The 144,179-nt window shown below is 40.5% G+C and overlaps 1 protein-coding gene across 1 annotated transcript; it reads right to left on the reverse strand.

Moving 5' to 3' along the window:
- Window positions 1-37,866: 37,866 nt before the first annotated feature.
- On the reverse strand, window positions 37,867-104,677 carry LOC126101323 (odorant receptor Or2-like). Its single transcript, XM_049911997.1, has 5 exons — window positions 103,899-104,677; window positions 78,070-78,169; window positions 67,606-67,707; window positions 64,742-64,897; window positions 37,867-37,973 (listed from the first exon to the last, which is right to left on the reverse strand). The coding sequence occupies exons 1-5, from the start codon at window positions 104,675-104,677 to the stop codon at window positions 37,908-37,910; spliced, it is 1,203 nt and encodes a 400-aa protein (XP_049767954.1). The 3' UTR covers window positions 37,867-37,907.
- Window positions 104,678-144,179: the final 39,502 nt, after the last annotated feature.

Below are 144,179 nucleotides of genomic sequence, written 5' to 3' on the forward strand. Positions count from 1 at the left end.
ACTTTTACCCTCCCCTTAGTTACATAATGAAACAAACGTAGTCCGACAGTCGAAATAAGTAATATGAGTTCTCCTTTATCAGTTCTCGTATTTATAAAGCGATAAATCGACGTATTTAAAAATTGCATGCCCCTCTTTCGGATATCTACATTTACCTGCGTCTGTTTTTTGCTTCCAGAAGGAAGTCAGAATGCTACTTAATTAAACGCATGTCTCCATAAAAAGTTACATAAATAAAATACAACAGTTAAGATTTTCTTAAAAAAAAACAACAGTATGGTATATGAAGGATTGGAAACTACTGCTGTAACATTAATACGTTGGCAACAGTACTCACTATCCATTGTCCCTCTCTCATTTGGTGTTATATTATAAATCTGTACGCACTAGCACGCTGATTTACGGAAAACTGTGAAGATGATGCCGAAGTTGTGTTGAATTCCATTGCTTAAAATGTGTGTGACTACGATATAAAATCTACGTGTACGCGAGAAAATTTTAGAATTTTTTGTGAGCATTGTCATGTAATTCTACCCTTGAAAATGACCATCGTAAGATCGATAGCGCAGGTGAAATGAATGGAATTAAAGAGATAACTAAGGCTGCATTTTTAGTCCAAAAATGTTGTACATGACTGTGAAGCCAACCCAAGAAAACATAATTACTCACTACTTTGTAGCGAGCAGAAGCTGTGACTATTAAGAAAGCCACAGACGAAATCCCTTGGCTGTTCCGCTGTTTTAAAGAACAGAAAATGGTTACTGCAAAGTAGACGAGGTGAAGAACATCGATTATCATTGCATCTACGTTCTCCTTGTTGACTTTAATACAAATTTCATCTCAAATTGAGTTTATGCAAAGTCGAATGTAAAATAAAGACAAATTTGTTGTTTATAATTTTCTTGATTAGCAATCGTAGTGATCGTACGCATAGTGGTTTACCATATCGTTGGCTACATCATAGTTTAAAAGTCTGTAATTGTAGCTTCAAGTGGGATTAACACCAGCTGTTTAAAGAGAGTTTCTGATGCTATAAATTACAGTAGAAATAAAACATTTAGACTCCTTTTTATAACCCGCAGTTTTCTAAGAGGAGGGCAAGTGAAAAATTTGGCTACATATCAGAAAAATAACATGTATTTTTTGTAGAAGTAGAAATTATTTTTCTCATGATCCCCTCTTTGATGAACGCATTTGTCCAACGATTTTCCTTCGAGCAGATTCCATACCTGACATGTGATTAACGAAGATCTAAGAGATATCCGTCTACGGCTGCCATAAAATCGTCATTAGATTCAAAAGATATTTCACTAACTATTTTTTTAGGTACAGGAATAAATAAATAGTTAACATCACAAAATACCCCAGCTTTGCCTTTCCCAATGCACGTTCGTGAGCAGGTGCATTAGCCTGGAGGAATATGATTATTTTCCCCTTTAGTTAATGATTTTTTCAGAAGTTGGTCCAGGAAACTAGTATAATTTTTGCCGGTTCTTTGTTCATGTAGTGCTAAGAAATCGTAAAAAAGGCTCCAGTTTGTTACCCGTAATCTCACCGCCTACTACTGTCTGTTTACTGTTTCGTTTCTATCTACAGCGTAGAGTGTATAATAACTGTCAATAATAATAATAATAATAATAATAATTGTTAATTTTATATGGTTACTCAAAGCAGGAAAACACGTAAAGACTTAGTATAGGTTAAGTGAACATTTTAGAGACTTTGACATGTTAAGCTACAATATTCGAAAGCGGCAGCGGTCGACCAAGTAAAGCCGGCACGTGTGAGACACTGGTCACGTTTCTGCCCAACTGGAGAAGGCCGATGACCAGTGGAGTTTGCACAGCAGCAGTCAACACTTCGGCAAATATACGACTTAGCAGACGGGCAATGTTTCCAAGGAGAACAACGACCAGCGCTGTTCTCATATCAGTAGTGAATGCTCCATGAACTGTCAGCATACTGAACTCACGTGCGTGACGTATCTGGTGATTCGGAGGAGACGACAGGTCAATGCCCGACCACACCAGCATAGAGGCAAAACAATAGAAAGCTGGCATGTGTGTCGACATTGGTCGCGTTTCAGCCCAATGTGAGAAGCATAGATGAAAGAGCGAAGAGTCAGTCGCCACCCTAAAAACTTAGCGACATTGGCAAAAACACCGAATAAATACTTCCGACGAACGTGCGTGAGGTGGTCTTTTGAAGTGGTCCATTGGAAGGTCCTTCGATGGGAGGAAGAAGACATGAAGAAACGTCGCGTGAACGGGCAGACCGATGGTTAGTCAGCGAACGTCATACTTCGCTACAACGACTTGCCACTACGCTGTTTGACAGAAGAGGATGTCGGTACCACGCCAATAGATCAACGCAGAAGATGCCATCACAGATGTTACCAGAAAGGAATTCGTCTGGTACTTACCCAGGTGGCTCGTGAGGACTGCGGTCACCAAATGGGTCACCTGTGTATCTAGGGGCCAGAAGACGCCGGAAATGACGGTCGCTGGTTCGACTCCGGGATCTAGCACTCCGCGTCACGCCGTACCCGGTTGTTAATGCGCAACGAGCGAATTCAGAAGATGAAGGCCACGCCGCCGCCGCACTGGGTCACGGGTACGGTACTGAACGGAAGAATACCCCGTCGGCGTGCCGCTGCAACACGAGCCGTCGTCGCATCAGCTGTCACCGGGATATGCACGCTGGGATAATAAATGACTGTTAGTGGAACCACCAGTATTTCACTCACACCTCACCCATTGAGACAAGGAATGACCACTCCACCACCCACAAAATGTCGCTTCCTTCCCGCCATCCCTGATAAAATAATGATCTTTGCTCCCGTCTGGCACTGACGCTCAATATCTAGAGTCACTAAACCCCGACCTGCTAAAACAGCAACAGATTGGCGAATATAGCATACTGTATTGTTTTTAAAAACCTGTTTCATACACTTTCAATCGTCTATAATGCAAAACCACAATTTTTACTTTTCTTGATTTACAATTACGGCACGTCCTTGCCGAAGAACATCTTAAATAGAAGTACAGCCAAGCTTTAATTCAGATAAGAATTAATCGTTAAAAATTAAGTAGTAGACTCATTATCAAAATTTCTCCAGCTTTAGATGAATTTTCGTTGGCTATAAACTGTGCAAAAGAGTACTGCGTACCAATGCCGATTTTTAAAAAAATGATCAACTGTGTGTGAAATATAATGGGACTTAACTGCTAAGGTCATCAGTCCCTAAGCTTACACACTACTTAACCTAAATTATACTAAGGACAAACACACACACACTCATGCCCGAGGGAGGACTCGAACCTCCGCCGGAACCAGCCGCACAGTCCAAGACTGCAGCGCCTGAGACCGCTCGGCTAATCCCGCGTGGTGCCGATTTTTATAAGCCATGGAAACAAAACTACACGTTTCCTGTAGTTGTCACCTGATTTACGTCTTTACGCAACAGCTATAAACGAAAAGAAACCGGCTTTACCTATTGAATTTATTTCCGAAGTCAAGTAATTCTTTCCAGATTTCCTAAGAGCCTTCATGGCAGGAAACTATTAAAAATTTGGTTTGCACTTTTATTTGTACATTAGTTAAGGGTGTGCTCGTAACATACGGAAATTTCCTCTATCTTTCGTTCATTGAGTGGGAATCCTGAGGTTTCTCTAACTTGATTAATATTGTCAATCGCAAAATCAATTAGCGAGTAGATGTTTAGCTGCAGACTTTATAGAAGTCAGTGGAGGGGACGAAGTTAATGATGCGTTACTGAATATGTGATTCGCTTACAAGTGCAATAACTTAAATTTTGCTGTTCATCGTATTTCATAGTTCATGTATCCTATAGGGATATATTGAGTGGAACGTTTCGTACAGTTAATTTTCGGTTTAGTTGAAAATACTGTCAGATGATGCTTGGCTTTGTAAGAGACTAAAGAAACTAACGACAGTGCTTGAGAACTTAGCAGCATTATTGGAATAATTAGCTTCTAAAGGCCAACCCTAAAAAATCAAAGTCTATAGTTTCCATTTGAGCAACAGAGATGGAAAGAGAGAACTTTAAAAAATGGTTCAAATGGCTCTGTGCACTATAGGACTTAACTTCTGAGGTCATCAGTCCCCTAGAACGTAGAACTACTTAAACCTAACATGCCCGAGGCAGGATTCGCGCGGTTCCAGACTGTAGCGGTCGCGCGGTTCCAGACTGTAGCGCCTAGAACCGCTCGGCCACTCCGGCCGGCAGAGGACTTAAACCTAGATCACTAAACTCTCGTAAAATTTACGATTGCAACTGCTACCAATTCGCGGTTCCCGCTGATGTGGTATTGTCAGTGTATGGTGTAAAACTGAAGATTTTGAACTTGTTTAGTATGTTACTTACCATTGTAATTTGCTAGTGCATAAACTATAAATTATTCCTTTGTCTGAATAAAATATCTAGCAGTAAAACTTACGATGGTTTAGTAACAATGTAACATTCCCCTCCCATTTACTATTCAAGAGTTACTGTAAAATGGGAAGTATGTCGCCTCTCACGTTGCTCTGTCCAGAAATACGTGGGAGTCAAGCTTGATCACACCGTTTACCAAAAGGGACACTGTATGAGTAGAAACACGTAAGTACGCTCCCGTAACAACATAATACGAAATCTGACAAAAAGCAGATGGGGAGCGCAACACACAGTCGTTCGTAAGTCTTTTGTGTGCTGTGTGTTTTCCGCTGCGAAATATGCAGCCCCTTGTCTGGCGGAACTCTACTCATGCAACGCAAATAGATGTATCCCTGAGCGAGACAGGATTTATCATCAAATGACGTCTTGCCCCACCCCTGTGAATCTGATCTACCAGCTTACGGGCATAGCTCCGCCGTAAGTAAGGAGAAAAACGGCGGCAGAGCCTGTAATGTTAAAGCAGGAGACATATCCCAGACAACCTACGTTTGGACATTTCCCTCAGCCACTGAAAATGAATTTTCTACAATCAGCCAAAGCAACCCCGTTTCCAGCTAAGGAGAGCCGAGCAGAACTGTGGTTTATTTCGTCTCCACTAGGCCCATGAGACGACCCGAAGGAGAAATTTCTGGGGTTCAGAACTCCCTTATACGGCCTGGAAAGTACTTAATTATTTAAGAGCAGCCGTACTTCCATGTAAAGGAAATCTGTAAAATTTAAACATCCACCCCACTATATAATCTGCAGAAAGTTGGTTGAACCGTGCTCCTTAGACGACTTCGTCAGAGCAAATAACAAGGCTATTTAGGCTGCTATTTTCTTGACTAATTTAGGAATTTGAGTACTTCAGAACCACGGTGAAAAACATTTTTCTTACCAAGTGAGACACAATGTATTATTTAACGTGTCTATAATGTGTTGTCTCGGTTATCTGTTAACGCTGTAGGATGGTTTGGACAAGAATAAATATAAAATGTAAAAGACTGTTGAAAAGTATAGTAAGACGAATATTGGAGTAGACACTGTGTGAAATGTTCAAAAATTCACTGTCTTCATATTCTACGCGTTTTGGTATCTAATGTTTTCCCTTCCGTAACACAATTATTTATATTTACAATTTTTTTAATAAAAATATCGTCGCAGCCACTCGTTTGTGTGATAGCATTCCCTCCTGATACAGTTTCTCGTCTGTAACTGTAACATCTCTCATATTTTGATGTCTATGCAGAAGTATCTTTCATAACGAAGTTTTCATGCATATAATCAGCGAGTCTGTAGGTACTGTGAAGTTTACCAAGGTATATATATAAATTTAGCACATTTTTCTTCCCGGTTGTAACTCACATAACGCTCCTACCGAGTTCGTATCTTACCGTTTAGCAACGTGGTAAGAGAAGATACAGAAAATAAATAAATAAATGAATTAGTTTGTTACGACTGTCAACGATTTTTCAGAAATATCTTGTGATTAGGTGATGTAGCGCCGCAAGACTTTAAAATATAACAAACTACATCTCTGGTTTAGCTGAGTATGCGTGGTACACCAGAGACCAGCGCGTTTAATTTAAATGTCTACCATTTGCATATAATTTTGCTCACCGACTTTTGTCTCATAGAGGAAGACGAAATAAATAGTTACTGTATCTTGAGACATTGTTCAAGAAAGACATGAATTATGGGTATTGTTCCCTACGATTAACCCGCCATTTTTTGAGATTCAAGACAATAATTGTGGTGAAAATTATGAAACGTGCTGATCTTAGTACTAATGTGCGTTCTCTCTCAGACTGATAGTACAAATAAGTATCACATTTTCAACAACTTTCATTTCTAAAAGTGTTACAATTTACTTAGCCTCTTAATTTCCCAAAAAATTTCTTGATTGCAATTCAGTATGTATTATTGCAAAAGTTTCATACAGAAACAGTTAGCAATGTAGAATGAGCATATCTTATTGTTTTTGAACAGCAAAGAGCACCACTGAGTGAAGCAAATACGAATAAAATAACGAGCAACCAACAGGCAATAAACAGCTAAAACATTATGGATAAAATCAAAGCTCGCTATGATAATTGCTACTCATTAGGAATCATCTCGTCTACAGTTAGTAGTCTGCTGAAATCGCTTCAGGTGTACAGCAGCAGTAGAAGTGCACGTAGCAGTAGTGGTAGTAGCCTATACTACTGCTACAAAGCTGTCGTAGTCTCTCGATGTAAACGAACACGAGCGCATGTCTTGCTCAGCAGGAACGTTTCATCAGACAAGTTCATTATCATTTTCTTCCAAGTAATCAGTTACTTATTAGATCGGATTGTCTGCACACACATTCTGCGTCTCATTAGTGTTGTGGTTGGTGTCTTCAGTCCTGCAGTCAGCTTCAGAGTCGGCTGTGGGGTTCGCTTCTGAGAGTGGACGGGTTACAGTATGTTACTGGTGTTCGGGCTCTTCTCTTCACTCCGCCGTTTCATGATCCCCTCCCCCCAGATATAGCTTACTCTAACCCTCACTAATAGTAGTAGTAGCTCTTATGGAAATATGTGTGATCCTTAACGATTAGGAAGTTTTTCGAACATTTCATTTAAAGAAACACTGAAAACAGCAAGTTCCAGGTTTTGCTCTAGTTGTGTTCATTTTCTTCTTTTTCTCGACACTTGTTCTACAGCCAAATTCTAGAAAACAACTTTTGATCGGACCAGATGTTTGTTCCAGAAATTCATTGCTTCAGCTCTGATTTTCGAAATCGCAACGTCTTATTACTTACAACTTGGTTCAGTGCACGTTGTAAGTCGTCTTCTTTCTCTTGAAACTTTCAAGAGGTCGTCTGCATAAAGTAAAACATTTAAAATGCTCTCATTTGATATTTTGATACCTTTTTGTATGTGTTGTTTCCAATTTAGATTAATGTCATTAATATCAACTTTTTGGGCGCCCTTGTCGCAAACCTTTATTAAAATTTATTCTGTTCTTGTTCCACCTGGATTTATTAGAACTTTTAATTCTCTGTACAGGATTCTTTTGGAATTTACTAAGCTGCTGAGATACGTATTGCATTCCATTACAGTCCAAATCTTCTTTGTGTACACATTGTCACATGCTTCAACCTAAATTATAAGATCTACGTGTGTTTGTACGTTACATTTCGTATTTTCTTTATTACTTGCCGCAAAGTAAATACATTGTGTGTGGCTGCTCTTCATTTTCTAAATATTGTTTCTTCTTCACTAATGAAAATTTCCGAAATTGTTTTAAGTCTGCTCTTTCATATTGTTGCACGTATCTTCACGTATTTCTTTTTTCTGCCAGCATTAGCTAAATATTTATAACAGCGTCCAGAGCGTAATAGCTCTGCGTTTATATTTATTCGTTCCGGTTGTTTTTCTGTTCTTCGTGTCTCTTACGGATTTCTGAAGCTCTTCCACTGTAATGGGGTCAACTTCTTCACGTTCACCGACTCATCCTTCATCTGATTGATCTTCTCCTTCTCTCTGCTGGTAGCATAAACGTTCATAGAGCTGAATCCATCTGTTCATCTCCATCAACTCTTCATCTGCAATTCAAACTTAAGTACCTGGCAGAGGGTACACCGAACCATTTTCACAATATATCCCTACCGTTCCACTCTCGAGCAGTGCATCGGGAATAACCAAAACTAAATTTTCCGTGCGAGCCCTGTTGGTTCTTATTTTATCACGATGAGCATTTCTTCTTGTGTAGGTGGGCAGTAACAAAATATTATCGTTTTGGGGGAAGATTATCGGAGATCCAAATTTCCAGAAAAGATGCCACCACAGCAAAGAACGCACTCGTTTTGATGATTGCAACCCCAAAGCGTCGACCAAATCCGTGACGCTCTCTCCACTCTTTTGCGATAATTTAGAACGAGCTGACATTCTTTGAATCTATTTAATGTCCTTCGTCAGTCCTATATGGTGAGGATCCCACACCGCACAACAGTACTGTAGCAGAGGACGGAAAACCATGGTGTAGACAATATTTGCTGCATCTTCTAAGTGTTCAGCCAATGAAACGTAGCCTCTGGTTCGCCTTTCCCACAACGTCATCTATGTGATCATTCCAGTTTAAATTGTTCGTAATTGTAATTCCCAGGAGTGTAGTTGAATTGACAGCAATTAGATCTGTATGATTTATCGTGTAATCAAAATTTAACGGATTTCTTTTAGTATTCATGTGTATGACCTCACACTTTTCACTATTTAGCGTCAGTCGCCACTTTTCGCATCATACATATATTTCGGCTAAATCGTTTTGAAATCGCTTTTGGTCTTCTGATGACTTTACTATACAGCAAATGACGATATCCTCTGAAAACTACCTAAAATTTTTGCTCAGACTCTCTCCTAAATCATTTATATGTGTAAAGAACAGCAGAGAGCCAATAACACTTCATTAAACAGTGTTAGGTACCACTTACGTTTTTCTTGATGACTCTCCGTCAGTTACTAGCAACTGTGACTTTTCTGACCGAAAATCACTAGGTCGCACATCTGAGACGGTGCTACATAGGCACACAATTTGATTGTAAGTCGCTTTTGTGGAACGGTATCGAAAGCCTTCTGGAAACCCAGTTTTAGGTCTCCCGTCGACAGCACTCATTACTTTGTGAGAATAAAGAGGTAGTTGGGTCAAGAAATCTATTACAATAATTTGTTGCGGAGAATCTTGTGTATTAGAAAGATTACATTACTACTGATAAGGCATTAATCCTGTCATATCTGAAACTTTCAAAAGCAAAATTGTACGCTTAGTGCCATGCCCAGAGCTAATAAGTCGGGTTAATTTCACTGCTTAGCTGTAATTACGGAGGCGAGCAGTCCGTTAGTTGGCAAATATTCCATAACACCAGGTGGATTCGTGTCACAGAAGTCGCTCAGCATGATAGATAACAGTCATACATTTCACGTCTGTTTGCGTGTGCTAGTGCACTACTATGCAATATAAATACCGAAAATGTTTCCGGGAAAAAATTCCAAAATAGTGGTGAAGAAGTGTACAAGATGAAATGCAGGAACTGCTAGTAGACGCAAGCTGCAACACACCTCTAGGATAAAGCAACGCACTGAGGAACCTCTTTGCAGCAGCGAACACCACTGAACAAAATTGAAAGTTTTGTATCCTATAGAGCGTAGCAACGTCTGAATAGGGGAGCCATTTAATAAATGAAGAATACAACACAATGAATCCCCGATAAGAGCAATCAACAGCAACGAAATAAAAATAAAGGAGAGAGCCAGCAAGATGAATCGATCAAAACAATAAGCACATCGAGAAGAAGCAAATATCGTTCAGAAAATCCACAGCACTGAACATCAATCATAGAGCTCATTTGGAGATGATTATTTTGTTGCCAGCTAAAATATTGTGACATGAAGTCGACGTTATCAAGCAGTAAACTCGAAACATGATAGAAAATTAACCACGCTGGGTATATTGTAATGCTTTAATCTCTCTTTAATTTGCTGAGTTTATCAAACGAGAGTGTAATTTCAAATAGGAAAGACAAGCTTTTCTTGAAATGTTCTTGATACGAGTACCTTGTTATCAGTCTCCCTGTTTTAGTAATACGGCATCTTATCCGGAATTGAGAATTAGATGAATATCCAACTGTATCTGATTTATTTTAAATTCTTTCGTGTCACACAATTCGGGCAAATGCCTCTCAGAGGTTTTAAGTCTATTAAACCACTGATTTTGTTCGCTAAGGTTGCCAGTAGATCTCTATTTCAGCTACGAAAAAGGTTCAAATGACTCTAAGCATTATGAAACTTAATATCTGAGGTCATCAGTCCCCTAAATTAAAACTACAGAAACCTAGATAACCTAAGGACGTCACACACATCCATGCCCGAGGCAGGATTCGAACCTGCGACTGTAGCAGCCGCGTGGTTCCGGACTGAAGCGCCTAGAACCTGACAGCCACAGCGGCTGGCATTTCAGCTACACAATTGCAGTTGACACATCACACAACTGGACAAACTACCGTCTAACCATATTACACAAAAACTGTTGTTGAAATGACGAGCTGCACGTCACCTTTTGATTCATTTGCAGTACCCCGAAAGTGTAATCTTAGAAGTCGTTAGTGGAGCCAGAGACTATTTAGGTGCCAACACACCGCTTAAGACCCAGTATTGATGCACTTAATACAACGGAAATGGGCCATCTGAAATTTGGCCCTGACGTGATATCCTAAGTTGGGGAACTGCTACAAAATTTATTAACAATTGTATTTAAAAAAACAAACTTACGATGAAAGTGAGATGAAGGAAACACTATCTGCTTTAAATTCAATCAAAAATGTACTGGTGATTTATGACAGAAGTTCGACTTTGTACACAAGAAAACCAACAGATTGACAACACAAATCTAAGATGATAGACTGTTAATCAGCAGGATAATGGAGTCAAGCTACAAATTCCCTCAGTTATTTGAACATACCTGAAGAATCAGAATTTTACTGTGCAGTGGTCGGTTGAAAAGAATCTATCTGCGTAACTGGAAAGTAACTGCATAGTGCCGTCGGTGCGCCCTTTTGAAACGGCAAACTCCCACCTAATGATCCGGTTGTGCACGACATTCTCACCCTTCTCTTGTGGTCTCGGTGGACGTAGGGATGTGGGTCAGCACGAGATCGGCAGCAGCTCGGAATCAGCGGAGAGCGCTACGTCGTCGTCACGATGTCCCAGCGCAGAACATGAGAATGGTCGCCCCCTAAGCGATAGAGCACTTTAAGTCTCCTCTGAGACAACTGGTCGCAGAGTGTGCTCAATGATGCATCCCTCAGTTCGACTCCCCCGTTTGTGCCGGCACGGCAGCAAACAACAATCAGGCACGAGATTATGGATTTTTTATAATCCGTGAGTGCTTTAAAAATGAAGCATGGGAAAGAACATGTGCCAAGGTTAATACCAAGTTAGAATTTGGGAGAGCAAAAGATGCATGTTCACTATTAAAAGGGCTTCGACAGGATACAAAAAGCAAAACCAATCTCCAACTGATAACACTAAATGAATGAGGAGAGTATTTACAAAAATTAATAAATGACGACAGAGAAGAATATCTAGAAGAAGGAACAGTGGAAGAAAATATACATGAAGATGATGAGATCTAGAGTTTAGAAAGTGAAGTCCTTCAGGCGTTGAGAACAGGAAAGAATGGTAAATCACCGGGACCCGGCAATATCAACATGCAATCCCGCGTCCGGCCGTCCTGATTTAGGTTTTCCGTGATTTCCCTAAATCGCTCCAGACAAATGCCGGGATGGTTCCTTTGAAAGGGCACGGCCGACTTCCTTTCCCGTCCTTCCCTAAACCGATGAGACCGATGACCTCGCAGTTTGGTCTCTTCCCCCAAAACAACCCAACCCAATATCAATATGGAGTGTCTGAAATATGGTGGTGACAAAATTGTGAAACTGATAACACAACTCATCAACGAAATGATACATGGAGATTCAGTATCCAACGAGATGAAGGTAGGTTACATTAATACCATATTTAAGAAAGGGGAGCGCAAAATATGTTCAAACTATAGAGGAATTTGTGTTACAAACACATTAATGAGAATTTTTGCGAAAGTAATTAAAAACAGACTGGAAAAATACTTTAGAACCCAAGAAGAACAGTGTGGTCTCACGGCTGGGAGATCACGTGTAGACCATATTTTCATTTTACGACAGATTTTGGAGAAACAGGGAAAAATCAAAAATATAGGATTAATTTTCATAGATCTAGAAAAAGCTTATGATACTGTTCCAAGAAAATTACTTTGGAGAGCTCTACATATGGCAAACGTAAATCCTTCCTTGATTAAAATAAGACAACAGATATATAAAGATAACATTTGCCAAGTGAAAGTTGGTAATAAAATTTCACAGACATTTATAACACGCAAAGGCCTTTTACAGGGCTGTCCCACGTCACCACCATTATTTAAATCCGATACAAATTTTAGCCTTAGAGCATGGTCTCGTAAATGTAGTAGTATGGGATTAGAAATAAGAGACGGAGTTTACCTACATCATTTATTGTTTGCTGATGATTAAGTAGTCGTAGCGCAAGGTGGGGAGGACATATGTGCAATCAACTAGCAGTAGCATACAAAACTTGTGGTTTGAAGATTAATTACCAAAAAACAGAATACTTGAAAATGATTCAGATGAGCTAGACATTGAAGGAAAGAAAATCAAAAAGATACACACTTTCTGTTATTTGGGATCCATTTTAGAAATCGAGGGAATATCAGAGTCAGAAATCAATAAAAGACTTACTAGTGGACGGAAGGAAATTGGGATGCTTGAATGAATCTCATGGAGTAGGAATGTAATGTTGTTGTGTTGTTGTGATCTTCAGTCCTGTGACTGGTTTGATGCAGCTCTCCATGCTACCCTATCCTGTGCAAGCTTCTTCATCTCCCAGTACTTACTGCAACTTACTTGCTTCTGAATCTGCTTAGAATATTCATCTCTTCGTCTCCCTCTACGGTTTTTACCCTCCACGCTGCCCTCCAATGCTTAATTTGTGATCCCTTGATGCCTCAGAACATGTCCTACCAACAGGTCCCTTTTTCTTGTCAAGTTGTGCCACAAAATTCCTCTTCTTCCCAATTCTATTCAGTACTTCCTCATTAGTTATGTGATCTACCCATCTAATTTTCAGCATTATTCTGTAGCACCACATTTCGAAAGCTTCTATTCTCTTCTTGTCCAAACTATTTATCGCGTATGTTTCACTTCCATACATGGCTACACTCCATACCAATACTTTCAGAAATGACTTCCTGACGCTTAAATCTATACTCGATGTTAACAAATTTCTCTTCTTCACAAACGCATTCCTTGCCATTGCCAGTCTACATTTTATATCTTGTCCGACCATCATCAGTTATTTTGCTCCCCAAATAGCAAAACTCGTTTACTACTTTAAGTGTCTCATTTCCTAATCTAATTCCCTCAGCATCACCCGATTTAATTCGACTACATTCCATTATCCTCGTTTTGCTTTTGTTGATGTTCATCTTATACCTTCCTTTCAAGACACTGTCCATTCCGTTCAACTGCTCTTCCAAGTCCTTTGCTGTCTCTGACAGAATTACAATGTCATCGACGAACTTCAAAATTTTTATTTCTTCTCGTGGATTTTCATTCCTACTCCGAATTATTCTTCTGTTTCCTTTACTGCTTGCTCAATATACAGACTGAATAACATCGGGGAGAGGCTAAAATCCTGTCTCACTCCCTTCCCAACCACTGCTTCCCTTTCATGCCCCTCGACTCTTAGAACTGCCATCTGGCTTCTGTAGAAATGGCAAATAGCCTTTCGCTCCCTGCATTTTACCCCTGCCACCTTGAGAATTTGAAAGAGTGTACTCCAGTCAACATTCTCCAAGTCTACACATCATCAACAACAACCACAACAACAACTCAGTCTCATGGAGCAGGAATGTAATGAGCAGAACTAAAAAATTAATATACAAATCTATATTCGAGAATGTGGTTCTGTATGGAACAGAGAACTGGACAATTAACCTGAAGAACATTAAAAAAATTGCAAGCTCTAGATATGGACTTCTGGAGAAGAGGCAAGACTCTCCAGGAAGGAGAAGATAAGGAACATTGAAATAATAAGGAGAATGGAAATAAAAGAAAGAATATATGGCGTAATGGAGAGGAAGGAACAGTGGTACGGGCATGTAAGATGAATGGAGGAAGCTAGAATACCAATACATTGGAGTGAGAAGCGGAGGGGAGAAGAAGAAGCCGACCTATGACCACCTGGCTCCAAAATGTACATCACACAATGAAGAGAATGGACGCAGAGGAAGAGGACACACAATATCGAAACACCTGGAGGAATATTTTGAAAATGTAGTTTAAGAACGTTTATTCTTTGTATAGTATTTTCCGAGTAAATTATTATGTTGGAGATAAGCCTCTGTAACGAGGAGAAGCTCAAAAATAAAAAAAAGTATTTATTCAATGTAAGTACATAAAACTGCAACCAGTCACTTTTTTGAAACATTTGTTTATTCCACAAACCGATTTTCGAACGTTTTCGGGCTCATCTTCAGATGGTTTTCCGGAAGTTACATAGCTATTTCAAGCTTAATTCTTGGTCTTGGCTCCGTGGCAATAAGATCGAAGATGCTTTAATGCATCGCCATGGATATTGTTTACCTGTGGATTGGGATCCAAAGTTTAGTTTTGTACTTACTGCGATAGTATGGGCGGCTTTTGTTCTTAGTATCCACTGTGATAGTGAGTAGGTACCACATCACACACTTTTACAGAACATGTATACATATACCATGTGATAACGTGTGCTGTTGTGTAAAAGTCGACGACACATTGGGCGACTCACCTGCCGGTGATAACACAACACACAGTCGAAGAGCGGAGAAAATCTCGAACCCGGCCGGCAATCGTTCTTGGGCCCGCTTGCATGGGAGGCAAGAACGTTACCATTCAGCTAAGCAGGCGGACAATATACTATCCCTCTGTAGTAACGAGATAATCATATTGTTTGTAAGAATGTGTTTGAAACCTGAGATGTTGGACAGATTGGTTATTTTATTGGAAGAGAATGGGAGTGCCAGTGTGTGTTGGACGGTCTGGCTATGTACTTGAGTTGAAAAGGATGGAAGCTGGCCTGCCGTGTAGTGGACATTGCATTAAAATAAAAAAAAGGATTTTGTAATAATATGTTCTAAGGAAACATACTGATGACATTATAGTAATGTAAAAATGGCAAACGCCAACTTTTAAGTTAATCCAATTTTTTTATGTATTTGTAACTGTGTGGTTTCTTATTTTTACGATACTGTGTATGGTTCGACATTGCTGCGGCAATTTTATAGTTAAGTACAAGGCATTGTCTTATAGTTCAAGGCAACTGTACCCAGGAAAGTAATTAGTAAATACTTTGGTAATCTGCCTAGATGTGAGAAATTTATGAAAAGTTGTTTTGTGGTCATTGCGTAATGAAGCATACTTAGAGTCATCGCGCTCATTTATCAATCGTTAAAAGATTAGTTCCCATTTTCATTTTTTCTTTCATGTCTCTGTTTGAATACTCGCACTACACATCGCGAGTTGTGTATTGAGAAGCATTTTATGAAACTTAATAAGATACCGTCTTGCACTGCACATTGCAAGTACGGCAAAGGAAATTTGATGTTTGATAGTTACATCATTATACCTCATATCTACAGGTTGCATAGCAGACGAGCGTTCTGTGCGCACAAGCAGGCTAACAGATTTAATTACCATCACAGTTCATGTCCATTGTAAAGTGCAGTGGTTTTCAGAGAGTGTGTGTATGTGAAAATTTTATCATCTCAGTTTAATGGCTTAATACTAGTAGAAGATTTCAGTGAAGCGCCTTCTTGTAAATTTTCAAGCAGTTTGATCAGAAAGTCAGATCCGTTAATTTTTACGTTCATTTACTGTGTTATTATAACAAGAGTAGTGATCAGTGATTATCTGCAAGATTAAAGGTAAGGATTAGCAATATTCATGGCGAACATTTTAATCTGTGACATTTTATTTTGCCGCTAGAGGGCATACGTAGACTTCACTGAAAACGGACTGCTTTCTCGCAGACGAGTTGTTTGATGTAGCGGCAAGTAGGGTGAGACCCCCATGTTTGCGTCCAAAATTAAATTTTCACATACTTCCTGTTGTACTGCCCCGAGATTTAGATATTACGATATCAAAATAGACTTTACACATTTCTCAGATATCAACTTAACACTTGTGAACACGTATTTAAGTATAAATTAAACTTTCAGTACTACCCAAAAATACTTGTCCAACTGGCGACGTGCAACATTCGCTGCATTATCTCTTTGAATTTTCGATAATGAACACCACGTTCGATGACATTGGCCTAATCTATAGCAGTTATTCCTTGTGACCGATCACTCATAAAATGTCATATCCCTGTCACGGAATATAAAACGTAACGTAGAAGTTAATAACCTCGGAGTAGTGAAGCAAATCAAATCACTTAATAAAAGGAAGTCTTCTGGTCCAGACTGTATACCAATTATGTTCCTCTCGGAGTATGCTGATGCAGTAGCTCCATACTTAACAACCATTTACAACGGTTCGCTCAACGAAAGATCCGTACCCAAAGACTGGAAAGTTGCAAATGTCACACCAATACTCAAGTAAGTTAGTACGTGTAATCCACTAAATTACAGGCCCATATCGTTAACGTCGATATGCATCAGGATTTTGGAACATATATTGTGTTTGAACATTATGAATTACCTCGAAGAAAACGGTCTGTAGACGCACAGTCAACATGGATTCAGAAAACATCGTTCCTGTGAAACACAACTAGCTCTTTATTCACATGAAGTGTTGAGTGCTATTGACAAGGGATTTCAGATCGATTCCGTATTTCTGGATTTCCAGAAGGCTGTTGACACGGTACCACACAAGCGGCTCGTAGTGAAATTGCGTGCGTATGGAATATCGTCTCAGTTATGTGAATGGATTTGTGATATCCTGTCAGAGAGGTCACATTTCGTAGAAACTGACGGGAAGTCATCGAGTAAAACAGAAGTAATTTCTGGCGTTCCTCAAGGTACCGTTTTGGCCCCTTTGCTGTTGCTTATCTATATAACAATCTGAGCAGTCGTCTTCGGTTGTTTGCAGATGTCACTGTATTTTATCGACTAATAAAGTCATCAGAAGATAAAAACAAACTGCAAACCGATTTAGAAAAATATATCTGAATGGTGCGAAAATTAGCAGTTGACCCTAAATAACGAAAAGTGTGAGTTCATCAACATGAATGCTAAAAGGAACTCGTTAAACTTCGGTTACACGATAAATCAGTCTAATCTAAAAGCCGTAAATTCAACTAAATACCTAGGTATTACAATTACGAACAAGTTAAATTGGAAGGAACAGATAGAAAATGTTGTGGGGAAGGCTAACCAAAAACTGCGTTTTATTAGCAGGACACTTAGAAAATGTAACGGACCTCCTAAGGAGACTGCCTACACTACGCTTGTCCTTCCTCTTTTAGAATACTGCTGCGCGGTGTGGGATCCTTACCAGTTAGGACTGACGGAGTACATCGAAAAAGTTCAAAGAAAGGCAGCACGTTTTGTATTATCGCGAAATATGGGAGAGAGTGTCACAGAAATTATACAGGATTTGGGCTGGACATCATTAAAAGAAAGACGTTTTTCGTTGCGACGGAATCTTCTCGCGAAATTCCAGTCACCAACTTTCTTCTCCGAATGCGAAAAGATATAGGTGTTCATACTTTCCGCGCGCTCTACGAGACTGGAATAATAGAGAATTGTGAAGGTGGTTCGATGAACTCTTTGCCAGGCACTTGAATGTGATTTGCAGAGTATCGATGTAGATGTAGATGTAGATGTGGAAAACCTGAAATTCGGTAAATGTATCAGGACGGTGTCATGTGAAAGAGGTCTTAGAATTGATGACTAATTTTTAATAGCTTGGTGGTCCACCTGTGGAGTACAGTACAGAGATGTTACTTCTGTGGAAAGATTCGATATGACTTTGGTAAGTTTTCGGAGATATACGGCACCAGATGAGTGCACAGGTCACGTAACTCCCAGATGTTTTCTGTCGACTTCAGGTTAGGCGAATTTGAAGACAAAGACATCAACGTCACTTCTCTATCATTTTGTTCGAACCACTGTACCACGATTCTGGCCTTGTGATACGGAGAGGTATCCTACGGGAAGATATCATCGGCAGTGTGGAAAACAGCAACGACGAAGGGAGACAGGTGAACAGTAATGACGGTCACGCAGGTTTAGAGGCCATTTGCCTGGATGACGACCATCGCCCTGGTGTAACGAGAAATGCCATTCCTCTTTCTAGACAGCACGTTTCCTTTCTTCGATGGTCCTTCCTTGATGATCCTTTGCTATCTGCAGTAAAAAATGGTTCAAATGGCTCTGAGCACTATGGGACTTAACATCTGAGGTCATCAGTCCCCTAGAACTTAGAACTACTTAAACCTAACTAACCTAAGAACATTACACGCATCCATGCCCGAGGCAGGATTCGAACCTGCGACCGTAGCGGTCACGCAGTTCCAGACTGAAGCGCCTAGAACCGCACGGCTATCTGCAGTAACTTACAATGCTGTTGGGTCAACACAGTAGCATGTAGGGATCGCCTGTTGCGGAGCTCCATGTTCAACAACGTGATCTTAGCGGCGTGCGTGCTCGGAAACACAGATACTAATACCAGTATTATACTCTTCCGTCATATCTGTGACAGATCGTCTGGCCTTCTTTACAGAGGGGCCAGGACTACAACCTCCTGGTTCTGTGATGGGCGCGGACGTCCAACATGTTGCCGTCTGCCCGTAGTTACATCATTCTTAGAACATTTCCATATATGCTCTCAACGATAGCACACTAACTTGATCGTTTCCGACGTGCTTGTTCCCAAGCACCTGGATATAAAAACTGCCTTTTGCCGAAATCTCTCATGTCAGTAGCTTTCAGTGGACTTTAATCGTCCTGGTAATGTTTGCCCATTCGTCTCTGTTCTAGTGATACACTTTCCTTACAGTATTACATGACGCGAAGGCCACCTCGCCTCATTCTATCTCGCATTGTGCAAATGACGATATTGTTCCGGCGTAAAGTCAGCGCCAGACAGAGAAGGGAAGGCTGTGAGAAGAGGTCAGCCAGTCGCACGCCGACCGATCTCCCTCCAGGACGACAAAGCGACCGCAGCGACCCCTAGGTGAAGACGACATAAGCGCCTCGCCCGAATCGTGGCGGCCCACTTTGATGGCAGCTCCAAAGTTAGCCACTTCGTTAGCCGAAGCATCGTAGTCTCTTCATTAGCGATCTCTTTGTAGCACAGTTAGAGGTCAGCATTCACTGCAGCTCAGTTGAGAGACTTTTGTGAGTAGTGGTCTCTAACACCAGAAGTGTTACTTGTGTTTCTCTATCCTGAAAAAGATTGATTATTTTATATGTCGCCCTTCGCTTGCGACACGCGTGTAATTGCACTTGTGGATGATCATGTATAAAGGACTACAAGAATTCTCAAATCAGAGTTAAGTATTTGTACTTGTCTTGATGTAATGAAACTTATTGCTATGAGTTGCTCGATTGTTCGTCTAGATACTTGTTCAATTAATTATTAACTTTTTGAATTATTAATTATTATTAATTAACTATTAATTATTAACTTGGAGACACAGTAAACCATAAATATTAATGAGTTTGTTGTTTTGTGCATTTTTTAAAAATGTCATTGTTCACCTAATAATGAAAGAACATACGACACACTCCTGCTTAAAACATTTAATACATTGTTGAATACTGCGGTTCACTGTGTAGGGAAGAACTATATTGTTATTCAAGCAAAATTTTGTTTTTATCGCTTTAATATTGGATGAGAGAATGGAGGAGGAGGAGATTAGTGTTTAGCGTCCCGTCGACAACGAGGTCATTAGAGACGGAGCGCAAAGTCGGGTGAGGGAAGGATGGGGAAGAAAATCGGCCGTGCCCTTTCAAAGGAACCATCCCGGCATTTGCCTGAAGCGATTTAGGGAAATCACGGAAAACCTAAATCAGGATGGCCGGAGACGGGATTGAACCGTCGTCCTCCCGAATGGGATGAGATAATGATATTGATGTATGCAAAAGCATTGATTACGGGAAATCGAAACTAAAGATTTGCATGACATTTTGTTCTCAATGATAGAATGTGAATACATTCTAGCTAAGTAATCTTGTTGATTCTGAGTGTCCTTTTCGTCTTTGGTTTTGTTTCTTTTCTTTCTTAATCTGGGCTCTATTTTTAGCAGCTCTTTCAGCTTCAGCGACGCGTTGTCTGTACTTTCGTAGCAGCTCCCTGTTCATGTTGATCCCAGTTGTGATGCCTAGTCTGCTCATGGTTTTTAATTTGCTTGTTACTCCATCATTAAAACATATTGCGTCCATCACACTACTCTGAAAAGCTGACATGACAAAAAACCGTTTTTAGCAAGCGTACCCAAATGCAGCTATTGAAGCCTTTAATCGGATTCCGTGTTTTGCCGTGTAAACATTTTTCCAGTAGTTTGGAATTTGAAAGATATCTCATACATCGGTTGTTGTTCCACCTTACCTGTTTCTGGCCTGTGGTGTGCACGTAACGAGACATTGTAGGCACGATTTCGTGTATCATCATAGTGCGACAGTGCGACAGTGCGACAGCTAGGCATCCACGTGCCGCGTCAGCTTTAGAAATAAAAAAAAAATGATGAAGTACTATAGTTAAAGTACACTGATGAGCCAAAACATTATGACCACTGACCACAGCGAGATTGTGTGCTGCCTAGTGGCGCTGAGGGCACGCGACTTGGTAAGGGAAGCGTATGAGCGGAGCAGAGAGGAATGGCCATCAATCTAGCGACGATAAGTAGCGCAACTAAAGAAATCCGCCGACTAAGGGACTTCGACAGAAGCCCAATTGTTGTGGCCCAGTGTCTGCGGGGCGAGAATCTCGGAAAAGTCGAAGTTGGTCAGCTGGTCGCGTGTTGTTGTCGTGGTTGAAGAGCGCTGAAATCATGAGTAGGCGACAAGAAGTTGGACGTCCATACATCATGACAGAACATAAATATCGGAGCTCTGCACGCTCTCTAAAGCAGGATAGGCGGCAGACCTAACGACAGAGTACGAGGGGCGTTTGAAAAGTCCGTGCAAAAATAAAGACTACTTACGTGTTTGGGGTAAGCCTTTTTTAGTTATCGACATAGTCTCTTTTTAAACTTATACACTTCGTCCAACGGTATTCTAATTTGTTGATCCCTTCCGAATAATATGAATTGTCCAAGTCTGCAAAATAGCTATTAGATGCTGCAATCACCTCCTCATTTGAATAAAATCTTTGAACCGCCAGCCATTTCTTCAATTTGGGGAACAAACAGTAGTCCGAGAGAGCCAAGTCCAGAGAATATGGGGGTTGTGAAACGTGTTGGAATCATATTTCCACTGATTTTGCGAGCAAAATTGCTGAGATGTGTGCTGGTGCATTGTCGTTATGGAAAAGGACGTTTTTGATGTCCAATCGCCGGAGTTTTTCTTGCAGGTCGGTTTTCAAACGGGCCAGTAACTATGAATAATATGCACCTGTAATAAGTTTACCCTTTTCCAGATAGTCGATGAGGATTGTCTCTGAAGCTTGGTGTGCTTTCGTTCCAAAGATGCTACTAACTAATTATGACCTCGATATGAACTGGTGGTGCCATCTCTCGGACTTCGCATGGACTTTTCAAACGCCCCTTGTACAGTGGTAGTGCAGGCACAAGTGTTTTGTAACACACCGTTCAGTGCACGGTTTTGAATATGGTGTTCTGTGGTAGAGGACCCCTACGTGTTCCCATGTTGACTCAACAGGCCGGCCGGTGTGGCCGTGCGGTTAAAGGCGCTTCAGTCTGGAACCGCGTGACCGCTATGGTCGCAGGTTCGAATCCTGCCTCGGGCATGGATGTGTGTGATGTCCTTAGGTTAGTTAGGTTTAATTAGTTCTAAGTTCTAGGCGACTGATGACCTCACAAGTTGAGTCGCATAGTGCTCAGAGCCATTTTTGTTGACTCAACAACATAATCAGTTATGATTACAGTGCGCACGGGGTCGTTAAGATTGGACAGCGGATCAGCAGAATAGTGTCATTTGGTCGGATGAATGCCGTTTATTGTTAAACCAGGTTGGTCGTTGTGTCCAGATAAATCCTCATCCAGGCGAACGACTGCTCGAATCACGTAGCGCGCCACAGGCGCAGGCCGGTGGGAGCAGTCTTATGTTATGGGGAACATTCACCTGGGCTTCCATGGGACCTGCCGTAGTATTCGACAGCTGTCGACTACGTGAACATTATTGGGACCACCTGTAACCCCTTATGCTTGATGTGTTTCTCAACAGCGATGGCATCTTCCAGAATCGCCAGAAGGCCAGAATCGCGCTGCTGTTGTTTGAGGAGCGTGATAGCGAACTTACCTTGACGTCTTGGTCATCAAATTTGGCTTATTTGAATCCGATGAAATTCAACTGGGACACTACTGGGTGCCAGCTCTGCGCCCATAAACCAGCTGCCTGTAAATGGTGGCAAGTGCGTAGGCATCTGGTGCCCCAAATCTCTGGAAACCCATCAAATACTTGTCGAATCCACAGCACGCTGAATCACTGCTGAACTGCGTTCCAGAAGTGGACCAACATGCCTTTAATTAGATAGTCATGATCTTTTGGCTCATCGGAGTATACATTTTTGGAATTCTGAAGAAACGTAGAATTTTATTAAGCAAAAAATTTCCATTTTTTTTTTGTCCTTCGAGAGTTCGGCTCCTCTTAGCAGTGTAGGAAAAATTCTACTGTACAACTTTCATTTACCATATATTGTTCTCTGACTGGACGGATGGTGGGATTCAGTGTATTTGGGAAATTTTTTATTAATTTTCTTGGTTGTTCCTATTACTGCTTGATTGGCTTCTTCCGAGGCGTCCCTCACGTAATAGAGAAAGAAGTCCACAGTCTAAGCAATCATTTAGTACATTGTTTTGTTTCAGCTGAACACGTACATCAAATTGGTATTCTTTTAGCTCTTTTCTGTAGTTCAGTACTTTCCATGGAATTTCAAAATATTCGTTACCTTTTTTATTAAGTTGTCTACTGTTGTGTATGTCAAGTATTCAAAAGAGACTTCACTGATCATAATATTCCTGTGGATGCCTGGGGGGCACCAAACAACATTAATCTGCCATTCCTAACGAAATGGTAACGTCTTATGACGCCTGGAGAGTGACCCATCCTTTGAAAATCAGTAAGGTAAAAATTGCACGGACTGAATCTCAGCTCTTCAAATTCGACCTAAGCCCGACAAGTCGTTATTTAGCATGTCTGAGCGAGGTCACCAGAAGGCGGTTTGGCGGAGCTCCACGATTTGCAGCAGTCTGGGAGGCGACCCACGTATGTCGCATCTGACATGAATGGTAAGTTATCATTGAACCAAACTGTTGAGGTCATCAGCTCCTAGGCTTACACACCACTTAATCTAACTTAAACTGACTTACGCTAAGGACAACACCCACACCTGTGCCAGATGGAGGACTCGAACCTCCGACGGCGAGAGCCGCGTGAACCGTGGCTAGGCGTGCAAGACTGCACGGCACCTGACATATTGCAGCGAGCTTCCACTTGTTTAGAACCTTAGAAGATACCATTCGTGGAAGACATTTGAGGACTATGAGGAGACGATTCACACAGTGAAGCACTGGCTCCGCCCTCAGGAAGAGGATTGGTATTGACAGGGCATACACGCCCTTGGGTTGTGCTGATGGGAGGCCATAGAACTGGATGGAGATTACGTGGAAAAATAGGGTGTGTAGATAAAATACCATTCTTTCGTATGTTTAATTCTCATGATGTTCAGTAGAGAATTGTTGAAGGAAAAATGTGTGGTGCACTACTTTCTGGGCAAACCTCGTATTCGGTGGTCTGTAGTCAGTTGTATCGTTCGAGTGGCGCTGTAGGCTACGATAGATTTCTTTGTGTTTGTGTGCCTTATTGTGCAGTACTGTCAACTCTGGGTATGTATCATGGTGTTTTATCTTCTTCCAACGCAGATTCGTTTATGCATTTACTGTTATTGCGCTGCTTGTACGTACAGGTGGTGTAGTACATTTTAATTTTCTCTCTTTCACCACTTGTCAGCAATGGTAGCACACTGGTCGACAAGTGAAATAACGGATAAGGTATTCTGCTGTGTTTTAGCAAATGGACGTTGCCTGTGATTCCGTGCCTTCTACACTGAAAAATATACACAGCGCAGAGTGTGCTCTGATAAACTGTTTGGCAGTCTCTTCCAGCATCTGAGGGACACAGGTACCCCTGCACCTCGAAAGACTAACGGTGGAGGACCCCGCACAGTCCAGACGCTTGACATAGAGGAGCGTTTGCTACGTTCGGTGGAAGAAACGCCAGGGACCAGAGTGCGACTATTAGCAGCAACAGAAGGCGTGTTACCCTCCCGTATCTGAGGGGTACTTCATCAACACTTTTACTGTACCCGTAATATCTAGAGCATGTTCAGGCCTTAAGCCATATTATCATCCCGGAAGACGGCGGTTCTGTCAATGGTTGTTTCAGAAGTATACCGCAGATCCACATTCAGATTGAATATTTTAATTTACCGATGTGGCTGGGTTCACAAGAGATGGGGTTATGAATATCCATACCCAGCATATATGGGCAGATGTAAATGGGCAGATGTAAAGGTGGTTCAGGAAAGAGGGCATCAACAAAGATTCTCAATCAATGTAAGGTCAGGCGTACTTGGCGGTAGATTAATAGGGCAATGCGTGCTACCACAAAACTTAACTGGGGCGTGTTATCTGGGCTTTCTGATTTATTTATTGCCATGTACTGATTAATGTATTGCTATGTCAGCCACACATCGTTGGCTGGCATGGTGTAGACTCCTTCAAGTGTTCTCATAACCGAGAGTGCGTTATGCACAAGGATGCATCGTCATTAAAGGACTCCACGCTGAACACCTCATGTAAATACGTACTAATCGCAGAAAGTATGCATGTTTATTGGGCATGCCTCACACAGCATGTATGTCCGGACCCGTGTTTATTGGACTTATATTTCTTGTTTCGATCAGTACTACCAACACTCAAACTATTCGACACTTTCTTTGGACACATGGTACACATTTTTCCCTAAAGTGCTTGTAATAGAAATCAGTGTCAGCTACATTTTGATATACGCAGTCACAAGGTTAATAAATAATCTTATGCTCTTTTAGCCATGTAAAGACCTTGTGTGAATTTCTACAGTAAATGTATTCAAATGGTCTGTTAGGTGCAAGTCAAGCAGTGGTGTTTGTTTTAAAAGTACCTGACAAGTAATTCCGTGTTTCAATCTGGTTCTCTGTCAGGAATTCCATGTACATAAGTAAAATAAGTTGACAAGAGGAACTAAAAGCTGTTTTTCATCATCACTGAGCAAGAAGCATACTTGATAACATGCAGCTGCCAGCAGCACGACTTGCATTAAGCAAGCCATGGTTTATTGTTAATGCAGTTCAAAATGGTTCAAATGGCTCTGATCACTATGGGACTTAACATCTATGGTCATCAGTCCCCCAGAACTTAGAACTACTTAAACCTAACTAACCTAAGGACAGCACACAACACCCAGCCATCACGAGGCAGAGAAAATCCCTGACCCCGCCGGGAATCGAACCCGGGAACCCGGGCGTGGGAAGCGAGAACGCTACCGCACGACCACGAGATGCGGGCAATGCAGTTTATATGTCACATTTCTATGATTTGTTTGTCTGTCGCTAACACATAACTCTTGTTGATGCGCGTTATATACGTAATGGATGACCCTAAATGACGAAAATGAGTGAATGAAATCGTAATGCTGAAGGCACTGGAGCATGTGCACCGAGTTCTGGACAAAGGGTTTCTCATCTGCTCCGATTCCCTTAGTGCCTTACAGCCTTTACAGTACCTGTACCCCACCGAGCAGTTGGTCCAGCTGATATATAACCAACTCTACTTGCTCCAACGGCGGCGTAAGCAGGTGTCATTGTGCTGGGTGCCTGGTCACGTAAGGATATGGGGAAATGAACGAGCTGATCGAGCTGCCAAGGAGGCCTGCAGAGGACTGGATGTGGCACAGTATCCTATTCTCTCGCAGGCTGTCGTTCCTCCACTACGTACGAAGTGAATGCAGTTGTGGGCCGTCAATAAGCTGCTGTTGGTGAAGTCGACAACCCAGTCATGGTGTTCTCCTGCCAGTTGCTCAGGAGGGATGAAGTGACCCTCACGCGTCTCGGAACTGGGCACTGCCCTTTCATACATAGCTTTCACTACGGCGTGAGGATACCCCTATTTGTGATGCTTGTGGCGTGCACATCTCTATCCGTCGTATTTTAACATAGTGCATTTTATTCCGTGATGGAAGGGCAGAAGCAAATACTGTTGGGGATCTGCTCTCTACTTTAGCTGATAATGGGAGAGTGTAACTAAGGTTTTAAAGTTTTGTGAAGTGTCTCGACTCTGGCCTAAACTTTTAGGCTGGAGGTTTTATTGCGTTGCGGAATCGCTGGCTACTCATTCTTTTCTTCTTGTGACCACCCAGCTACATAGATCTGCTATTTTGTTTTAGCTCCTTATACCACTTTCTTCCTGTGCAGTTACTGTCTTACTACTGACGCAATACTTCGCTCCATGCTTTCGTTCCGGCACGCACATAGTTTTCCAACTTTTGTTTCTTGTGTTTTACGTGCTGTTTTATCTTCCTAATTTGTGTATTTTACCGACATTCGTCTCAATCTGTTTTCGCCCAGGGGCTGAAGACCTTGCTGCCGTGCGCCCGTCCATACATCTCCATCCCTCCATCCACCCACCCTATCTGGAAAAATTCCCTGTAGCAGCGATGTATTTTCACGTATCACTTAGGACATTATTAAGTTCTAACAACTTCTCAGAACTCTGATTGAAAGTCAGTCAACCCGACATGTCCGAGCGTGGTGGCGCAATGGTTAGTGCACTAGACTCGAAAACGTGAGGACGACGATTCAAACCCGGATCCGGCCAACCTGATTTAGGTTTTCCGTGACTTTCCTAAATCGCTTCGGGCAAATACCGGGATGGTTCCTTTGAAAGAGCACGGCCGACTTCCTTCCCTAATCCGAAGCGATTGATGGTTGGGTGGTTGGTTGGTTGTTTCGGGGAAGGAGACCAGACAGCGAGGTCATCGGTCTCATCGGATTAGGGAAGGACGGGGAAGGAAGTCGGCCGTGCCCTTGGAAAGGAACCATCCCGGCATTTGCCTGGAGCGATTTAGGGAAATCACGGAAAACCTAAATCAGGATGGCCGGACGCGGGATTGAACCGTCGTCCTCCCGAAAGCGATTGATGACTTCGCTGTTTGGTCCGCTCCTCAAAACAAGCAACCAATCAACCCCATATGAACTTTTTTTAATAATTGTGTTAATTTTAGTGAAAGATATTGGTGCTACTTCTGGTTGCTCAAATTTTTCTGTAATGACATTTCTTATATACTCTCTTGCTTCTCCAACTGAATGATATTATCAAACGTTTTCCTGTTGTTAAAAGTACTTGCAATGTGTGATTTATCAGACACAACATTATCATTTAGTGAAATTGTTATAGAATCTAGCGCACTCTCCCATTTGACAACGTTCGGCATAGTTTTAATCTCAGTATTTGCGTCATTTATTTCTGTCAGGACAAGCACACTTCTGAGAATTTTAATTATTTTCCTTAAAATACTACTAAATTTTTTGTAGTAAGCAAGTAACGTCAGATATGGACTTACTCTGGCCTTAAAATGAATCTGTCTCCTCCTCTTACGTAAGATTTAAATTCCTTTAGTTATCCAAAGATTACTTGTTTCGTAATTGAAGGGCTTACTTCAGTAGTGATACAAGTTCATTTTTGTTCATTTTGAGATACAGAGTCCTAAAGTTAAATGAGCGCTGAAAAATCTACAGTTGAGATACCAGAAATATTCAAGCATATGGATTCTTGCTAGAGATGAACCTTTCTTTCTGTATGTTTCGATCATTAATTTCAGAAGCATTATAGGCAGAAAAGTGGAGGTAATGGACTTGTACCACTATTGAAATAAGCCCTTCAATTGATCTTCTGGATAATTTTTTAGGAAATCAACTAACATATATTGACCCAAGGAATAAATTAAATTTGACATTAGCATCTATATCTATATATACATCATCCCATATCACCCCATTTAGCTTAGTCTTAAAACACTGTACTCTGTCCCCATTAACAAGCGTTACTGTTTCGTGTGAACCTGCCTCAAAGTTGTAAGGTGCCATACTGCGTATACCAATTAATTTTGTGTCATGGCATTATTATTGGATAGCAACTGGACGTACAGTAATTGTTGCAGCCTGAGCACTGTCTATAAAAATGTTATCAATCTGTGTTCTACTATTTTACTGCACATGAGTTGTGAAGCTGACTTCTGATACTAGGTTAAAACATCAAAATAATTATTGTAGTTCATTTTTTCTCTTCGTATCTTCTAAGAAATGCGCATCGAAATCTCCACAAACTATTAACCTTGCTTCTTCCCTGATAGGTAGCTCAATAATGCATCTAGGTCTCTCAGACATAGCTGAAAATTTCTTAGAGTGTGTCTGTAGAATGTTACAATTATCAGAGAAGGAATCTACAATAACAACTCAGAAACACATGCTTCTAAGTTCACATCAACACAAAATCTATTTGTTTCATTATTTTTTACTTAGTCTCCAACTTTTACATATGCTGGATCTCCTCTTTTTTCCATGTTACCTCGACATGAAAATGATACTAGTGAGCCGTGGCCATCTCGCATTCATGCCGTTTGATCTTTGGCATTTTGTCGCAAATGAGTGGCATCTTATTTCTCCCTGAGTTACTACCCTAACTAGTTGCTGACTTACCTCAATCAGTGGCAGCTGCAGCATTTATCGATACTACCACTGCTGTACCATCTTTTGTGTGACTGCTATATTTCCGTGTGGTGGTGTGTGTCACTCGGTCGGTTGGGACAGAGCAGCGAGGAAGTCTCCGCGGTGCGGGGTCAGGCCGGGCCTGCAGGCGGCGTGCACGCACGGTCGGATTGTGAGGCGCTAGCTGCGAGAGCTACAGAATTCGTTGCCACCGATCCTGGACACCACAGTTAAGTGATCAGTTAACCTGTTATGAAACTTCAACTGCTCTGACATCTCTTCGTTCGTTGACAGTTGTTGCTCCCTGGGCCGTTCTGGCCAGCAGCCATGGTAAGGTGTGTTGGAGTTGGTGAAATCTTGCAGCCGTCTTCTTGTGTGGTCTTTAACTATTAAATTGATTGTTACTTATCACTGAAGAGCACCAGCGGTATTTTCTGCCTTTTGACCGGGGGGGGGGGGGGTAACGACCCAGTTACCTGTCCTGGTAGTTAGCGCAGTTTTCCGGCAGTGTGTTTTTCCTCGTCATGTTGATGCTGTCTATCACAGCGTATAGTTCGACAGCCTTTTAGTTGTTTGTTCATATTTTTTTCTTAAGGCAGGTTATTGTGCCTTGACTGCTTTTTTGACGCCGATTTTGAATACGTAGTGCAGCTGGTATCTTCGTACTCGGCAGATATTTTCCATTGTCGTACCGTTGGTCGGGCGAAAGCGAACTGATTAGGTTGATGGTCGGTCATTCAGCTGTCCCTGGATAGGGTTGCCATCTGATTGTTTAACCTTACTCTTGGCTGCCTGTCTCACCTCACCTTATCTTAGAGCTACCTCCTCAGGCCAGCCCTTGGAACACTTCTGAGCACCACAGTTCTGTTGGTTTTAGATTGTGATTTTCCTTTTATTCTGACGTACTGTGTGAAGCCTTCAGCTATCTATTTTTTTAGTTTTAAAATAAGGCCTTCATTCAACTTAAATTAAAATTTGAAGCCTGTTTTGTTTAAAAACAAAATTTTGAACGTTTGTTCTATCTTATATTCTTGTTATCCACATCTTAAGCCCTAAATTGTTCAATGTGCAATGTGTAGCCTTCAGTCAAGCTTTTACGTGAAATAATTTTAAGATAAGGCCTTCAGAGGGCTTAAATTAAAATTTTGAAAATTGATTTGCTTAAAACTAATTTTTAAAAAATATTTTCTCTATCTGAAATTCTTGCTCTCCAGGCCCTAAGCCCTGAGTTGTTCAATATCTCGTTTGTGGCCTTCAGCCGAGTATTTACGTCAATTTCTTTTTGTAAGGTCTTCAGTCTCGTGTATTCTTTAAATTAATTTTCATAACTTGTGTTCAGGCCTTCAGCCGAACTTGTTTTAGGTGTGGTTTTGTGCTTTCAGCCCAGGAGGTATTGCAAGTTTTCTTATCTTGGCCTTCAGCTGTATTATTTTAATTTGATCCTTTAAGGCAATATGTAATTAAGTGGTTCTTAGGAAAATAAAGTTTGTGTGTTTTGTGCAACTAACAGTAACTGATTACAGCCCCCTCCAAAACCATAACCTATTCTGCTTTATCCTTCGAAACCAGATTTCAGTTGGTTGTTCATCTTGAACAACATGCTGCTGCCTTTCGCATTCTGCATCAAGTAGTTTTGTCACTATTGTACCTGTTAGCTAGAAGTGAGTTGCGGAACATCCTATCCCAAGCCATGGCAGAAGGGTTTTCTTTACAGCAATTGAGGGAGCTTGTCATTAACCAGAGATTGACCACCTGAGTTCGGAAACAGCTTGAGTGTCATTTCATGTGGGAGATGCAGCAGGATAAAGAGGAGTTACATCAGTATGTCGACAGTGTTCAGACGACCTGCTTGGAGTTGTTGATCAGTTTCCCAGAACAGAACTTGGTGTCTGTTGTTCTCAGGGAAATGTGGGCGGTGGATAAGTCGCACTTTGTTTTTCGTGATCATCCTTCAACCTGGGAAGAGCTCCGTGTCGCTGTGTGAGTGATATTTACGTTGCCGCTTGTGAACGATATATGTCGTGACGTTAAGGGCCAGGCCACAGGTGTTGTCAAGGGAAATTCCGAATTGCCTACATTGGCTGAGGCCATTAATAGGGAACCCCGGCGTTGCTTCAGGTCTGGTAGCACAGTTCATTTGGTGTGCTCTTGCCTTCAACCTCATGCACCCAGAGCCAATAAATGACGCCATGCTGCTCAGCGATCTCAGAATCGAGCCTTTAAACCTTGGTGTACCCGTGTTGTCGCTCCCTCATCACCGCCCTTGCCTTATATTTGTTCTCGAGTTGGTGGGGAACCGATTTTTGCACTTTTGGATTCACTATAGAACTGTGAATGGTTTCTTGAATTTGGTCATTTTACGAAAGTTTGGTCGTTGGGCTAGTGGCCAGGTGTTGCCCCTGCGTGGTTGAGTCCGAGGGAGTATATCAGTTGGGGATTTCTCCTGGCCCTTCTCATTAGCCTTGGTCAAGAAGCAGCCGGTGGATTTAATTCTGAAGTGTGATTTCATCAATAAAACTGGGTTAGTCTTAAATTATTCCGGGCACACCTTCTTCTTTAGGTTCGCTCCTGCGGTGAAGTTTGGTTTCTGTGAGTGTGCTAAACGTACTATGCATTCAAATGCCGGCATCCTGGTTGTTGAGGCTGTGCCTAATGAATTCGATCTCGCGCATCTCTCCACACATCAGGCCTCTCAGTTACAGGATTTGCTATAGAGGTTCCCTGAGCTTCTTTGTGATAGGTTTCACATGCTCTTGTTTTATAAGAAAAAACGAAGGAATTTGAAATTGAACCCAGGACGTTGTTGAAAAGTCTTTCGGTGGCCACAAACAGACGATGAATTTTTCTTCCATCACGAAGACTCGCTTCTGAGTCGAAGGGGACCGCACAGGCATACGTTAGCGACCTCGGCTATGGACATAGGTATTTTCACAGTAATTACTATCGTTTCTCTCAAGAACATGCCATAAATAGGTATGTGTGCATATCATCCCACAAAGTACAGGAAGGACAACACAGAGACAGATAAAGGACATATGTAAGACTTTTAATGAAACTCCTTCGAATAGTGAAGCACTTTGACACCTATTACTTCCTGCTATTAATTGTGGGTGAAAATTCGAAAAGTTTGCTTCTCCAATACAGGTTTGCACCAAAGTCAATCGTGGACGTAATGGCAACTGAGAAAAGGAAAAGTTGGAGTCATTTTAAAATTTCCATTACAAAAGTATGATAAAAATTAAGTGCCTACATAAAGAAAGAAGTAAGGATAAACGAATAAGCAAGGATAATAAATGAATGGAGAACCGAAGAAGTCAGCATGTAGAAAGACAGCTTAAAAGAATGTAGATGCCGTAGATATGAAAAATTGGTGGCAGACTAACGTTTTAGGGCTTAACACACATTATGGAGATCTCTGGATTTAGACCCACTGAGAGGTAAAAGAAAAGTGATGCAAGGTGTTAGGCATCAGCATCTTCCAGTGGTTTAGGGCAGGGTGGGGGGTGGGTGGGGGGAGGGGGTACTGGGAAGGGGAATGTGTGAGAGGAGCCTTCGCCTCACTCTGGATATGTTCATAATGTGGACGACAACAATGAGGTATGGTAGTATGGCAAACACTCCATAACTTCCAAGTATGCACTATGGTTAGTTACAAACTCGGCGTCGGGAGACTATTTAGTTCTACTCGGTAGGTCGTTCTACTGGTCTTCGAAAACCTCGATCTTGATACACAGTAGATGTGCTTGTTTCACTTGCAGCAAGGCCTTTGTGCCAAATGGTCAGTGGTTTGAAAGGAAAGACATGTTTCTGAAACAATACTACATAACCTTTTTATGTGGCACACAGGTCACAGCATACGCGATACTTTCCATTTTGTAGGAAAGCTTTAACTATTATCAGTTTTCATAAATAGTCCGTAAATTGTTTATTAGACTATTATAGAAATTTTCCACTGTTTTTAAAGAGCGTAATCAACTGTTTTTTATATTTTATGCAGCCAACGTACAATACGTTTATGTATCCATTTATTTAAGCCGGTGAAAGCTAGGACATGCAATGGGGATGATCTCATCGAGCCCTCTGACTTGACTAAAAAACGTTGTTTATCTTTTCTTGAAGGCCGGTAAGTAGATGTGAAAGAATAGTTTTTGTGAAAGGAGCTCTGTTTTATTACCTGGTACATCATTTAAGTGTAGGAACAATAACGTGCAAACTAAAAGAAGAAACTTGGCGGCGTAACCGATGGGAGTAGCTGCATCGACTGGAATCTGTTCCTGGTAATCGATTTTGGCTCCTTTTTTATATTTACCCATTTCAGACAGCAGACGAAACTGTGTTCAGTGGATCTAAGATGCAAATTAATAAAATGATTTTAAAAAATCAGTTACACATAGCTTTTCAGCAATAGTAACTTAGTTTCTCGTTTTCGGTCTTGTAGATGCTCTAAACGTTGTTGTCTGCTAGTTAAAATTAGCACCAGAAAAAAAAATCACTTAAGACTGGACAACGTCATTGATTTCTAAGGATTAAAGTAGTCCCACGTGCCATCTCACTGATAATATAGACCTATAATTACGGGGCTAGAATTTTTTTGTCTGAAACATTCGAAAATGTTCCACCAAAATGACCTAAAACATCGATAACATGACATAAAACGATATAACACGTATACATATAAAGTGAATTATAGTGTACTAGATCAATGAAAACTTTATAGGCACCCGGAAGTGATATTATTAAAATGTTAGGCGCCAGCCACAGCGGCCAGACAGGTCGCAGGTGGAGCATAGCTTACGGCCTTCAGATGTGGGGTCACCTACAGATAAGGGGCGACCCGAATTAGTAGTCTCGGAACGAGGCACCAAGATCAGTGAACGTGGCAAGGTAGCTTACAGCAAAGCCGCTCTCAGTAAATACCACATATGCTCAATGCTGATCCTTTGTCTTAGCCAGATAGGGATTAGCTCAAAGTATAGAGCAAAGGCAGCCTGTCTACGCTGGCTGGGCATTTGCCACGCGCTACCAACCTCTACTAGAGAAAAAATTATCAGTACGAATCACACACAAGGACCTCTATAGGAAAGATCTCCACAAAACGACTTAAGCGAGAACATGGACTACGAAATGAAATACAACTGGAATATCAGGAGCCTACACCCACCTGTGGCAGCAAAATGCGTTGTATGAACATCTGCACAAACCTGGAATGACTTGATGGATGTGCAAGAGACAGCCCGCCGCTGTGGCCGAGCGGTTCTAGGCGCTTCAGTCCGGAACCGCGCGACTGCTACGGTCACAGGTTCAGTTAGTTAGTTGGTTAGTTACTAGTGTTCCACTGATTAATCGCACGGTACGGTAGCCGTTATGATGTGGAACGTGTCAAGTGCACAAGAAATACTCATATGAAATAAAATTTTTTATTATATATATCACAATACAGAGTTAAAGATTAATATTTCTATTATTTACCCCATTCTCTTAAATGGTAAAAAATTCATAATTCATATACTATGTTTATATATTTATTTATTGTTATTCAAGAATTCATCTATGGTATAGGAGTTGTCAAGGAGATATGATTTCAATTTATTTTCGAAGCTATTACTGCTGTCTGTCAGACACCTTATTTCATCTGGTAATTTGTCAAAAATTTTTACAGCAGCACGTTTTACCCCTTTCTGTGCCAAAGATAGGTTGAGCAATGGATAGTGTAAGTCTTTCTTTTTTCTGGTTTTATAATCATGAATGTCACAGTTGTTTTTAAACTGGTTCATGTTGTTAAGAACAAATTTCATTAGTGAGTAGATGTATTGTGAGGCTGTTGTAAGAATTCCCAGTCTGTTAAAAACATGCCTACAAGATGTGCGACTATTAACCCCACACATTATTCTAACCACTTTCTTTTGAACAGTGAATACTTTTAGTCTAAATGTTGAGTTACCCCAAAATATTATTCCATATGACATCAGAAAGTGAAAGAATGTGAAGTATGTTAGCTTACTAATTTATATATCCTCAAAGTTGGCAATTATTCTGATCATAAAAGTTGCTGAACCTAGTCGCTTTAGGAGATCCAAAATATTACACCTGCCTCAGGCATGGATGTATATGATGTTCTTAGGTTAGTTAGGTTTAAGTAGTTTTAAGGTCTAGGGGACTGATGACCTCAGATGTTATGTCCCATAGTACTGAGAGCCATTCGAACCATTCTTGCAAGAGAGAAAGCGGATAGAAACCATGTGTATAGAAATTTCGTGTTCCGTGGAGCCTCAGAAGCAAACGATGTAGCCCTGTAGATTCTAAATTACTCATCTCCAGAATATTACTCGTAACAATAGACATCCACCAACACAAATTAAATGTACGCATAAATTGTCAGGATCGCTCACGAAGAAAGAGATGATATCAAGAAACATATATTCTACAAGTAACTAGAAATAGCGTTGGACACTGTACCACATTAGCACTACGACACCATCCTGGGAGATCTTAGTTCAAAAGTGTCGAAAGGAGCACCTTTCAAGGAAACTTACATGATGTGAGCAACGATTAAGTTGGCTAACTTCGACTGTTCGAGTTTTATGTTTATTCTTTCGTGGTAAATGAAACTTCAGCTTAGTTTGGACTTTGTTCATGAACAGAGCTGTTTTTGCTATAATTATCAATGTTATTTTTTATGTGCATAGCTGTATGAATAGAATGTGAATGAAACACATTGGATTTTACACACTGATGATAGGAATCTAGTGATAGTAAAATGATTATGACATACTGTTTGCCAGTACCTTTGTGTGTTCGCACTACTTTAGATGAGAATCACTAATCACTGTCAGAAATTTTTGTTTGTTATGAAGCCTATAGAGGTAAAATTTACAATTAATTTTACAATTCCATTTTTCTCTCTTCAAAATGAAATTAATGTCATTTGTTTTCTTTGTATTCAGCGTGACTTTATTGCATATTGACGAATTTAGATCTCCTGGAAGGTTGCATTTGCTCTGAACACTAGGAGATCTCTTGTTTTCTCAATAGCTAAGATTTCTGTCACCAGCAAACAGAATCTATTCCACATGAATTCGTTCTACTTACATATTGGGAAAGCCACTGAGGTTCATCCGAAGAATTACTGGTCTCAAGATGTTATCTTTACAATCTATATCAATGTAGTTTCGTTTTGATAAGTGATTCAATGAGAATTTACATATTTGAGGCCTGTGTTATGTTCGATTTTTTTTGTTATTACATAGGTGCGAATGAAATGAGTCCATTGCCACAACTCTTATTCCTAATGATTATAGCTCATTAAGTAGAATCTTACAGTCAACAGTGTCAAAGGCATTTGCAGGACATAATAATATGCCTGTGAAACATTTATTCTTGTCAAGAGCAAAAAGTTTCACATACTATTTTTTTTTACTTCATTTGATAATTAGTTGCCACTAGTAATGAAATAAAAGCATGAAAAAATTGGTGCTGAATTAGAAAATCAGAAAGTAAAGAACGAATATGGTGGCCTCACTGTAAGTGTCTTGCCTAATTTATGTCGTTCTCTTTTATCAGGTATTTTAATATTTTTCAATACTCCAAGTTTTAGAAATCAGAACTGGTTATGAACTGAAATGTTAAAAATCTGTTGGGATCAAAGGCTGGCAAAAATACTGATATTTGTAACGTTTTTGACTGGTAATTATTACATATCTTCAAATATCTTACAACTATTTTTCTGGAAATACCAGTTCCACAGTAATATTTTATTCATTTTTTACTTAAGTCTGCTTATTTGCTACTATTTTCAGCTTGCTGCTCTTACCTCAGTCCATCCCAATATGAAACATTTTCATGACAGTCTCCTTCTTTTAAAGGAAGAGAATTTTAAGTGTAAGAACATAGTTAATACAGTATTTTTTTGGAAAAACCGGTTCCATGGTTATACTTTATTTTTTATTTGTATGGATTTAAAGTGTTTTTTCTAGAAATACCAGTCCCCTGGTTACATTTTGTTATATACATATATTTTTGAAACCTAAATAATATGAATAAAAATTTAAAGTGTAACTGAGGAACTACCATTTCCCATAAAGTACTTTATCTTCTACAGAGAGACAGGTTTGTACTGTTTGAGAATGTACAAAATGTTTTTTATCAGCAAACCATTTAATTTAGAATTCAAGTAACTTCTGTTGTAACAAAGTGATGGTAATCTATAAACATTAAATATCAGTTTTGTAGGAATAATATTCCATGTTACATTTTACAAAATAAACCTTTTACATTTTCAAAAGTTTAAATTTTTTCAACAATAAAATATAGGGGTAACACTGAGCGTATTGTATGCAATATAAAAAAGGTTTTAAGTATTCTACCTCACATGAAATTGTGTCAGTCTGAACATAATGTAAGGTAATGATAACAGAGCCAGTGCTAAGAAGAGTTAAAGGTATGAAAATGAAATTTAGCTTTATCTTGCTGTAACAAAACACCACTTTCAGTTCTGCTGTATACTATCCTCATAAAATGTTTTTCTGAATTTCTAAAGACATTCAGTTCTCCAGATGAAGCCTAAGGAAACGTGTCTGGTAAGTACAGATAAAATGAAGTGTTAATGTATCGTAACCAACACTTATCATCGACATAAGACTTAGTGCATGCATCTGTGGTGTCACACTTACTTCGATGTTTCAGAATATGTTGTGTACACTACATATACAGAAAAAACTCGTTTGTTCTGTTGTACTAGTTCAAATTATTTTGTGTTCTTTCTTTATATCTTATTTTTAAGTTACTTTATACACTAATGGTTCACGTTCACCAATTATACTAACATAAGCATATTAGTTTGCCACTGCATTTTTTTCTGAAAATTCTGTAACTGTAAAAAAGGTCCTTAAGACTCAGAACAACAATAGCAAACTGTACATCAAAACCCACTGCTCTTCAGTTTGTAGAGCGCTTGTTTATTTGACCCAGCAGTGCATAATATGTGTAGGAGGCATTCACCAGCTGCAAGAGAAGAGGCAAAACATGAGAAAATGCTCAAGGGAAGTCAGTAATAAACTTATACGATTTTCTTACAGTTTAGGTAATTTACATACATGAATCAGTAATATTACAATTTAAAAAAATGAAAGAAATTACTATTATCACTATACAACAAATACAATACAAGAGTTTGCAAAATGAGTATAATTCACAGGATAACGAGGAAAAATAGATAACCCAACAAGTAGCTTGAAATACATTCCAAAGGAGGTATACCCGCTCCAAGGTGAAGATAAAAGATCTCTGACAATTTGTCATGTGCTGTGTACTGCAATACAGAGAGACAATGACCCAGGAACAGGCTGACATGGTCATTGTAGATGGACAGGCAAATGGCACTGAGCAGCTGGCTGCACCACTGTACTGCAGAAAGTATTCAAACCGACAGCAACCACACCACAAACTGTCTTCAGCAGTGATCTGTTGTTCGTGTGAGACAGGCCGGTCTACAGGAATGGGTAACATGAAAGCTAAATGTGTCTAGTACATGGACAGGCCTTGAACAGTGTAGTATATGATCGCAGTTTCAACAACAGGTGCCCCCCAGCATGAGGTAAGACACATAGCTGTGGAGAACATTCTGAAGTACAATGTTCATCGAACAGCCCATCATGGTATTGGGATATCTGTCGTCTATTCTATTCAAAGATGAGGCTACCTTTACAAGGGTTGGTGTCATCACTCTTCATAACATCCAGTAGTGGGCTATGGCGGATCACTCTGGTACCATGGTTGTAAATCACCAGCATCAGTTCAGCCTCATGAATTGCATGGGGATTATAGACAGATGCCTTACATATGCGGACTTCCTCCTACAACACCTACAGCAAGGCACATCTGCACTTCATGAAGGTGGCCAATGTGACTTAGGTGGCAAGAAAAATGAAGTAGCATCTACATGATGGTGCTACAGCTCACGTCTGGATTTCTGCACAGGAGCATCTCAACGACATTTATCCTGGCAAATAGACTGGATGAGCATGTCCAGTCACATGGTCTGCCTAGTTGCCAGGCCATACCCTTTAGATATCTACCAGCTGGGTCACTTCAAACAAGCTGTGTATGCACAGGCCATTATGGACCTGCTAACATTGGAACTAGCCATTCAATTGCATGGTGGTACATCTGAAAATGTACATCCGCCATTTTATGCTTCGAGGCCCATGGGGGCCCGCCACTCTGATTACTTTTTCAACGGTGGTATCGTCACTGCATGTTGTGCACAGTTATATACAAGGTGATGAATTGACAAATACCCTGTAAAACAGACACCATGTATTTCTGGCTTCTGGTCGGACGTCCATATACATACTGCCAGAAAAATGTTAATAAACATGGAAACACGACATCGAATGTTATTCAGTGACGAATATGCCACGTGGGGATAATAGATGTACTTATAATACTTTCAACTTCGTCCACCACCAACTGCGCCATCTGTGTCTATCCTTGAATAGGGAATGCTTACAGCAAAAATGCTAAGTGTGGAGCAGATGTGTGAAGCATGCAGGCAGCCATGCCACAGAGATGCGCTCATGCTTCGTACAGGAAACTGCGCAAATTTGAAAAGGATCTGACTGTGGCCTTCGAATGATGGGATGGTCCTTTCGGAAAATTGCCACACGAGCTTGATGTTGTGCATTCATTGTGTAACAATGCTGGTATCAGTAGTCACGTGAACATTCTCACTCCTGTAGACGAGGTCTGCCATGGCCGTCATATAGTAAGGGTAGCAGTGGCAGATCGTGCATGTATAACAGCACAGATAAGAGAGCTTGTGAGCCCCGACGTGTCAACACAAACTATTGCAAACATGTTAGTAGCAGCGGGACTATGGGCACACACACCTCTCGTTGAAGTTCCACTGACGCCATAGCATTAACGCGCACAGCTAGACGCGTGCCTTCAAAGGATTACTTCTAAGAAATAATGGCGCAGCGTGGTCTTTTGTATCGAAAGCGGATTATGGCTGCACGCAACTGGTCGTCTGCCTGTACAACATAGGCCTGATGATTGCTGCCTTGTAAACTGCATTCGTCCAAGACACACTGGCCTTTCCACAGGTCATATGGTCTGGGGTGAGATAACACCTTCAGTGTTTCTGGAGATAACGCTAACCTGCCCTCGGTACATGCAGACTGTTGTTCGATCTGTTCTTTTCCTATTCCTGCTACAGAGAGGCAATGTGTCGTTCCAACAGGATAATGCTCGCTCACACACTGCCTGTCAAACTCAGCGTGCTCTGCGAGACATATAGAAACTTTTCTGGCCAGTAAAACGTCTTGACATATCTCCAGTCGAGCATGTGTGGGATATGATGGGTTAAGAAATGACTCGTTCAACTCATCAATTAACAACTCTTACAGCACTACACGAACAAGTCGAGCAGGCACGGCATAACATATCCTGGGACAATATTCACCATGTGCATGATCGACTGGTTACCAAAGTCAGCATGTGTCATTGCCGCCTGTGGAAGCTACACCACATAATAATATGGGTGTTGCAGCATGGGTCGATATCTGGGACCTCAGAACTGGTGGTGCTATCAATCTGTAAACGTTATCATTTCATGTACTCAATACGCACTGTTCCAACAATAAATCTTGAGTCGATTGGAAGCCTTTGTACTACTTTTTCTGGAAGTATATATATATATATATATATATATATATATATATATATATATATATATATATATATATGCAGGGTGAGTCACCTAACGTTACCGCTGGATATATTTCGTAAACCACATCAAATACTGACGAACCGATTCCACAGACCGAACGTGAGGAGAGGGGCTAGTGTAATTGTTTAATACAAACCATACAAAAATGCACGGAAGTATGTTTTTTAACACAAACCTAGGTTTTTTTAAATGGAACCACGTTAGTTTTGCTAGCACATCTGAACAAATAAACAAATACGTAATCAGTGCCGTTTCTTGCATTGTAAAATGTTAATTACATCCGGAGCTATTGTAACCTAAAGTTGACGCTTGAAACCTCCGACGTTCAGTTGCATGTTGTAACAAACACGGGCCACGGTCGGCGAGCAGAATCTGCAGGGACGTGTTTACGATGACGACCGTGTTTACGAGTGTGGCTGTAGTGCACTGTTGTGGTTTGGTCTAGCTGTCTCTGTGTCCGCATGTAGTGCTTGCTGCTATTGTTATTCTGCATTCGTCTCCGCACGCAGACAAACTGTAGTACACCGTGTTACCAGACGTCTGTGATAGTGTAGTGTTGTAGGAACTGTGACCATGGTGTATTCGAAATCTGAAAAGGCGGAGATGATACTCATCTATGGCGAGTGTCGACGAAATGCAGCTGAAGCCTGCAGGGTGTATGCAGAACGGTTCCCGGAAAGAGAGCATCGAACGTGCCGCTCGCTGTAAAACATCTACCGCCAACTGTATGCAACAGGTATGGTCGTAGCACGCAAACGGGTCCGTAACAGGCCCACCACAGGAGAAGCGGGTGCAGTTGGTGTGTTAGCTGCTGTTGCCGTGAACCCACACATGAGTACACGGGACATTGCGAGAGCCGGTGGACTGAGTCAAAGTAGTGTCATGCGCATACTGCATCGCCACCGGTTTCACCCGTTTCATGTGTCGCTACATCAGCAATTACATGGTGATGACTTCAATCATCGAGTGCAATTCCGTCAAAGGACATGAACAGAGAATGCGTTGCAGTTATACCTGTTTACCGATGAAGCGGGTTTCACAAACCACTGGGCAGTGAATCTACGGAACATGCTTTACTGGTCCGCGGACAATCCTCGCTGGCTCAGACAGGTAGAGCGACAGCGACCGTGGACTGTAAATGTATGATGCTGAATCATTGGCGACCACCTCATTGGTCCTCATTTCATTGCAGAGACCCAAACAGCTGCAACATACATCGAGTTTCTACAGAATGATCTGCCAACGTTGCTCGAAAATGTCCCACTGGAAACGCGTCGACGTATGTGGTATCAGCATGATGGTGCACCTGCACATTCCGCAATTAAAACTAGGCTGACCCTTGACAGTATGTTCGACGGGCGTTTCATTGGTCGTAGAGGACGCATAAATTGGCCAGCCCGTTCTCCTGATCTTACACCTCTGGACTGCTTTCTGTGGGGTACGTTAAAGGAGAATGTGTACCGTGATGTGACTACAACCCCAGATGATATGAAACAACGCATTGTGTCAGCCTGCGGCGACATTACACCAGATGTACTGCGGCGTGTACGACATTCATTACGCCAGAGATTGCAATTGTGTGCAGCAAATGATGGCCACCACATTGAACATCTATTGGCCTGACATGTCGGGACACACTCTATTCCACTCCGTAATTGAAAACGGAAACCACGTGTCTACGTGTACCTCACCCCTCATGGTAATGTACATGTGCGTCAGTGAAAAAGACCAATAAAAAGGTGTTAGCATGTTGACGTAATGTGCTGTTCCAGTCTCTTCTGTACCTAAGGTCCATCACCGTTCCCTCTGGATCCCTACGTAATTCGGTGCTGTCCGATACACACGATCGAACAGCGGAGGAGTGGTACTCAAGCGTCAACTTCAGGTTACAATATCTCCGGATGTGATTAACATTTTACAATGCAACAAACGGCACTGATTACGTATTTGTTTATATGTTCAGATGTGCTAACAAAACTAACGGGGTTCCATTTAAAAAAACATAGGTTTCTGTTAAAAAACATACTTCCGTGCATTTTTTTATGGTTTGTATTAAACAATTACACTAGCCCCTCTCCTCACGTTCGGTCTGTGGAATCGATTCGTCAGTATTTCATATGGTTTACGAAATATGTCCAGCGGTAATGTTAGGTGACTCACCTTATATATATATATATATATATATATATATATATATATATATATATATATCAAAAAAGTTTTGCATCACCCCAGTTCCCAGAACACCCGAAGATAGACGTTGACTGAGGATATTATTTCTCAGACACAGTAACTTTGACTGTTCAAAGATGTCACTAAACCTGCCCAAAGATCTAAACTACCATGCATGAGCAGCGCCTATTAGACGGAGGGTATCCGACAGCCGATCAGTTCTAGACATTCCACCCGGACGGAGGTACACAGTTTGTGTTGCCTGTAGTTCAACCATGCCTAAACGGTCAATACCGCGGTTAGATCGCGTCCGTATTGTTACTTTGTGCCAGGAAGGGCTCTCAACAAGGGAAGTGTCCAGGAGTCTCAGAGTGAAAGAAAGCGATGTTGTTCGGACATGGAGGAGATACAGAGGGACACAAACTGTCGATGACATGCCTCGCTCAGGCCACTCAAGGGATACTACTGCATTGGATGACCGCTACTTACAGCGAAGGAACCCTTACAGCAACATCAACATGTTGAATAATCCTTTTCATGCAGCCACAGGAAGTCCTGTTACGACTCAAACTGTGCATAATGAGCGACCTCACTCCCAACGTCCATGGCTAGGTCCATCTTTGCAACCACGACACCATGCAGCGCGGTACAGGTGGACCCAATAACATGACTAATGGACCGCTCAGGATTGGCATCACGTTCTCTTCACTGATGAGTGTCGCATATCTCTTCAACCAGACAATCGACGGAGAGGTGTTTGGAGTCAATCCGGTCAGGCTGAAACCCTTAGACACACTATAGAGCGAGTGCAGCAAGGTGGAGGTTCCCTGATGTTTTGGGGTGGCATTATCTGAGGCCGACGTACGCCGCTGGTAGTCATGGAAGGCGCCGTAACGGCTGTACGACGTGTGAATGCCATCCTCCGACCGACAGTGCAACCATATCTTCAGCATATTGGGGTCACATTCGTCTTCATGGACGACAATTTGCGCCCCCATTGTGCGGATCTTGTGAATGACTTCCTTCAGGATAACGACATCGCTCGACTAGAGTGGGCAGCATGTTCTCCAGATATGAACCCTATCGAACATGCCTGGGATACATTGAAAACGGCTGTTTATGAACGACATGAGCCACCAATCACTCTAAGGGACCTACACGGAATCGCTGTTGAGGAGTGCGACAATTTGGACCAATAGTGCCTTGATGAACTTGTGGGTAGTACGCCACGACGAATACGGTCATGCATCAATGCAAGGGGACGTGCTACTGGGTATTAGAGGTACAGGTGTGTACAGCACCACCTCTGAAGGTCTCGCAATATGGTGGCACAATACGCAATGTGTGGTTTTCACGAGCAATAAAAGGGGCGGAAATGATGTTTATGTTGATATCTACTCCAATTTTCTGTACAGGTTCTGAAACTCTCGGAATCGAGGTGATGCAAAAAATTTTTGGTATATATGCTTTTGAAAAATCAGTGTTTCAGGTTATGAAGTTCTCATAGTCATCAATAAGATTACAAGACACGTATTAAAAATTACTTACAGAATATTAACCGAGATATTTAGTATAGTTTGCTGTATTTTGGTGTTTATGGCACACATGTCTTGCATATGCTACACATTAAGTAGTATTATATGCATACTCATGCCCTCATGAATGTTTATCAACGCTATGGTAATGAGTATAGGCCAAAGCAATGAAATAAAATTTCTACCAAAGCTGGGATTCGGACTGAGGCGTTGTACTAGCTAGACAGATGCAATAACAACTGTGTTACCCTCGCACCGGCTCTAATGCAGTTGCACAGATTACCCTAATAAGTGTCCCTCCATAATACAGACTCCAATACTCTCCTCAACTTATCTTGATTTTCGTCTTCTAAACTCATATTGGTATTGCACAGGCTCTCCAGTACTGGAATAGTACATTAGCATTGAACGAAATGGGGTAATATTGGCTGTACCTCTGGCGTAAATGATATACTGAATATGAAATTATATAATGGAAAGACATATTAAGTCTCAGCTTTATCAATGACAACAAATACAGACTAAAGCAAACGGATTAAAATTTGTATCAACGGCAGAATATAAAATCAAATATGATTTATGTATAATCTATGTTTGAGGTACAGGCAGGAGTATTCCCTTTTTGTGTAATGCTAAGTTGCTATTACAGTACTAGAGAACTTCTGCAACACTGATACAAGTTAAAAAAGGGAACATCAAGACGGGCTGAGGTGTGAAACGTTGTTTGTATTAGGGAGGGAGATGTACTAAGATAATCTGTGTGCACCCAGTTATACTCAGTAATTAACTATGTGACACAAATTCACTTACATTTTGTCTGCAGCCAAGGATGCTACGAAATTAAAGTTTAAAGCATGAAGGCACTATTTGGAACATCAACTGAAATGGATGAGTAAACAAAGTTAACTCACATCTTAGATCATCAACTTCAAATTCAATGTCACTGAAAAGTAGTACTTTTAATCAATGTCGTCTTGGAACCTTAGAATATAGCCACAATGTAATATGTAACAAACTCAGAGGCTTTTGTCGTGGAAAGATATCAAAAGCAAACTTTCAAAAGCTAAAATTTCATATTAATTACTTTCTGCTTACGAGTGAGAGAGCTTTTCTTTTGTTATAAGTATGAAGTGGTATAATTTAGCATTGATGGTTCTGTAATTAACAAATTTCTATTTATCTTTCCTTATAATTATTAAGTGATGCTTACTACTGGAATTCGACAGTGAGTAATGGAGAGACTAACAATTATTAATTATATAAAAAATTCAGTCTGGAATTTATTGTATCAGTTCGAAAAAAACTGTTTATTTTTCGTTATTAAAACTTGAATGTGACAACTTTATGAGTGTGCAAGCAAATTTCCACCATTACTACAGGTCATGAAATACTTAATGTCAGATTGGACAAAAACTTCGTTTCACAATGATTTTGTCTTGTAATCAAATGACACACAGATTCTGCTAAACTGCAATAATCCATTAAAAACACCGCTACTGAACTTTTTACCAACAAAGCCATGACATAGTTGGAATTCGTCCCTTATCAATCATTTCAAACTTGCTAATACTTTTTTATAGTATCGAAAGTCACACTAAATCGTGTAAAACAGTTTTCAAAACTTACAGATTATAGTTTTCGATGCAGTAAGTGTTCATAAATTTAAAGGGACGAAACATGGTTTTAGTTACTACACAGGACATCCAATGACATAACATAAACTCTGAGTTACCCATCAGTGGCTAAGAGCTCCAACCAGTGCAATACTCAGAGGTGACAGCTGGTAACCTGTGTTTTGTTGTTTGTATTTACCTTTTTCATAAATTGTTTAATTTTATACAGCCAGTGTTTCCTCTTAATCTAATGAACTTGTTGGTGGATGACATTATTTTATTCACCAGCAGTTGTGATAAATGTCGTTGAGTGATCAAACTTAAAGCCATAGAAGAATAATTTCATAAATCTTGGTTTCTAATTTTCATCTGGTTGAGAAGAAATACAAGGCCAGCCAGTTAAGTTATTGTTCATGTTTCACATAATATTTATATCTTTTTCGATTAACAGATGAGAAAAGTAAACACCTATTATTTTTTGAATTCTGAAGGCTAGGCAAAACCTAGCTGTAACCTGATTCCACTGAGTGCAATATCGTGTGAAATCATCAAAACAACTGGTCCATGAAATCATATCAAGTGCGTAATGCAAATTCATATCTTTATTTCAACACAAGGGTCCTGTTATTGGGATATATCATCTTTCAGGCTGTAAGTGCTACTGCCAGTTATCCTACAGCAGATGTAAATATTGCACAAGGAGCTAACGAAAATCGAATTATGTTCCGTGAAATAAATATTTATTAGCTTGTAAACTATATTTTCGCAAATTACTTCTTATGTACGAAAGACATAACAAAGTTAAAGACATGGTTCCCGAAAGGTAGACGGTTTACCAATGAAGATCATTGTGAGAAAGGGAACTTTCCCAAGGGGGAACATTTAGTGAATGCGCTTTGGAATGTTGTTGTTGTTCGTGTGGCCTTCAGTCTGGAGACTGGTTTGATTAAGCTCTCCATGCTACTCTATCCTGTGTAAGCCACTTAAACTCCGAATGTCTTCTCCAACCTACATCCTTCGGAATCTGCTTACCGTATTTCTCTCTGGGTCACCCTCTATGATTTTCACGCTCCACAGATCCCTACAATTCTTTGATGTCTCAGAATGGATCCTATCAACCGATTCCTTCTTTCAGTCAAGTTGTGCCACAAGTTTCTTTTCTCTCCAGTTCTATTTGGCAGTTGTTCACTGGTTACGTGATCTACATATCAAATCCTTAGCATCCTTCTGCAATACCACATTTCAAAAGTTTCTATTCTCTTCTTGTCTTAACTGTTTATCGCCCTGCGTGGCTGGTCCTGGCGGAGGTTCAAGTCCTCCCTCGGGCATGGGTGTGTGTGTTGTCCTTAACATAATTTATGTTAATTAGTGTGTAAGCTTAGGGACTGAAGACCTTAGCAGATAAGTCCCATAAGATTTCACACACATTTGAACTTTTTTTTTTGTTTATCACCCATGTTTCAATTCCGTATATGGCTACACTCCAGACAAATACCTTCAGGAAAGACTTTCTAGTACTGAAGTCTATATTTCATGTTAACAAATTTCTCTTCTTCAGAAACGCTATTATTGTCAGTGTCAGTCGATATTTCAAATCCTCTCCAATTCAGCCAACATCAGATATTTTGCCACCAAAGTACCAAAACTTATTTACTACCTTAAGTGTCTGGCGTCCTAATCTAATTTCTCCAACATTATGTAATTTAATTCGACTACCCTTCGTTAGTCTCGTTTTGCTTTTGTTGATTTCCATCTTATATCCTCCTCTCAAGACACTGCCCACTCCATTCAACTGCTCTTCCAACTCCTTTGCTGTCTCTGACAGAATCACAATATCATCGGCAAACCTCTGAGTTTTTATTTTTTCTCCTTGGGATCTAATTCCTAGCCCAAATTTTTCTTTGATTTGCGTCACTGCTTGCTCAATGCACAGATTGAGTAGCATTGGGAGTAGGTTACAACGTGTTTCACGTCCTTCTCAACTCCTGCTTCTCTTTCATGCCTCTCAACACATATGACCGCCATCTGGTTGCTGTAGAAGTTGTCAATAGTCTTCCACTCCCTGTATTTTACACTTGCAAGCTTCAGAATTTAAAAGAGAGTATTCCAGTCGACATTGTCAAATGCATTTTCTATCTTATTTGTCATCAGTCTTATGGCTGGTTTTATGCGGCCCGCCACGAATTCCTCTCCTGTGCCAACCTCTTCATCTCAGAGTAGCAATGGCAACCTACGTTCTCAATTATTTGCTGGATGTATTCCAATCACTGTCTTCCTCTACAGTTTTTGCCCTCTACAGCTCCCTCTAGTAACATGGAAGTCATTCCCTCATTTCTTAACCGATGTCCTATCATCCTCCATTTCCGTGTTTTCCAAATGTTCCTTTCTTCTCCGATTCTGCGCAGAACCTCTTCATTCCTTACCTTACCAGTCCACCTAATTATCAACATTCGTCTGTAGCACCACATCTCAAATCCCTCGATTCTCTTCTGTTCCGGTTTTCCCACAGTCCATTTTTCACTGCCATACAGTGCTGTACACCAGACTTACATTCTGAGAACTTCCGTGCTCAAATTAAAGGCGATATTTGATACTGTTATAGTAAACTTCTCTTGGCCAGGAATGCCCTTTATGCCATTGCTAGTCTGCTTTTGATGTCCTCCTTACTCCGTCCGTCATTGGTTATTTTACTGCCTGTTGTTGTTGTTGTGGTCTTCAGTCCTGAGACTGGTTTGATGCAGCTCTCACTCTATCCTGTGCAAGCTTCTTCATCTCCCAGTATCTACTGCAACCTACATCCTTCTGAATGTGCTTAGTGTATTCATCTCTTGGTCTCCCTCTGCGATTTTTACCCTCCACACTGCCCTCCAATGCTAAATTTGTGATCCCTTGATGCCTCAAAACATGTCCTACCAACCGATCCCTTCTTCTAGTCAAGTTGTACCACAAACTTCTCTTCTCCCCAATCCTATTCAATACCTCCTCATTAGTTACGTGATCTACCCACCTTATCTTCAGCATTCTTCTGTAGCACCACATTTCGAAAGCTTCTATTCTCTTCTTGTCCAAACTAGTTATCGTCCATGTTTCACTTCCATACAGGGCTACACTCCATACAAATACTTTCAGAAACGACTTCCTGACACTTATATCTATACTCGATGTTAACAAATTCCTCTTCTTGAGAAACGCTTTCCTTGCCATTGCCAGTCTACATTTTATATCCTCTCTACTTCGACCATCATCGGTTATTTTACTCCCCAAATAGCAAAACTCCTTTACTACTTTAAGTGTCTCATTTCCTAATGTAATTCCCTCAGCATCACCCGACTTAATTTGACTACATTCCATTATCCTCGTTTTGCTTTTGTTGATGTTCATCTTATATCCTCCTTTCAAGACACTGTCCATTCCGTTCAACTGCTCTTCCAAGTCCTTTGCTGTCTCTGACAGAATTACAATGTCATCGGCGAACCTCAAAGTTTTTACTTCTTCTCCATGAATTTTAATACTTACTCCGAATTTTTCTTTTGTTTCCTTTACTGCTTGCTCAATATACAGATTGAATAACATTGGGGAGAGGCTACAACCCTGTCTTACTCCTTTCCCAACCACTGCTTCCCTTTCATGCCCCTCGACTCTTATAACTGCCATCTGGTTTCTGTACAAACTGTAAATAGCCTTTCGCTCCCTGTATTTTACCCCTGCCACCTTTAGAATTTGAAAGAGAGTATTCCAGTTAACATTGTCAAAAGCTTTCTCTAAGTCTACAAATGCTAGAAACGTAGGTTTGCCTTTTCTTAATCTTTCTTCTAAGATAAGTCGTAAGGTCAGTATTGCCTCACGTGTTCCAGTATTTCTACGGAATCCAAACTGGTCTTCCCCGAAGTCGGCTTCTACCAGTTTTTCCATTCGTCTGTAAAGAATTCGCGTTAGTATTTTGCAGCTGTGACTTATTAAACTGATAGTTCGGTAATTTTCACATCTGTCAACACCTGCTTTCTTTGGGATTGGAATTATTATATTCTTCTTGAAGTCTGAGGGTATTTCGCCTGTCTCATACATCGTGCTCACCAGATGGTAGAGTTTTGTCATGACTGGCTCTCCCGAGGCCAGCAGTAGTTCAAATGGAATGTTGTCTACTCCCGGGGCCTTGTTTCGACACAGGTCTTTCAGTGCTCTGTCAAACTCTTCACGCAGTATCTTATCTCCCATTTCGTCTTCATCTACATCCTCTTCCATTTCCATAATATTGTCCTCAAGTACATCGCCCTTGTATAAACCCTCTATATACTCCTTCCACCTTTCTGCCTTCCCTTCTTTGCTTAGAACTGGGTTGCCATCTGAGCTCTTGATATTCATACAAGTGTTTCTCTTCTCTCCAAAGGTCTCTTTAATTTTCCTGTAGGCAGTATCTATCTTACCCCTAGTGAGACAAGCCTCTACATCCTTACATTTGTCCTCTAGCCATCCCTGCTTAGCCATTTTGCACTTCCTGTCGATCTCATTTTTGAGACGTTTGTATTCCTTTTTGCCTGCTTCATTTACTGCATTTTTGTATTTTCTCCTTTCATCAATTAAATTCAATATTTCTTCTGTTACCCAAGGATTTCTATTAGCTCTCTTCTTTTTACCTACTTGATCCTCTGCTGCCTTCACTACTTCATCCCTCAGAGCTACCCATTCTTCTTCTACTGTATTTCTTTCCCCCATTCCTGTCAATTGTTCCCTTATGCTCTTCCTGAAACTCTCTACAACCTCTGGTTCTTTCAGTTTATCCAGGTCCCATCTCCTTAAATTCCCACCTTTTGGCAGTTTCTTCAGTTTCAATCTGCAGTTCATAACCAATAGATTGTGGTCAGAATCTACATCTGCCCCTGGAAATGTCTTACAATTTAAAACCTGGTTCCTAAATCTCTGTCTTACCATTATATAATCTATCTGATACCTACTAGTATCTCCAGGAATCTTCCAGGTATACAACCTTCTTTTATGATTCTTGAACCAAGTATTGGCTATGATTAAGTTATGCTCTGTGCAAAATTCTACAAGGCGGCTTCCTCTTTCATTCCTTCCCCCCAATCCATATTCACCTACTATGTTTCCTTCTCTCCCTTTTCCTACTGACGAATTCCAGTCACCCATGACTATTAAATTTTCGTCTCCTTTCACTATCTGAATAATTTCTTTTATCTCGTCATACATTTCATCTATTTCTTCATCATCTGCAGACGTAGTTGGCATATAAACTTGTACTACTGTAGTAGGCATGGGCTTTGTGTCTATCTTGGCCACAATAATGCGTTCACTATGCTGTTTGTAGTAGCTAACCCGCACTCCTATTTTTTTATTCATTATTAAACCTACTCCTGCATTACCCCTATTTGATTTTGTATTTATAACCCTGTAATCACCTGACCAAAAGTCTTTTTCCTCCTGCCACCGAACTTCACTAATTCCCACTATATCTAACTTTAACCTATCCATTTCCCTTTTTAAATTTTCTAACCTACCTGCCCGATTAAGGGATCTGACATTCCACGCTCCGATCCGTAGAACGCCAGTTTTCTTTCTCCTGATAACGACGTCCTCCTGAGTAGTCCCCGCCCGGAGATCCGAATGGGGGACTATTTTACCTCCGGAATATTTTACCCAAGAGGACGCCATCATCATTTAATCATACAGTAGAGCTGCATTTCCTCGGGAAAAATTACGGCTGTAGTTTCCCCTTGCTTTCAGCCGTTCGCAGTACCAGCACAGCAAGGCCGTTTTGGTTAATGTTACAAGGCCAGATCAGTCAATCATCCAGACTGTTGCCCCTGCAACTACTGAAAAGGCTGCTGCCCCTCTTGAGGAACCGTACGTTTGTCTGGCCTCTCAACAGATACCCCTCCGTTGTGGTTGCACCTACGGTACGGCCATCTGTATCGCTGAGGCACGCAAGCCTCCCCACCAGCGGCAAGGTCCATGGTTCCCATCAATCCTGATGTTAAGTTTCTCGCTGTTCTCATTTCTACTACTTGTCATTAGTTTCTTCTTTCATTGATGTACTCTCAGCCCATACTCTGTACTCGCTAGATTGTTCATTCCGTTCATCAGATCATGTAATTCTTCTTCACTTTCACTCAGGACAGCAATGTCATCAGCGCATCGTATCATTGGTATCCTTTCACCTTGAATTTGAATTCCACTCCTGAACCCTTCTTCTATTTCCATCATTGCTTCCTCGATGTACAGATTGAACAGTAGGGGCGAAAGGCTACATCCCTGTCTTACACCATTTTTAATACGAGCACTTCGTTCATGGTCGTCCACTCTTTTTATTCCCTCTTGGCTGTTGTACATATCCTCGTCCCTTACCGAGCGAGGTGGCGCAGTGGTTAGCACACTGGACTCGCATTCGGGAGGACGACGGTTCAATCCCGTCTCCGGCCATCCTGATTTAGGTTTTCCGTGATTTCCCTAAATCGCTTGAGGCAAATGCCGGGATGGTTCCTTTGAAAGGGCACGGCCGATTTCCTTCCCTATCCTTCCCTCACCCGAGCTTGCGCTCCGTCTCTAATGACCTCGTTGTCGCCGGGACGTTAAACACTAATATCCTCCTCCTCGTCCCTTCCCATACCTTACCCCTACTTTTTTTCAGAATTTCGAACATCTTGCACCAGTTTACGTTGTCGAACACTTCTTCCAGGTTGACGAATCCTATGAAAGTGTCTTGATTTTTCTTTAGCCTTGCTTCCATTATTAGCGGTAACGTCGCAATTGCCTCTCTCGTCCCTTTACTTTTCCTAAAGCCAAACTGATCGTCACGTAGCACATTCTCAATTTTCTATTCCATTCTTCTGTATATTATTCTTGTAAGCATCTTCGATGCATGAGCTGTTAAGCTGATTGTGCGATAATTCTCGCACTTGTCAGCTCTTGCCGTCTTCGGAATTGTGTGGATGATGCTTTTCCGAAAGTCAAATAGTACATCGCCAGACTCATACATTCTACAGACCAACGTGAATAGTCGTTTTGTTGCCACTTCCAGTAATGATTTTAGAAATTCTGATGGAATATTTTCTATCCCTTCTGCCTTATTTGAGTTAAGTCCTATAAAGCTCTTTGAAATTCAGGTTCTAATACTGGATCCGCTATCTCTTCTATATCGACCTGTGTTTCTTCTATCACATCAGACAGATCTTCCTCTTGATAGAGGATTTCAGTGTATTCTTTCCACTTATCCGTTCTCTCCTCTGCATTTAACAATGGGATTGCCGTTGCACTCTTAATATTATAATATTGCTTTTAATGCCACCGAAGGTTGTTTTGATTTTTCTGTATGCTGAGTGTGTCTTTCCGACAATCATTTATTTTTGGATGTCTTCACATTTTTCTCGGAGCCATTTCGTCTTTGCTTCCCTGCACTTCGTATTTATTTCATTCCTCGGAGACTTGTATTTCTGTATTCCTGAGTTTCCCGGATCATTTTTGTAAGTCCTCCTTTCATGGATCAATTGAAGTATTTATTCTGTTACCCACTGTTTCTACACAGTTACCTTCTTTGTAGGTATGTTTTCCCTCCCAACTTCTGTGATGGCCCTTTTAGGAGATGTCCATTTCTCTTCGGCTGTACTGCGTATTGAACTATTCCTTATTGCTGTATGTATATCCTTAGAGAACTTCAACGGTATCTCCTCATTCCTTAGTACTTCCGTATCCCACTTTTTGCGTATTGATTCTTCCTGACTAATGTCTTAAAACTTCAGCCTACTCTTCCTCACTACTATATTATGATCTGAGTCTATATCTGCCCCTGGGTACACCTTACGATCCAGTATCAGATTTCGGAGTCTGACTGCCGATGATGTAATGTAACTGAAATCTTCCCGTATCACCTGGCCTTTTCTGAGTATACCTCTTTCTCTTGTGATTCTTGAACAGAGTATTCGCTATTACTAGCTGAAACGTTTTACACAACTTAATTAGTCTTTCTCTTCTCTCATTCTTTGTACCCAGCCCATATGCTGTTGTAACCTTTTGTTCTAACTCCTTCTCCTACAACTGCATTCCAGTCCCCCATGACTATTGGATTTTCATCTCCCTGTACATACTGTATTAGCCTTTCAGTATCCTCATACACTTTCTCTGTCTCTTCACCTTCAGCTTGCGACGTCGGCATGTATACCTGAACTAACGTTCTCGTTGTTGGTTTGAAGCCGATTCTGATAAGAACAACTCTGTCACCGAACTGTTCACAGTAACACACTTTCTGCCCTACTTTCCTATTCAGAACAAATCCTACTCCCGTTATACCAATTTCTGATGCTGTTGATATTACTCTGTACTCATCTGACTAGAAATCCTTGCCATCTTTTCGCTTCACTTCACTGACCCCTACTATATAAATGGCGTTTGGTCGAAAGTCATACTTTCTGATCGTATATTAATTGCTGTTGTAATAAATTTTACTGCACCAAGAATTGATGATACACCTGCTAAGTGTAGTGAAAAAATGGCTAGATCTACAGATGCACGTTGAGGCTTTGCATTTTCCTTTTCAGATTATCTAGTATCCCTATCGCGCTCACGCTACTGACATTCCACGCCCCGATACGTAGAACGTTGCCCTTTAGTTGGTTATTTAGTCTTCTTCTTATGATCACTTCCCTCTTGGCAATCCTCTTCCAGCGACCCAACTAGGTGGACTATTCCAGAACGTTTTGTGAATGGAGAGATTAACGTGACCCTTTTCCGTTACAGGCCTCATGTCCAGTGGATACACGTCATGTGTATTTAATGCAGAGGTTTCCATTGCGTTCTGAATCCTCATACCATTGATCATTTCTGATTCTTCAGCCTGTAGGGACAGCATCCCACCCGAAACGACAGGAGTGCGCCCTGGACCTCTGTCCGCTCCTCCGTCCAGTTTGACAAGGGCTTTCGCAGAATATGGAAGACTTATTATGCCTGAAGTTTTCGGCCACCAATGCTGATTATAAATCAGCTTTGAACCCAGGACAGACGACGTTTTGATTACTACACAATCACGCTACCCCAAGATCTCTAGTATTCTTTACAGAACAAGAAAAGGAAAGTGGTAGAAACCGACCTCGGTGAACATCAGTTTGGACTTCGGTGAAATGTAGGAACACGAAAGATAATACTGGCTCTACGGCTTATCTCAGAAGTTAGGTTAAGAAAACGCAAACCTAAGTTTATAGCTCCCGTGGTCTATAAACAAAATAGTTGTAAGTGTCTATGCTGACGATATAGGGGTCATCAAAAGGAATAAGGAAGAGGTAACCATGCTAGCAACAGTGTCTGATACGTACTGTAGAGCATTTGGTGCCAATGCTAAGATGCTAAGATGTCGAATCTCAGAGGTTTTGATAATATCAACGTCGAGTGGGCAAAATTATTGCGACAACATAAAACACTTGGGATCACCCTGACAGCATGTCCTGGCCGTTGACGTAAATTCAGGCAGTGTATTTTCCTCATCGTGTTGTCGCTGTCCAGCACGGTGTGTAGTTTGACAGCACAATGTACAATTGGTTGTGGGCCCCAGTGCCTTCTACGTTGTTCCGTTGAACTCCCTGTTATGTGTTAAACGGGTGTAGCGGAAGTTATCCTGTCGCTTGGTCCGTTGACTGTCTGTCGGTTGGCTTGTCGTCGGGTCGAGAATGGTTGGGCCGAGTGCCTGTCTCACCTAAGCGAGCGTTAGTGTTTGAATTCTCTCGGAAACTTTTGAGCCCTGTTTGGTATACTGCCTTTTCGTATTTCTTGTTGTTTGTATTTGTATGGCTTCTAGCCCATTTTTAAATTAAGGTTGTTTTGCCCTTAAGGCATAAGATTGTTTGGGTCTTCAGCCTAATTTAAAGAACTGTTTTAAGTAAGGCCTTTGGCATTTTAAAAATTTAATTTAGTTGAGTCCTAAGTGACGGGCCTTCAGCTGATTTTGAATTAAAGTTGTTTTGTTCTTAAGGTGTCACATTGTTTGGTCCTTCAGAATAATTAAAGAACTGTTTTTAGGTAAGGCCTTTGGCCTTTTAAAAATTTATTTTGGTTTTAAGTGATGGGCCTTCAGCGGATTTTTAAATTACAGTTGTTTTCTCTTAAGCTGTCAGATTGTTTGGGCCTTCAGTCTAATTAAAAGAACTGATTTAAGATAAGACCTTCTGCCTTTTAAATTTCTGATTTTGGTCTGAGTCTTAAGTTATTGGCTTTCAACCGATTTTAAATTAAAGTGGTCTTGCCCTTCAGGCATGAGATTATATGGCGTATTCAGCCGGTTATTAAGTTCCAAAAATTAATGCTTTTTTTGAAAAAAAAATTTTTCTTGGCTTTCGTAATGTTTCGTCAAATAAATAAGGTTGTATGTTCCAGTGTAACTGACAGCCACTTATTTTTGCCTCTTTTGACATGTTAAACTACCTGTCCTGTCCTGCGGGTTTAGCAGGGCGTCTCAAGCATTTTATGGCAATGAAACATGGACTGTGGGAAAACAGGAACAGAAGAGGCATTTGAGATGTGGTGCTACACAAGAATGTTGGAAACTGTAAGGAATGAGGAGAGGAAAGAAATATGTGGAAAACACTGACAACGTGAAGGGATAAGATGATAGGCCATCTGTTAAGACACCACGGAATGACTTGCATGGTACTAGATGGAACTGTAGACACCGAAATCTGTAGAGGAAGACGGAGATTGTATTACATCTAGCAAATAACTGAGGACGTAGATTTCAGATGCCATTCTGAGATGAAGAGGTTAACACAGGACAGGAATTCTTGGCGGGCCCCGTGAAACCAATACGTAGAGTGACCACTCAAAAAAAAAAAAAAGTTTGTGTTAGTATTTTGAAACCCTGACTTATTAAAATTAACACAATATTAACTCTCATGTGTTAATTTCACGTACAAAGCTGTATATTTATCTACTAAAATGTACTTTAAAAAACGTCAGTGATTAGCTGGACTATTATATCTATGGATGCAGCGAATATTATCGAGAGGTTTGTTACTGTTTATGTTTATGAGCAGGCAACTTCATTGTATACTAAGATAAACAGGTGCTGCAAAGATGTAACAACAACCAAAGAAAATAAATTGCTCCTAACCTTTCCTATCCTACCGGACATGAAGTCCAAAGATAAAAGAAGTCACCTGCTTGTAACAGTAATTTCTTTGACCAAGACAATTTGTCACTTAGCCAACTGTCATTCAAAATTGTTCAAATGGCTCTGAGCACTATGAGACTTAACTTCTGAGGTCATCAATCCCCTAGAACTTAGAACGACTTAAACCTAACTAACCTAAGGACGTCACACACATCCATGCTCCAGGCAGGATTCGAACCTGCGACCGTAGCGGTCGCGCGGTTTCAGACTGTAGCGCCTAGAACCGCTCGGCCACTCGGGCCGGCCAACTGTCATTCAGTCAAGATGATATACTCAGTAATGAAACAAAGCAGTAGGCTCTGCCAGAAATATCGACTCTTAGACAATGGGTAATAGTGTATTTCAATACGACAGTATGCCATCTTAGACAATTTATGACACTTGTAAGTAAGCATTACAGATATGGATTCTTATACGGTTATATCACTTGTTGTGTGTTTCACTGTTATTATCTAATCTGCTTTCAGAAAACACTTGATAATGGCACTTTGAAGCCGAATGATTGTGTATGTGTAAATGTAACACTACAAATAAAACAACAGTCTAATGGCGGTACTGACTTCAAAGAAACATACTAGAGCGTTGGTTGTAAACAATAGGAAGCAACAAAGAAAATATGCATGAAAAGTCTCTTCTAGGCACGTTGACAAACGGATTGGTGTACACAAGCCGCGCTGTTCCATTCACGGTAGGAGACACGGACCTGTCTATTGAACACATCGGAGAACGCAGTTCTACTTATATTTACATTACACAGGATTTGAAAAGTATGTTGAGAGAAAAGAAAAGTTGTGCAAAACTTGAGAGTGAGGGAAAACTTCTTTCAAGTAGTTTACAACCCTTGGTTTAGATATTAGAACCTACGAGAAACTGTCACTAAAATGGTAAGCGCGAAATTGTGAAACGAATAAAATGTTCTGCGTACCGCAAGTAAAACCAATATATCATGCCGTTGTGCTGATACCGTGTTGGATTGCACTTATAGTAGTGTGCAAGCAAGAAGAGTGCTCCGTGATGGAGTCTGCGCAAAGAGGGATAAAGAATACTTTCCCACCTCGCTAGTGTGCTATCTATCTCTGCCCGCACCGTACGCTCCACTCCTTCCCTACACTGTTAAGTGGCAATACAAGTGTGAGCGCTACACCGCGCTTTTGTTTCCACTTCCGACTCTGCATATGGTACATTTACATGTCACACTTTTCACCGGAAGCATAATGAAATGCAAAATTAGGGCACGAAAGTAACTTTCGCATGACGTTTCACTGCCAAGTGCCATAGCTCGATGAAACTTAGACCGTACGTAGAAGGAATTGTCACTTTGCGGTATAGAAGGTAAGAGGAAGAAATACTCAATGACACGAACAGAAACGACCCTTTGTTTCAAGGACCATAACTATACAGATATCACCGCAATTCATGATAGTACCATGGACATTACAACAAGCGGGACATGGCTCTTAACTTGTTGTGTGATCACCAAGGATGGCAGTACATGCTGTGCAACGTGATCAAAAACTGGCCACATGGTTGGTGATTTCTTGTTGTATGGCGTCCCATCCCCCCACCTGCACGCTTCACAATTTCTGGATGATCGTTGGTACATGTGGAAGTGCTGTAATACATCTGCCCAGCGCATCTTGCTCCGCGGGATTTAAGTCGTTAGAACTTGTAGGCAAGTTCATTCACTGAATATCCTCTCATTTCAGAAACTCCTCCTGCGCTCTTAGATGCGTTCTCATGCATAAAAGTAAAGCCATTATCAATGCACCCCTGAAAAAAATGCACGTGGGGAAGCAGTACAGTGTCACAATAACTCTGATCGGTGTGTGTACCGCGTTCAAACATTTGGGCGTAAGTACACCTATGCGACATTATGCCTTCTTACACCGTAACATCTGGAACACTGAAACGATCTAGTTCGACAGTATTCCTGGAAGCGTTACGTGTTCTCACTTTTCGTCCCATGACAGGACGTCCAGAATTGTTGAACAAGATCGTCTTGGTCGTCGGGATGTTATGGAGTCTGAAGGCTTGCTGTAACATGACCGTAGTGGCCTCCAAGTTTTCGAACACGGTACACACACCGGTCAATGTTATTGCGAATTTGTGCTGTTTCCCCAGGCGCTTCTTTCCTGGTCGCACTCGTACTTCATTTAATATTGAGGTATGACAATGCACAACCACATCGAACAATGCAGCTAGAAGGGCTCTTGGAACGAAATGGGATTCAGCGAATGAAATGACTTGCCCGTCTGTGGCAGCATCCACCTACAGACACCGATCTTCACCCACCTGCGTCTGGTGCGATTGCCCCCATTTCTGCGTCTGACGCTACCTGTAGGCACACCTGTGACAATGGCCACTGAGATGTCTGTCGATGCTGAAGATGGACGCTCTGGAAGTGTACAGGACGATGGAGCCCCCATGGTGAGGTCAGCTGCCCCCTTGTCACAGCGATGAGCCCTTCCATGAGGACCTAACGGGGAGCTTCCCTTGCTTCCTCCATGTTTGCATCGGCTGCCCTCCTGGCGGTTTCAGCTTTACAAAACTCTTCCATATCATCAATGTCAATACCATTCGCATGTGCCATAAACTGGAATTACTACTAGACATGCTATATGCTCCAGACGTTGATGTTGCCCTCCTTCAACTGATGCAATTTGCAACTTTCTTTGCCCCCGTGGCTTTACAGCATTTGTCTCCCATGTTTCCTCTGCTGATATTGGGGTGGTGATCCTATTGTGTAACGATATCATCGCTGATGCAGTTGCCTGTCTACAAGTAAGGCTCTCACGTTTGGTGTCGTCAGGATCATCAAAGTCTATGCGCTATGTGGTGCGGCTCACCGCCGTACTAGTTCCACTTTCTTTTCTAAAGGGGGCCATGCATCCATTCCTGAGTCAGCAGGATCCCTTGATCATGAGAGGTAACGCTCATTAAACCCAGGCGCCGCATCACTCTCCATGCGTGTCACTATCTGCAATTGAGCTGCACTCATTTGAACTTTGTGAACTGTTGGGAGAGTGTTCATGGTGACCGCCCTGGGTTTATGCATTTCGCTAGCCATTCTTCTCGTCGCCTCAGTCGTGTTTATATCTCCCACAGGCTTCTAAAGTCCGGCCCATTGCTTTCTCTGACCATGGCGCATATATCAGTGTCGTCATTCCCTGTGGCTGAAGGATGTGGCGCAGTTGGGGACAATGGAAGGTGACATGATCTATCTTTCATCACGTGACTGTCGGCAGCTCCTTGATACCACTTGGAGAGCCTTTCGTTCACGCAGTCACAGAGATCAGTCTGCCCAGTTATGGCGGGTCCTCTGAACAAAGCCTGCCCATTGCAAGGACTTGATTGGTTGTGGAACGGAGGTCACAGTGTGCCTATGATGAATCCAGTTAAGAGCGTCAGGTGGTGGAAAATGATGTGAAGACACAGCTCACTGCCCACTCTCGATCTCACCCTGAAGGAGCTATGGTCACACACACACGGCGTTAGCGCAAGAGTAGCCATCTATGTGCCACTTGTTAGCAGAATAGCTACACTGGTGGAGAAGTTTGATTAATATTCTTATCACTAACGATGGTTGGTAATTTGATACCCAATGCCATACAGGGTCTACCACCTATGCACAGTATTTTACCCAGACAACATTACAGTGCCTCCCCAGTCACTTTTAGCTCGGTTCCTGGGATTGACGTTGTCAACGACGAAGTTATCCAGGCAGGTTCTACAAACAAGTCGCCAGGCCGTGACGGCCTCCCACTTGAGTTTTATTGGATATTTAGTCCTATTCTGGCACCGGTGTATAAGGACCTTATGTCCAGATCCAAGACGGCTTCCTCGACGGTCTCCTTAATCTCATCTACTTGCCTTGTGGTACATCACGGATATGCAGTAATCGCCCATTGACGTTGCTCAGCTGTGAAACGAAGATCTGTACCTGGCTATATGCTGCACGGCTTAAACAGGTGGCCTGGTACGTAGTTTACCCTTAACAAACCTCTTGATGGAAAGTGTCAATAACATCTGCATTGCCCGCCTTTTCTGCCAGAGCACAGTCACTATTATCTACACTCATTGTGGCCGCTCTTGACTTAAGCCAGGCATTTGATCGAGACGATCACTACGTGGGTGCTCCGCAATGTGGGATACCCTGATAGTATCATCGACGTCATAATAAGCTTCCTTCGCGAAGCGGCGACCCATGTACTCTGCAATGGTCATCTCACTCCTACCATATTGATCCGTCGTTCAGTGCATCAAGGCACATACTCTCTGCATCATTGTATGCTTTCGCTACGGAACTGTTGCTCTGCAGCCTCTGTCAACGCCTGTCTCTTGGTGGCTATTTATTTTGCTGCACTGCTTATATGGACGATCTCGTTCTTCATAGTGGTGCTAAGGTCAAGGAATCGTTGGTGCAGCTTCTGGTAGCTGCCTTAATGTCCGCAAATCGAGCGCTATGGTTATGGCTGCAGGGCTACCTGAGGACTAGGTTTTATCATGTCCTTGACAGAGCGACAACCTTTTTCGTCAGCTCTCAAATGATACTGTGGTGCTGTTGTTTGGAGAGCCTCCACAGCCTGTTGCTGGTGGTTCTTACACCAAACTCTCTCTCAGCCCGTATTCAGCTTTTGGACGTCCCCTCGCTAACTTTTACGTCATCCATTTTTCGCCAAATTGAGCTATTTTTGAATACATTATGGGAGTGACAGTGATCAATGTGATACAAATATTTACTATCAGAAACAATCTTGATCACAATTTATTTATTACGGTGACCGGTTTCGACCACTACTGTGGTCATCTTCAGAGCTAGAAGTCGTATAAAAAGCTTTAATTAGAGGGCTACATACATTAAAGAAAATATATAAAGTTATAAAGCTATAAAACGATGAATTACCAATGAGTAAGAACCTCCTTCTGCTGGAGAATCACTACTGGAGAAACTAGTGCGCGTCTTACTATATATAATGGAGGCTCCACCCACTTCTGACGGAATGATATCATTACTAACCAATGGGTTACAGGTCGAATAGCAATGTAAATTTTCTTAGTTAAAAGAACATTGTCAAGAAATAAAAATAAACACACACTAAACCTAGCTTATTTAACAGCTATTGTCAATTAAGAAGCGTTAAAAATATTTAAACATGTGGGACAAATGAACTTCTCCGGCCGGGGTGGCCGAGCAGTTCTAGGCGCTACAGTCTGGAACCGCGAGAGCGCTACGGTCGCAGGTTCGAATTCTGCCTCGGGCATGGATGTGTGTGATGTCCTTAAGTTGGTTAGTTTTAAGTAGTTCTAAGTTCTAGGACACTGATGACCTGAAGTCCAATAGTGCTCAGAGCCATTTGAACCATAAGTGAAATTCGTTTTGACAGTAAATGGGTTGCCCTCTCAAGGCCTGTTAGTGAAGCATTTGGAACCACTGGTTGCCATGGTGAAGATGGATGCCGTTCCAAAGATAAGGCAGCAGGCTTCTTTCCACTGAAGTTGTAAAGTCGATAGGCAAATTGGTGGTTGCCATGGTGAGGATAAACTCCAGTGCAATGATGTGACAGCAGGCTTCTTTCTAACAATGTTGTTGCGAAAGTGGAATGGCAAAGACTGTCACGTCAGACGATGTACTATTGAGTAGCAACATGTCTTTCTTAAAACGATTTTCAATGAGTAGGCTGCAATAATCTTTAGCTGACATGTATAGTACATGCTGCACAGATATGATTTACTGGTGTAATAAGAGACTTTCATTTACGTAGATTACATAATAATTCTTATAGATCAATACTAAGAGAAAAAAATCGAGAGGGCACAGTAGTTGTGCATATTTATGAAATATTGTCTATGAAGTTCGTATGCAGATTCCAAATATTTTTTTCATTATATATGACATTTTTCAAAAAGGCATTGCTATTATTTATGTAGCATGCCAGTCTTATAAACAAATAAAATTAATGATAACGGAAGGAATTTTGAGTTCTAATGCTATGAGTCGTAGTGTCAAAAATAAAGGGATCTGAATTAGCAATATGCAGTCTAAAAGCATATAAGCAAACATTCTGAAAACAAAGTCAGTCATAAAATAATGTTTGGTGAAATAAAATTACAAAGTAAAGATAATATATTTCCTAAAATTCTTAATAATTTTAAAAACGAAGGATAAAAGAGTGAACACTCTAAAGCAGATCATCGAAAAGCTCGAAGAAATGTTTGTCTTTGAATTGAAGTTGTTCGTTTAAAACAGATAACGGAAAAGATTTCAATTTCTTCTAAAGTATTTAGCAGTAGACCTTTTGGCACAGTATGTAATATTTTCAAATTGTTAGAAATGCAACCCTCAGAATGATTGTATCCATAAAGATGTTGACCGAATATTGATCTGGTACGTACAGTACAAGTAGGATGTTCCTTAAAACGTGTTAGAAAGTTAAGGCCAGTTTGGCCAATATACTGTTTCTCACAGTCATTACAAAGTATTTTGTAAACGCCTGACTTTTGGTATATACTTGATTCCCCAACTGTGTGTTTCAGTTTCATCTGTAGTGGGTTATTGGTTTCGAATGCTATTTTCACGCTTGTATTCTTAAATAATTTATTTATTTTATATGAAATAGGTCCCATGTATGTCATTTTTGTAAATCTCTTCTTGGAATTTATAACAGCATCAATTGTTTCTTGTAATTTCTCAGGTATGTCACCCTCACCCTCCTACAAACAATGACTTCGAAATCTAGACAAACCCGTGTCTAGGTATGTTTTTGGTCCATCGAATATGTTAAAATGACTGTGGTTGTGTGTTTCGTAGACTTTCTGCAGCAGCACATGAAGGCTGTAGCATGAGTATAGGGATGATTGAAAAAATCTATTTATCCAGAAAGGGATCATGTGGAAAAATAAACACATTGTTAGAATAAAAATGTTGTCTCACACTAGTAAGGCGAAACATTTTTACTTTGTCATCATATCTGGTCGTGGAAAGAGACACACAACTGTAAACTGTTGTAAATGTTGCTGGTATTTCGCGAGCAAAATAATGGAGTAAAACAATGATAAAATTTCTGTTAAAATTGCTAGTCAGTTATAGTTTTAACACATTTTTAACAGGGGATCCACCATTACCATGAGAAGACATTTTTCATTTATTTAGCTGGCATGATAGACAAATGTCTAAACGTTTCATTAAATCTACGCAAGTACAAAATGTAGCAGCGCTGTTCTGAAACTGATTTAAGTGTGAACAATGCATTTCTATACTCATTCAATACACAGATACTGGTTACACAGCATTATTGAGCATCGGAATGTATAGTTAACTGCTAACTAAATGTGTGGGCAGCTGGTACATTTGTGTACAGATGCAGATAGAATATTCAGAGTTATTGTCTTACACCGATAACTTGAAATTAGCATTTAGGCAGATGTCTGCTAATTGTATGAGATGTATAGACTTCTGGCCAATAACAACAACCAAAGAAACTGAAACTCATGCCGGTAAATTCTATTGCTACAAGAGGCTGGTGTGCGATGCAGCAGATGAGCGTATACGTACTGACCGAAAGGAACGCTTCCCTGTTGATCGGGTAGATGTATCCGGCTGTGAGGATGAGCGGTTTCTGGGCGCGGCTGATGAGGATCCTCAGAGCGTGCTTGAAGCGTGTTCCCGCGTCCACCCACGAACAGCCGTACGCTGCCGTCGAAACCGCCTCCGCCTATTGACAATGGAAAAACGAAAATTGTATATCCCGTATCTTGTTTTTCTTCTTCGACTTAAGAGACTAATTTTCTTCCAGCAGATGGTTATCCAAATTATCAGTTTACTTCAGTGACAAAAATATTGCATCGTCTGCGAAGCCTAAGTTAATAGAAACAAGAGAATGTGAGCAATAAGCACTTGCACGCTCGTTACATCGTTAGTCACTAAAATGTTTCATTCATCGGACAATAGCAGACGCCGAGTAGTGAACTTAATCAACTCTGGAGGTATTGAGTGTGATTCTCTCTTCAGGGTGCATATGTGTCATTAGTGATACACTTATCTTGAAGTGATTTTTATTTAGGAAAGGTCACTATTCGCGTCCATGCGTAGGGGAGAGACGGGCAAAGTGGCCATTGGGGTCTGGGGACTATAGGGTGTTGGCATGCTGTGGGAAATGATTTAACTTATTCTCCTTTGAGGGTCGAGTCAGCCCATGAAGTCTAACCTCTCTTTAAAATTTTGTATTTGTGGGAATCCACAGCCTCCAGATGCTTAATAATCTTAAACTTGGTCCGCATAGGCTGTAATGCTATGTTTATTTAATTGATTAGCTAATTTCGACTAAGCGTCATTGTCAAGCTCATTCTTAACATCTGCATTTCGCCAGTATTTGAAAATGACATGAAATACAAATGTTACAAATATGCCTGACAATCACGCTTTGTCGAATTCTGCCAATCGCACTATTAAATAAATTTCTCGTTACAGCCTACTACGGACCATGTTTACGTTTATCCAACCTGTCTGCTATGCTGCTCCTTTTTAGCTATCCGGATGGAATGTAAGCGGTCAGTTGGTGTATTTATTGTGGAGAGGGAAAGTCACGTACGTCTTTTTAATGAAATTGAGTTGAAAGTGTCACACCTGGACTCCAGAATTCTTCTCTGATTAATGAAATTCTGGTAATGGCATGCAGCTCCTGTGTAACGGCGTCAATCCTGGAAAAGTGGCCATCTCGATGGCGGCTTCTGGCCACCTTGTACAGGGAGGCAAACGTAACAGCAGTGGGCGTAAGAACTGCTGTACTTACATCAAGTACTTACAACAGTGACATACGAAAATGCAAGTAAGAAGAAGGAGAAACGGAAAGCAATCGAAGAGAACAAAGGCCGTCTTAAGAAGAGTGCGAAGGGCTCTTTTTGACGACGAGGATACAGACAATGAGTGCTCGTATTGCAAAGAAAAATTTTCAGGTCCAAGGACAGAAGAGCCGTGGATTTAATGCCAACTCTGCTCGCTCAGTGCCCTCGAACTCTGCACAGAAATTGAGGAACACAGTTTCCAGAATGAGATTTTCACTCTGTAGCGGAGTGTGCGCTGATATGAAACTTCCCGGCAGATTAAAACTGTGTGCCCGATCGAGACTCGAACTCGGGACCAAGTTTGGAAGGTAGGAGACGAGATACTGGCAGAAGTAAAGCTGTGAGTACCGAGCGTGAGTCGTGCTTCGGTAGCTCAGATGGTAGAACACAGTTTGACATTTATTTGTTAAAAGCGGAAAAATCTAAACTCGAATCATATTTTAGAATAAAATGTATTTGGTTCTTTGTTAAAATAGTTTTTTATCCCTTGTTTTTAGGTTTAATATTAAGCGGCCACTTTCCTCGCTCGTGTCAGACAAAGTGGCCACTTTACCACTTTGTAAAAATGGAATTTCTTAAAGTACTTAATTTGATCAGGTAATGAAGCTGTTTGATATTATACTTCAATAAGACCAGATTGTAATCACTTATTTCTGTGTATTACCTACTAACGTCATTCACCTTAAAAAATGTGACTACGTTAGACTGGCCACTTTGCCTGTGCTCCTCTACTAGAACAATAAATTTGTTTAGAAGATTTTACTTTGTGAAAACACCAATACTTTTTCTCTCGTCATTCATACATGTTTTGATGATATCATACAGTTCTCATGTGGTTTTCCTGTATTTTACTGTCAGACGCCAAGTAAATGTTGGTGAGAATTCATTTTTATGCTCATCCAATTTATTCTGTTGCTGACTGTTTACAAAAAGGAAAAAAGTCAACTGTTTTGCTTCTTGATGCGAAGAATTACGTCTGACGAAGTGTGAAATAATTTTAGCTCGAAACTATCTGTGTGATTTTTTTGAACCAGATATATCCAAAAAAGAAAGCAGTATTATTTATTCCGGCCTTACAATTACTATTATGTTTGTAATTCTAGGTAGGTAACTCAGCAAATCGTGAGCAGAGTTGTAGTAGGAAAAACTTATTATTGCATCAGCTTAATCGCACTTCTCATACTATAATTATTTTAACATTTGTTTCTTGGGCTAGTAGCTGGATTACGAAATTACTACGTTTTGTCATGTGTGAAATTTATCAATAAAACTTAAAGCGAAATGTATCAGTTCCCAACTATATATTACCATTCAGAACACACAAAGTACTCATGTTGAGTATGTATAACTGGATAAAAAGTATTCCGTAGTGAAAAATGTGATTCCATTCAGGTTTCTACCTGGCGGGGTTCTGTGCAATATCTGTGTTAGTATCACCATCACTTTTGTTGAAGAGCTAGTCACTACATGATAAACGAACAGTTATAGGGGGAATATGTGGGAAGTTTAACAGAGAAGAGAAGGAAAAAAGTGAAAGTAAATAGTAATAGGAAGCAATTTAATGTAGCATTGTTCTCACCTGTTCTGTTACATGGTGAGCAGCCCAACAATAGAGATACACCTGACCTCCAGGAATGGGAAGAAAAGAGACGCATCTAATAACTGCCGTGATGTCAGCGCTCTGTGGAAGGAAATCACGGAAATTCAGAATCAGACACAAATTCTTTAGTATTGTTAGCTACTATATCTATCATACTCAACTGTGTGTTCAGTCAAAAAAGTGAATCGGTAGTAAGTGTAAGCGCACAATGAAAGAGCCCAAGCTGCCAGAAAAAAGCCAACAGTTAGTACGAGAACTGTAAGGCAGAATCGTCATCATGCAGAAGGTCCCATATAAGCTGAATACTATTAACGTAAAGTATTTGTCGCAGTATAACAAAAATAAATTTTCGGTATGTGGTAGTAAGAAATCCAGTCATAATTTTATTCTACAGTAATAAGGAACTATTTTTATGTTTTGAAAGTTTAATAAGATACAGGTAGGTAAACTTCAGCGACATTTCATAACTCTTGAAAAGCAGAAGAAAGGAATCTTTCGCCAGTTATTGATGGTGAAAATAGTCTCGCTGAAATAACTTTGTAATGTGCCCTAACAGCCAATTCTTAATGTGACATACAGTGAGGTAGCCAAATCCCGTGCCCTCATGGCAGCCTACAGAGATGCAAAAGTGGATTCAATAAGATGACATTGGGCCACACTCTCCTACTTTGAGGTACTACAGATACCGCAGGCAGCGTATAGTCCGCTCACGAGACAACCCATATATTCACATTTCACTGCTTTCACAGATAGGCAAACTTGCTCCGAAGCTGTTCATAGTACTTCAAGAGCCTCGTTCTTTGAATCATTATATATACCTGTCAATATTCACAGCATCGAATTTAATCATCCGTTCTCACTACCCCGGTAAAATAACAAAAGAACTGTTCAGTACATTTCCACAAGAAGCGGTTGTGGAATAAATCAGTGGAAAGGAACTTCTGCTAATGGTAGAATCTTACGAGCTCCACGCAGAAGCCAGTTTTATCTGTAACCTGTACGTGCAAAAGAACGTATCAGAAGACGAAATCACAGTTAAATTCAATTCCAGCAAACGCAAGTTCTATATGTCAATCGCCCGATTTCATGTCTTCTGAATGTACAAGCGTAAGACTAGTAAAATTTCCAATGCTTCTCCAGATTCTTCGCAAGAGATTAATCTGCTACAAGGAAAAATCTTCGTAACCTGCAGCCCTTATATACAATCAGTTGTGTTTTCCACGTTACTATAATTCTCATCGTTATTGCTGTATAATGGCTAAACTCGTTGATAAACCCAGACCCTCTGAAGCTTTGACACATATCTGTTTCTGACACTAGCTTGCAGTTTGCAATCTACCCGTTGCACACTGTGAAACCTTTGTGTCTGAATGAACGACACTGTGAACATGCGGCGGCGTTTCTATTAACTCCTGAACGTTATGTAATTATTACTACTCTTATTATTTCGTTTATTATTAGTACCATTATTTTTATTATGCTTAATATAATAATTATAGTTGTTATTATGACTATTACTAATCCTGCATGTTGTCCTCTAATTGTTCGTTTATTCTTAAGTCCCAATTTTTTATAGTTATTCTGTGAAACTAAAAATGTACTCTATAGGTTTGCTACTTTCAAATAAACAAAGCGAAAGCGGACTGCCACTTGAACATTGCTATAAACTCTGAAGAGTCCTATTGCATATTAAGAACATGTTGTCTTATGTAAAAGTTTCACACATACTACAGTACAAAAACTCATATGACAAGAGCTCGAACCCGGAACTCTAGATATGACAAAATAATGCTCTGCCGACTTACCCACAGTAGCTCTACACGCGAGATACCCACAATTATGCTGTACGTGTGCTCCGTAGGTCAGGTGTCACTTATTGCTTAACGTTTTCGGATGTTCTCCTGGACGACAGCACATAGCACAATCTCTCTTGGAGTTTTGGTTGACACATTGTTGATATACAACCGTAAGACTGTTCGACATCTGGATGTTTGCATGTAAGTGAACAGCAATGGTGCTGACTGAAACATTATAGCTTTCTTATGCCATGGTTATTAGGTGATGAGGTAAGCCAACATTATGCCTTATTTTTCTGGTCCAATTTGAAAAACTGTCACAGTAACTTTAAAAAATTGATATTACTTTAGTAGTATAGCTACGGCCATACAAATACACAGTTCAGTTCTCTGCCGGTCACGTGGCACCGTCAACACCGTTCTGCCAGAAAATTTAAAAATCAGACGTTGAGGATGGTGGGAAATATAAAATTTGTGGTCTAGGGGGATAGAGTGAAATTGATGGTGACATATAGTGGGAAATTTAGGATGGTGTGCTATAAAGCAACACCTCCGAATTTTAATTTGAAAATTCTGAAACATTTTACACGAAACAAATATTATTAACATTCTACACCTTCATGCTTCATGTCTATATATCTGCAGTCATCTGCCACGAAGTTGCCAGTGTGTAATGTAACTATGTCGGCGCGCAAGAAACAGCGTGCTGTAATCGAGGTTAGAATTCGAAGAGTTTGTCCACATATGGAGCACCCTCTACTTCAGTACGACAATGCCAGACCACATACGAGTGCTTCAAAACATCTGCAAGAATCCGACACCTTCGGCTCATGTCATTGATCGTCCACCATATAGTCCCGAGGTGGCCCCATCCAATTTTCATCCGTTTGTAAAACATACAGAACACTTTCGAGGACTTCACTTCTATAGAAAGGGTGATCACGTTGAGAAATAAATATGTAGGCATGAAAAACAAAGATGTAGAATGTTAATAAAGTTCTTCCTGTTTAAAAAGCTTTAAGAGATTTCACGTAAACAATTCTCAGGAATATCTTTTCAGGAAGCCCTCATAAAAATGAAAATTTGCTAATGGTGGCAAATTTAAAAATTAAATGCAGCAGATGGTGAGAAATTTAAAAATTAAACATGCCGGATAGCGGGGAAGTAAAAATTAAAGGAATGGCAGGAAATATTATTGAGCCAATTACAATACGAGGTGGTGCTGTCACGAAAGCTTTTAAAGACAAGAAGAGGGCAGTATTTTTTTATAAAACCTGCCACATTCAGAAGTATCCAGTTAAATCACAGTAATTTCCCACATCGATATTTACCAAAATATTTTGTAAGCACAAACACTACGCACACACACACACACACACACACACACACACACACACACACATAGAAGCTTCTTCACTTGAATTATTGCAACGTTGAAAAGTATCTGTACTCTCTAAACTTCACGAAGACATAAAAAATAGCACTTTTGGGATTTTGTGGAACATGCAGGCAAAAAAATACAAAATTTCAGTTGCGAAAGATGGATAGTATTCATTCTTCTGTACATGACAAGAATGTAGTCTCCATCAGGATATATGAGTCACCATCAGGATATATGAGTCACTGTTCCTAATATATGGCTGTAAATGAGGTGCCAGGTACTTTGATATTTCATACGTGGGAGAATTGACAGCCCTAACCACGGGTCTCAGAGATTAATTTCATGAATTTTGGGTAAACCATTAAACTTAGGACACAAAGCTTCTGTCTTCAATAAAGCTCTTTTTTCTTCTTTTTGAGTGGAAGTAGATGACTTTATCAGATTATTTGTTTTCCTCAGTACGCTGGCGGAAAGTTTTTTCATACATTTTTTGCACTATCCTGACGTTAAAAGATTCAAAATTTTGCTTCGATAATCCTCTTTGTTCATAAGACCAGCAGCATTCCCCTGATCAGCAGAAAGAATCACTATCTCTTACCCCGCATTTAAATCTCTAAGAGCCTTTCCAAAGGCTTACTGAGGCACAACAACTTGAAGTTTTCAGTCCGGATTGCATTAGCCGTTTCTTTGAGAATACGTATAGATGCTTCTACATTCGTTGTAATATCTTCAACTGGTACTTTCGTCGGTTTTGTAGCGTAGTTTTCTCGTTTTGCAAGGACCGTTTTGAGATAACACTGTCCCTGACTTGTTAATAACAGTATCAGAAATCACTGTATTGTCTGTATTTTCTATATAAGCTTGTAACTTTTCGAACTTCTTCTTATATCTAAAATTTGTCATTTCTGTCACAGATTTCATAAATTTAAACACAAGATAATCTGTTTTGTTCCATAGATCTGTCTGTACATTACGTTAAAAATAAATGCAGTTGCAGTAACTCACGGTCAAGACAATCCATCTCTAATCTTGTATAATGTATCCTTCATCGAAGTAGTGCTGCTTCCGTACACTATAAAGCCGATCAGCCTGGGCTGTCCTGAAAATCCTCTTCAGAATTAGGTATGGAAGACGATTCTCTTCAACGCAACAAGAGAGTTAAAGTACAAATCAAATATGCTCTCTGCTTACGGAAAGATTCCAACATCTGAATGATTTTGAGAAAGGCTCCCCGTACAGTTCTCTGATGACAGAATAAAGGCTTTCACGACCAGATGAATTTAAGCTGGTAAACCTTTCGTGCTATAAGGCCGTGGCCTACGAAACTCTTCTGACTAACGTTTCGTCCAAAATAGCGCTATACATCTTCAGAGGCGTTGATCCTTCGTTGACTGTTGCCGACTGATACGACTGAAGTCTGAGAGCGAAATGTGTACAACAGATAGAGGAAGTGACCGGAGTTATACGTGGTAAGCAGTGACGATACTTGTCAAAGATAAATCTTAATTACCGATTGTCGTTCTGTTAACAATGCAAAACTGTTTAGCGATTCTGCAGAGGTGCTATCCTCATGTCTCTAAGTTTCATGGTCTCTTCTTTCCTATTAAAATCATCCCTATGTTTATATATTTCAATGGCTTCTCTACACAGCGGTAGATAATAGTTCGTCGCCGTAGATAAACTTTTAGTTTCAGAAAACTGCACTTCATGACTTCCTGACTGAAGAGCATTGTCTGCTACAGCCGATTTTTCTATTTTCCGTAGTCAGGAGAGACTTTTGTATTCCTTTTCCGTGTGTTCACACTTCTCTCGATTGTTCCTATTCTGGGCGAAACGCTAGGAATGTAAGAGTTTCTTCAACCACGACCTTTATGCGCCGAAAACATTACCAGAAGGAATGTCACTCGATCGTGAAAGCCTTCACCCTGTCGTATGTTAGACGAGTTTAAAGAGAACTACATATACTTACAAGTGCCTATTTGAGCGTCCATGCAACCTGACATCTGTCATACTAAGCACATGCGAGATGTGTCTGCTTTTTACACAGCTTCGACAATTTTTTTCTATGTTACAATATACGAGTGATGTTCAGCTCTTAAAGGTTACCATACAATCCCTCTTCTGCCAAACAATTAGAACAAATTCAAACATAAGAAAAAATTGTAAACTATTAAAAAGCGAATGTTTTCACAGAAATGAAACGTGGAAAATGTTTTGTTCGTTAAAACATTTTTTGACAGTAGAAGGTATTTACACAGAGGAGAATAGGGAATTCATTAATTTACGTAGACTACAGAGGTAAAGTATTACGGGAACTGTAGAATTTTGGCAACCATCAAGTCTCGGTTTTATATGAGAGGATGCTTTGCTGACGGGTGTGGAAGTGTGATGAGGGAGAGGTCACAACAAAGTCTCTGGATGTGGATGGAGGTGAGTAGGGAGAACAGGAGCCCTGACAAAGAAACGAAAGGCAGGCACTGCTAGATTTGGTGGGTTGGGTATATATATATATATGGCCCGATTTAACCGTCGAATAAGAGGAGGTGACTGAAGTTTTGTTGGGAGAGGATGTGGAGAATATAGAAATGTAGCATTGGGGCGACCAATCTCTGTAATCATGTTTCCTGTCTTGTCAAATAGCCTCAACGAACACACTAGAAGTAACTATGGAAGTTATCAGTGATGCTCACAATATTATTTACTGGCTACAAAGGTATCTATACATACGTCTTTCTCAATAGCCAATATCGATCTTAAAGATTTATCAATTCAGTCGCCTTTTAAGTTTTGCCACGTACATATCTCGTATACTACCTGCACAGTGATGCTGCATACTGACCAAAATGTGTTGTGCGTAGTCGCTGGGCATACAAGTCCGCCAGACCGTTGAGAATTTGGCTGGGAGTCGTTGTTTGTGAAGCTGTCAAAGTGTACACTTACCGATGCTTAGTGAGATAATTTATATTCAGTGATGTAAATAAATCGAAAAAGAAATGATTGTTGTAAGGACTGACTCAGAATATAGGAAAACCAAAATAACCTTCGGCGAAGTTAAGAGCAACGGTGGTAACATTAAGAGTACAACGGGAACTATACTGTTAAATGAAGAGGAGAGAGCAATTAGGGGGTGCTGATGTCTATGAGGGGGAAGATGTGTCTGTTTTGATGGAAGAAGAAATAGGAGTCGATTTAGAACAGATAGGGGGTCCAGTATTAGAATCAGAATTTAAGAGAGCCTTCGAAAACTTAAGATCAAATAAGGCAGAAGGGATAGATAACATTCCATCAGAATTTCTAAAATCTTTGACGGAAGTCACAAGAAAATGACTATTCACGTTGATGTGTAGAAAGTATGAGCCTGGCGACAAACCCTCTGACTTTTGGAAATACAGTATATCATCCACACGATTCCGAAGACTGCATGAGCTGAGATATGCGCAAATGATCGCACAACCAGCTTAACAGCTCATGCATCAAAGTTACTGACAAGAATAATATAAAGAGGAATGGAAAATAAAACTGAGGATATGTTGGGTGATGAAGAGTTTGGCCTTGGGAAAAGTAGAGTCACCAGAGAGGCAATTCTGACGTTGCGACCGATAATGGAAGAAAGACTGAAGAAAAATCAAGACACGTTCATAGGATCTGTCGACCTGGAAAAAGTGATCGACAATGTAAAATCTTGCAAGATGTTCGAAAGTCTCAGAAAAATAGAAGTAAGCTATAGGGAGAGACGGGTAATAACATATACAAGAGTGAAGAGGGGCTAATAAAAGTGGACGACCAAGAGCGAAGTGCTCGGATTAAAAAGGTATGTAGTCTTTCGTCCCTACCGTTCAATCTGAATATCCAAGAAGGAATGATGGAAATAAAACAAAGGTTCAGGAGTGGAATTAAAATTCACGGTGAAGGGATATCTATGATACGATTCGCTGATGACATTGCTATGCTGAGTGAAAGTAAAGAAGAATTACATGATACGCTGAATGGAATGAGTAGTCTAATGTATACTGAATATAGATTGAGAGTACATCGAAGAAAGACAAAAGTAATGAGAAGCAGCGGAAATGAGAACGGCGAGAAACTTAACATTACGACTGATGGTCACGAAGTAGAAGAAGTTAAGCAATTCTGTTACCTAGCCAACGAATGACGGACGGAGCAAGGAGGGAATGAAATGCAGACTAGCACTGGCAAAAAGGCACTCCAAGAGAAGTCTACTAATATCTAGCCTTAATTTGAGGAAGAAATTCCTGAGACTGTACATATGGAGCACAGCATTGTGTGGTAGTGAAATATGGACTGCGGGAAAACCGGAACAGAAGAGAATCGAAGAAGCATTTGAGATGTGGTGCTACAGACGAATGATGAAAATTTGGTGGACTGATAAGATAGGGACTGAGGAGGTTCTGCGCAGAATCGGAGAGCAAAGGAACATGTGGAAAACACTGTTAAGGAGAAGGTGCAGGATGATAGAATATCTGTTAAGACATCAGGGAACGACTTCCGAGGTACTGGAAGGAGCTGTAGAGTGCAAAAACTGTAGAGGAAGACAGAGATTAGAATACATTAAAGAAATAATTGAGGTCGTGGGTTGCAAGTGATACTCTGAGATGAAGGGGTCGCCACAGGAGAGGAACTCGAAAAGAAAAACAAGAAAAAAGGCAGTGATAAATAGCACAGGAACATTTTAAATCGCCCTTGCTTCTATGAAATAAAAAGTAAGTTTAAAAAGTATGGGACCGTCTTATAAACTCTGCAGCCTCTTTTCTCATAAACTGGAACGGTACATTTTAAAATAATATTCACTATACGAGTGTAAACAATTGATTTCATCTAATAGTTCTTCTAACATCTGTACGTCCCATATGTGTTGCTGCTATAACTTTAGCTAGAGATAATGGTATAGACATGCTTTGCCTGCCTCCATACATCACTCATGGACTATAGCCACTAGACGTTGCTTACTACAACCAACCCCCTGACAAATGCTGTCGCACAGATCCTGACAGCAATATTAGTAAGACAAGGATTGATCAGCAGTTAGAAGAGTCATATAGTAGAACAGTGATGAACAAAATTCTATAAGTGCCTTTTCACAATCTGGTATCTGTGCACTGGATCCATATGTTTTTCGAGAGTCAGATTTCTTGGTGACTAAATCCCATCCAGTCAGATGCGAGTGACAAGGCAAGTCAGGAACTAGCTAGCATATCAAGACTAACTTTAAACTGTGCATTCCTGAAGCCTTCAACTCGCACGAAAAAAGATTGTAGGAGAGTGTCAGTAGATCTACAAGATATCTCCGTTACCCCAGCTGTATGAATACGATTAAGAAGCAGAGCAACATCTCCTGCTGTTGAAATCGCCAGTAGTGTTTACAGGTGATTTTTCTTTGACAAAGGATCTGAGAAAGACAAAAGTAAGCCTAACAAAGTTAAAACTGACAAAATCAAACATGGCAATACCAGACGTGGCAATACGTCTTCAAACTGGTCTGCAAGATCTGCTAATTTGACAAGGAACAAGAAATAATTAAGGTCCTCAAATGCAGTGTATCGGTCTATACCCGCTATGTGATGGTGAGCCTGAAGAAAAAACTAATTTATTTGATACTTGCACGTCGGAATGAGTATCTAAAATTGTTTAGCGTAAGTCCAATAGTGGACTAATATTTTAGCTAATGAATGTGTATAAAGAATTCAAATTAGTCTGCTAATATCTTCAAAATTAGAATAGATAGTCAAACACCAACTTTCTGTACCTCTTGCTATTGTTAAATTTTTAGTTATACAACTTGTAATACAAGTTGTCCAAATCAGAAGATCTGCTTATAAATTATACCGCTTTGCACCTCTTCTCTCGTTGTGTTATATCTTTTAAATCGCAGAAAATTTATTTTCGGAACTTTTGGCTTATCTGTCTGGGAAATGAGTACAAATTATTAGTATTGCTTTTAAATAATGTTTGTTAGATTTCAGTAAAATCAGAAAAATACTGGAAGTTGTAGAATTTATGAGGCATCGCCCTCTTTCACAGGCAATGACAGTGTCAGTGTGTAGTACGAGCCTCCACAACGCCAGGTCTTCCACTAACGCTCCTACTTCATTCTGATGATGTCATCGCTTAAGATGTAATATGGACTACAGAGAATGACCTAAGTGTCGAAACAACCAATGAACAGTATTTTTTAGTACCCCTGTAGTCTGTCTGCTTGAATAGTGGGCAGAAATTGGATTGTCCTGGGTGAGGGTGACTGTCCAACGCTTACGGGGTCCCGTGGAGCAAAGTTTCATAACGGGTAGTAGCCGTCATCAAGGAGAAACGGGTCGCTACTTGCTCTACAAGAGCTGCTCATGAGTGTAGCCATAGATACAGGGCGACAATTATTGAACTATATGAAATAAAATCGTCATAACTTCTAAACAGTTTGCGTTAGGACGTTCAAACTGTACGGTTGACCACGTGGAATGATGGGAATTAGTATGCTTTGGTGACAAAACCCATTTTCATTTGAATGAATTCGTCAATAAGCTATAAGCAGTAAGCAAAACTGGGGCATTTGGGGGACTGAGAATCCGCATACCGCGACCGAGAAGTCTCTTCACCCTCAATAGATGACTGTGTGGTGTGCAATATTCAGTCACGGAATAATCGGTGCGATATTCCTTGATGGCACGGTAGCTGTCAAACGATACGTGAAGGTTTTAGAAGATGATATCATCCCCGTTATTCAAGGTAACCCCGATTTCCACAAGATGAGGTTCATACAAAACGGAGCTCGACTCCATTGAAGCAGGAGTGTTTGATGTCATGGATAAGCACTCTGGGGACCGCATTCTGGCTATGGGGTACCCAGAAGCCGCTGGCATGAATCTTGATTGGCCGCCATATTCTCCAGATCTGAAAACATGAAATTCCTTATTATGGGGCTATACTTAAAGACAGGGTGTACAGCAATAACCCGAAAAAAATTTCTCAGCTGAAAAGAGCCATTCACGAGGTCGTTGACAGCATCGATGTTCCGAAACTTCAGCGGGTCATGCAGAATTCCGCTGTTGTCTGCCCACATCATCGATTGGCTATGATGTGACGCAGGCACATGGCAGGCAATCGAACATGCCATAATCTAAATCCGAATATCTGTAGTAACGTTTACATGCTGAATAAAGTATGTGCACTCCGTAGTTTGTAATTAATTTACGTTTTCTTCATCTAGTTCAACAACTGTCACCCTGTATAACGAAACATAATGAAAGACCTTACGTATGTTGCCTGGAACAGCGCCAAACAGGCGACGAGGACGCTGAAGACAAACTGCGTTATTGCTATTGGGTTCATGGTGCCATTTAGATGCCTGACGAACCTGTAACAATAAAATGAATTCAATTAATTATTGAACTGAAAAGTTCTCATCGTCCTTCATATGAAACACATAAACTTTTAAACCCAAGGACTCTCTTAAGCTATCCGAAATCATCAACCGCACAATTTTTTTTAATTATTTTTTTTTTTGCCACCAATCGTTAACACCACTTGTATTACACAAGCCAAATCTCAGCTGTGTATACAGGGGAAGTTATCTACAAACTTTAGCGAAAATCTATTTTCTGGCAGCTGCAAATAAGAGATATGTACTCCTGAATATCGTCGCAGTTACGGCGATTTCTGCGAGTGATGAGAGAAATGCTGCCGTCTTATTTTCGGCGAAATGTCGCTTGAAGAGTTGTCTCGATTCAAGGGGTTCTTAAAAACGCAAACTAAACAATATTCATTTTTATTACTTTCTTTTAATTTTTGGCGTATGTTTGGTTTCACACCGTTGTAATTATACTTTTAATTTCAAAAACTGTTGAAACTATGCAAGTGATGTTTCGTCCTTTGCTATTATGATGTGCAATAGATGACTAATGGACCATCAACAGAAAATGCGTGAATTTATGTGCGAAATGATTGCTATAACTGTAGATAAACATTTAAGTAGTGTAGACATATGGTTAGAAAAGACTGAAATACTCAATGGTGGCCAAGAAAGTATAGTTACATCGCTGAACAATTAGTGAGTGGTACTGCCACATTTGATTTACAGTTGCCTTCGCGACTTATGTCGGAAAGTACCATTACCGTGTTAGACAAAGATAAAGCGATTGTGCATTAGATGAACTGAGGTGGTTGTTTCAGATGCAAAGAATAAGATCACTGATTTTAGTGAACTGTACATAGCAATGCATTGCAGGCCAGCCTAATGTTGAAAATGACTTGAAAGGTACAACAACGCTTTCATTCATATGTGAAAAACATACAAACGTGATTGTGGAGACCAATGCCTGCACCCACACATTTATAATAAAGCCAATGGTCAGAGTAGATAGTTCATAAAGGAAAAAGTTGTGCTGAATAGCACATATAATGTTGGGAGGGTGGTAAATTCTACTGAAGGGGGGGTTATCACAAAGGGAGTCCCACAGGGTTCAATTTTAGGTCCTCTGCTGTTCCTTACTCGTGTGAATGAACTCTCACTTAACGTTCAGCAAGTGGAACTAGTACTTTTTACAGATGACACGAGTGTTATAATAAATCCTATTCCAGAAAAAGCAGCCGAAGATATTGTTAAGGATGTCTTTCAAAGAATTAATTAGTGGTTCTCAGAAAATGGACTCTCTCTTAATTTTGAAAAAAAAACCGCACTATATCCAGTTCTGTACACTGAATAGAGTCACACCGACAATTGATGTAGCGTATGAACTGGGCTCAGTTAACAGGGCAGATTTCTCAAAATTTTTGGGTGTTGTGAGGGTACTGGTGTGTAGTATCTGTAAGTGGTTGTTCTTTGGAGTGCGACAATGCCCAGTGGCGCAGAGAGTCGCAAGTACACGCAGTTGTTGAGAGGCGGTGGAAGGTGTAAGTTGCGTGAGCCAAAGGCGGTTGAGTGGAGAAGGATTTACCTCTATGTTTAATAGTAGTGGCACACAGTTTGAATAATAGTGTGTTTATGTTTGTGCAGTGTGATAAAGGAAATAAATTAAATTTTACCAGTTCTTAATGCGTCTCCATCAGTTATTACCACACCATTGCATTTAACAATGAACGAAGTCTCGATATACACGGTCAACTACAACAAGAGGATTGTAACAAAATAATCATTAATTAACCCATATACTCTCCCAGGAGACGGGAGCTTATAGTGTCTATATTGATGGCAACTTGAACTGGAAGAAGCATATTAGTGAGCTTCTCAAACAACTAAGTTCAGCTTCTTTCGCTCTTCATATAATCGATAGTCTTGGTAATAAACAGATCAGCCTCCTAACGTACTTTGCATATTTCCACTCAATAATGTCTTATGTCTTATGGAATAGTTTTCTGGGGTACTTAGACATATAGTATTGGCTGCACAAAAGAGAGCAGTGAGAATAATTACGGTGGTCACCCAAGGACCTCATGTAGGCACCTTTTCAAGGAGTTAGGTGTTTTAACTGAACCATCAGAGTACATATATTTGCTAATGAAATTCGTTACAAATAATCCATCTCAATTTGCGAAGAACAGTGATGTTCATACGTACAACACTAGAGGGAAAAATGATCTTTCGTATCCGTTATTGAAGCTGTCAGTTACTCAAAAAGAGTACATTATTCAGCAACAAAAATCTTTGATGATTTGCTCAACCACATAAAGTGTCTGGCAGGCAGGAGATCAAGTTTCAAATCTAGCTTAAAATCATTTCTTTTGGACAACTCCTTCTACTCCAGAGACTAGTTTATGTTTCAGAAATGGTAAAAAAATTTGTTGCATGTGTAGAACTAAAAATGTCAGTAATATTAATATTAGCACTATTCATGTCTGTATATATCACATCATATATAAAATAATCGGAAAAATGGTCTACGGAAGATGACATAACTATAACTATGACTATCATTGCTACCTACGTTATTTTCGAACTCACGCTGACAGTATGTACAAATTCTTCGATTCTTTCTCGTACGACGGGTGTAGTCCAACTCCAATGTGCATAGTGAAAATTTTTTCCGACAGTGACCCTCATTTTAGAAAGCATTATCAGAGAAACTTATTATGGACAGATCACTGCAGTTTTAAGTCTACCACAGTAACAACATTCTTAAATTTCATACCTAGTATACTGTTTTGTTCCTCTCCTAGCTTTCAAAATCGTATTAAATATGCAGAGCACTCTTCAGTTTTTTTTTTTTTTTTTTTTAAAATGGTTCAAATGGCTCTGAGCACTATGGGACTCAACTGCTGTGGTCATAAGTCCCCCAGAACTTAGAACTACTTAAACCTAACTAACCTAAGGACAGCACACAACACCCAGCCATCACGAGGCAGAGAAAATCCCTGACCCCGCCGGGAATCGAACCCGGGAACCCGGGCGTGGGAAGCGAGAACGCTACCGCACGACCACGAGATGCGGGCTACTCTTCAGTTTATACTGATACCAGGCAAAGCTAATTCCTAGCTATGGTCCATGTTTCCGTGAACACGTCGGTCCTCTCTGCCATTCTCAGGATTTTCAGTTGTCTTATTTATGTTCATGGTGCACACTGAATGCAAATTTGGAGCATTACGTCAACATTTCACATTTTTCAATAGGTAGGAGAAGCTAAATGAATATAAATATGATGCAAATTACGTATTTATGTAGCAACCCGACCTGTGTTCACTGAGGTAGCGTTGACTTTCTTCAGCCAAGCGGTTTCATTGGCGTAGCGTGTTTCGTTTGCTGGTCACAAACAAAATTCAGGCAACAACGGTAAGTGAATACTGTCACTTCCATACAACTTACCCAACGTTTACAGGGCATCGTAACAAAGTTGCGTGGAGGCACGAAAGTTATGTGTTACATACAGAACTGACGTTTAGACTGACATCTCACGAAAAAGATGGGAGCATCTCGTGGTCTCAGTGGAGACCATACAGGAAATGGATGCCGATACGCAGTGATCAGTTTTCGTCCAAAGCGCTGGGCGAGTTCATACGTTTGTTCCTATGGGGAGGCCGACAAGCGTTTGTTTCCTTTCGGCCGCTCCGCGATAACAGAAAGGAGGCGCACACCCGGCAGCCTTACTAAAACGATTTTACAGAAAGTGCTCGGTAAAAAAAATTTCGGTTTTGCTTTACTTGCAGCTTTGTATGTCACGTTCATTATGATATGCCCATCATTTCGTTAAAAGTTATAGTTATTGTGATATTTACGTGGAAGTAAGACACTGCGTGAAATTCGAAAACGTTTGCAATGAAAAATAGGGGTCGCTATGACTTTGCGTTTGGTGCATATTACGTAATACGTTACTATGTATGAAGTGTAGCAAACATATTGAATTTTTCTTCAGACTGTGACCAGTCTCGAGAAAATTGATCAGGCGCTGCACAGTCATTGCGATCGCTCCGCGCTAGGGATACAGCCAGAGTGAAATATGCACAACGTTCCTCATATTTAATAAGCGGTCTGAGGACTTAAGCAAGGAAGTATTCTATCTTCTGCACTTCTTAATGTTGTGATGGAGGGAATGAATAGGGCAGTTAAAGATATAGTAAAAGAAAAAGAAAAAAAGATGATTTTTGCAGATGATATGGTAATATGGGGTGATAAAGAGGTAGATGTACAGTTACAGCTTGATGCGTGGAAGGAAATTATCGAAAGGTATGGATTAAAAATAATTAAAGATAAGAGTGAAGTAATGGTATTTGGAAGAGAAAAAGGGATCAACGGAAATATTACGTTGAATGGAGAACCCCTCAAAGCGTTAGAAAGTTTCACTTATTTAGAGAGTGAAATATCTATGGATGGAAGAATAACTAACGAAATTAATAGGAGGTTACAGAAGGGAGGCAATTTCTACCAAACAATTAAACACCTGATTTGGAATAATGAAGTTTCAGAAAGAGCAAAACTCCTTATGTATAAGAATTATTACATCCCTATTGTCACCTATGGTGGAGCAACATGGACAAAGAAAGGGACTGGAGCAGACTGCAAGCAGGGGAAATGAAATTTCTCAGAGCAGTTAAGGGAAAAACAAGAATGGACAGAGTAAGGAATGTAGAGATTAGAAAGGACCTTAAACAAGAAAGTATGAGAGAAGAAATGGAAAGAAACAGATTAAGATGGTACGGGCATGTTAAGAGGATGAATGGGCAGAGACTCCCCAAAATTATGGAAGACCTAGAAGGCGCCCACAAACACGGTGGAAAATGTGAGTGAGAATATCTGTAGAAAGGAGAGGTGTGACCTGGCAGAAAGTAGAGGAACAAAAGTGGTGGGAGGACCGAGCCAGATGGAGAAGACTCGTCAGCACCCAGACCCGGCAGTAGCTGGAGCGGGATTCGGATATAGATAGGTATCAAAATGAGATTTTGGCAAATGATAGCACGCAAAGAGGACAGTATTTTGACGTATGGTTATTATCTACATCTACATCTACATCCATACTCCGCAAGCCACCTGACGGTGTGCGGCGGAGGATACCTTGAGTACCTCTATCGGTTCTCCCTTCTATTCCAGTCTCGTATTGTTCGTGGAAAGAAGGATTGTCGGTATGCCTCTGTGTGGGCTCTAATCTCTCTGATTTTATCCTCATGGTCTCTTCGCGAGATATACGTAGGAGGGAGCAATATACTGCTTGACTCTTCGGTGAAGGTATGTTCTCGAAACTTTGACAAAAGCCCGTACCGAGCTACTGAGCGTCTCTCATGCACAGTCTTCCACTGGAGGTTATCTATCATCTCCGTAACGCTTTCGCGATTACTAAATTATCCTGTAACGAAGCGCGCTGCTCTCCGTTGGATCTTCTCTATATCTTCTATCAACTCTATCTGGTACGGATCCCACACTGCTGAGCAGTATTCAAGCAGTGGGCGAACAAGCGTACTGTAACCTACTTCCTTTGTTTTCGGATTGCATTTCCTTAGGATTCTTCCAATGAATCTCAGTTTGGCATCTGCTTTACCGACGATCAACATTATATGATCATTCCATTTTAAATCACTCCTAATGCGTACTCCCAGATAATTTATGGTATTAACTGCTTCTAGTTGCTGACTTGCTATTTTGTAGCTAAATGATAAAGAATCTATCTTTCTGTGTATTCGCAGCACATTACACTTGTCTACATTGAGATTCAATTGCCATTCCCTGCACCATGCGTCAATTCGCTGCAGATCCTCCTGCATTTCAGTACAATTTTCCATTGTTACAACCTCTGGATACACCACAGCATCATCTGCAAAAAGCCTCAGTGAACTTCCGATGTCATCCACCAGGTCATTTATGTATATTGTGAATAGCAACGGTCCTATGACACTCCCCTGCGGCACACCTGAAATCACTCTTACTTCGGAAGACTTCTCTCCATTGAGAATGACATGCTGCGTCCTGTTATCTAGGAACTCCTCAATCCAATCACACAATTGGTCTGATAGTCCATATGCTCTTACTTTGTTCATTAAACGACTGTGGGGAACTGTATCGAACGCCTTGCGGAAGTCAAGAAACACGGCATCTACCTGTGAACCCGTGTCTATGGCCTTCAGAGTCTCGTGGACGAATAGCGCGAGCTGGGTTTCCCACGACCGTCTTTTTCGAAACCCATGCTGATTCCTACAGAGTAGATTTCTAGTCTCCAGAAAAGTCATTATATTCAAACATAATACGTGTTCCGAAATTCTACAACTGATAGACGTTAGAGATATAGGTCTATAGTTCTGCACATCTGTTCGACGTCCCTTCTTGGAAACGGGGATGACCTCTGCCCTTTTCCAATCCTTTGGAACGCTACGCTCTTCTAGAGACCTACGGTACGCCGCTGCAAGAAGGGGGGCAAGTTCCTTCGCGTACTCGGTGTAAAATCGAACTGGTATCCCATCAGGTCCAGCGGCCTTTCCTCTTTTGAGCTATTTTAATTGTTTCGCCACCCCTCTGTCGTCTATTTTGATATCTACCATTTTGTCATCTGTGCGATAAATTGGAGAAGGAACTACATTATGTAAAACTTCATTATCTACAGTGGTATTGCACTAACTACAGTCTTTTTCGATGAAAGAAATTCATTTTTAAGGGCCGTCGATAGCTGGTGAAGTGCTAAGGGTTTTGGAAAAACGTTTATCTTGTACCGAGAAGGTGCTTTTCATAAGACGCTGACCATATTTTCCCTCACTTCCTCACTTTATCAACTTAATAAACCATTCTTTCAGAATTCACTCGCAATTGCGTCTGCTCGGTAAACTCCGCTGACTTTTGGCAAAAGAAACAAGTTTTAACATGGGAACAACAAAAATGAGTAGGTTTTACCCAAAATTCATTTCTCTGAATGTTAAAAATGGTTAACAAACCAGGCGGAAATAAATAACTGCACTTTCGGCGAAATTCTTTCTAAATACTAACGAAAGCAGAGGTGACAGATCTTTGTGAATGGTCACCACGTAAGTGCGAAAGAATCCCGTTTAATTCTTACAAAAAATTTGAGTGTACGCTTCAGTTTAGATCGGCACTTCTCCTCCAGAGCTCGCCATTTCCCCCTCAGCGCCTGCCTGCAGCTTCCATCACAATCGTTCTCCCTACGCATGACGTACCCTCTGCCCATCTAAAAGCCATGGTATTCTGCGCGCTCTATAATAGATTTACAACCATTGTAAATATTGTAGAGAATCGTAGATGCACGAGTGTGTGTGTGTGTGTGTGTGTGTGTGTGAGTGATTCAATACGTACCAGTGGTGACACAAGTAAAACAAAACATAAAAAATTCGCACATGCTGAACATGTTTAGATCGTGTTACAGCACGCCTCTTGTGAAGTTTAGTACACATTGTGATACATTGTTGAGACCTTTGTCACGATTCTGTTTTGGACACGTTTTCAGCACACTTCTTTGCAGTCCCGCACAGAGAATCATGTCTATATCTACATTGGATTAAAGGAAAGCAGAAAGCTAAAAGCAGAGTAATATGCTGCGCTGTTGTAATCCTTTCATTATATAAACGAAGCTAACCTGTGTACCATATTATGTTTACTTTATGCATACTGAATTGGAACGATTGCAAACACGTAGGTGTCACTTAAGCATCTAGCACCCCACTAACCAGTTATCCAAGAGGAAAAAAATTGGCTACAGGGTAACATGGAATGCATGCCATGTTCCGTTTCTTGTGAATCTTCACATTGGCAGGTGAATACTACATGAAAAAGCTGGGTGATAAATATTGACCCAGCAGGGAATCGATGACTCGATGTCACAACCTTCAATTTCCAGCCTTATAGTTAGCGAGAGCCAGCACTTCACATGCGAGCTATGGCTTCTTACTGTCTCAAGCGCTGCTGCTCTCTCTCGAGTTATGGCGGCTTTTCGCTAAGTGGCTAAGGCGTCGCTTTCACATCTTAACATTCATTCGTCATAATTCAGACAATCTGTATCAAGTGTTTATAAACTGTGTATAAAAACATTCCTCGCAAATCAGTTTATCTGTTAGTCAAAAACGGATCAATATCCCTACAGCAGTTCCTGAGATTAACCTGCACATATAGATGGACGCGAGTAGATGACTTCAGTTTATACATACTAGTATATAAATATTTCATACTAATTCGGAAAGAGAGTTGTAGATAAAATATAACTTGTAAATCCCTAAGAATATTTAATTAACTTTCGAGTCTCTTCACTTGGTGAATCCGCACTCGCATTGCTGTGGCAAGAGAGCGGCGAGAAACGCAGTCAGAGAATTCTGGGCTACACACTAGGCAGATTAAAGTGCAAAAACCACACGAAAAATGCCACATCTAATTTTCTACACTGACTTCCGGTTCACATCGGTGGCTAATGTTTGCGTACAGATTTTCTTCAAAGTTAACCAACAGTGAGAAACAAATTAACAATGGTTTCTACATGACACATCTGATCATTGCCTTGTAAGCGCGTTGTCTCCGGAACCGTTTAATATTTTGGTGCTACATGTCAATAATTTTTCATTGTACACAACTAGTAAAACTGTAGGAGGAAAACAACATTTAATTTAACAAAAATTATGAATGTAGACATTTGGGTCACAATGAATGTACACTGAAGTGAAGAGAGCTAAGCAAAAGCGGAAGCTCCACCAGGACAGGTTCCCTGTAATATGCTTGAAAGACTCCTTGTTGCCGTTTTCATGCCGTCTTGTATTCAATCCATGGTTCACACCTGATTCCATCCTTTCATGTGGAAAATAAGCAAGTCATGGTCTTCGTTTAATGTAGTGAAAAGTGTCATAAGACCATATTTGTAATAGGAATGTGAACGAGGAGACTATGTATTTGGATAACCGCATTACTAGTCAAAAAGACTGGTTATTGGGCACATGAAGTAATCTAGCACCAGAAAAATCAATAGTGGAGGGAAGATTATTTGGACGGAAAGAGACTACAGTGTACACAACAGTTTGTGATGAACGTAAAAATGTACGACTTGGATTAGACGTAAAATGGGACCAAATTAGTCGAAAAACTTATGGTTTATGAAGAGTGTTAATTAAGGTAGGATGGTGAATTTTCATTCCTGTAGTTAGGTATGTTCAGACGTAAAGATGGTTATAGTTACCCATGCTGAATGAACCAGAGAAATCACTAAATGACGTGATGCACCACAAGGTGGCTCGATAGTGTGAGAAATTTTCTCTAAGGTTGATCTAAAAGAAGGATGAAAGAAGCACAATTAGCGCATACATATGTGCGTAAACTACACTACCGGCCATTAAAATTGCTACACCACGAATATGATGTGCTACAGACGCGAAATTTAACCGACAGGAAGAAGACGCTGTGATATGCAAATGATTAGCTTTTCAGAGCATTCACACAAGGTTGGCGTCGGTGGCAAGACACCTACAACTTGCTGGCATGAGGAAAGTTTCCAACTGATTTCTCATACACAAACAGCTGTTGACCGGCGTTTCCTGGTGAAACGTTCTTGTGATGCCTCGTGTACGGAGGAGAAATGCGTTTCCGACTTTGATAAAGGTCGGATTGTAGCTCATCGCGATTGCGGTTTATCGTATCGCGACACTGCTGCTCGCGTTGGTCGAGATCCAATGACTGTTAGCAGAATATGGAATCTGTGGGTTCAGGAGGGTAATACGGAACGTCGTGCTGAATCCCAACGGCCTCGTATCACCAGCAGTCGAGATGACAGGCATCTTATCCGCATGGCTATAACGGATCGTACAGCCACGTCTCGATCCCTGAGTCAGCAGATGGGGACGTTTGCAAGACAACAACCATCTGCACGAACAGTTCGACGACGTTTGCAGCAGCAGGGACTATCAGCTCGGAGATCATGGCTGCGGTTACACTTGACGCTGCATCACAGACAGGAGCGCCTCCGATGGTGTACTCAACGACGAACCTGGGTGGACAAATGGCAAAACGACATTTTTTCGGATGAATGGAGGTTCTGTTTACAGCATCATGATGGTCGCATCTGTGTTTGGCGACATCGCGGTGAACGCACATTGGAAGCGTGTACTCGTCATCAAAAAAAAAAAAAAAAAAAATGGTTCAAATGGATCTGAGCACAATGGGACTTAACATCTAAGGTCATCAGTCCCCTAGAACTTAGAACTACTTAAACCTAACTAACCTAAGGACATCACACATATCCATGCCCGAGGCAGGATTCGAACCTGCGACCGTAGCAGTCGCGCGGTTCCGGACTGAGCGCCTAGAACCGCTAGACCACCGCGGCCGGCTTTATTCGTCACCGCCATACAGGCATATCACCCGGTGTGATGGTGTGGGGTGCCATTGGTTACACGTCTCCGTCACGTCTTGTTCGCATTGACGGCACTTTGAACAGTGGACGTTACATTTCGGATGTGTTACGACCCGTGGCTCTACCCTTCATTCGATCGCTGTGAAACCCTACATTTCAGCAGGATAATACACGACCGCATGTTGCAGGTCCTGTACGGGCCTTTCTGGATACAGAAAATGTTCGACTGCTGCCCTGGCCAGCACATTCTCCAGATCTCTCACCAACTGAAAACATCTGGTCAATGGTGACCGAGCAACTTGTTGGTCACAATACGCCCGTCACTACTCTTGATGAGCTGTGGTATCGTGTTGAAGCTGCATGGGCAGCTGTACCTGTACATGCCATCCAAGCTCTGTTTGACTCAATTCCCAGGCGTATTAAGGCCGTTATTACGGCCAGAGGTGGTTGTTCAGGGTACGGAATTCTCAGGATCTATGCACCCACATTACGTGAAAATGTAATCACATGTCAGTTCTAGTGTAATATATTTGTCCAATGAGTACCCGTTTATCATCTGCATTTCTTCTTGGCGTAGCAATTTTAATGGCCAGTAGTATATATTTACGACTATAGCTAATTTTATAGTATGAGCAGTTCCCAGCAGGACTATCACTTGGTAAAGCTCCTCAAAGAATAACGTCTTTAATGCTTGTTAATAAGATGAAACAACTGAAAAGCAATACAGACACGAATATCTCACGAAAAAAATATTATCAAATGCACAATGCTATGCTTCTGTAGGTACATTTGCAATTTGGTGCTAGAAGCAGGACATTGTGTAGGGTATTCGTGTATTGAAGAGTTAGCTATAGCGTTTTTAATGTGAAATGTCACTGCCTCATCCACAGCACACAGCAAATAAATAGGACAGAAATCTTTTTACATTAATGGATAGCTAGGTGTTGTAGGCTGGTAGCGTTGTGTAAAGAGCTAAATTTCATCCACTGTAATGCTCCATGTTGGATAGAATGTGGATTACATGACGGATACACCAAGTGACTGGAAGTCTCCAGACACCTATTAACGGACATTAATCTGAATGTGTCCACCCTTTCCTCTATGATTGCTTGGACACTGCTAACGACATTTCCAGTGAGATGTCTTTGGAGGAATGACAGCCGGTTCTTCCAGAAGAAGCGAAACCAGAGACGACAGTGACTTTGGACGTTGGTGACTGGAGTTTAGGCGACTCTCTAATTGATTCCAAAGTATTACATTATTTCATATCAAGCCTTTGGGCATTCCATCTCATTTGACTATCGTTATTATTCTCAGACCACTGTCTCAATGCTGCTGCTTTACGACAGGGTGCATTAGTATTCTCATAGAAACAGTCATCGTCGCTGAACTGCTCGTCGACTGTACACAGTAGACCATGGTGTAAATTCTGTTCATATCGTGCTGCATTCAGCGTTTTCTTGAGCGCAATAGCAGGACAACCCGCTAATTTTGAAAAACGCCCCATCCATTACATTATCTCTTGCACATTTCACTTTTGGCACTACAAATTATTGCAGATAATGTCATCCAGTATTCTGACAAATCGAAGTCCTGCGATTGGATTCACAAAGGGTGCAGTGTGACTCACAACTCAAAATCACTCCTTTTCAGTCCTTCCTCATCCTGTAGCGTCGCTCTTTAGATCACGTACAGTGATGCTTAGCATTCGCTATAGGAATGTGTTTATTCTGAGGAGCTTTTCTACCATTGCACCCTATTCTTTTTAACTCCTGTGTACAGTAACTGTGCTAGCTGGTAGCACCTTTGTAACTCACGAGTGATTCACTCTACTGATTTATTGTGACTTTTGAGAACCACATTCAGTAACGCTAGATTGTCCCTGTCTGATGATTAGTGATCATCGAACATTGCAGAGTGTGGTTTTACAATATTGCATGAAGTCTGCCTACTCTTGTTTTAGCTGTGGTTGTTACTTTGCATTTCCACTTCACAGTCACATCGCCAGCAGTCGATTTGGGCAGCTTTACGAGCACTGGAATGTTTGTAATGAAATAAAGAGCAAACGAATACAATGGGTGGGCTATGTAACCCGTATGCTAGATGGAAGACAGGCAAAGATGGCACTAGAGGGAAACCAAACACCACACGCCCCATTGGACGTCCAAGGCAGCGCTAGAGGGATGACCTGACGAAGTACCTAACAGCCCTGGGGACTGAAGACATTTGGAGGAACTGGGCACAAAACAGGAAGGAATCGAGGCAGTTTGTGGAAGCAGCGTGCGGTCTGCAGGACCTGTGATCGCTGGATATCTATAGATATCTATCTATTTCTTAATTAGGTGACATCCAATGACTGCTGCATGTCCGAAGTCAATGAACACTCCTGTCTAACCCATTCGGCTGTTACTCCTTCTCTACTGATAATACTCTGCACATCCTTTTATACTTCTGAATCCACCTAATCCACCTGTTGTGACATCTAGTGCTCGATTCCACATTATGTAGCAGAGTATTGATACGTTTGGTATGATAATGTATCAACACACTTTCAGGTGGGGAATTTGGTGCAGGAGCTCTTTAGATAGAACGAAGAGGAATATGGTAAACGAGGTGAGTAGGAGGGTAAGGAAATGTTTGGATCAAAAAATACCATGAATGAGGTTGAACCAATTATGCTTAGTGATATCATCATTGTCAGTGGGGAGCCATGGGCCCTCCCCTCTCCCGCTATCTCCAACCAATCAAGTATTAAAAATGATGTCACCAGTAAAACATCGAAGATGATGGAACAAAACAACACTCATGCTCATAAATTAAGGATAATGCTTATACATGGTGAAACAACGCTCAGATGGGCGGTTTCCGCGTTTAAATCACCTCGGACTATGACCATGCGGTGCAATTGACCTGCGGTCGTCACACGGTGGCACTGGCAGCAGTCCATATATACAGAGGTGTGTTGGTGCATGTCAGAGTACGGTGCAGTGAGTAAGTGTGCAGACGTTTTCAGACTTTCTAGTGTTCACTATGTGCTGAAAATGGGTCAAAAAACACATGTTGATGACTTTATGAGAGTTAGAATACTAGGGCGACTGGAGGCTGGTCAAACACAGCAGGTCGTAGCATGGGCCCTCCATGTGACACAAAGTGTGATCTCAAGATCATGGCAACGATTCCAGCAGACAAGAAACGTGTCCAGGCGCTACACTACGGGACGTCCACAGTGTACAACACCACAAGGGGACCGATATTTCACCATCAGTGCCCGCAGACGGCCACGGAGTACTGCAGGTAGCCTTGCTCGGGACCTTACCGCAGCCACTAGAAGAGTTGTCTCCATACACACAGTTTACAGACGACTGAAAAGACATGGTTTATTCGCCCGGACACCTGCAAGGTGCATTCCACTGACCCCTGGTCACAGGACAGCCCTTAAATCCAGGTGTCAAGAACACAGTACATGGTCACTGGAACAGTGGTCCCAGGTTATGTTCACAGACGAGTCCAGCTGTGGTCTGAACAGTGATTCTAGCCGGGTTTTCATCTGGCGTGAACCAGGAACCAGATACCAACCCCTTAATATCCTTGAAAGGGACCTGTATGGAGGTCGTGGTTTGATGGTGTGAAGTGGGATTATGAATGATGCACGTACACCCCTGCATGTCTTTGAAAGAGGAACTGTAAGAGGTCAGGTGTATCGGGTCGTCATTTTGCACATGTCCGCCTTTTTAGGGGTGCAGTGGGTCTCACGGCCCCACTGAGCTGCCATCGTGGAGGACTACCTTGAAACAGAAGATATCAGGTGAATGGAGTCGACTGCCTGCTCTCCAGACCTAAACCCCATCGAGCACATCTGGGATGCTCTCTGTCGACGTATCGCTGCACGTCTTCAAACCCCTAGGACACTGCAGGAGCTCCGACAGGCATTGATGCAAGAATGGGAGGCTATACCCCATCAGCTGCTCGACCACTTGATCCGGAGTATGCCAACCCGTTGTGCGGCCTGTGTACGTGTGCATAGTGATCATAGCCCATATTGATGTCAGGATACATGCGCAGGAAACAGTGGCGTTTTGTAGCACATGTGCTTCAAGACGGTTTTCTCAACTTATCACCAATACCGTGGACTTACAGATCTGTGTCGTGTGTGTCGTGTGCCTATTCTATTAGCGCCAGGTTTGTGTAGTGCCACATTGAGTGGCACCATATTCTGCAGTTATCCTTAATTTATGAGGCTCAGTGTATCTGTGTTAATGCGAAATTAAAATTCTCTTCCTCTCCCCTTTCCTCCCTCCTATCTCAAACAAATCATAGTGCAGTATTAAAATGAAAGAGCGAATGGCACAAAATCGTTGATAACGGAAACAGAACTACTTGTTTTGTGAGAACTAGTTGTCAATGATTATAAAAAATTTCCGTGATCTTGACAAGTAAAAGATCGCTTGTAAGAAGCCAATAATTTCCATTTTTAATTGTTTCAAAGATATTTTTATCTACCTCTGTATATAATCAGTGCAATATTATTATTTTAAAACATAATAACGGGGCAAATAACATATTTTTTCTGACAGTAGAAGATGATTGTGCACGTAGACAGTACACCTCTGTCACAATATTAAACTGAACTGAAATCTTTCCAGGCCCCAATGGAAAGCTGTGAAATTCTGTAATGAATCTGTTGCTGTGTTAGAGCCTCTTTTAACTACAATCTGTCGTTGATATCTTGAACAAAGAAACCTGCCCAGTTCAAGAAACGAGGCACAGGTCGCAACCTGCCGCAAGAAATGTGGTAGAAGTGAACCACAAAACTACCGTCCAAATCATTTACATCTATTTGTTGTAGAATCTTAGAACATATTCTGATCTCAAACATAATGAGATGTTTTGAACAGAATGATCTCCTCAAGGCCAACCACCATGCATTTCGAAAACATCGATCATGTGAAACCTAACTCGCACTTTTCTCACGTGACATGCTGAAAGCTTTGGATCAAGGCAACCAGGTAGATGCAGTGTTTCTTGATTTTGGGAAAGCATTTAACTCAGTACCGCACCTACGCTTATTGTAAAATGTAAGATGATATAGGGCATCAAGAGAAATTATAACTGAGGACTTTTCGGTTGAAAAGACACAGTATGTTATCTTGGATAAGGGCCATCGTCACAGGTACAAGTAGCTTTAGGTGTGCCCCAGAAGAAATGTACTGGGACCCTTGCTGTTCATGTTGTATACCAACGACCTTGCAGTCAATATTAATAGTAACATCACGCTTTCTGAAGATGATGCAGTTATCTATAATGAAGTACCATATGAGAGAAGCTGCATGAGTATTCACTAATACTCAATCAGATCTTGATAAAATTTCAAAGTGTTACAGAGATTGGTAACTTACTCTAAATGTTGAGAAATGTTAAATTTTGCTCTTCACAAAACGAAAAAACGTAGTATCCCATAGCTATAATATTAACGAGTCACTTTTGGAAATCGGCTAACTGATACAAATACCTGGGTGTAGCACATCGTAAATGTATGGAATAGAATAATCAGACAGGCTGAGTCGTGGAAAAAGCAGGTGGAAGACTTAGATTTATTGATAGAATACTGGGAAAGGCAATCAGACTACAAATGAGATTACTTACAAATCATTCGTGTGCCCTGTTCTAGAATACTGCTCAACTGTGTGGGACCTGTACCAAATATGACTAACAAAGGATATTGAATGTATACAGAGAAGAGTAGCACGAATGGCCACAGGTTTGCTTAATTCATGGGAGAGTGCCACAGAGGAAGGGAACGATAACTATCTACAAAAAAAGTTGTTTATGGAATGACTCACCTATCACATCAGCATTTTCATTAGGAGCTACGTGTCATTTGATATCGAATACTGACTGCATATAAAATAGACTCTCTGTAAACAACTGAAAATCACGATTCCTTTGTAAAATGTAATTAACAAATTAGTAATATATAGTTCTCGAATATGAGTTTTTTTAATACTATTCTTTAAACCCTGAAAACTCTAAATGAAATCAACTGCTGATTTATGTTACAGTTCCTTAGTGTCCCCACCATATCGCTGCACTTTTAAAAACATTCAAAATATGGTGTTGGTGCAAGACAAAAGAGAGCTTAAAATTACTTACTTTTCACATATGTGATGCTTACCAATTCGCAGTATTCTAAAATGTTTGCAAAATTCACCGCCAATGAAAAAGGAGAAATGTGTATGTCTATGATCACAATGTTAACAGCAGGCATCACAATGTTATTTTTCCCTTACATCTGTCAATTTAGTGTCTATGAAAGATGATTTGAACTCTTAAGTACGTGTAGAGGGAGTAGACAGTGAAGATAATGCAACACTAGGAAAACTTAGTGATAACTTTTATTCCAAATGATTGGGACCAAGTCGAGTTTAGGTATAAAACATAGTATCATAGGTGAAAACTCAAATTAATTATTTAAGTCATCTGTGATGCCTGTCAAATGCCACAATATTCTAAAATGTCTGAAAAATGTGTCACCAATGCAGGTGTAATGCTTATGTTACAACTATGTCTAAATCTGTCAATTTATTCAATCTGATGATGTGTAGCTTCATTAGATAATGTCTTTTGTGGCCAATTTAGGAGGGGAGTGAAGATAATGCATTACTATGAGGAATACAGCAGATATCAGATAGCAGGAGTGACAACCGATTGAACAAACTGCTGCACTGAGAACTATGGCTAGCTGAAATTGCAATCAACTACTCAAACTTATAATAAAACTGGCACCACATGGACAATACGATTAATGCCAGGCAGGAAGAAAGAAGGTGTTCGATTTTAGAAAGGGAGAAGGTGTTTTCTGATAACACATCACTTAAACTGCAGAACGACATGCTTTGTTTACACCCATTCATGGGGCGACCAAATACGATGATAGAGAGATGTGACATCTCGAAAGAAAGTGCCTGAAGCGATATCTCGAAAATAAAAAAAATCTTTATCATTTATTGTGTAGTATGTAGTATTTGACACACTTTGAAAGCAAATAAAATATCTCTGCATCTAAAATGTTTTTCCATACAGGTACTAGTGATAAAAACTGCTGTTAAGCATCATTCTGTTTCGTCACAATTTCCATTTGACTACCACACATGCAAGCTCTATGGACCATCAAACTAAATGTTTGTGAAGTGTCTGTATAAGTTATTAACACATGCACAGTTGGAAAACTTCTCATGATGTGCTAGATCTCCATAAAAATTCCCACGAAAATAATATTATAGTATATGTGACATCTAGCACACTTTGACAGCAAATGGTTCTTCAAATTAAATACTCACATCTAAATTATCTGTATTACTTATCATAATACAACCAGCTCACTTATTGGTACTACTTAAATGGATTATGGGTTAGCAGATGACTGCATTAAATTCATCTAAATATGTAAGAATTTGTTACATATTAGCTCTACTGCTGTTCTAGCTTACATTTGTAAATGGACCACGTCTAAAAGTCAGCGAAGCTCGGCACGCATTGCAAGCAAATTAAATTTTTCCATACTTAATTTGTCTCTAAATAACTCATTAATATACACCCAATATTAAACTGAGCTGGAGCTCTGCAGCCTAAACTGCACCAAGATTTGACAAAGTAAACACTAACAACATTGCAAAAAAAGTTAAATAGTACCCTCATTATTTTACCCAATATAGGTAAAATATGATGTTTTATTATGAATCAGACCGCTCTCAAACTTTATTTATTTTAGCTCAACTTCATGCGATAATCGATGCCTCTTGAAGTTCCTCTTCAGTATATAGTGTTTCATTACCGTGTGAATTACTCCCCACCACTTTCGAAGACAAGAATACTAACCCCTCTACCAGTTCATTCAGGTCGATAAATGCAGGCAATTGTCGGAGACCATCTTGAACGCCATCTTTATTCGTTCCTGTAAGTATCATCATCATTATCATCTTCATCATCTTCGTCCTCTTTCTCTCCTTACGTTTCATCTTCCTCATCAGATCTTCCTCACCTTCTCCACCTTCTACTTTCATGAATGCATTGTTTCTAATGTCTTCATCTGCCTTCTTTCGGAGAAAGTGTCCCAGTCTCTGAGAAGTGGGTCTGATGGAAATATAAACTAAATTCTTCTTGAATCATATCTTTCTCTCCTATGACAAAACCAGATGAAATTTTTTGTACATAACATTAGCGACAGCTTCACGCGTATCTGAAATTGAGAATAATGTTAATAACTCTGTAAAGCCATGATAGGAAACTATATAACTGCTGTTATTTTACATTTTCACTCATTAATTCTCATGGGAAGTTGACGAGCATGGTTCCTGAATCGCATCTTCATGTCGAATTACAAAACCTGGTGAGATTAGTTGTAAGTAACACAAGAAGTCGGAAACCATGAATAAGATTATACAACATACTCATTCACTGTGTTACTTGTGAAAGGCTGAAAATTAAAAATATATTCACATACTTAATTCATACAAAATTAGCTATGTCCAGCCATGTGTTGGTGTGTGCCATTCTTATTAAATGAGATGTAATGAAAGGAGGAAGCACACATTCTAACTTGGTTAACACCAAAACGCTAGCTGGTGTGGTAGTATGTTATTCTTAGATGTTAGTGATTTTCTGAATCTAGGCAGTGTTTTGCCACACTTAAATAAGTAAGTGCATTTAATATACATTATAGCTCCTTCCACACTCTCTCTGTGCTTTTCTCCTCCCCCTATCTTTCTCCATCTCTTCCTCCTCTCTCTCTCTCTCTCTCTCTCTGCGCTTCTCCTCCTCCCCCCTCTCTATATCCATTTCCTCACTCGCTCCTTTTTTGTCTTGTGTCCCTCTTACTGACCTAGAGCCTTATTTATTATTGTGGCAAACGAAACTTTGACTGGAAATTGAAATCCCTTAAAATTACTGGGTAAATCGGTTGGCATAATATATATATGGGGTATGAGACAGACGTCTCCAACTGCTGGATGTCTGAGGATAGTACTTTCAATGACAGTGTTTCACATAGTTTTAATCTCTAAATAGGTGGTATTAGAAAATTTGGGACTATTCACACTCTGTAGTAACATTATAAACAGAACATGGCCATTTAAAAATTATACAGCCTATGCCTGTCTTCAATTTGGGTGTTTATTGTGTAAAAATTTGAAGTGCATTGTTCAAGATTTTTTTGAGATTTTTCGTTACAAAGTTTCCTCTTTATATATTGCACTTCTTTACGTACATCGGTTTGTTTCTTTTGTCGTCTTTCTTAAAGTTCTCCAATGTTCCTTCTCTACCCCCATATAACCACCGATCTTACTTCACCCACAACAGTCTCTTGAATTTCTTTCGTATTAGGTACCTCAAACACGAGTTTGGTGTTTGAATTCGGTTTCAGCCCTTGCGCCTTCTATATCTAACATTCTGGAAGAAGAATGTGTGTTTTGCGTTTCTTCATGGTCTTCCGTTTGATTTATTGCTAGGATCTTATTTCAACGCTTTTTTAAGATCGTTATTTGTCGTCTCATTTCCTCATTCACCTCCCCCTCCTGAAATGAACTCTTACAAAACCAGCTATAGGTAACTGCTCATTTTCTGATGACGTTACTAAGCTCTTCCTTTCATATTCTTTAATTTCGTTAATTCTCTGTCTCGCTTTCTCGTTGACCACCCCATCCTTAATAGATTTTATCTAAGCTTCCCTATATTATTTCCACTTCTCCTCGTCATATCCCTTTACTGACGACATTTCTATACTTGAAAGTCAAAAGTACAAAACACAAGGCTAAGTAACTGCCTCCAGGGAAAATTTACCAAATAACTCAAAAGTTTCGCGCACAACAGAAATTTCAAACTACGTGCAACTGGCATTTTTGCAACACTTACGTTTATTACTGCGACCGTTGGTGTCATGCCGCAGGCTGTGCAGCTCCCTTTGCCGTCGAGATGTTCGCCTCGAACGACCGTAATCAAAAATTATGTAGAACGCTTCGTCTTGTGTCTTACCACTGCAATTCGAGATGCTGTAGATTAGTGTTTCACACACGCACTGTTGGTGATAGGGCACTCTTATTATTCTCTCCACATGTAGACACATAGCTCTATTGTTCAATAGTCATTATGGAATTTCAGTTACTATCCTCCACCGAAGAGCAGTCTTCCTTTTACGCATAGCCAGATGTAAATCTCCTCATTCCTCTCTCCATTAATGTCGTTGCAAGTTTAAATGTTTCAGCTTTCGGACTATCGGAATCAAGGATGGCAGCTTAAAATACAGATCACACTTGCTTACAAAAAATAACCTGGCTATAGGCCTAGCAACAATACGTGGCTCTTATAAAATGTAAATATTGAATTTATTTGTTTAAAAAATGAAAAACGTCACTTTGAAATTATAAAAGTACAACTCAAATTAATTCGATTTATTTTTCCTGCACGTGACACCCTTCCCTAACAATGCCGTCGCTCATCTAGTCTCAACTGACATTTATGTTTCACATTAATTAAACAGGTGATCGCTGATCACGCAAGCCCTTTCATATATGTTGTACTCTCAATATGTTTCTTCGCGACAAACACAGATTCTCAAACGTGGCTCAGTATCAAACATAATTCTCTTAATAAACTCCGCAGGTCTTTCCCCGAAATAATTGAAATTATTTAATAAGCGTGGTCCGTGATCGCATTTAAGTTGTTAATTTTTAATTTTAGATGAACGGTTTCGATCTTCTATGGGATCATCAGTTCTACATTCCTTTGATGACAATAGGAATCGCTGGCGTGGAGCAAGTCCGTCCTTGCTGGCGTGGAGAACTCTACAGTGTAGATCTGATGATGACCTGACAGAAGATCGAAATCGGTCATCTAAATAATAAAAATTAACAACTTAAATGCTGTCACAACAGTTTTCACACAATCAGTTTCCACACAATTCGTTTCCACACAATCAATCAGTTTCCACACAATCAGTTTCCACACAATCAGTTTCCACACAACCAGTTTCAACACAAACAACAAAATACAAAACAAAATAATTCACAACATTAAAACAACCAGCCCACTATATCACAAATCAGGTATATACAAATTAACTTGTGACAGCTGTTCTTGCTACTACATAGGACAGATAGGAAGAAATTTTGAAATTCGATACAAAGAGCATAATGACGCACTGCGTTTAAATAATTTAAATAAATCCACTTTTGCAGCCCATCTAGCCTAAAATAGTCAATCAATCACAGATATAAAAACCAACCTCCACGTTGTACACATTGTAGACGAAGGAATAAAAATTGACCTCTTGGAACAACTGTAACTTTTCATGGATAACAATAAAACAACCCACACCATCTTAAATGAACAAATTGATTTAGTAAATAATCCATTCTTCCAAAATTTTAAAGAGTCCTTGAATTTGAAAAACTAATAAATACTGTCCTCATACACTTCCATACCCGTTCCCCACCTCGCTCATACCACACCTAAACACCTACCTCTCTACCTCTTTTTTACTCTCTCTGTCTGTCTCTCTCTCTCTCTCTCTCTCTCTCTCTCTCTCTCTCTCACACACACACACACACACACGCACACACACACACACACAATCTTCTCTCTCTCTCCCTCCCTCCCCATCCCTCCCTCTTCTCCCCCCCTGCCATCCCCATACGTATATTTCCCTCTTTACTGAGCTATGAGAAAAATGCCAAACATAACTTCACTACCATAAATATTGTCCTGAACACTTTGTTGTAAATTTTGTAAATAGCATAAGAAAATATTGCAGTGTAAAAACATATAAAGGAAGTAATGTAATAAATATATATTTTATTACGAATGCCAAACAAAACGAAAAATCAACAAAGACAATCTCTACCTCCACAAAACTCTTTGGAGACAACAACAGCCACACTCTTTGGTTTCTTTATATTTTGTAAGGTATGTGGGAGTCACCATCGGTGGAAAAGTGCTTGTTTCACTTGATATTTAACGATACTGGAAAGCAGTCATTATGTTTTCGAGAGCAGTGCCTGCCACAAGACTGAAAACAGTGATTAATACCATCAAATTAATGTTGCAGTCTTAATATTCTTCCCACATACAGTGCTCACTTTTTCGTCTCTATATCTGCCACAGATGCACGACCCCCACAATACTCCAAACTAAATTGTATCATCTGGTGATGAATCGCCAGGCGATTCGAAACCGGTCATGAACAAATAAAGATTGACGAAAAAACGGCGATTGTTTGCAGTAATTCCTGAAACCTTTAACAAGACATTCGCAGTGTTCCAAATCCAGAGTGGATCAAAGTTTTATCACAACTGTGTTTATTACATAAATGATAACTGAACTACTTTTGTTCCACAAATTGTCATAATACTTTAAACTATTGATTCCATTTCTTCTACAAACTGACGAAACACTTTTAACAATTTTGTATTTTTCACATTGTGTAACTGCTGGGGGGTGATCTGAATTTTTATACTATCCCAAAATATCAGGTATGCCAAAACTGCTTCTAGCGCTTTTTATTGATTACTGGTTTCGATAGATCTGTGCTGTTATCATCGGAACTTGTAACACATTAGCAGACGGTCTTGGTCTTCACAAACTTTCATGACACGTAGTGATTTTCATTAAATGACTTGCAAGTCCCACAATGATATCAGGCAATTGGTGAGAAAAAACAGAGCTGTACGCTCTAAACAGTCTATAAAAATGACATGTAGAAGTTGTGCGACAGTAGTAGCTATTACATAATATCCTCGGGTACGAAATGTTCTCAGTAAATAACTTTATTATTGCAGTGCTTTACTTGTTCTCTTTAGTGTGGTCATAATGGAAATATAACAAGCCCAAAGCATCTGGATTTAAGGAACTGGACACTTATTCCTGAAGAGCGGAGTTCAAGTCCCAGTCATACTGTTATATTTACACGTTCACGCTTCCCACTTCACTTCGAACAGATGAAGAAATGCTTCTTTGGACCTCAGTGGCCTGTTCCTTCCGTCATACCCAATCAACAGCAGTGGCATTCTGTGTCGAACTCATTGTCTAACCATACTGATAATTCTAATCTGTTATTTTTAGCAAAAGTGCTATCCCTAAACGTCCTTCCCTCAGCCCATCTCATCCTCCAGAAAAGCTCGTGCAAAAGAAGGAGGAGGGCTACATTTTGACGTGCGAGTTGTAATTCGAATCACACAAAAACTTAGAGGTTTTCATGTGCATAAACCATTGACACAAGTGTATGTAATCGGAAGATTCGGGAATATATTCACGAACAAATGAGAAATCAAATCAGAGGCTTCTGGAACACTAATTTGCTAAGTAAGTACCGCAATGCTGCATCAAAGTTACAGTTTAGTGCTCTGCACGGCCACTCGTAAGTAATCAACGTCGGAAGTGCAGACAGGTAAGGCTAAGGGATAATATTTCGGCGAAATTTGTGTTACGCGTAAGTGACTACTTGATCGTACAATACACTTCATTACGTATGCGAAGCCTGAGAAAAGAGACATCTTGCAACACTGCGAATTTTTATGGCACACCATATTAGCAGGCAACTGCACTCTGACTTTAAACTGATTCACTACCGTCGCTCAAGTCAGCGGATGTGGGCATGAGGTTTACTACAAGAGTCTTCATGTCCCCCTGCGAAAGAGAAAGTAGGCGGAGCTCTGATGCAGCGTCACGGAATGCAACATGCTCAAACTTGTTAAGAAACGAATGCAAAATTCTATGGACTCACAGGTTCCCTAGGCTGGAAGCGACACCCACTGATTGAACATATTTGCCAAGTGCATAAGTTTCCAGCTTAAGTCTTAAATCTTTTGTGTCAGATCACGTACTCTGTACCGCAGCACCGGTTATGGCCATTTACATAGTAAACCACTGAGCTGATGGTTTAAATTGAAATTAGGTCACTCCATTAGCACACACTACGGGGACTTGAAACAGATGGGCAATAATGCGCTTCGAATAATGATTTGTCAGTGATTCCAGCGCTCTTGTAGGTAACCGTCCACCTTAGGTGTTTGTGTCGGTTTTCTCTGTCACTAATTATAGTGGTGCACTGAGAAGCATTGAGTTAGTATTCGAGAATTCAAATGTTCTTATTTCTGTTCGGACATTCAGATTTAAGTTTTTCCAGTTTCCCTAAACAGCTTAAGGCAAATGCTGGGATGAATTCTTCGAAAACGACATGCCATATTCCCTTTCTCTTCCTTTTAAAATCGAATCTAGTGCTCCGTGTCTAATGACTTCGTCTTTGACAGGCCATTAAACGTAATATTCTTTCTTCCTTACTCTCAGTGTCGTGTGCATTTTAAGTTCCACCTCTGAGTAATCGCTATTAGGTAAGGAGTCTTTGCTTATCACTTGATAGAGTTTTGTGCCCTTGGAGCACAAACGCAAAGTCGGGTACAACTCGAAGGCGAAGAAGATTAGCTGTGCTGTTTTCCAAAATGAACCACCTCAGCATTTATTTTAAATGATATGGATGACTGAATACGGAACTGTGATTTACTTTTCTCGAATCTGTGTACAGTTCCTTAACCACTAACTGGTCATCATTTGAGTCCTGTTTCGAAGAGATGGTGCAGAAAATGGAGAAGAAAGCACCACTTCCTCCTGTTAGTGATGTGAGACGTGGTACATAGTGGGGGACAAACTCGAGGTGTGTTACAGAGTGTTGTCTGCAACAGCAACAGAGTTGTAGAAGTCGGCATAGAATTTCTGTCTTTGGTAATAAAAATAAAATCTTCTGTCTTCAGCTACTGTAACTTGTTCTTCAGCTCCAACTCTGTGTTTCAGTTTCCATCACTGGGATGGTTCCTCTGAGATACCTCATGATGCTTATGCATAATTTAGCAAAAATTATGCATAATATTATGGTACCTGTGAAGCACCTCTCAGGATTGAGGAGTAGTAGAGGAACAGAGTCAGTCAAACTGTGGGAAATGCGATATTCAGGAATGACCGTGCATTAACTGACAATAGAAACAGACCACGCAAGGCAGAGGAGCTGTACAACTACCCAGGTACTCGTATTATTCAACGATAGCACCATCTTTTTACAAATCAACTGTTTTTCGAATCCTAACTGAATTTTAAGGTTACCTACTCAAATGTCACCTTTTTTCTACTAATGGAGTATGCTTTACGATGTCGTTGATTCTAAACAGCGTCTACATTTTTGTGTGCCTCCCCTCTACTTTAGTTTATTTTTAGCACAGTCTAATATAGCACACAATACTGAAGGCTACGATAGCGTCCACATCGTGCGTGGGACGAAAACAGTTGAATCTAACGTACCTGAGAATTTCCTGATGACTTTCGATGCAAAGGCACAGGTCGCTGTACATTTTGTCGTGAGCCACGGAAGAAGCGCCCCACCATGGGTGACCTTCACCAGCTCCACTCTCGCTCATTCTCAGCTTCCCAATCCTAAGAGCGAGAACCTCTAGCTGCGCAGCTACCAGTATCATGATCGTCGCGAACAGACAGTCCATGCCGAAGCTAACTTCGGCCATCCACATGCCCGTCAAACACTGAACGGCGTACGAGAGCTCGTAATAGCTGGTAGTGTTGTCCCAGGGGTGCTGCACAAAGGGCAGGCGCCGCTCACCGGGGTGGGCGATTAAAGGCATCGGGAACCATACGAGGCCTTGCGAAGCCATGAAGAGCAGCATTCCCAGCGTGAGGCGGCCCGCTCGCCTGCGGGACCTGTGGACTATGTTCTCTAGCGCAGGGTCGCCGGAGCTGGGCTCCTTCTGAGTCAACACCAGCGAGTCGACACGGCGGGCCATCGAATTGTACCGCCGTCGGTCCCGCGTGAAGAAGGCCATCTTCACCATACCGCTGCACATGGTGAAGGTGTTGGTGAGCATCAGCGTTGTGGCTTCGAGGTCTCGCCAGCTGAAGGAGACAGCCAGCGAGCCTTCGACGAAGTTCCAGACGCCCAGTGCGAAAACGAAGATGACGTACAGTTCGAAAAGACGGAAATTACCCAAGGGCCACACTCCGAAGAGCCACAGGTGACGTATGTTGAGCTTGAGTACCGATCGTCCGCTCGAGGACCAGGAGAAAGGCATTTCCACATCCCCTCGTCGTCCACTGTCCATTGACTTAATTATACGTATCTACTGCACAGCGCCCTATTGCTCCCTCTTGCGCTTGTGTGGGTTCGGTGGCAGCCTTGGACTGAATAAGCTCTGACTCAGCCACTTCCTTCCCAACGCGAGACGGAGGAGTGGGGAGTGCGAAATACTGTTGAAAACTTAAGATCACTCATTGTCCTGATCCAGACGAGTTGAAAGAGCCCTGTGTGCATATATACATGACTGAGAGTGGCACAAATTACACAGAGATGAGATTTAAATTATCCAGCATGACAATAGCATCTGTATCTGACTTATTTAATTTCTTCGACTTTTACCCTCCCCTTGGTTACATAATGCAAACCAATGTAGTACGACAGTGGAAATAAGTAATAAGAGTTTCCAAGTATCAGTTGTTGCATTTATAACGCGATAAATCGACATGTATGAAAATTACATGTCCCTTTCCGATTAAGTACAGTTACCTCTGTCTGTTTATTGCTACGAGACAGAAGGCAATAAGCTGCTGAATTAAATGCACGTCGCCATTAAAACAAAAATAAAATAAATAAAATAAAATGATTGAGAATATTCTTCAAAAGAAAACACACAATACTACCTGAAGGACTTACAGCTACTGTGATAATGTCTGCGTGCAGACAGCAGTATGCACTACCCATGCTGATGATAAAATATGATTACTGACTACTTCGTTGCAAACATGGACTTACACCTCTTGAGAACGTTGCCAGTGAAATTGCTCGACTACTTGGCTGTTCTCAAGAACTGAGTATCGTCATTGCACAAATGGGACTGAATAAGTTCAATTAACACTACGTTTACATTCGCCTTTGCTTGAGGCTTTAAATTTCGTAAGAAATTGAATTTATGTAGAGAAAACTTGTATGCAAAACAGTAACAAACTTGACGTTTATAATTTTCTGGATTGTCATTTAAAGTCACTGGACGTATAGTGTTTTCGTATATCGTCGTTCACAATATGTATTTAAAGTGTGATATATCCATCATCAAGTGCGAAAGGAGTCTTTTTTTAAACAAGAGTTTGCAGGAATAGGCACATATAATCATCTTACATCATTAGTTCAACGTCCCATGTCTAGATACTGCAGTTTCCAGGAGAAATAAAACATTAAGATACTTTTGGAAACCTGCCGGCTTCAATCCGAACGAAAACAGGAAAAGTGGCAGAGAAATAATATTCATTAAGTGTAGCAGATCATATTATTTTTCAATATGTCCCCTCTCAGTTGAATCCATTTCTCCAACGTTTTCTTGTGAGCACATTTCGTCCCTCAAGTATCTACGAGATCTACGAGATACTCATCCACGACTATCATAACATCGTCACAAGGTTCAAAGGATTCTTCAATTACATTTTTTTAGATCCGGAGATAAATAAGCAATGAATCTGTGGTGTCACCGCCAGACACCACACTTGCTAGGTGGTAGCTTTTAAATCTGCCGCGGTCCGCTAGTATACGACGGACCCGCGTGTCGCCACTGTCAGTAATCGGAGACCGAGCGCCGCCACACGGCAGGTCTAGAGACAGATCCTAGCACTCATCCCAGTTGTACAGCCGACGTTGCTAGCCATGGTTCACTGAGAATTACGCTCTCATTTGCCGAGACGATAGTTAGCATAGCCTTCAGCTACAGTTGCTACGACCTAGCAAGGCGCCATTACAAGTATAGATATTGCGGTTCTATTAATGTATCATCAAGAGCGATGTTCTACAAAAGTTGATTAAAGTTAAGTATTCCAGAAGCTACGTACTTTTCTTTATAGCATTCATTACGTATCCTGTTTCAGACCTCACGCCAGCCTGCGTGAGCTTATAGCGTGCATTTCGGTCTCCTCTAAAAACAGTGTTGGCAATTCTGCCGACACTTCAGAATCTACATCCACATTCACTTGGATACTCTGCAAATCACACTTAAGTGCCTGGCCGAGGGTTCACCGAAACACCTTCACAATAATTCTCTATTATTCCTCTCTCGAACAGCGCGCGAAAGAAACAAACAACTATATTTTTCCGTGCGCGCCCTCATTTCACTTGTTTTATTATAACGATCCTTTCTTCCTATGTAGGTAGGTGTCATCAAAATATTTTCACATTCGGAGGTGAAAGTTGATGATTGAAAATTCGTGAGAAGATCCCGTCGCAACGAGAAATGCCTTTGCTTAAATGAAGTCCGCCCTACATCCTGTATCATGTCCGTGACACTCCCCTACTTCTCAATAATGCGAAACGTGCTGCTATCCTTCGAACTTTCTCAATGTACTCCCTTAATCCTATCTAGTACGGATCACATGCTGTGCAACAGCACTCCAAAAGAGGATGGACAGGCGTAGTTAGAAAGCCTCTTTAGTAGATCTGTTGCATCTTCTAAGCATTCTGCCAATAAAACAAATCTTTGGTTCGCCTTCCACATAACATTTTCTACGAGTTATTTTCAATTTAAGTATTTCCCAGGTATTTAGTCTAATATACGGCTTTTAGATTTGATAATTTATCGTGTATCTGAAGGTTAAGGATTCCACTTAGCACTCATGTGGATGACCTCACACTTTTTATTATTTAGGGTCAACTGCCTATTTTCGCACCATTCAGAGATCTTTTCTGTTTGCAATTTGTTTTGATCTCATGATGACTTTACTAAACGATAAACGACAGCATCACCTACAAACCACCTAAGACGACTGCTCAGATAGTTTCCTAAGTCGTTTATGTGGAGAAGGAACAGCTGAGAGCCTGTAACACTACGCCAGAAATAATTTCTGCTCTACTCGATGACTTCCCGTCAATTGCTACGAACTCTCATCTGTCTTACAGGAAACGACGAATCTAGTCGCATAACTGACGCGATATTCCACAAGCACGCTATCTGATTACAAGCTGCTTGTGACATACATTGTCAAAAGCCTTTTGAAAATCTAGAAACACGGAAACAAATTGAAATTCCTTGTCAATAGCACTGAACGCTTTGTGTGAGTAAAGTTCTAGTTGTGTTTCATAAGAACAATGTCTTCTAAATCATTGTTAACTCTGTGTCAGTGGACCGTTCTCTTCGAGGTAATTCGTAATGTTCGAAAACAAAATATGTTCCAAAATCCTGGTGCGTATCAATGGTAATGAGATGGGTCTGTAATTTAGTGGATTACTCTTACTGCCTTTCTTGAATATTGATGTAACCTGTACCACTTTCCAGTCTTTGGGTATGGATCTTTAGTCGAGCGATCAGCGTATATATTGGTTGAGTATGGCGCTATTGCATCAGCAGGCTCTGAAAGATAGCTAATTGGTGTGAAATCTCGAAAAACTTCCATTAATTAAGTGATTTAAGTTGCCTCGCTACCCCGAGGATATTTACTTCTAAGTTACTCGTGTTGGCAGCTGTTCTTGATTCGAACTGCGGAATATCTACTTCGTCTTCTTGGTGACGGGATTTCGGAAGCTGAGTTAATAACTTTGCTTAGTATCATAAAATACACAGCTTTTCATTTTGCAATGCCTTTTTTTGTTTAGGTGAATCATTTTATTTGTTTTTAGAAGTTAGTCCAGAAGACTTGAACGTAGTTAGTTGGTTGTGGTTTACCCTTCCCAAAGAAATCATGAAAAGGAATCAGTTTTGTTACTTACGGCATCACCACCTATTACCAACCAGTCTGCTTAATGATTGATTGCTATTATTATGTTGTGCACCCAGGCTTCATTCACAGCAACAAGCCGCGTAATAAAACATGCCGTTATGTTTAAAACCACAGTTGCGTAGAAATTAGTTTCTTCGTTTGCTCTTTGTCCGCATTTAACAAAATGTTGCTCACAAAGCTTTCTCATGAACAGATCTTAATGTAAAATGAGCCGTATCTCTCTTTTGGTATCCTGTACCGTCAACTACATCATACACCTTTCATTGTTCAGCATGCAGAAGCACAGTTTTAATGTTCCTTATGTTTTCACCTGTAGTTGCAGTTTTGAACATTCTTGCTGCTACATTTTAACATCCAAGTTCGAATTGAGTCATGCATTAATTATCAGAATGAAGGACCGTACTTTTGTAAAATTTCACAAGTTTCACATTAATTGCCGTTCACGATAAAACCATTAAAAGAAAGGGTTTGCGATTGATCACACGTATCAACACCGCTTTAAAATGCCATACAGATACCTCTACTTCCTAGTTCAAGTTGGTACCTACCTTACATTATTTCACAGCAACTACAAGAGAGAGATAGTATAAAATGATATTTATTAAAGCCGTCTATTCGTCAAGGTCAAGAAATTATTTTCCAGCTCTCCTAACAGCCTTCATCTCTGTCAAAAGCCTGTTCAATATTTCCGCTGCACTTTTATTTCTACATTAGTTAGGAAGTGCCCGCAGTATAAAGATTCTCTTTCTGTCGTTTGTTGACTTACTAGATCCTGCTGATTTTTCGAAACTAACTGATGTTACCAATAGCAAATCCCGTTATCGAGTACTCGTAGATGTTTTCTTGCAGATTTTGTAGATAGCCTAATCACAAGGCTTAATCAAACGATATTGCGTGTGTGTTTCATTTAAACGTTCAGTCACACATTTTCTGCTATGAATTACATGTCGTCGACCATGTGCACTGTTGCGACATATTTGAGTGGAGCTTTCATATTGATAATTTTCGGTTTTTGTATTGTTGTCATGAGACTCCTAGCATTGTGAAAGACTGTTGAAAAGTGCCGCTACCGTACCAGAGTGTTGCAGTCGACTCTGTATAAAATGTTCAAAACAATTTACTACTTTCATATTCAGGGCATTTTTAAATCAAATCCTTTGTTCCCTGTAAAACGATTACTTGATTTTCAATTTAGAAAAGAATGCTTTTGCAGTGACTCCTTTCATTTATAACATTCCCCTCTGATAGAATTTCTTTTCCATCAGTATTACCTCTCTCAATCTTCGGCGACTTTTGAAAAGAAATACTTTTGCTTACAACGTTTCTGTGTTTCCGAGCAGCTCTATAGATCAGTCACTAGTTCATGTCCGTTCTTTAAAGGCATTTTGCATAGAACTGAAAACAATGTTTTCCTCATTTCGTGAATTTTTCTTCCAGGTGGTAGTTTAAGTTTCCCTAGCTTACGTCTTACCGGTTAGCAGTAAGGTAAGGAAGTAACCGAAAATAGATTGCTGTGTCTATTATGGGTAGTAATCATTTTCCAAAACATCAGCTGACTAGTGGATGTAGTGTCCCAATTAAATGATATTTATAAACGATACATTAAGATAAAGTTAACAGGTTAACACTGCTATGTACTACAGTAGAAGCCAAGGGCAGATAATTTAAATCTCTGCCATTACATATAGTTTTGCTCTCTCACTTTGATCTCACAGCGGAAGACGAAATGAATTGGCTTTGTATTTTGAGACATTCACCTGGAAAGACACAAATTGCTGTTTTGCGCAATCAGGTCAGAATTTTGAGTACAAAGAATGAAGGCAATAATTCTGGCGAGCATTACAAAAACCACCGATCTTATTATTTTATTGCCCCTGATGTTGACAGTTATTTATTTGTGGAGATTTACGTAACCGTGTAGTATTTTTACTGTGTACAATGAAGACATGGAAAGACAGGATACACCGAGAAAAAATCACATTCTGCTATTCTATCTCTTGCTGAACTGATCGTAACCGTTTGTAACAGACTTACAATAATATTCTTTTCTATAAATGTCACAATTAATTTTTCCTTTTACTTTGTCAAAGAAAAAGCTGTGATACTAATGAAGTTGGTATTCAGGGAATAGTTCCATGTAGAAGCACTTTGCAAAATAGGAGTGAACGTATTTCGTGGAGTTTCAACAGCCGAGGACTTCCTCACTGCGCCACTGAATACAAGCAAATACGAATAAGACAACGAACAGTGAACCAGATTATCACAACGCTGCTAATTAGGAGTGACATCGTCAACAGTTCGGGATTGCTGAAATCGCTTCAGACGTACGTGTAGCAGCAGTGAAAGTACTAATAACACTAATAGTAGATTGGGACTATTATTGCTACTGCTCTACTCTACCCTATTAGTAATAGTAGACTACTGTCTATGTAATAGTAGTTCTATTAGTAGTACCAGTAGTAGCCTCCTTCTACTACTGCTGTATTACTACTACATTGCAGTGGTAGTAGTACTAGTGATTGTAGCGTTAGTAACAGTAGAGGACTACTTGTCTCTAGTTCTACTGCTTCTACACTACTAATACTCTAATCCACAGTTGCACTCTGTCGATGTCAACAAACATTAGCGCAGTTTTTGCTCATTTTGGACGTTCTATCGGACAAGTTATGTTACATTCATTATTATTTTCTTCTAAATAATCAGTCATGTATTAGGTCGGATTGTGTGCACACACATTCGTTGACCCAACAAGGTTGTTGTTTTGGTCTTCAGTCGTAAGACTGGTTTGCTGTAGTTCTCTACGCTACTCTACCACCTGCAGACCGCTTTAGGTCGATTCCTGGATTCGGTACTGAGTGGGCGAGAAGCTATAGATCGTTACTGCTGTTGTGGCCCTCCTCCCTTCCACGCCGAATATAACTCGCTGGCTCTCTTACTAACAGTTGTAATAGCTCTTATGAAACGAATATTATTCTTTTTAGTAAAATCTGCTGGTGGCTCTACACAAACAGTCTGTCTGTTCCAACTTCTTGTTGTCGGTTTGTAAGTAAAGACTAGTTTGGAAGTAATTTACAGTTCATTCTTTGTACGTGTTCGTTACAGGTGTTGCGGTAAGCAGTTATTCCACTTTCAAGTGGCTCTACATTTATTAGTTCTTGCCCCACCTTTTCGTTTTTTATGTAATCTTTTGTTGAGTAGCCCTTTGTTCTTCTTAGAAATCTCAGTTCTGATCTTTGTTTTTACCCAGAAGTCTTTTTGTAGGTGCCTAGCCTTCGCTCCAATGAAAATGTGCTGGAGGAGCCACAATGTCATAAAATTTTACTCTCTTTTCTTCTGCGATCTCATTTTTAAATACATCATGAATGGTACCATCTGTCTTTCCAAATCTAACCAATTTTACATCTAGATTTTTATTACTATTTAGATCTGTTAGATAACTCAAGTAAGTGAAGGACGACATTTGTTCTACAATCACATTATTACCGATGATTTAGGATCAGAGCAGATATTTGCCCAAGATCTTTAACCTTGTCCTTGGAAATCTCAGCATCCCATTGCTTACTTAGTGTGAGATGACTTAAGCAATTAGTCGATGGCGTATTACCACAAACTCGACCGTCTGATTTTATGATAAGATAAAAACATGTTTACTCTCGAGAGATTTCTTCTTGTTCCGTTACGTCTCACTTAACAATAAAATGAAACACAAAAAGGAATACACGGCTTGGTATTACATTAAGCGCCTTTTTAGATTGCACGGCCTTCGTATTACGCTTCCATCAAGACACACAGAACGATAATATCGCTGACTAGCTTAAGGAAAATAGCTTATAATTTCACTCTCACTGCGCCCTGACACGGAACATATCGTAAGACACATAAATTACTATATTACCTATTCCCCGTAATAATCTGCTATGTTTTTATCCTTGTGAAATATTATTTCCTAGTCTTTGTTAAACGTATGCGAAGTTATCTAGCACGTCAGTCTAACAGAGATTCTACACCACTAATGTCGTCGATATAACCGTTAATAACATAGTTGGCTTATCATATTTAGCCATTTCTTTATTTACGACATTTTCTTTCTTTTGCTTTTTGTTATGAACTTTCCAGTTCCTTTTATTTACCGAACGTTGAATACTTTAACATAAGCTAAATAGTCACAGTTATCTTGCTTCACATATCTCATCATCAAATTAGTGACGCATTTTACCACTCTTTGGAATTCGTTTTCCTTATCAAAGATAATTTGAACCTTTAAATACTAGCTTATGTGCATAATATTTAACGGTAAACTGATCACGAATAAAATATTACCTTTTCTTCACTACAAATTTGTTTTCTTATGTTTGTTTTTTTCTTTAAAGATTGGCGATCTTTTTTTCCTTTATCTGATTTTCTTTTTCTCTCTTTATTTAGGTTAAGTAGGGCTAAAATTAGCAATCGGTTCTTATTGTAATTTTAAACAATATAAAAAATCTTTATTCGTGAAACACAAACTATAAATACGGGGAAGGTGTGTGACCCCCAGTGTTTGCCAGCAAGTGTTGTTGACAATATCACCTATTCGAAAATACAGAGTTACTACCAACGTCAGTATTTTCTGTCTGAACATATTGCAACCAAAACTTGACTTCTTTAAGCGTTGGCTCCATTTTAATTGAATCCCGCTAAGATGTCATAAAAGTTTGGCATCTGAACACAGAATCTGCTTGAAGAAAAAGCTGACGCTATCATCTTTCTGTTGATGGTTCCCATCTTGGGCTCACTACTTTTGCCCCTTTCCTACAGAGTTCAGAATCTTTTTCATTATTTCGTAAGTACCCAGCCTTTTACCACTATTAGATTTCGCAATTGCTAAGTATGTAGGCTGCTAAACACATAGTGTTCTCACGGCTACTTTCAAGCACATAAGGAAAAAAGAAAAAAAAAAAAAAAACAGAAGCCGCTCAGCTCAACTCAGGATTCTGCTCAGTTCTATAATTTCTCTCTTACGAAATAGTATCCAAACTCTGCCCTACTACCAAAGTCCTCCACCAAAATGGATATTCAGAACTATTACAAACACAAAATATCCGTGCTCATTGACAACTCAACCTCAGACATTCACTGGCGTAAAACTGCTCTGGACAAGATGTACTGTCGTCGTAATATAGTGAGTCTCGAACACTCACAAAACTGTCTGTAGAGTCATGTGCACTCATTTAACAAGAACTAAGGACTAACTGAATCCTCTCGCCTATAGTGCCAAATGTCAGATCAAACTTCTTACTTACCCAGCGTGAAGTAATTCGCTCGATTCTCCAAAGAGCGGTTAGCTCTCCCGGCCAGTTAACGTGAAGTTATGTAATCTTACTTGCGACCTATTAAAAACAGTACTCTCTCTAAAGTCACGATAAACGTATTCAGAATCATTAAACTGAAGAAAAGACAAGGGCCATTACCCTTTCAACAGTATTTGTGTTGCTCATGTACGCCATCGTGAAGCTCGATAGTGGCTAGTTGAGTACTCATTTGTAGGCATCAGTTACCAGACCGCCTTCTGTTCACACACAGACCGCTACAACATAACACAGACACGTTAGGAACTTTAAAAGCAGATGTTTTCTGCGCGGTTATGGCTATCACCATAGACTAACTGTTTTGCCCCAACGCGGTCGCGCTTCAAAAACTGACCTCCTGCCCAGGGGAAAATAAACGTTAATGGCTTGCTCTTGCGCGACGTGTACTTGGAGGTGCTAACCAACCTAAAGATCTATCCATCTTCACAAATATAATTATTACCCTGCCAATGAAGTAAATACCAATGTAGTGTCATGCAGTACACTGTCCCAAGTCACAAATAAAAATATCTTTACTTATATCCGTTACACACTGAATGTGTCGTCTCCTATTTACGATTATACCACTAATGCAGATGTTAAGAAGAATGGGTGATATTCGGCACCACCATCGCATTATTTATTAAAATTTCGTTTGTTCCCAGAACAAAATTTTCACTGGCCAGTCCTGAGTCGTACTTGAGTAGCTCAGTGGGTAGAGCATCTCACTCGGTAGAGCACTTGCCCGCGAAAGGCAAAGGTCCTGAGTTCCAGTCTCGGTCCGGCACACACTTTTAATCTGCACGGAAGCATCATTTTTTAAATTTTACTTGTACCGCATTTATTTTGAATTCTTTGTATACGATTCTTATGGCCTTTAATAATTTGCTGGGATATCCACCGCTTTTAATTAGATTCCATATACTGTTTCTGTTCTTACACTGAAGTGTAAAACAAACTGGTGTAGGCATTCGTATTCAAACGCAGAGATATGTAAACATCCAGAATAGGAAGCTATGGTCGGCAACGCCCATATAAGAGAACAAGTGTCTGGCGCAGTTGTTAGATCGGTTACTACTGCTACATTGGCAGGTTATCAATATTTAAGTGAGCTTGAATATGGCGTTACACTCGGCGCAAGAGCGATAGGACATAGCATCTCCGAGGTAACGATGAAGCGAAGATTATCCTCTACGATCATTCCAGGAGTGTACAGTGAGTATTAGGAATGCGGTAAAACATCTAATCTCCAAGATCGCTGCGGCCGGAAAAAGATACTGCAATAACGGGACCAATTACGACTGAAGAGAATCGTTCAACGTGACAGAAGTGCAACCCTTCCACAATTTGCTAGAGATTTCAGTGTTGGCCCATCAACGTCAGCATGCGGACCATTCAACAAAACCATCGATATGGGCTTTCAGAGCCGAAGGCCCGCTCATGTGCCGTTGATGATAGCGCGACACAAAGCTTTACGCCTCGCCTGGGTCCGTCACACCGACATTGGACTGTTGATGACTGAATACATGTTGCCTCGACGGGCGAGTCTCGTTTCAAATTGTATCGAGCAGATGGACTTGCACGGATATGGAGAAACCTAATGAATCCATGGATGCTGCACGTCAGCAGGGGACAGTTCAAGCTGGTGGAAGCTCTGTAATGCAGTTGCAGTGATATGGTATCCCTGATACGTCTAGCTATGACACCTGCATCCATTCATGTCCATTGTGCATTCCTACGGGCTTGGGCAATTCCAGCAGAACAATGTGACGCCCCACACGTCCAGAATTGCTACCGATGGCTCCATGAACACTCTTTAGAGTTTAAACACTTCCGCCCGCCATCAAACTCCCCAGACATGAACGTTATTGAGCATATCTGGGATGCCTTGCACTATGGTGTTCAGAAGAGACCTCCATCCCCTCGTACTCTTACGGATTTATGGACAACCCTGCAGGATTCATGGTGTCATTTCCCTCCAGCACTACTTCAGACATTAGTCGAGTCTATGCCACGTTGTGGTGCGCACTTCTGCGTGCTCGCTGGAGCCTGCACGATATTAGGCAAGTGTATTAGTTCCTTTGGCTCTTCAATGTATTGTCAGATGCTCTAACCACACCTGTAAAAGCTGTGTGTGTTTGTAGGTTATATTCTCGCCTTTTCTCTGTTACCTGTTATACACTCTGTTTGTGAATGATCTTCCTATTTTAAACCTTGCCCGTTCTTCACTACTGACAGTCCCGGAAATTGTGTAAGTCTGCTTTTTATTATTGTTGCATACACTGTGGCGACAAAAGTTATCCGAAATCCAGTAATATCGTGTAGGACCTCGTTTTGCCCGGCTTAGTACAGCAACTCGACGTGCCATAGTCTCAACATGTTGCTAGAAGTCCCCTGAGTAAATATTGAGTCATGCTGCGTCTACAGGCGTCCATAATCGCAAAAGCGTTGCCGGTGCAAGATTTTGAGCATGAATTGACATCTCTATTATTTCCCATAAATGTTCCACGAGAGTCATTCCAGGCGATCGGGGTGACCAAATCATTCGCTCGAACTGTCCAGAATGTTCTTCAATACAATCACGAACAGTTGTGGCCCTGTGACTTGGCACATTGCCTTTCATAAAAATTCCGTTGTTGTCTGGGAACAAGAATTCCATGAGTGGCTGCAAATGGCATCCAATTAGCTGAAAATAACCATTTCCAGTGAATCGTCGTTTCAGTTGGATCAGAGAACCCAGAAGTAAAGAACAGCAAAAATACAAATGAAATAATAACACAAATAAAAGACTTAAACATTCCACGAAACAGCATCACTCATCTCTTTCGACATAAGGGACATGTACATCTAGATTCCCACTGCAGAGAGATTTAAACTAACTGAAGAACAGTTACTAACATGAAACTAACTCTCTGCAGAGAGAAGTAATGAAACAACGAAGACCCTCTAAGCAATTGCATTATAAAATTAAGTCAAGTTTCAAATGGAACTTTACGTAGAAACAGATGGGTTCCCAATGAGATCTCTAATATCAGGAACATTGGAAAATATATTCATCAACCACACAGAAAACACGATCTTCGATACATTCATCACAAAGAAGGGGTACAAAATCGTTTACTGGTACAGATACGTGGACGACATAACCTGTAGGGTAGACGAACCAAAACGGAAATAGGTAATCTTCATACAGACATAAATAATATACACAAAAGTACTCAATTCATGGAAAAAGAAAAGCAAAAGCAAATACATTTCTCGGATACAACAAAAAAGAGAGGCAACATTAAGGACACATTTCACATCTTCAGAAAGCGAACAGCCACAGACACAGTTATACATGTCTCATCCAATCATCCGATAATCAAAAATTAGCGACTCTACGACACATATTACACAGAATAAATAATATCTCACTCAGCAAAGAAAACTATGAACTCTAATTACAAACAATACAACTCATAGTCGCAAACAACGGTTACAACATTCATGAAGTACAAAGGCTCATCCAAAAAATCCAAACACAACCAAATAAAAATGAATACAAGCAGAGAACACAAACATCAAAGAACCACGCAGACACTACAGCACACATGGAAACACAGCATTCAGGACATAACTAACAGAAAGGTTGGTATACTTTAACATACGAACACACAGGATAGCAAATATGTTACAGAAACAGGGATTACACATTGTTTACAGAAAAATAAACACGCTCCAGTCACATTTACAAACAAAAAAAGTGTAACCAGATAAATATCAAATAGCAGGTATATTACTATTAGAATGCCAAGAATGTAAATTGGTATGTCTGGGGAAGAGAGATGGAAATTCAGTTGTAGGTATAGAGAGAATTTAAGACGCTGGAAGTAAGAAAACAGCCATTCTACCTTTGCTGAATAGTTGATAAAACACGGACTTGAACCATCCAACATGGAACAAGGTACAAAAATCGTTGTAGTGAACAAACACATCAAATACATTAAAGAAACCCCTGACACAGTAACTTTCACATACAAAGAGCACTTGCATTGAAAAAGGAAGTAATTAATGACCAAATTAACGTAAGCAATAATTCACTGATCATGGTAGCTACTGAAACAATAACAAACACAAATCTGAAATATAACCAGAGTAAATAATTACTGGATCTTCCTGCCCCCCTCCCGTTCACTCTCCCTCTCTCTCTCTCTCTCTCTCTCTCTCTCTCTCTCTCTCTCTCTCACACACACACACACACACACACACACACACACGCACGCACGCACGCACACTAATCCACTTTAAAGAAACTTCTCTGGCTAGCGTTGAGTAGCGAATTTATAGCAAGCAGAGCGTTCATAGACAACGTTTTACTCGTTCCAGTCGCTTTGTGCAATGCACCACAAGGTTAATTTTGAAAGAAATTCCCCGAATTTCGTAATTCACTCCAGTCTACCTGAATACCTATTGGCCAAAATCAACATTATCTAAAGTATGTATTAACACACAATACAAATTATGAAGCTGCAAACTATTGCACTGACATTACTATGTCAGTCTAGCTGAACCGTTCCCCGCTAACAGTTTACCACATATGTAGCGTATGGACCACTCAAGCTCTTACCATCTTTTTCTAACCAAGAAAAGCGTCCTAAAGACGCTGATAACAGCTATTTCTTCTCCGTCTTCAGCTATCTCCAGTGACTGACCTTAGTCAAAAAGTTACTGCAGTTCTGACTAACATTCCAAATAAACGTACACGTTTTCGAAAATTTAAATATATACAACACACAGGCTGTGGCGCTTAAATCCAAACAAATGAAACTTTTTTAAAAAGTAAATTTCTTAAAGCAAAATACAAATACAACTGAAAATACTTCTACATATAGGTAGTGGTATCGTTCAAGAGTAACATTATTTGATATAGCTCCCTTCAGCTGCAATTACCACCTCAAATGTTGCCCTGAAGCGGTCGCACAGACTACAGCACTGTCCATATTCGCGAATGCTGCTTCGATAGCGGTGGGTAGATATGCGACATTTGGGTGCTCGTTTTCTTGGTAACACTTTCGACAACATTCAAGACATAGTAGTCGAGGGCATTCAAATCCGGACTTTCGGGTGAGGGGTTGTGGGGGGCAGAACTCCTTTGACCAGAACTTGTGAACGTTAACCGAGGGCCAGCTTTGTACTCAATGGCTCGTATGAGGTCCTCCTCTGTGCCATCCAACGCATTTTTCACTCGCTGAGATTCAATACTAACACCAATTTTCTCAGCGATTGCCCCGGGTCCTCCGAAATCAACGCCTTCTCGAAGACTGCCGCTGTTCGTGGCACGCGTTTCCTCGAATGAAGTTTCCTCGTTGGGTTAGCGAACCCCCCCCCCCCCCCCCCCCCGCAGACTTCTCCGAAGCATTACACTTGTCCACAATATCTGTTGATTTCGGGTAACCGAAGAATGGAACTGTTTCAGTGGGCGAACGTCCAGCGCGAAGACTTTCGATAATCGTGGGTATTCGGTTGTACTCCGCATTTGTTCGTAACATCTGGGCTATTTTGAGCTTCTGACTGTTTACTAGATGTCTATGGCTATCAAGAACGCCAGTCACGACCTACGGCGGAAACGATATGGCGGGAAATTCAAATTTAAATTTCTCCGGATTTAAGCACTGCGCTATGTATATGTTTGAACACTAGTAACTGAATACCGCTTCCTTTTAGTCGCGCATTCTCAAATACTAAAGCCGGCCGCTGTGACCGAGCGGCTCTAGGCGCTTCAGTCGGGAACCGCGCTGCTGCTACGGTCGCAGGTTCGAATCCTGCCTCGGGCCTGGTTGTGTGTGATGTCCTTAGGTTAGTTAGGATTAAGTAGTTTTAAGTCTAGGGGACTGATGACCTCAGATGTTAAGTTCCATAGTGCTTAGAGCACTTTGAACCATTTAAATACTAAAGTAAATTACATTTTATGTCCTGCACGAACTGACACATCGATTGATAGTTATCTAACCATCTTTACATTCTCTTATCATTTCTGCACTATGTTGTTATGGTATCTTTGTTATACACGTTAATACAGAAATTTCTTATTAAATGAACATAGTAAAAACAATAGTATAAGCAATTTATGCAATAGACTACCTTTTAGTATAAATGTGGAGAACTCTTGTTTTGGTATTCCACAACAATAATATTTTTATTTATTAGAAATAGACAATCTGTGTAATTATATATTTATTTGTACCACATCTGTAACTTTTGTGATTGTTGCTATAAGCAATTTCTAATGCACATGTTAATAAATTAGTTAGTAAAATTGGTACAAGTATAATGAGAATTCTTTAGGAACCGTCTTTAATGCTATTTCAGTGATTTTTTTGGATTTTATTACCTCATTTGGAAGTGATTTTAGTGTTTTTAAATGAATATACGTATTTTAGTTTTAGACACAGTCAGAACCACGCCATCCTGGTAACCTGCATAGACATGTGGTGGCCTGTTTTCACACCTCTGCCCCGTGGGGAAATCCATGGAGCCTCCCTCCCGCTTCCCTCAACACGGCATATCCTACTGCTCGACGACTCCTATTGTTGGTGCTCAGGCCTGGCCGCTGTTTTGCAACTTGTCAGATACATATCGCTTAATTAAACCTTCCGTTCCATGACCAATATGACCTACTGCTTGTAACGTAATACGCACCAGTTTGTCAAGACAACTGATTCTGTTGTTCTTACAAAATGTTGCTCAACTTTAAGGTCTTTTTCATCTACCACAATTTTTATTTTAAAGGAGCGTATTATTATATGAGAATTATACGAGGGTAAGTCAATTATTATCCCGAAAGTAGTTATAAAATTTTATTGTAGTCAAATAGGAAACTTACAAGAACATCATTTTTCGACATAGTCTTCTTTCGTTTCAACGAACTTTGTCCAGATCTGTACAAGCTTCCTGATGCCCTCATAAAAGAAACTTCTCTGTTGAGCTGCGAGCCAGGAATGCACCGCTTCTTCCACTGCTTCGTCCGAGGCAAATCGACGGCCCCTTAATGACTATTTGAGTGGACCAAACAAGTAACAGTCCGAAGGGGCAAGACCGGGACTATATGGAGGATGATACAATACTTCAGATTTGAGTTTCTGAAGCGTTTCATCAGTCTGGGCAGCAGTATGCGGACGGGTATTGTCGTGCAACAACACAACACCTTCTGACAGCAATCCTCGGCGTTTGCTTCGAATTGCAGGCTTTAGCATGGCAGTAAGCATCTCACTGTAACGTATACTGTTTATTGTTGTGCCTCTATCCCCAAAATGTTCCAGTACTGGACCCTGTGCATCCCAAGAAACCGTAAGCATTTTTACCTGCGGACGGTTGGGAACTTTTTCTTGGACGACGAATTTGGATGTTTCCATTCCATACTCTGCCGTTTACTCTACGGCTCGTAATGATGGATGCATGTTTCGTCACCAGTAATGTCCCCTTCCTTACCACAGCGATCCAAATGTTTTTTGCAGATGTCCAAGCGCATTTGTTTATGCGACTGTGTGACTGTGTCAGCTGTTTTCGGACGTATCTCGCACAAACTTTATGAAACCGAAGTCTGTTGTGAATGTTTTCATAGAGAGAACCGTGAATAATTTGCAGACGATGTGCCTCTTTCTCAATAGTTAATCGCCTGTCTAAGAGAATCATTCCACGTGAACGCTCAATGGTTTCTTCAATTGTGGCGGTAGACGGTCGTCCGGCTCCTTCATCGTACGTAACAATTGTGCGACCATTTCGGAATTTTTCTATTCATTCGTAGACACTCCGTTGTGGCAAAACACTGCTCCCGTACTTTATCGGAAGTCTTCGATGAGTTTCGGCCCGAGATACGCTTTCCGAGCACAAAAAACGAATCACTGAACGTTGCTCTCCTTTGGTGCAAATATACAGCGGAGCAGCCATGATTAACAGCACGGCAGCGATAACGAAACTAACCAAGTGGCTTGGAAATTGCATAGATATAACAGCAAATAAAGAAAACATGCGTCATCAACGTAAAATGACAGTACTATCAAATAAACAAAAATATAACTAAATTGCGGATAATAATTGACTGACCCTCGTATTTGATACTTACTTCTCATATCCAAGACGAACAAGGTATCTCTGAAGGACAAGGGAATTAGATTGGTGATCGAGAACATTGTTTAATAAGTTGCAAAGTTATTTTTGTTTGTGAAAGGTAACTAATGGTTTAATTTCGCAAAGCAGTGGAGTATTGTTGTGTTTCTCGTAAAATGATCATTTAAGTGTATAAACCATATATTGTAGAAATTACTTTTTAAGGACATCGTAATTGTAATGGTAGTTAATATCATGACTGAAACACCCATTTGTGGTTGTATTGTCCAAAGATATTGTCATCTTCCTCTGACTAAAATGCGTTATTTCGCTGCTTACATTCTGCAAATCGTACGTTTGTGTGGCGAAATGATCGGAAGGATTTTGTGCCATTTGTACTGTTTACTACGAGGGCGAACCAGAAATTAAAGAACGTTTCGCCATACCAAAATATCTTTGTACATCCATATTTAAATTGAATAATTGTGGGACATCAGCTGGTATAAATTGTATTAAAAATGAAACACCTCCAGCTTTACTTAAGGGCCTCCGCAAAGGCTCAAAATCATGAAAAGTTCAATTTTTACTTTTTTGCGTTTTCTGAATCTGCAGACTATTACCTTTTAATAGATATATAATTTATTCAATTCCGAAGACTACAACTATTTTTAAATTTTTTTTGAAATGTGTTCTACATGGGCGTGACCCACTGTGGCGCTGTTAAACTGCTGTCAAATGGTGTTATTATTAACGTCCGTGTTCATCAGGTACATTTTAGTGATGTGAGATAAAGTATGTGTTGTGGCTAACCTATTTTCAGAGACTTAGCAGCACCTGAACTGTTGAAAAAGTGTATTCACGGAAAAACTCAAAACCCCAATGAAAGTGTAAATAGTGTTATATGGTCGAGAATCCCCAAGACTGTATTTGCTGGAATAGAAACACTTCACTTTGGTGTGTATGATGCTGATGCGACTTTCAATGATGGCAACATTGTAAGGTGCAAGGTATTTAGAAATATGGGAAAGAAGATGGGTTCTAACATGGTACGAGCGATGCTTGCTTTAGACAAGGAACGCCTTCGGGCTGCAGACAGGGCTGTAAAGAGTCTAGAAATACAAGCAAGAGTAAACAGGAGGAGGAACAAGAGGAAGCTGGAGGAGGAGTTTGCAGAGGATGAAGATAATCCATCCTATGGACCTGGAATGCACTAAAAAGTTAATCCAATCTTTGTCGCTCGATTCCCAAAACTTTTATTTTCTCATACTAATTACTTGTTTTCTAAGGATCTTCCAAACATATTTGTTTCAAACTTTCCGTAAATGTTACACAGTACCTTCTACATAATTTGACACAGCCTTTTTCCAAAAAACTGTATATTTTTTAATATATAAATAAAAAATTGCAAAAAAATGTTGTGCATTTTCATTACAATTGAAAAAAAATCATCTTTAATAACTGAACTAAAATTTTGTAAAATCCCTGTGTTAAGTTGTATCCCATATTCCAATAAATAATCTGTAAGAAGTTCAACTTCCTACCTCAAATACTTTGTGAGGAAAGATGTAATTTATAAGCGTTATTTTAACATTGCAAGTATAGGGCGTTCCGGAGCCCCTTAAGATTTCATATTTATTTGGCTACTAGTTTCGACGTTGCGTCAACGCCATCTTCAGGCCCGTACGCTTTGATGATATCAGTTGTGTGTGACTTAGTACTAGAAGTCCGCAGTGAGACCAGTACGTGTTCCACATGGATGGCGGGCAGTAACTGCGTGTAGTTACTGCCTACCATCCACGTGGAACACGTACTGGTCTCACTGCGGACTTCTAGTACTCAGCCACACACAACTGATATCATCAAAGTGTACGGGCCTGAAGATAGCGTTGACTCAACGTCGAAACTAGTAGCCAAATAAATATGAAATCTTAAGTACAGCTAGAGCAGTTTCATTTTTAATAAAAAATATACCAAAATATCTTTTAATAAAAATACAGAAACTAAATTTTCATGTTTCGACTATACTCTGTGCAATTTTCCTCCAGTCGCCTTTGACATTAAGCCACTTGTCACTCTTTCTTCATCACGTGTGGCCGCCTGGATTTTTAACCATGTCACGACAGCATCCTTCAGGCATTCATCATTTGCGAAGCCTTTACCAGCAAGGTGCTCCTTGAGTTCTGGAGAAGGTCCGACGGTCCCACGTCCGGGCTGTAGGTAGGATGCTCGAAGATGACCCACCGTAACTTCTCATGCAAAAATGACTGTCTGCCAGTCAGTATAGGGACGAGCACGATAGTGCGACAGAACAATTTCACGCCAAAGCTGGCGTTTTTTTCGGTTCTGGATAGCCCGACGAAGACGTTCAATGGTAGCATACTATGAATGAATACTGACTTCTGTTGCGCGGCATGAAATCGACGAATAGTATCTCTTCACTGTCACGGAACACAAAACCCATCAGTTTTTGTGTTGATACAGTTTGTTTGAAATTGCATGGTTTCCGTGGCGACTGAGGATGACGCCATTTCATAGAGTGTCGCTTCATGTGGACGTGCTTTGAGAAAACCACGTTTCATCTTCTGTAATTTGGTCAATGAACGTCACACCATACCTTCCGTAACGCTCCAAGAGCGCTAATTAAGCATTCCTTCTCGCTGCTTCTAGATCATCCGTGAGCGTGCGTACCCCACGTGCAGAGCTTGTGTGGTACAGTAAGTGCTGAGTGACAGTTTGGTGCGCAATTGAATGAGACACTTACTGACATTGTTCATGCACTTCGCTAACCAGGAATCGTCAATTCTCTCTCATGATGCGATCCACATTTTGCTTCAACACATCTGTGGACATGGAGGATCGCTCTGATCTCTCTTAGTCATGAACATCCATTTTCTCTTTTTTACGCATTATGAACCACTTTCATCCACTAGCTGCATTCATTAAATCATTGCCATAAATTGTAATAAGTCTGCGTTGATGTCACAGGGTCTAACATTTTTCGTCTGAAGAAAACGAATAACACCTCGCACCTCAAAGTCGACGGGATTCGCAATTGGCATAGCCATGGCAAGGTCCGAATTACAGCCGCATGCAGCTACTGTTTGCATCACATTGAACACCAGAGACCAATGAGCGTCTGCTACGAGACAGGTGCACGGATCGTATGCGCAAACGTTGTTTTGTTTACAGCCCTCGTATTACAGCTGATAGTTCGACTGCAGTTAAAGCGTCCGGTAGTTTTTTTCGCCATGTAGTTCACATTTAAGAAATCAAATTTCGCACCAACGAATCAAGTTGTCGACTGTTTGATTACGAGTATGTCTCCATGACATTATGTCGTGTCTATGTACATAATTAGCTGCGACGGTCAGTTCAGTTTCCTTAAGCAGAGAGGGCGAGTTTCACTCAGGGTCTTAATGGAGAAAACCTCGTCTCCACGAGATTCAGGTGTGCGACCAGCTATCAGTCTGTGGTGGGTCCAGAGCAGAGGGCGCCTGAGAACTGACTACAAGCAGAAGACCTCCAGGTAAGGGTCCTGAAGTTTTCAGATGTCAGCCATAAGCTGGCTCCACGCTAGAAGGCACCATTTCAGCTGCTAACAGCGTAGGGACTAGTCGCAACCTAGAGCTCCGCAGTTAATAGGAGATATATATAGTTTTAGTTGAAACTGGATGACTCCTGTCACGTCGGCGTTGGGCTTGGAGTACTTGTCAGCGCTGGCTTGCTGGTTGCGGACGATGACAGATATTGGATAGCTGGAGAAGGCGATTTTTGTGGCCGTTAGACCGGGCCGTGTTGTGACAGGAAACTGTTTTTGATTACGTAGGCCATGGAACACAAGCAGCACCAGGCCTGGGCATGGCGTAATGAAATTCACTACTGCTGTGGTCTGGCCATCATAAGGTGAGTCGACAGTGTTTCAGCCCTTGCAGCAGACACTGATGATACATATATGGCATCCAAACTCGCTGTAATGCCAGGATAGAGAATTATTTCATGTCAGCATGGCCCATTTACAGCTGCTCTGAAAGGAAATCGGCGACAACCTGCCGCTCGTTTGATCACAGGCTATGGACACCGGTTTCGCAAATAGTGGTGTAAGATGTGATTCTTCAGTTTCTCCCGGCGTATTTGATAATCAAAATATCCATTACGCCCCATTGTCAGCAACATCAGGGCACCTACATATTTGTTGGCCAAATACCTGACTGGAATATTAAGTCCTTACGTGGGTAAATGCCCTCATCACATCCGTAATTCCGTGGATTTTGTTAAACGCCTTGATAGCTTCAGGTTGGATGAGTCAGATATCATGGTGAGTTTTGACGTCGTTTCCTTGTTTACGAGGGTACCCCTGCGAGAGTCACTAGAATTGATTAGTCAGAAGTTTGACGAGAAGACCACTGAACTTTTTAGGCATGTCTTGACTTCCACGTATTTTCTTTTTAATGGAGAATACTACAAACAAACGGAGGGAGTCGCCATTGGTAGCCCACTCTCACCGGTGGTAGCGAATGTGTACATGGAGAACTTCGAGGAGGAAGCCCTGTCGTCATCCGAATGGAAACCTATTTGCTTTTTCCGTTACGTGGACGACACGTTCGTCATCTGGCCACATGGTATGGATAAACTCCTTGACTTCCTTACACATCTAAACTCCATACACCCCAACATCAAATTCACTGTGGAGACTGAAACGGAGGGTAAATTACCTTTCCTTGACGTCTTGGTCAAGAGAAGGGCTGACGGCACCCTAGGTCATGGGGTGTATCGGAAGACAACGCACACTGATCTGTATTTGCACGCAGACAGCTGCCACCACCCATCACAGAGGAATGGGGTACTAAAAACTCTAGTACATAGGGCGTGCACTACCTCTGACGCAGAGAGTCTACCCCAGGAATTGGAACATCTGACAACTGTATTTCGAAAAAATGGGTACTCAGAGTGGCAGATTCAACGTGCTCTCTGCCCAACCACTACAGCAGAACCTGTGGAGAAGGATGAAATCACGAGGGAGGAGGTAGGCACTGCGTTCATTCCATATACAGGCGCACTCTCGGGGAAAATCGCCCGCGTTTTGAAGAAGCTATGGAGTATGAACGCACGAGGATTCTGGTGCAGACGTCGAGATACTGGGACAGCGTTGTTAGAGAGGCCATCGAAATTCGCACCAATGACGATCTCATAAACCGTGACTGTGGCTATAATCTTAGCAAGGCTTGGGAACCAGCGATTGGTTTAATCAAGAGTTAATCGAGAAAACGTATAGTTGTGACGACCACGGCGGACAGAGCCATCACGCCGACGTCATCTCAGACGCCGTCGCAATCTGTTCCACCGCGCAACCGTGGCGCGGGTGCGGACGGCGGGGGGAGCATGCCGCGGGCGGAGGGTATTTAAATTGGCCACCGCCGCGACCGAACCCAGTTCCCCTTGAGCAGCCATAGCGTACGGATCTCCGTGCCGGCACGTTCACAGGAGCTCAGTCCGTCAGTTCATCTGATGATGGCGACATGTATGATCGCCAAAATATTGTGCCCGTTGGACACTGTAGACCGGCAGTACATCCGTGGATGTTTTAATTAGTGGTGTAAGAGTTGCACATAAAGTTCAAAATAATTCCATAACCTGTTTCTAACAGATGGAGCACCCACGTAGATGCTGTTCAAATACAGTTCAGTTATCATACAATACACTTCATAACCCCATGTTTCACAGTTCCGCAGACTATTTATAACACAGTGAAATTATACATAACACTGGCACAATAAAGTCAGTCACATTTGTGATATATCTTTACATTTTGGATACGCTACTGTCTATATGATTTTACAGAGTTAATGTACGAGTATTCCTTTTTAACAAGTTCAGTAGTAGCAACAGTGATAAACAATAACCATCAATGATTTATTAACAGAAACTGTAGAATCCAATTTATGACTTCAACATTTTAGAACATTTGGTATAGAGAATTTCCTGAAGCTTTCATTTTGTCAACATCATGTTCGATTTCTCATTGTGTGATGATGTTTCCTAAAAACTTGATGTGATTCTTTTCAGATTTTGTCTTCTCCAAATTAATTGTTCTTCCCAAATGTCTGACCGCTTGCAGAATTTTATAAATGGTCACCAAATGTTGTTCCCTAACTTCCCTAAACCGACTATTGTATCATAATTGTAGACAACGACCATCTTTCATCATATGTCTTCAAAAACGTCGTTCAGAACGCACAAGACAGCAGCCGCTGACACGTTCAGTCCATATGCTATTACTTGAAACTGATAACTTCTTCCGTTATACGAAAAAGTGATACATTTCCTACTCTATTCATGAACCCCACTTGCCAGGTAGTGCTTGTAGGCAGTTCGTGTGTTACGTGGCACTTTTAAAACGCTGTAACAACTCCTCTAAAGTTTCTGTCGGTCTCTTCGTGGTAAAATAATTCTGTTGATTGCTTTTGCCCCTAACTCCAATCTGACAGATACATCTTGTTTATTAAGCACATCTTTTGAATTAAATAATGACTATCTGCTCTTTCAATAATATTATTGAACAGCATTCTGTCGTGTTCTGACAAAGGCTATGGGAAGCGTATAAGAACTTAAGGGGGTTCGTCTGGATTTGCAAATTCCGTGGTCATGAAGATAAACCTCCACTGACGGCAAGTGGTTGCTTGATATATTGCTAAATGCTGCCAAAAGGACACCTACTTGTAGTGTGTATCTTGGGTCCAGTTAAGACTACTTGTAGGAGACTCAAGGACGTCAAGGGTCTATTTACTGCATTGAGACTACACTGCTACACTGAAAACTATTTCTAAATCTGAGAAAAATCAAAGGGTTCACCGTTGTTACGACAGAAGTAAGTGTCTGATTCCTAGGTATGAGAGCTAACAGAAATAGCAGTGACCGGCAGCATCTTAAAATGTTAACTTGTGAGAACAGAACTCCAAGTGAGAAAATAGACTGAACAGAAGCTTACCAAAGGCTAGCATGGAGCGACTTGGAGTTGGCGTCCAAACGTTCTGTCTGACGACCTCTTTGACGACGGGAATCCGCTGTTTTTTGAGGATTCCGACGGTAGAGCGCTTCTCCCACTCTGCAGTCACCCCACCAATCCTACTGTCACTTTGCAGTCAACGGCTAATCTGACGTGGAGCTTTGCTGTCTCCAGCCAATCACGTTCGAGTCCTCCCCCGTCTGCTACTCTGTATGCGGGATGTTCCTGGCCTTTACGTTAACAAACTCCTTGTCTCGTACGAACACTTTCAGTTGAAAGCTATACGTCGCTGCCCTTCCAAGTATGGCTAGTAACAATAGTGTTTTACGAGACTTCTGTTTCAGCAGTTTTACTCATTACCTATCTAACTCTACCCTTTGTGAATGCACTGGTGTTGTGATTTTCCACAGCAAGGAACATGTTTGTTACTTGTGCTAAGAAGTGACTGCTTGTGTCTGCCATATAATGTGGTCCCTTACAACAATGTCTAGACGGTATGTGGAGGTACAGATAGTTCCAGAACTGAAGCTTATACCCTGGGACAGCTGCCCATAGTGTCAGCAGCTCATAAGCTTCCTCCTTTACTATGCTCTTCGTGTAACGTAACACTACCATCTACGTCGACCACATGCGTTATGTTTCTGGGTTCCTTCCTTGGAGTGCCGTCGCTGATTATGAACAGCCTCAAGCTTAACAAAGGGTAAATCAGTAAGTCATCCATACATGAGAAGTCATTGATTTCAAGCTCTACAGAGTCGCCCTTTCGGATCGTACAGGATAATTTTTGCTGTGGAACGCGTCACATTCCTTTGCTCTCAGTTTACTTTTACGCCCTCTAATTAATCTTCCCCTCTTAGAAAGTGTCATATTGTAATGAAAAATTGCTTTAATTTTCATTTCGTATCATCCGAGAAATCAGACATTTCCTGATCTTTTTACGGTTTTGGCAGAGAAAAGCTTTTTCATTTTTTTCCTTCTTTGTGGTCACTTCGTCAGTAACATTATCAATAACTTTACGAGGGACACAGCTGTCTCCTTAGCCACATTAATATACAGTAAATTAACGCATGCAGCGCACATATCCTCCTTATTGACGTGTCCACTAAATGCATCTTTTATTTACGTATTGCTCTTTTGCATACAACTTATAATCCGTCCTCTCTGAATTTACTATACATCACCCATTCTGTGCCAAAAGTATACCCAAAAGATAGCGACTGAGCTACCAAGAAACTCTGCTCGTATTCCTTGCCTTAGGTTTAAGCTTTAGCAGTAAATGACTCTCAACCAGCTTTCCTCTACTTTCCAAAGACATGATAATACGTACACTACCCAAAGGAACAAAGTGGATCTGTGCAATCTCACTTCACTGAAGATACACTTTATTCGATGGTACGCAGCCGTGGTTACCGATGTCCAGTAGCCCCTCAATATTAATCCTGCAAACATAAGTGCCGATTATGAGCATCAACATATCTTCAGTATTCACCACCTGCTGTCGCATAAAGTCAGCTCTTACACCAAACTGACTATTATTAATTGTGAATGTTTACTCTTGATCTGAACGGTTTTGGAGCCACATCGGAAACTTCATTTAATTTAACTGTGAAGGACGTGCTGGCGTGCGTTGAACATTTCTTTCTCTATGTACCAACCTGTCTTGAGTTCGGACATCACTGTCCAGTCGATAAACCTCTTCATAACGATTACAATCGTGCCTAAGCTGTCTGCAATCTATGTCTCTGTGCTGTTCGTCTTCCTCTCTATCAAAGCGATTTGGTGACCCATAACTATGGGAAACGTACCTTCATGTGGTGAAAAATGTGCCTCGCAATTGCTTCCGTCAAAATTTTTGCGTCACATTTTCTCCTTACTTGATCAATATTCAACATACGACCTAATGTGACATATATTTCTATTTCAAGGTGCAAAGACAAAACCACTTATTTTCGCACCTCAAAAGATAACCTTTGAATGAAAATTTCAGTTAATTAGTAATATTTTATTGGATCATACAAATATGCGTTTCTATACGACAGTTTTTGCAAATATTCTTGCAAAATACCCTCATTCCATGTGTAATTTTTTGGTGGCTAGTATGACTAATATTTTTCGGAAAAGCTGTTTCAAATTCTTTAAAAGTTTCACCTTTCCACAAGTGAGCTTCATTTTTAACGTAGCTAACACATGTGTCAATTTTCTGACTTTCTGGACGTAAGTTAGGGAAAGCATTTCAAAACTGTCTTCTAAGAATCACTGGCTGTAAACGATGAACTGATTTGAATTTCTGAAGTCTTTTCAAAGTTAATTTGTAAACCAGAGTAAGTCCACGTGTGGTAATCATAAGTCCTATACTCTGCTCATTGAATACTGTATTAAATTCAGTCTTCAAAATTAAGTGATCAAATTTTTCTCTATTGTCGACCCAATTGCTCACCAATTCGCTATTTAATTACATTTTACATAATTGTTAAGGGTTTCATGGCTACTTGTTGACAAACTGGCTGTTTGTCATTGTTTATTTGATGATTTATCTGACGTTTCGACAGTACGTATGTCTGTTATTGTCAAAGCTTCAAACTCCACTGGTGGAATTTTGTTTCAAAAACCAGTTTCTGAAACAGTTGAAAAATCATCAGAGTGCAATCGATAATAGATGATGATGACGTTTGGTTTGTGGGGCGCTCAACTGCGCGGTCATCAGCGTCCATACACATTCCCAGTCTGTACACAATCCAATCTAATCACTTTTATGAATAATGATGGAATGATGAGGACAACACAAACACCCAGTCCCCGGACGAAGGAAATCTCCAACCTGGCTGGGAATCGAACCCAGGACCCCGTGATCCAGAGGTAGTAATGCTAACCACTAGACCCCGAGCTGCGGACCCGACAATAGAGGTTGTAGTTTTTGGTGAAAAAGTTCCTTGTTTACTTGATAGTGGTTCAGATGTATGTGCAGTGTCTAAGAATTTTGTAGATGACATTCCAATTGGAAAGAAATAGTCATTATGCCAGTCTCAAGATTAAACATTACAATAGCCACAGGTAAAAGTAAGAAAGAAGTAACTCATCAGGTCATGTTAACTGTAAAGATTCACGGTGAACAACTGTTCCAGAACTTCCTAATAATTTTCGGGTTAAGTATGAAGATATTGGTTGGGTCAGATTTTCTGCAAAAAAATTAAAAGCGAATGTCAATTTTGGAATAACGAGGCTGTCATTACCGTAGATGGAAAGTGCTTCATAGTGCCCTTTGCAGGAAGAAGCGGCTTCCGGCAGGTGGGAAATGTGATGTACCTATACGTTGTTGCACAAAAAAGAGGATATCGTAGGGTACGACGAATATAGGAAGGAAATACGTCCCGATGACATAGAAAACATGAGGATCAGAGGTGAAAAAAATGGAGGAATTACCGGATTTGACAGAAACCCAGAAAAATTAGATAAAACGGGTTTTAAATAAACACAGGACGTATTTTCGGACCAGCCAGGATTAATCAAGGATTACGAATGTTATCTAACGGTAAAAGATGATGCACAATTTTAAAAAAAGCGTTTGTGATTGCAGAGGTGCATAACGAGCGGTAAGAAAAATGATTCAGAAAATGATTAAATGTAACATAATACAAAAGGGCATTTGTGTATTTAATACTCCGTTAATTGTGGCCCCCTAGAAAGACGGATAGATCAGGCTCGTGATGGATGTAAGGGCTTTGAACAAAATAATCTTGTCAGAAAGTGACAGGCCTGAAAATACAGAAGATTTTCTACAGAAATTTAAAGGCGTGAAATTTGTCACCTCTATGGGTGTTACTTGTGGTTACTTAGATCTTCCGTTAGCAAAAAAATCACGGAAGTACATAGCTTTCCTATTTGAGGGACGTCGTCATCAGTACAAAGTATTTCCTTTGGGTTTGACTACCAGTGTTTATGCTTTCGTCAGGCGATGTCCCAAGTATTAGGTGACAAGTTGTTGAAGCGAATGACTGTGTATGTCGACGATGCGTTAACGGCAACTCCTATTTGGGAAGAACTTTGCATGTTACTGGATAGAGTTTTAGAAGTCATAAGAAGGGCGGAATGAAGTTGAAATTAAGTAAGACCCAGCTTGTGAAGAAAGAAATAAAATTCTTGGGATGTATTGTCACTGGAGACGGGATATTGCCAGATCATGACAAGGTAAAAGCTGTTAAAGAATTGGCAGCGCCTACAAATAGGGAAGACTTGAAAGGAATGTTCGGGCTATTTTGGTTTTATCGAAAATTCGTGTGAGGATAATTATTCAGTGCGCCTTGTTTAAGACATTTATTGAAAAAGCATAAAGCATGGACCGTGTAGGTGGGCAGAAGAGTGCCAGAGGATCTTTGAAGAAATTAAGGTAGCTTTGATAAACAGTAAAATTTTGAATCATCCTGATTTCTCCAAGCGTTTCTGCCAAGCATCAGATTCATGTAAATATGGTCTCGGGTGGAATTGTTTCAAATAGAAAACGAAGGAGAAGAGCAAGTCTACAAAAAATAGCATTTCTTATATATTTGAAACAGACTGAGAATAACTATGGTATATCCGAACTAGAACCGCTCGCGATTTTATTTGGGCTACAGAAATTTCAACATTACCTACTAGGCCATAAAAATGTCTACTGTGTTTTGACCTTCCTGCAAACTTGTAAGTTAAAGCATCCAAGACTAACAAGGTGGGTGTTGTATTTACAGCAGTTTTTTAACGAAATTAAATATATTGAGAGCTCTGAGAATGTGGTAGCTGATGCATTGTTGTGCAGTCTATAGGAATCCAAGAGAAAATAGAACGAAGATGAGATCCAGAAGAAGTCTACATTTATAATATAAATATCCACTTTGGAGAGAAGAGACCACTGAAAAGAATTTGTAAAGACATTAGGAGAGAGTAAAATGAAGATGATAAGATGAAATTAGTTAAGAAGCATATTAGGTCATCCAAATATTCCAAAATTAGCGTCATATTATAGATTACATCAAGGTGTACTGTTCAGACGAACGAAGCTGGTTAGATAGGACTGGTGACTTTGCTTTACATAGCCACATATTGATTTATTAATAGCCTATATGCATCGACAATATGGACATCACGCGGCCAGAAAATGCATTCAGATATTGAGTGAAAGTGTAACTTTGAACAACATGTGGAGAAGAGTTCAAAAGCGTTTAGAGTTCTGTGATAGATGGCAAAAGATTAGAGCCAATAACAGAATAGTACAGGGGCACATGTTTTCAGTAGAACCTTAGAAAAGACTAGATTTAGTGGCAATCTACGTGTTTGGCTTGTTGCCTGCTTCAAGAAGGGTTGTCAGACTGTATTTGTACCAGTCGATGGATTCACAAAGTGTGTTAGATTTTACCCCATTGAAAAGGCAAATTCCAGAGCAACAGTCAGTAAGCTCGAAAAGGACTATTTTGTGACCACAGGTGTACCAAAGACAATACTGTCAAATAATGGGTCACAGTTTTTATCTAAGAGGTTTGAAGAGTGTCTGAGAAATAGAAATATTGAACATATAAAGATTTCTGCGTAATACCAACAAAGCAATATGTGTGAACCAATAATGAAAGAACTGAATCGATTTTGGAGGATATATTGTCAAAAGAAACACTCAGCTTAGGCCAATTGTCTTGGATATTTTGAAGAAATGGTTAATCATTTAAAGCTTGAAGCTACTGAGTTAGGGCCTGTAGAACTGATGTGTGCGATAAGATCTAATAATTTATTATTCGAGGTAATAGACTTTCCTAAACTAACAGGTTGGCTATGGAGCGAAAAAAGAAAATAGTAAGGGCAAATATTAGGAGGAATGCCTTGGAAATAAAGGGAAGACACGATGATAGGGCCCCTCCCGCAAGTTTTCAGATTGGAGACTTGCTACACTTTAAAACTAAGGAAAAGTAAAAAAAAAAAAAAAACTGTTCGCAGAAACAAAGAAATTCATAGCTGAATATGTGGGTCTCTTTAAAACAGTGGTCATCTAGGATAGAGTATTATGAGCCCACAAACTGTTAGGACTACCCAACATTATTGACCTAAATAAGTATGTACAGAAAGAGGATGGGGGCGGTACTAACTAACTGGCCTCATGTTTGCGATGTCAGCTGTTTGACCAATACCAGGCATCCCTAGTTGTTGGCAATGTTATTTCCTTTTTGTTTCCGATTTGTGAACCTACCTATTTGTAAGGTGTCAGGCAAATCCAACACCTTCCATGAAAACCCTGACATGATAAGCAAATCCAGTAGTATGTCACATAGCTCCGAATAAATCGTGACATTAAATTAACCAAAGTAATACGAGTAACGAGAGAACAAATGGAATACCACAGACTAACACAAGAATGCCTAAATGCATGTCATACCTTCCCACCGTGAGACAGATGTAGTTCCGAGGGGAGAAACGAGAACAGAAGCCGAGAGCAGAACTGTGTTAAGCTGCAAAGCCCTACGATAAGGGACGGACACCCACGTAGCCAGCTAACCGCTAGGACCACCCCCAGCCCATGTTAAAAGCTAGAGCCCTCCAGAAGAAAAGTATAGGTCTTACGATAACTCAAAAAGGGCCACACCACCCGCAAGTTTTAGCGTGAGACTTTTTCGCGTCTCTGTTACGTCAGGACCACCCCCCAGCCCATGTTAAAAAATAGAGCCCTCCAGAAGAACAGTATAGATCTTACGATAACACTAAACGGACCACACCAGCTGCAAATTTTAGCGTGAGACTTTTTCGCGTCTCTGTTACGTTGCAAACTTTAAAAACATACCCCACCACGATAAGTATAACGTTTCTCATTGGATGGACAGAATTTTTGTAGGCGGAGCTTAAGGTTAACATTGAGACCCCGATTGGTCAGATGAAAACAACCAGATAGTTTTTTTAAACCAACTTCGGTAAATTGTAGTAAGGAGAAGTTAGGAGAGAGTTGCTTCCGAGACGGCGAGGTGAGCGGAGAGGTGCTGCCCTGCGCCCCCTGACGAACACCGACAAGGTAATGAACGCACGCGATGCCGCATAACAGCGCATGAAGCTTCACTCAGAACTGTAGAAGTCTTATCTGTTACACCCTCTTTTTGCGTAATACTAGTGTCGATAGTCAATTAAAGCTCATGGTGTTCACATTTGCCACTTGTAAAAATTTGAAACGTGATGATTTTTCTGTTATATAGTTATTGAGAAGCCACATAAGCCACTGTAATTTACGACAAGTTAGATAAGTAATTAAAGACAATTGAGGGTTACTGTAGACCATTTTGATAGTTTTCTCTTTCGTGAAACTTAATTTAAAGCTAGATTATAGATGTGATATGGCATAGGTCATCCTTCGACCCATTATAGAACTTGGAAACCCATTCAGGGAATATTCGTTCACATTTTTGTTGAATGCAGTTGGTTTTTACCATCCTGTATTAAAACATTTCCTTTTGTCAATAGTGCAATTTATAAACAATGTTTTGTGAGTAGAATAAAATTTCCAACAGTAAACTTAACTGCTTTTTCCACGTTATTTTACCAGCTAACAAAAAATAGGAAAGCCTTGAACCCCTTCCACTAAATTTAGTTAGTATTAAGAGTCTTTTACAGGGAGTGCAGTGGAGCTGACGCTGAAATCATTAAGTATTTGATTATATCATCGCTAGTCTCACTGAACTCTTCTGAATTCTACATGTCATGTGTGGTCTGACGTCTCCTTACCAGCAACAGGTCCCAGGTTCAAACTAGTCAATTCCCTAAAAACCACGCTCAGAGCATCGTTGCGCAAAAGTGGTAGGGAGACATGATACAGAACAAACAGACACCATGCAGAATGTTAGAAACTGGCGACCCTGCCAGGATGGTAAAATACCATGATTGAAGGTCGACTACATGCCTAACTAGGTCAGAAAAATATCCTGTTAAAAATTTTTCGTAATAAAAAATTTTTTTTGAAAGGCCTAAATAGTTGAAAACAGTAGCTGTAGCGATAGATAGTGAGACATTCTAGCAGAGACAATAGCATAATTAAGTTATGAATTTTAAAAATTGTTAGAATTAAGTTTTCTCCTCAATGCAAGCGCACAGGTGGCGGATACATCGTTGACAAGTTGGTTCTGACCCAACAAGCAAGTGAATGGATTGTCAAGTCGTGTGTGCAAAAATTTTATGAAACGTGTGAGATCGTATGAGCGCATGTTGACGCGAAGTAGGGCGCGTGAATTGCTTTTAAAACAGAAAATGAGGGATTGAAAGATTAGCAATGGCAGATAGAGATCTTGACCGAATTGAGGTAGAGACCCAGCATGAAAATGGACAGAGAATAGAGGACAGTACAACAGACGATGCAGTATCGCGAGAAATAGGACATATAACGCACCATAACGAGGATAATATACGTCAAGGCGGTGAAAACGTAAATCAGCATACGACAGAGGAGCAGGGAAGAAGAGAGATAGTCGATGAGGATTCTGACTTGCGTCTTGAACCCATAGTACAGGCAATCAGAGCTCCTTCACCACAGAGTACAAAAAATGCGAGCAGAAACGTGTCACAGCACAGTTCAATGCAATCGGTTGCGAACCAACACTTGTGCGAAAACACAGAGGGTAGGACGTCGGAAGAAAACGCAATAGGACCCACCAATCTGGCAGAATTATTACAACAAATTACGGAAACCATGACAAGGCAAAATAAAGACATAGCGAACCAAATTTAAATTCAGAATGCAGAAATCACGAGACAAATACGTGAGATTAAAGAAAAAAAAAACTTCAGTTACACCTAAGTCATATTGAAGACGAGGCAAAAGAATCTCGAGAAATGATATGAAACTTAATAACAGGTCACAATCAATTGAGAACAGACATTGACAAGGTACAAGCGGACGTACAAACATTGCGTAATGACATTGAGGACGAGATCAAAACATTACGTAACAACACCCAGGTAGAAGTCAAGAAACTAGAGAAACAGATAAACGAAATTACTAGACAAGCAGCAGGTACAGCGCGTGAAGTTGTTGAAAACAGTGTGTTACACAAACGTATCACAAAAGCAGCGCTGAAAAGATATGATAAACGCATAGTCAAAATAGAAGCGCAAACGAAGCGATAATTTCAGAAATTGCGAACAGAGTTGTTGCAAACCATTGAAGAGCGTAGTGAACAGGATCGAACAAGCACAGAGTCTGCAACCACATCTGTATCTGTAACAGTACCGGAAAAACAAGCAATTAACGAAGATATTACGCATTTGCGATTCCAATCACAGGCGGAAAGTAACATACGTGAAATCCGACAGCCTGCACAGCAACAAACACGTTTCGAAATTCTTGATGAACAAACGTCATCACAAAGACATGCAGAACCACAAATGTATGTTTCAAGACAGTTTGGATCGTGCAATGAAGCAGCAAGGTTAGCCAGACAAGATACCGAACCAATGCCTGACAATGGAAAGCCAGGTCGCGAAGAGTACAGTGCAATGCATTCAGCTACACGCTCACAACCGATGGAAGAAAATTATTGCGTACCATTCCAACGATACTACGCAGGGGTAGGCGAAAGTTACATTGGACAATATCCAATGGATCTACCACAACCGGAAAGAACGACGGGAGAAATGATCAGAAACAAAAGTGGCGAGTTTCATATGGAACTATGACGAAGTACGACAACGATCATTTCCTCACAGTCAGAAAATTTCAACACTTTCGAGAAGGAAACTCATTACATCCACGAACTTTTATTGATCAATTCCGAGTAGGATTACCAGAACACTGGACGCTAGCACACAAATTAGACTTTATATGTGCACACATGTCAGGAACAGTCGCAGAAACCATGCAGAATGTTGCAGCGACATGCCGATCGTACGAAGATTTCAGAGAGAAGTTTCTCTCACGATATTGGTCCAGCGAAGCACAGGAGTGAAGTACGAATTATTACAGAACCCATATTTTGAAAATTCAGGAGAGAAGAGTCCCGTGAAATTTTTCGAATTAATGTCAAAGAAAAATCAATGCTTAGATGTACCATGCAGTGACGGAGAGTTGATTAAATTATGCGCGATGAAGCTGCCATTGAAATACCAGCAATCATTAGTAGGTCGCGGAGGCAATGACGTCGAAGCCGTTAAAGGTATTCTTAGGGAACTAGAGATCATATTTTCGGAAGATGACGCAAGAAAAAGACGAAGCGCACGTGAAAACGAAAGCAAAAAGCAGTGGAATCCACAAGACACAGTACGAAGAAACAATAATTACGAACCATGTGATAACTTCGCACCAAGAAACAATAGATTTCAACAAAGAACCGGTTATGGATTTAGAAGAGAATATGGCAATAACTATAATTCACCCAGGAACGGCAACAACTATTACATAGGGAATAACGACAACCGGAACGGGTACAGAGAACCAATAGACCGACAAATTATCAACAAAGAAACCAATATCAACAAGCGGCGCAAGAAAAGAGAATACAGATAGAAGAGGTGGAGGTAAGCCCACCAAACCCCGATAAACGTTCGAATTGACAGCTAAGCGCCCATGCCAAAGAGAATGATGCACCGACCCAGGACAATTGCAGCACCTTGAACAGAGAAGTAAATACCTTATCACGGGAAGAGAAGAGGGAAGAAACAAAACCGCAGGGACCAGATGAAAACGAAGACAAGAAAATAACAATATCGTGTTGGGACGAAATTAATTTGGGAGATTACTGACGAGGAAGATGAATTACCAGAGGCATGCACAACGAATGAAGGAGGAAAGGACGAAGTAATGAGTATTGCAGAGCTATTTGAGATGGAAACCAGGGAAAGCGAATTCAATGAGGATAATGCGCAGTCGACAGAAGTTGAAAATAAGTTACGAGTGGGCACACAACCCAACGTATATAATGAAGGAAGTTATGAAGCGATAATTGAAGACAAGAAAATAACAATATCGTGTTGGGACGAAATTAATTTGGGAGATTACTGACGAGGAAGATGAATTACCAGAGGCATGCACAACGAATGAAGGAGGAAAGGACGAAGTAATGAGTATTGCAGAGCTATTTGAGATGGAAACCAGGGAAAGCGAATTCAATGAGGATAATGCGCAGTCGACAGAAGTTGAAAATAAGTTACGAGTGGGCACACAACCCAACGTATATAATGAAGGAAGTTATGAAGCGATAATTAGAGCATTTAGATGCGATTATGTGGAATTAGCGACGAAGAAGGAGAAGATAGACGAGGCTGAGGAAAAAGTAGAGGATGTTGAAGAAAGCGTAAATGAAGGCAGAAATAGAGAAGAGGAAATAAAAGAGAGAGAAGTAGCAGTCGAAGCTTATCCTACAGAAAGATCGAATTCACAAGAGAAATTCCTAAAAGGACTCATGTATGATTCAGTGGAGGATTCGTTGACGCAAGAAGAAGAAGAACAGAACCAACCCTTTCAAATTCAACCAATTGTGAAGGCCATGGTAAAGCATATCCCAGTCAATATTGTAATTGATAGCAGAAGTGAACTGACTGCGATCTCAGAAAATTTATTCATGCAGTGTAATGCCAATGAGGAATTGCCAGTTCTGAAAACACGTAAGATTAAAGTAAGAGGTCCTATTAGAAATAATAGTGCGGAAGTTACGAGACAAACAAGGTTAACTCTTTCATGTCAAGGTCAAAAGATCGAAGCCAACTTCGTGATTATACCTAAACTAACTGTAGATTCGATTATAGGTGCAGATTTTTTAAATGAGAGACGAGCGATAATAGATATGGGGAAAGGTAGTGTAACATTCGTGAATGTCACACTTCTCTTTGAGCAAAAGCTAAAATTAGAAGAAATACCAGTTATAAACAAACAATTAAGAATGATGTGAGATAAAGAGGATGAAGAATTAGAATGGTATGCACAAAAGGGGGAATCGCCTCAACTCATGTTAGAAGCCCATAAAGAAATCGACGAAAAATTGCAGAAGTTCAAGGTATTTCGGAACACAGTAAAAGAGAATTAGAGGGTATTTTACGAGATAAAGCAGAGGTATTTTTACCTAAGACTGGCAGTATTAAACACTTTCAGTACAAGTTTGAAGCTTAATTTTATTACTGGTAAATAATCAGCACAATATTTCAAGATTATGTTGCATATAAGATCGTCAGGAGAAAGAAGAATGAAGAGAGAGGAAGGTGGGAAAAAGAAAGTAGTTTCAATAAAAACAAAAACAAAAATAACATAAATAGTACCATAGATTAAGGTGAAGGGATAAAGCGTAGATAGTCTAACAGCATGAAATACTAAAATGCTATACACCACAACACTACACAAAAATAAAAAACAAGTTTGAGGATTCTTTTAGAAGTTATGACTCAAAATATCTTAGAATTGTAACATGGAAAGGGCGCCGAAATTTGAAAAGCTTTTAAGAAGGCGTGAAACAATGTAGGTACTAGACATATGTTAGATGATTATAGGTAAAACTTTTTGTAAGAACCATTGAAAAAACTCCAGCAAGGACAAGATGCAACGACCCACTATTTGCAACGAGAGAAGTATCAAGAAAGAAAAGGACGTAATTAGCAAGACACAATTCCTACAAGGCAGAAGTGTCGAGAGAAAGGAAAGGATAGCGAGACCAACAGAAGGCTCTTGTATCGGAAGTGGGCTGTAAATCTGCCTGCTAAGCGGAACCCTGCAGGGACAGGACACAGAACCACACAGTGGCGGAACCCTGCAGAGACATGAGAGGACACCAAATGCCAGAAGGGACCGGTGCTGGGACTGACAAGCAAACACTGGACTTTCACCACTCGTAAACCCCGGAACGCCCCGACTCAGCGGAGCGAGCAAAAAACGGCCCAACGAGAAGACCGCTTTGGCAAGCCACCACTGGCAAAAGAAAAAGAAATATTGTAAAAGTCACACTACTGCTATTAAACAGCACGCTGATTCACGAAACTAAAGAAAACTTCCACAAAGTAAAAATGACATGCCCAAAAAATTTATCAAACTGTTACTAAGAGGAGAACTTCAAAGCGACTAGTTATCAATAAATATTTCCATATCCTGCCCAGAGAAGAACCAAGAAGCAAGTAAGAAGCAGAGAAAAAGCAGGAAGAACAGAAGTTGAAGATTCGCAAGATTGAGACCAAGAAAGAAGATGGGTGAAGAATAGATGACATACCTGCCCAAATCCCTATTCTATTGTAAACTAATCCTCTGCGAAGTATTACAACGAAAAACGACCGCTTTCAGCGACACATAACGATGTCTTTCATGCATACAAAGCCAGTAAACCACGAGATTCTGCACTCACAGCTCCATTCCATTATGGGATCTCCACAACAGCAACACACACTTGCAAAGCCAACAAGGAACGATGAACGAAGCTGTACATCAAATACTTGCCCACATCCATCTCGCTCAAGTCCATCACCTTTGCGCAAAAAAAAAAAAAAACATTGGCACACCTCATGCTTAAACATTCATAGGATTGTGTGAATGTGTGAAATCAATTTATGTGATGTAGGAATTGTGCAAAAGAAATGTGGGAAAAAACTAAATTATTTAAGCACGCCAGACAGCTAATAAACTACAAAATAACAGTCATTGACTAAGTAAAAAATAGACTATCGATAAAAATAAGTCATTAGTTCTGAAATGGTCAGTACATAAAGAACAAAAGTAAGGCATAATAAACACAAAAACTATATGTCACTTATTTTCTCCTCATAAAAATAAAAGAATAACTATATTTTGTTGGATGTTTTCCCTTGTTTTAACATTTGTACCATTTGTTAGGATAATATCTCAATACTTACGTATGTATATTTCTTTGTCAAAGCAATTCTTGGAAATAATTCTTATTTGTTAGTGTAACAATGTTGAAATGAGTGTCTAGAAACAAAAACATTTTACTTGTACATGATATTTAGAAAATGTGTTAGGAATAGATTTTACTTAATTACTACATTTATAAAAACAACATTTCTAAGAAAATCGATGTGAAAGACTCCTCACTTTCGATAACAAACTACTTAAAAACAAACTTCACAATTAAATAAATAAAGAAAATAATTAAAATATAATAATTATAACAGAGTAAAAATATTCTTCCCTTGTCAATATAAACATATTTTTGATAATAATGTGGAAGAATATAAAAATATAAATTAGTAATACAAACTAGCATAGAACAGAATAACTTGGCTTAACAGTAGGCAACAAAATTTACATAACAGAATAATTTTTGACTGGCTTGGAATCGATTCAATCATTGCCTAACTTCAGTGCAAAAATTAAGTTCGAAGGGTGGTGATATGTAAGGTGTGAGGCAAATCCAACACCTTCCATGAAAACCCTGACATGATAAGCAAATCCAGTAGTATGTCACATAGCTCCGAATAAAACGTGACATTAAATTAACCAAAGAAATACGAGTAACGAGTGAGCAAATGGAATACCACAGACTAACACAAGAATGCCTAAATGCATGTCATACCCTCCCACTGTGAGACAGACGCAGTTCCAATGGGAGAAACAAGAATAGAAGCCGAGAGCAGAACTGTGTTAAGCTGGAGGGCCCTACCATAAGGGACCGACGCCCACGTAGCCAGCTAACCGCTAGGACCACCCCCAGCCCATGTTAAAAGCTAGAGGCCTCCAGAAGAAATGTATAGATCTTACGATAGCAAAAAAAGGGCCACACCACCCGCAAGTTTTAGCGTGAGACTTTTTCGCATCTCTGTTACGTCAGGACCACCCCCCAGCCCATGTTAAAAGGTAGAGCCCTTCAGAAGAACAGTATAGATCTTACGATAACACTAAAAGGACCACACCAGCTGCAAGTTTTAGCGTGAGACTTTTTCGCGTCTTTGTTACGTTGCAAACTTTAAAACCATTGCCCTACCACGAATAGTATAACGTTTCCATTGGATGGACAGAATTTTTGTAGGCAGAGCTTAAGGTTAACATTGAGACCCCGATTGGTCAGATGAAAACACAGCCAGATAGTTTTTTTAAACCAACTTCGGTAAATTGTAGTAAGGAGAAGTTAGGAGAGAGTTGCTTCCGAGACGGCGAGGCGAGCGGAGCGGTGCTGCCCTGCGCCCCATGACGAACACCGACAAGGTAATGAACGCACGCGATGCTGCATAACAGCGCATGAAGCTTCACTCAGAACTGTAGAAGTCTCATCTGTTACACCCTCTTTTTGCGTAATACTAGTGTCGATCGTCAATTGAAGCTCATGGTGTTCACATTTGCCACTTCTAAAAATTTGAAACGTGTTGATTTTTCTGTTATATAGTTATTGAGAAGCCACATCATCCACTGTAATTTACAACAAGTTAGATAAGTAATTAAAGATAATTGAGGGTCACTGTAGACCATTTTGATAGTTTTCTCTTTTGTGAAAC

The sequence above is a fragment of the Schistocerca cancellata genome, chromosome 9 (genome assembly GCF_023864275.1).
Source record: "Schistocerca cancellata isolate TAMUIC-IGC-003103 chromosome 9, iqSchCanc2.1, whole genome shotgun sequence".
Taxonomy (NCBI): Eukaryota; Metazoa; Arthropoda; class Insecta; order Orthoptera; family Acrididae; genus Schistocerca; species Schistocerca cancellata.

Coding starts and splice junctions, on each gene's coding strand:
- LOC126101323 (XM_049911997.1), bottom strand. CDS start 104,677: ATGCCTTTCTCCTGGTCCTCGAGCGGACGATCGGTACTCAAGCTCAAC. Junction 64,898..67,605: donor CTCACCATGTAACAGAACAG/GTGAGAACAATG, acceptor CATTGTCAATAG/GCGGAGGCGGTTTCGACGGC. Junction 37,974..64,741: donor ACAGGGAAGCGTTCCTTTCG/GTCAGTACGTAT, acceptor CTTCTCTTGCAG/CTGGTGAATGCCTCCTACAC.